The sequence below is a fragment of the Vidua chalybeata genome, chromosome Z (genome assembly GCF_026979565.1).
Source record: "Vidua chalybeata isolate OUT-0048 chromosome Z, bVidCha1 merged haplotype, whole genome shotgun sequence".
Lineage (NCBI taxonomy): Eukaryota > Metazoa > Chordata > Aves > Passeriformes > Viduidae > Vidua > Vidua chalybeata.
The window spans coordinates 33,081,130-33,204,483 of NC_071570.1; the positions used below are offsets into that span (position 1 = coordinate 33,081,130).

Sequence of the window (123,354 nt, forward strand, 5' to 3'; positions counted from 1 at the left end):
CACAGACTCCCCAAGTTAGATGCCATCAGCTTCAGGGAGTGAAATTTGTAATACCTCATATACCATTGCTGCATATGGAAACCCCAAAAAAGAAGCAACCTTCAGGGGGAAAGTGCTTTCCCTGGGGAGGCTCCTGGCATACAGGAATGCAGCATAAGGGAGAATTCACAGGAAACTTGGTCAGAACCGGAATCTCCTGTTAAACTTGATGTGTGTCAGTTCCTGTTTAAACAAAATGTATAGTCTCCAACTACCCACAGTGGTTAGTTAATCTCTGTGTTTTGTTACTACTCTAAACCCTGAGCAAGCCTGGATTTTTGTGGTATCTGTGGTACAGGGACAGGACAAGGCTAAAATAATCTAAAGACAAACAGAAGATAAGATGAGAAAAGGAGGCAAAAATGAAAGGTTACAAATTTTGCAACAGGTCATTGAGCCACAGTGCAACCCAGTGTAGACATCAGTGCATCGAATATCCGGTTCAGTTCTATTTCCTCTTAGCTTAACAAGCTCCTGAAAGAGAGCACAACTACTGTATCACCCACAAAGAAGTTAGATTAAGTAAATATATGTATCTGTACAACCTATAGGATTTTTATGTTATACAAAAAGACCAATATGAGTAACTATTTAAAAAGCTTGGATACCCCAAAGAGACTATCTTCCTCTCAGGTTTTTTGAAATTTCCTGAAATTCATCGGAAAGCTGTTCAGTGGCAGAAGCTGGTAAATGAGAACAGCAGTATTGTTCTGGTATCTAGCTTCTGGAGTCAAGCAAAGTAACTAGGAAACAGACTCCTTCCACAGAGACAATTCAAGAAGACCTTTCTTTATCCAAATTGCTTTTAGAAACAAATTTCCAAATTTTTAAAACGAGCTTAGACAAATCACCCCTAACACAGGTCTAACTGAAACCAAGAAATCTCAGAAATACTGATGCAAGCATTGGTACAGTGAATACCCCAAGAAACTGCAGATTTATGGGAAGATCACACCAAGAAGACATTAATTTCCCTTCTCAGAAGCCATCTCTTCTTCCATTCATTGTCATCTGTCTTCAGGATATGATGTTTTTCTGTGTTGTCTTTCTTGCTTGCTTTTCTACTACAAATCAATCAGCAAAAAACTTTGCTGCAAGTTGCTATTCTGCTTTTATAGCAATAACCTGTGTAGGAAATCTTTCCCCTTGTATAAGAGTTAAAAAAATAAAAGAAAAATTCATTGAAGTGAAATCTTTTTGAAGTGAATTAATGTATGTAAAATTTCCCATTGAGACCTATAACTGAAAAGAGAGCTAGGTCTGATAACTCTCAAGTGCAAAACTTGCAAGATGACTTACTCATGTAACTTTCCAGACAGTTCGTGTTGCAAAATAAGTAGGGACAACTGCTTCTGTAGCAATAAAATACTTTTAGAGAAATGCAAGCACAAAATAAAGAAGTATCAGAAGTCTGTACAGGAAATGCTTGCTTAAAATTCAGCTTCTTTGCTTGCAGGATTTGGATAATGCTAAATTCCCTATATTCCCTCAAGCAAGAGGCTGTACTTTTGCAGATGACACTGACCCCAGTGAGCAGAAATTCCACCAGTGGGAGACCAGAGTGAACTTGGGGTGTGTGCCACACTGATGTCAAGGGAAATGAAGGACACACCTCTGCCTGAACTGAAGAGGGAAAAATAAACCAACAGTCATCATCAGAACACTTCATAATCAACACTTCATAAAATAGATCTTTCCATTCTGTCAGCAGAAGCAAATCAGATCCATTCCACACCCCTGGCTAGTTTTGCTCTCCTCACTTGTCATACAGTGTCATTTTTTGGCTCCTGAGCAGCCCATTCAGAGCTTTGAAGGTGCTTAAACTCACAAGAAAAATCAACAGTTATTTGCCTAACATTGTTCTGACCCACACTGCTGTATAATGCTTCCATGAAATTCAGTTTATTTTTACTGTTCATAGCATTCCTGCTTTTTTAGTATTTAGACAAACATTTCAATGCAAGAGTCTTAGGTGAAAAAAAAAAAAGAAAAAGCAAAACTAACTTTTACATTTTCTAGTTGAACTTGTTCTGAGCTGAATTAGCTATAAGCACCCTTTGCCCAAACTGCACAGTATTACCTGCTTGGTTTTGCAAGAAAATAGAGTGTTTCTTGAATAGAATATGCCAGCTTGAGCTTCTAGGGTTTTTGCAGTTTTCCATCTCTATAGATCTACTTTCAGCTTCTTCATCTTGTTGCTATGGATATCCAAACTGGTCAAGTCCACTGGGACATGAGCAGGAATTGACAGGTATTTTAATACATGTTATCAAAACAGGCTCTGCAACCACAAACCAAGTAATTTCAAGACCGTTACAATGCTTTCCATATGGGAAAGCAGATGTACAGAGAGGTAGAGAAATACTCTGATCACAGAAATGAGAGCAAGAGCCTGCACTCTCTGAACATCAGTCCAGTGCACTCTGGGACTAAGGCGCTTCTTTACACTGCATGACCCTAAAATGTCCCTGAATCAGAGATAATTCTCATACCAGAAAATGACTTTGTATTTTATTTTGGACAAGATTATTAATAACCAAATGGCAAAGAAAGCACACAGAAGGCAGAGCCACTGGTCTCTGTGCCAGACACATATTACAAGAACGCTTAAGTGACTTATCCCCAGGGGGTCCCTGTGCCCATTCTGTGCGGAGGAATGAATGGCTGTATTACATCTCACAGCTGACAATGTGCAACCCTGTGGTACAGAGGTTTCCCCAGCACAGGACACAGGTGCTGTGCTGACAACAGGCTCACTTAATCACTGCTGGGCTGCTCACACCTTCATCTCAACAGACAAGTGTTGAGTCATTCATCCCTGCCATGCTGTGAGAAAGGGGCTGATCTCCTGCTCATGGCTGGGGCACCATGACACAGTGAAGTGGGCACAGTGAGTTGGGCTGGGGACAATGAGGTGCAGATACAGTGGCAGTTCCACTGCCTTGAGTTGCTACTGTGTCTGCTATGGCCTCCTGCAAATTAGATCCAGATGTCTCAGGAATCAGAGAGAAAGAGGAACCTACAGAGAATTTCCACATGTTTTAAGTGGTTTTCCTAGCAATTAAAATGCTGCAGCATGATCATGCACAAGATCCAGTTCTCCAGGACAATATTTAAATCACTTACCATGAGGCCGTCTCTTCCCTCCTGCACCTCTTGTCCTGCCCATTGCAAGCTTTCAGAAGTGATAATTCCACCACTTATGGGATGGTGGAACCAGAACCTTTTGGTTCTATCTCCCAACAGGCTTCTTTACCCACTGGGAATCTCCAGCCACCAGAGCTCCTTACCTTCTTTCACATCCAGCACTGCCTTTCCTTCATGCCTAGCCTTTTAATAGAAGAGCTCTCCAAAATAATCAGGAGTTTTAGGTCTGTGTCCCTTTCCCTAAACTCCCTAAAGGCCTAAGGGCCTTTGCTTTTGAACTGTAGTAGGCCTGACCCTAGCATAGAGTATCAGTAAATGCACTCTTTCCAAAATCTGTCCTATGGCAGCAGTTGTAATTAGCATTATTCAACCACTGTCCAACATCTGCACAAGGGAGGGACTATACCACAAAATAGTAGTGCTCAGACACTACCATAGCACACAGGACAGGGGCTGAATTACAGTTCTGCTGATGTTTCTTGGCATTTGAGTGTTCAACTGAAAATTCATTTTCTGTTCATAATGCATGCACACACTGAGGTTTTAAGAACCACGTATAGGAATTTGAAGTCTTTCATCCATCGGAATGGATGCAGGAGCCCTGCCAAAGCCCATAAGCAGTGGGATTTCTAAAGTCATCTTTGCTTTGAAATTAATCAGACTATGTACACTACTCATCCATCATCACTCTGTAATTACTCAGTCAGAAAGGTTTAGTCTGAGGTGATCTTGCCTAACCATGTTCTCTTGTTGCCTTTAAATGCTGCACTTTCTGCTTCATTCTTCCTACTGCTATGACAGCATTGATGGGCTTTGCCAGAGATTAAGGTTTCATTGTGCAGGACACTGTTCTGCCACCGAGGAGAGAATGTCTGCCACTAAGCACTTAAGTCTAAATCGAGTGGACAGATAAAGGGGTCCAGAAAGGGTGTACTGCTGCCTCCCTTCAGTAGAAGAAGAAAGAAATGTAAGCACAGACATCACCATAAAATCACATTGGAGGTCTCTAACAGAAACAGATTTGTAGCCCCAGCTTTTCTCTCACCATTTTATAATAAGACCATCCTTTTACTTGTTTGCTTTCAGTCTAGAAACAATGCTTTGGGGAACTTTTTTAACAGTGTGGAATTTCTTTTTTTCTTTTTTTTTCCCCCCCTTTCCAAAAATACAGTTGCTACATGTGATTTAATACTCAGTTTTGAAAACAGGTTTGCACTGCTGTCCTGTTAAAACACCTTTCTTGCATGCTTTGGATTCTTGCATGCTTCTGCTTGTCACCTTTAACATAAAACATGCAAAGCTCTCAAACATGATGTGAAGAGCTCAGCTATAGCCTCTGCAGAGATCTCTGCAGGGATCAGGCTGACCCTGAGACAGTGCTCTGATTATTTTGATTGCCTAGAGGTCTCCATCAACCTACAGGGAACTGGCCACAGCGGTTTTGGGTTTTTTCCACTCTAAATAGCTGTTTGAACTGCAGAGAACCAAAACAATTTGGTTGGAAATAACTGTTAATAAAGAAGCATAATTTTCACATAGAAAAGAAAAATACTAAAGAAAAGCTCATAAAATGCTGGTTACTGCATTTATTGTAAGGGATAAAAGCCCCTCTCCCCTATCTTCAAAAAGGCATGATATTACTCCCAAAAAAGGAAGAATATGTTTTCATTTGTGTGGTTACAGCACAGCTGTGGGCTGTAATTTTGTGAACTGAAAACCAGATCTGGTGTGTGGCTTGGAATGTCATGAAGAGATTCACATTTGAATACACTAAAAAGTTTATAGTGTTTGATGATCAGGATGTAAAAGGATTATCAGATTATGTATGGATTGGCATATCTTGGTATTTTATCATGAGTCCAATGGTACATCATGATTTTATTTCCGAAAGTCCCTGATGCCAAATCTTGTAAACAGATAAAGGTCTAAGTTCTCATTGAAAAAAAAAAAAAAAAAAAAAAAAAAGAGATTTCTCTCCTATTTACGTATTTATGTTGACAGAAAACACGACCTAATAATACCTATAATATAACTTAAAAATCCCACTTTTGAATTTACTTTTTAAGACACATTGGACACTTACTTCTGGCTTTAAATTGACCATGGTTAGCAACTCTGCAAACCATTTATGATACAAATGCACAAAACAATGACAAAACAGAAAAACCTGGAGAATATGTTCAGCTTCCACCAGTTGGTGTGCTGAGAAGCTGCAATTCTTCTGCAATTCTCTTCTGTCGAAGCATCATGTGCTTATAGACTGCCAAGTGGCATCACATTTGAACTGTTTAACTTGAGCTAGAAACAGCTTCCCTTTCTTCCCTGACAAGGAATGGTCTTTATTGGCTGAGCATGTACACAGCCTTCCTCCCTCTTCCTGCCTAGTGAGCCAGGTGCATGGGGAAGCATAAAAGATTGTAGAGTTCATTGCGGGCTAAGAAGGCTGAGGTCCACTGCATTGAATATGCTCACAGTCACTGACTGATCTGATCTATATGGTATTCTGTGCCCAGGGTCATGAGACACAGCCTGATTTTCTTCTGCCTCTTGTTTACCACAGGCAGGAATAGTCTCTGTAGTATGCACTTGCCATCTGTCTTGTCCTTAGCCTTCCATGGAGGAGCCCATCAAAACCTTTACCATGTTCTTATGGGGAAGAGTTGTCCCCTTTAACTCTTCCACTGATGAGCGCAGGTTGCTCACAAAAGAGCTATCCCAATGTTGTCAAAACCCTCATGGTTCACATTCCTTGTTTACACTGATGGAGTTTGGAAAGGTTATGCTGGAGACTGTTGTGCCTTATGTGTACACTGTCTACATAGCAGCAACTTGCAAAACACTATTGCACTGTTTAAGTGTGTTATATAATTAGGGCAAGTAGTGATCTGGTCCTGCGTGCTGTTACGGTGCTGTCCTGCTCATCATTTCTGAGATCTATAGCACCAGGGAACATGATACCACCAGTCTCTAGTTTTCAAACTTAAACAAAGTATTTTGTTGGATTGGTGACCAAACTAATTTTTATGACATGTCATTTCTGGAAGGACATTGCTTTATTTCGCAGAAGGGTTTCCCATAGATAATGGTTGTTAGCTGGCTGAGTTGGAATCTGGCAGGATTAAGGAAATCTAAACTGACAGCTGGTTTTGTGCAAGGAAGCATAATGTGGCTGTTGTTACAGGAGGCAATGTGGGATGCTTGTGCACAAATGCATGACGAGGGCTTGCTCTTAGCTGTATATGTAAGTGCAGCTTAGCAGTTAAAGCAGCACAGAAGGACTAAATGCCTTGCAGAGAAGACTTCATGTGACTTTTTCATGTGGCTGTGAATATGATTATGTTTTTACTTTCACTGTAGTTGTCAGAAACAGATGTTTGAACTCCGGTCAAAAATAAAAGCAGCTACATAGCCAATTACCTTAAAGAGAAGCCAAGTCAGCTCACCACTAAAGACTGAGGATCTTAGCTAAAGGAACAAATTGCCTCTCCAGATAACAGCCCAGCTTGTAGGTCTGCACAACTGATACAGCAGAACTGATATGTCCTATCAGAAACAGCACCTCAGATGCTGACTTTTCATTCACCAGGTCCTAGGTTTTATTTTCTCCAAGCTGCCCCATAACTGCTAAGCAGACATTTGAAAACAAACACAGTTTCAATGGGACTGCACAGGTCAGTGCTCAGAAGCAGCACTGCCACTTCTCCTGAGCTCTACAGGCACTGAGGCAGCTACTGGTGATGAAAGTGCCTATCTGGAAACACAAAGCATTTCTCTAGGGGTTTTTCAGTCAGAAGAGATTTTATCAGTTGAGCTCACAGAAGAAAAATACTAGAAATTGCTTTATTAAAGGTCTGTGTAAAATCATAGCCCATGCTTTGACATGTTTTGCACAAGTTTGACACTAATGCAGCTATGATGAATACCCCAAAGTAACATTTAACTTCCATCAGTCTCAGTAAGGCCTGAGATTTACAAAGTTCTCAGTACAATGCTAATGATGTTTTGGTGACCTTGATATAATTGAGGCATAAATGTACTCACATGGGACTAACACTTGCCAGTATTGGCTAAAACAAAAATGGGAAAAGTTGGAAGCCATGAAAGCAGAGAGACATGATAAAGCAATGATAGTGATATACACTGAAGCCACCAGAATTGGTGTCTGGCATAAAACACAGTGAAGCAGAGCAGGGCAGAGAAAGAATCAGGTGCTCATTTGCCCAGATGCTACAAATCTGGAGTGCACATTGCCCCTTCTCTGGCACATGGAGTGTGTTCTCTGGCTGAGTGAACAAGTCTGAAAGACATTCAGAGCATTCAGGGGAGACTGAAGTCCAAGAAGCCTTAGGGTGTATTTTGGACTTCTGTGGCTCCGAAGACCCAGAGCAGACAGTCCTGGAAATATGGCCATTCCAGAGAGCATGGAGTGTCAGGTAGACCCTGCTGGGCTTGTGCAAATGAAGGACAGAATGCTGGTATCATGAAATATGAGATTTGCCTTCCCACACAAATGAGAAGAAATTGCTGCAGGATTCCCCCAACATACCCTTGTAAACCAAAGTCAGATGTGCCCACAAAGCTGCTGACCCAGGTGGTGTAACCTCAGGATTTCCACATTTGGCCATTCTGGGAAAATGGCTTGCTTACAGAATGGGAACATGGGGATAATTATCTCCCACCTCATCCTGCAGCCTCAGCATTAGAGGCAACTCTATTCCCTCTCAGCCATATTCTGCAACAAGATCCTTTCCCTTCACAATTCTGTGATGCAATGATATATGAGACACCTTGGCTGTGAAGTTTCAGGTTTATATTGCTGTTTGGAATAGAAATATGGCACAGATTGTTTTCACATTAGCCTAACATAAACCTAGGAGAAAAGAAGATTGTGATAAACAAGAAAAATAAGTTTAAAAAACAAGATTCAAATCTGTTTGAAACATATGTTTTAATATCATGCAGATCCTTCAAAGTCATATTTTCTTCCTTAGCAGTTTGTGGATCCCTTATTTAAAATTTACTTCATATGTTGCACTTGTTGGAAAATAAATTCTGGTCTTCTCCTGTGGAAAGTCTCCTTCTGAACTGCTGTATTTTAATGGTTAGCTTCCACTAATTCAAGTCACTATCTGACCACAATTTATTCAGCTATTTTGCACACACAGTTTATCTTGTTTTCTTTACTGATTTTGATAGTAAAATGTGTGTGGACTAATAATACACAAATATGTTCTCTTTTCACTGAAGTAAGGGTCAAAACAGCAAATCTCTGACCTGGATATTTAAGTCTGAAAGCAGAAAGTGTGCTAAAAGCTTATTTAAATGATACAGCTGCTGAAGAAGTGATACAACTGCTGGGAAATATAATTGGAGAGAATAACTTGCTACTTTCAACACAAAATCTTACTGATATTTTCACAGCTAAGCTTTTGCAAAGCATATTTGAGTATGGGTCACTGAAAATTTTAAAGCTACATTTCGCTTTCTAATCAAGTCAAGAAACCATCCTGACTTGCCACAAATGAAAACAAGCACCAGGAATTCATGTGGAAGCTGGGAGGGTACATTATCCAGTTTTATTTCCTGAATAAATAAGTTCTCTGTGTGAGAACCAGGATATAACTTTAGGGAGGGCAAAAATTCTCCGCTTCATGGGCCTGACTGAACACATTTTAATGAGAAAATGCCAGTTCAGTGGAACTGATTAATTCCACATGTTTTCTTGTTTCCTGTTCATTAGGTTTACCTTTGGGTGTCACCACCCAGGCTTCTGCTGGAAAAAGAGACACAGCTGTGCTCATGTAGCATCCAAAGGCCTAGGATGGGCCGCTATGTTGGGTGTCACAGCACTCTCCACGAGGATCTGCGGAGTCCAGATGGTACAGGCTGATTGTCACCTCCAGAGCTGCACAATGCTGTCCCCTGCAAGCTTCCAGCAGAGACAGACATTTTGAAAACTGCCTGCTTTCCAGCTACACCCCTTAATCCACAGTTCCAGTATGCAGACACTTCTGATTGTACAAGCATCTTTTAGTTTCTAGATTCTCTGAATTGACCTCTGAATCTTTAGGCTCAATTTGCCACTTAATTTGATTACAGATCCTGCTGGATTCAAGTATTTTCTCCCACTGCAGTCAATTATAGACCAGTATCAAATTTCTTCTCTATTTCTCTCCAATATACAAGGCTTTTAAAGCTGATATGGCTGGATCTCATCCTCAGTGTGAAAAGCCTGCATTTAAATAATTTTTCTCTTAGTGTATTTTAAATTAAGAATATAAAGTACTAAAAACACAGAAAAATTAACCCACTACTTCTTTTTAAGATTCTTGCAGCTTATATCAGTGTATCCTGTAGATACATAGCAAGAGAGCCCAGCTATAATAGACTACAATTTATGTAATTGGGTATCTATTTTATGACCTGTTTTATGAGTACATCTAAAAGAACACCCAGTCAAAAAGAAAATAAAGCTCTACATATTACTTTTTATTTACCTAGGAATCAACAATCAAAAATTAGGAACCAAAAATCTTCTGATAGTGAAAATGTTGTACTAGATTGGCTAACTTAAAATTCAAATCACAAAACTTGTCTCAAATCAGAACAGAGAGAGGTTAGCAATAACCTGAAATTTAACAGGTACAGGAAGGAATACCTTATAATGTAAGTGATTCAGGGAGAGGGTGTTCCTCTCATGTTGAAAATAGCTTCCCAGAATATTGTTCTGCATCTTTTAAATGAATTGTCTTAGGAATTATGGTGTCCCTCTCCTTTTGTGCACAGCATAGCTAAATGAGGTGAGAGATTTTGCAGCAAGCAACTGCCCAATGTAAAGAAGCTAGCAATAATGGAATATTCCTGAACGGCAAGAGAAAAGAGGGAAAGAGCCATTGCACCGGATTTGTGACAAATTTATGTTTGAAGAAGAGGCCTGTCAACCTAAAAATGGCGAAGATGTACCATCAGCCAAATGTTGCATTATTGGAGAATTAGCCTTGAAGTTTTATAAACCCTTGACACACAGAAGAGCAGCCTGGTTTCCTAAAGGTGGAGTCAGAAAATGTGACATTCTTCTACTAACCCACTGCATGACACTGGAAAAGTTACTTCACCTCTCTGGAAAGATTTTGGAGGCTCTGCAGAGACTGCCACTATTTGTAGGGGCTCAGCTGAGATCCGCAGAGACCCTCGGACATGAAGCAGAGCATTAAACCCTCCTCGGCCCACCGAGGCACAGAGGCGTCCCTGCGGGCGGGGCGCGGTGTTCAGCCAGGCGGGGCAGCTGCGGCTCCCCAGCCGGGCCGAGGCGCGGGGCGCTGCCCGCGGAGCCGCAGCCGCCGCTCGGCCGCTCGGCGGGGCTGCGCTGGGGCGCCCTGACCTCTGCTGGCCACGGACAGCACCCGCGCCGCTGCTCCCGCGGGAAAAGGGGAGGAAACAGGAAAGGGTGTGTTAACCCTGATGCGGTCTCTGCCTAGATTCTGGCTGCTCGCCTAATCTCTTCATACTTTCCCAGGGGAATAGCGTGGTGCTTCCGTGGGCATCCAACAGCTCCTGAGGTTGTTTTTCCATGGATTAATTATTTCACATGCATGACTTAGCAAAGGTATCCCTTTTCTTTGTTGTACGGAGTTTTGTCAAACTTTAAATGTTGAGCTGAATTTTTCCATGCGATGGACTTTACCTCACCCCGGGCCATTTTTACTCCTAGAAGTCTCGGTCTGAGGCAAACGGTTTTGAACATATCCAAACGTAATTGTGCTGTTGTGTTCTCTCTTAAGTGTTTAAACTCTGGAAACTGAAAGAGCATCACTTGAGTTTTTGATGAGGTGAGGCAGAAATGCTTTGTGTGAAGCCTCTCATCTTTTGGCAGGTGCTTGGTAGTTCCTAGCACATCTTGGCACTTTTTGCTGAAGATTTTGCCTACTGCCATGCATGATCTAGCTTGAAGCTCCACACACTTTTACTTGTGGTCTTAACCATGGCTACCCTAGGTTACATCAGATCTCCAAGTCCCAGCCTGGGAACTGGGTGACAGAATTAAGAAACTGGCTAGATGAGGAGGAAGGTTGGAGACAAGAAAACAACACAGAAGGGTCATGCTGGGAAGGAACAGCATGTGCTCTTGTCCTTTCCATGTCAGGGCATAAGCTAGACTGGTTCTCTACACACATCCATGCCTTGTAGTAAGCTCTAGTCATGGCATCCCTGGTCAGTGCCTTTCCTGCAGAACCCACTCTACACTGAGCCAGCTAGGATGAAAGACTGTCTCTGGAGTTTGGAATGGCCTAGCTGCAGTGAAAATATGCTGTGTATCAAAAACAAGCAGTGAGGAAGAGAGTGATAGCCAGTATGGCAGAGTAATCACAACTATACTGACACTGCTGCTGCTGCTTTTAGCACTGTGTCAAGATGCACACAAGGACAAGGCACATCCTTAGTGCCTCAAAACTGGGACTCCACAGTTTGGTCAAGCTTTGTTCCAGCTTGTGAGTGATATGCCTGCAACTCTCTCCCTCTTTCAAACTTGGATAAAACAGTTAATCTCTGCAATTTGAGAAGGGGTATGGAGCTGTAGAATGAAAATCTCTTTGTACTTTATTTAAGAATGGAGATTCATCAAAGATACTAGCTTGGCTTTTACATCTGCTGCAATATATTTTGGGTTTGAGATAAATGAAAAATAATTTGTGATAAGATTTGTTGTGATACACAAAGGAAAGCATGGTTTGTTCTGACCTCCTTTAGGATAAAAGTATCCATATCCAGCTGAACAGCCCCTTTTCTTTGGTGGTAAACAAAGTGAATAGCCTAAAATATATACATGATTTGTGTAGAGAGTTCATATTTAAGAAAAGTGTAGTGTAATGAGAATTGCCCATATATAGAGATCAAAGTTAATATACTGGACAAAAGATTAAAGGAAATTATCCCTATCTTCTGTTCAGTCAAGTCAGTAAATTCAAGTGTGTCATTGTGTCAGTAGTGTTTGATTTGAAGACTTCATTATTAAGAAGTGATTGCTCAACATCAGTAGATATTAGTATAATGAATCTTGCTGCTTTCTGAAGTCTACATCCTACAAATCTTCTGTATATTACTTGTTTTCCCAAATTATCCTTTAGGGGTAAAGCAACAGAATTAAACCAGACCAAAACCAAGCTCCATCTTCCAGCAAGAAGAAAGTATTTCTAGTTTAAAATAAGCACCTTTCTGTGCAGTAGTGCTGTGCAATGTCTATGCATCTGTGTGCATTGCAGCGTGCAGTGCATGCTCAAGAATTGTGCCAAGGAAGGTATATACTAAAACATCATAAAGGACTGACCTATTGCATACCCCCAAACTGATAATCTGGCTGAATTTTTTTTTTTTTTTTGGAAAGGCCCCCAGACTTAGAAAGGTGAATATGTTTTCACCATTTAAAAGGCACAAACCAGCATCCTAAGGAATTGATATTGCCTTGTGTTGATTACTGAACAGAAGAACTAATTGTTCTGTTTGGCCTATAAAAATCTACATAGTCAAGAAATTCTCTATTTGTGGAAGCCCAGTTACCATGTTTATATATACAAAGCACATTGTTCACCAAACATTTGCATGACTCAAAAATTTAATTAACAAATCTTCACTCAAAATTATAACTCATTCATGTCATGAGTGTGTTTGCCATATCCTTCATGAGTCTCTGCCTTTCATGTTGAAAATGTAGTTAATAATGTCCTTAAAATATGGTGCCTAAACTCTGCATAAGGAAGCACAATCGGGCCATTGACATTATTTAGATCATAAGAGGGGTTAAATGCTGGGAGAAATCTTTATAATATTTTACTGCATATGGAAAATGCTTGTAGCACAGTGAGGGCTGTGTGTGACACGATTCCCAGAAATTAAATACCCCAGAGAGAAAGTTATACAATTAATCATCAACTTTTGTGTTACTACTCAGCAAGATTTTTATTTTTTCATGCTGAGAGACTGAAGGGAGAGAAAACAGATCTTGAAGAGACTATATCCAGCAATGCTTGCTTTATTTGGCTTTGGATTTGCCGGCACTTCAATAATTATAGAACATCTGGTTTCTTTGTTAATCAGAGAAAGCATGTTTTATTCCCTTGACTTTTTAATAAGAAAAATGAATTTATTGAAGTCCACCATACAAGAATCCACTGCAACAGTAACAGTTTGCAGGAACTGAACATGACATCATGCTGTTTGTGATATGCCTGTGTATACATGTGTGTGGGATACTCACAATAGTTATTATTTTCCCGTAGGATTGAAAACACATGCAGGAACTCCACTGCCAGGGACAGCCAGGACTGCATCATCTGCTTATCACTGTGATGGCCAACTCAACACAGCCAGAGACTTACAGGTAGGGAGAGGGATTCACCCAGGTGATAAAAAGTTCATCTTTTAGTGATGTTCAAAAGAACTTAAAGATCAGAGATGATCATGTCTTTCCTGCCTGAGATGTCAAGTTCTGATTCTCCATTCCTATCCAAACACTCATCCTCAGGTTTGATTTCCACCCCAGGGAAATCAAATGGCCATTTGTTACAGCAGAGGGACAAGTTTCAAGTCCCATAGAGACTTTAAGCCTGGCCAGCAACTGTTCACCTCCTGTTATGCAGAGAGGCTGGAAGCTTCCCTGTACTCCCTTTGTCCTCCTCAGAGATGTCTTCATCACCACCACTTTGGTTATGTCCACATTTAGGAAGAAGGAGAAGAAAATGTAGCTGCTTCCTGTGACTTGCAGCTGGAGCAATGTCAAGTGCAAGACATTGCACTTGCAGACAGCAAGAAATAGAGCAAAGTCAGGATCTTTTACTTCATATTAGCAGCTCCAGTGTCAGACTGGGGACCTGCCACTTTACCAGACCACAAACCATCACTGCAATGAGGAAAGCAAACTGTGATGCAAGAGCTCTTTGTGCATTGGGCAATCGATCTGCAGATAAGGATTTGGCACGTGGTTTTTATAGAGTTTTGTTAAATTCATATAAAAGTGCAGCAGCAGAAGACATAAAACATGTCTTCCACCTTTAATCAAAAAGGTGGAAACTGATTTGCATCAAAAAACCTTCTGACTTGTTGCTTTCTCAGAGAAGCTAAGAAAATTGTAATAGCAGGTAAGGTAGCCAGTTTAAAATAGAGCCTAAAATGGTTTGTGGAACAACATTTCTAAAATGTCTCTATTTTATTATCAGTAAAACCTATAGGAAAATACTTCAAAGTGGGCTGTTTTGATGTTATGCCCCAGATATAAAAGCAGTACTGCCTCAGACTCTCAGAATATCATGAATTATGAATGCATTAAGGATGCATTAAGAGATCTTTAATGATTGCCCTCATTGCACAAGGTCCTTCACTGCAGATGAGAACAAAACTGACATGCTCCTGTCAGACCACTGCTGATATCTGCTGACTTCCACCATGAAGGAAATTGCTCCTCTGACAGGCTGCAGGTGTCCCAGTCCTCCCAGGCTCCCTCAACCAGTGCATTCCTCACCCTCTAGCAGGACCCAGTGCACACCATGCTGCCAAGCACCATCACGGCCATGGGGACTGGGAGGTCATCTTCAGAGCCATTGCACCAAGGGCATTCTGGCAGCAAGCCCCAAGGCTGTGCTTGCCCACTGTCCTGTGGGCTAAAGGAGATAGATGCACAGGATGGACAATGGACAAGTGGAATCATCAGAGCCACGCTGGCATAGTCTGCAAAAGGCTGTGAGATACAACAAGCTTCCTCCTGGCTGTCATTGCAATGGCCATCATTGCAACAGTCTTGGCTCTTCCCCACTCTCCATGTTCAATTTCAACTTTTTGCATTGTTACATTCTAAATCCCTGATTTCACAGACTTCATGGCCTTTTCCAAGCAATTTAGCTTTCATATACATGCATGGACACACACATGTGGTTCCTACCGTGCTTCTTCAGCCTGAGCCCACATGAGGACGACTCAGGTGTTCTAAGGTGATCTAAGGCATTGCCAACTCAGCGCTTGGACCACAATGCCTGCAAATGACTGTGGGGATGAGGGAATTTCCTTTACAGGACACCTGAGTTCCCCCAGATAAAGTGACTCTCTCTGAAGCACACTGGCTTTCCAAATGCATGCTGGCTGAAAGAGTCACTGACACAAACAGAAGCTACACTGTCACCGTGTGCCAAGTGTGCTGGCAAGGCTGGGACCAAGCTGGGCTGTGTGAATGGTAGCGCTTCCTCTCAAATCCTGGCAGTCAGGAGGGTTCCCTTCACCCCCACCCACAGCCAACCCATGGCCCAGCCATCTGGGAGGAGCTGGTGCTGCTACAGCCGCTGCTGGAGATCATGCATCGCACAGGGAACGCGCTCTGCCAGCCACCGGGAATATGCTCCGCCGGCCAACGGCTGCGCTGGTCTCCAGGATGCCCTCAGAGGAGCCATGCACGATTGATCCTCCCCCACTGTAAGCTTGGGCTGCTGGGCAGTCTGCAGCTGACTGGGTGGAGGATCTCAGTGGACCTGAGCAACTTCCTCCAGCAATCAGTGCTAACAAAAGGCCTCTGTCAAGCCATGTAGAGCAGAGAACTGCCGTTGAGCATGCAATGCTACTATTAAGGAATTAGCACAGAAAATTATTTTGGCACCAAGCTTCAGCAATGTCTGGAATAGCAAGACAGACATTCACTTCTACACCTTCTTCTCATGTTCATGCCACTATCTATTTTTCTATTCAAGAGCTGGTCAGGGGAGGCAGGGAGTCAGTGCAGATAATATTGGCAAAATTAAGTATATTTGCTAATGTTCTTTAAACTGCAGCACTTAAAATAGTCATGAAGGTAAAAACTTAACCTTACTGGATTTAGGATGCAGTAAAATTTTAAATGGGCATGTGCTCTTTAGTGAATTGTTATAAAAGAGGTTACATGGGCTTATATCAGTTAAGATTAATTCTTAATTTTACTATTCTGTGTTTTTCCAAATTATAAAATCAGATGAAATCTTGAATGCTGTTAAGAATGACTGTGACACCAGACATGAAAGGACACTGTTGATTTTGCAATCTTGTCAAAACTCTGGCCAAGTTGATTTTAGTCAAAAAATAAGTTGTGAGTTATTCACAATAGTAGAGGCTGAATCTATTTTTAAATGGCCTTATTAAAAATTTCACTCTGTTTCTAAATCAAAGAGAAGACCTAATCTATTTCTAGACATTTCTTTGATTAGTTTCTCAGAAATATCATCTAACTGTATTAACACAGCTGTCAGAAGGAGCTTCCCTAATAAAATGCAGCCTTTATCAAAGGGGAAGAAAAGAAAATTTTATTAGTTTGTTGACCAGGGCATTTCTACAGATGGCATCTGGTTTACTGGTTTATGTCCTTGCTCAGATCTGACTTTTGTAATTGTACCATTTGTATAGTTTAATTTTGGTAATATGAGCATCTGAACTGATTATGGTGAGATACTAAATAGGAAGCGTATATGAAAGATCTTATTAAACAGCATTCCTGCATTATCTAAAACAGATGTAGTATTGTAAAACAAAAAAGCCTTTATTAAGCCTCCAAAGCTGTCTTTGTCCATCTGCATAAATTGGCATGTTGCATGAAGAACTTTTTGTTATTTATAAATAGAATCATGCCTGAAATACAACCACACATCCAACCAATCTCTAATTTAGGAAGGGTTAAAGTCCTTGGTCTTGATATTCATCTTGCAGCTAAAGACTGTCATTATTATTTGAGGTTTTACTGCTTGTTTCCTCTGTTTCTTCTTGTTATTTGTTTTTTTACAATTTTTACAGTTAACACTCACTCTTTTATTCATGTCATTGGCATCTTGTATGTGTTAGATAAATGCAGACATCCTCATCAGGCTATGAAATGTGCATGCTCAAAAGGCCCCAAGACAATTCTATTAGCCTTTACCTCCTCAGCATAAGATTTGCCTTGCATTGTCTTTCTCTTACAAATACAATATAATCTTATATCTTATAAATACAATTCTCTTATAAATACTGCTCATTATGCAATGTTGTCTTCAGCAATTACCTTGTAAATCCAGAGCAGGAAGTCAAATGACCCTATCCTGTCTCCTGCTTAGGTGTGCATTACCTCCAGAATACCACGAGCTTCTCCCTGAAACTACCACTTGCAAGACAAAGCCCCTCTGGGTGAATTCTGAATCTGAATACTTTTGGATTGTGTGGATTCTCTAGCTGCAGAGGTCTGTTACCTCCACCAAGTCCAAAAGCAGCAGTCCTACACAGAAGCCTACACAGAAGCATACAAAACCCACATCCAAAGCTCACAGGGTGCAGCAGGTCTGCAGGCATTTATCCATTTGTGCTGTGCAGCGTGGAGCTGCCCTTGGGTACCCACGTCAACCAGTTTCAGCCTTCACCCACTGCACCAGCTCTGCTCATATCACCTCTCCAGGCCAACCTTCTCAAGAAAGGGTGCCTTTTTCATGCAGATGTCACAAAACAAGAATTTAAGAGCCCAATATATGGCCAAAAAGAAGTGGGTTTACAGGTTTTCATAAGTTGTAAAATTAAAAGAGGTGTAACTCAGTTCAGTCAAAGTTTCCTATAGTTCCAGCTGAAATACAATTTCTTTTTTCTCCCCTCTTGCTGAGTGATCTGTAAAAACTGAGCCCTTAAACTGAGTTAGAGCATCATGTTCAGTGACTGTGATGAAACCCTTTCCCCCTCAGTAAATTCAGGGGATCTTCTCCTTGTTCCATCATGATACACAGAGATCTCAGCTCCCCACACACTTGCACAATCCAGTCTGCTTGTTGAGGAGTGAAGATTCATGATCCTGTGGTAACTTATTTTATGTTGAAACCTGGAAGAAGTTTTCTTTGTAATGTATTTACAGTTTATAAAATACTGTGTTAGGTAGCCACTAGTCCAATTTTAGCATCTGAAATGTGACAGTGTTCTACACATGGACATCTCTAGGAAGAAAAAATATTTTAAAATAAAATTGTAATGCCTCCTATTAATGGTTCAGTAGTATGGGCACTTGTGGCTCCCTTAAGCTAAATAGCATTGAAAAGAAATAGCAATGTTCTCTTTCTAACCCAATTTCAGGACATTACAGTGACTTGGAGGTTTAGTCTCTGTTCATTTCTGAATTACTTTAGTTGTAAAGCAGAGGCTCCACTGTTGTTTCTGCATTTATCACCAGAGTAGAGGAGATGGGTGTCTGTGTGCCCTGGGGATCAGGGATGAGCACTGCATGGCAAAGGAAGGGCTTGGATAACAAAATGTCCTTGTTATCAGAACCCCTGATCTTCATCTTAGATCCTCAGCTAAAGCACTTGATATTCACCATAGTCAGAGACTAGAGCATTATATTGTGATGTTTAAATAATTTTTACCTTTCTCCTATAGGAAAAAAAAAAAGCTGCAGTGAGGTGTCCTCAACAAATAGCATTTAACAGCTGGCAATGGGCAGGCAGCACTACTTATTGTGCTGGCTAGAGATGCTGGCCTCTGCTTAACATAAAACAGCACCAGCAGTCCTTACCCTGAGGAATTACTGCTTTTTATCACAAAATTTATTAAACTGTAAAAGCTGCTGATACACATCAACTGTTCCTGCTGGTGGGAAAGGGATTGGCTCTGGCACTTCTTCTCGAGATAGATATAATTCACTAGAATTATAGAATAATAGAAGCTTCTTCCAGTATCTGGTGCCAACTGCACAGAAGATTTATGCAGTGTCAGTTAAAAATGAAGCTGTTATCACTGCCATGTTTATTAAATATTCTTGGTTTTACAGTGAATATATTCTCTTAAGCAATGTGAGGAAATGTCTGAGAACCTCACATTTGGGTGTTACCCCTCCTTCCAAAAACCATGTCCAAATCAATCCATACAGACTTTTTAACAGTATATTTCTCTGATTGAGCAAGTAGGATGAGAAAGTCTTTAGTTCCACAAATACAGATTGATCAGGTTTTCTGGAGAGTTTTTTCTAATTATTGTCTGGTTTACATTATTTTCTTGTGATGTATGCATGCATGAAGAAAAGTTTGGGACAGATGTGCTCTTTAAAAAACCCATAAAAATAAATTATTTAAATCTAATTTTAATACTGTGTAGTTACCAAAAAGACCTTCTTGTACGTCAAAATATAGTACCTTAGTCTTTTCATGACTGAGGCTTTCAATGACAGCTCCATGGACAGGTCTCCAGGTCTCTGTTCATCCTGTTTGTCCTCAGATCATACTCCCTTCTACAAAAAGTGATCAGTCGCCATTACTTTTCTCTCCATCTTTTCATTTCTGCTCTCTGTCTATCATTACAACAGCCTTTTTTGGGGTGTCTGTACTGCTTTTTTGAGACATTGGACTTTTTGTCAGGCCACTCTGCACATTTCCTTGCATAAACTGATCTACTCATATTGCCAAACCTCCTCTTAATGTCAGTTTCCAACATTGTCTTGCATATGTATTTTCCCTCCCCTCTGTTCCACCCTTATTTTCTTATTTTTCCTGATCTTTCTAGGAGATGCTTTGCTGGCATGAATATGGTTTAAGCATAATCCCCTACACAGTCACCAGTGGATAGAGCTGTAAGAGGTGGCAAGATATCTTCCTCCTCTAATGCAAATAAATATTTACCTATCATCTTCTTGCCAGTATTTCTACATGCCCTTAGAAAGCCTCCTCTAATATCTCCTCTAATATCTAATATTAGTAGATAAGTTAAAACTTAAGTTAAAACTTAAGTTTTCTCATTCCACCATACTCTTTCCTGCCTACAATGACAGGTGATCTCTTCCTGTCTCTCACTTGGTTGCCACGTGATTCGGTGAATATCAGACTTCCACCTACCATATTGGAAGGGTTTACTGTGAGGATCCTCTCTTCCTCAACAGTCTTATCTTGGTTTTGAACTAAGAAAATCCTATTCTGGTCCTAGCAAGTGTATGTTCCAGAGACACTGTTATTTTGTTCTCTTTTCTCTGATCTCCTGCAAATGTATTCATATCTAAAAATATAAGGCACAAAATCAAACATCCTAAGAGACTTCTCTGTAATGACCAGAGTCCTATTTTCTAGCCTTACATATGGATCTCCTGAGTTTCTTTCAGCTTCCATTTCTTCCCATGCTGTGCTACTCACCATGCTACTACTATGACTTATCAGCCTGGTACATGGCATGTACTGACAAATCCAAAACTACAAGAATACACAGGATGGTTTCTCATACCATTGTTGGGAGGATGACAAAATAAATACTATTATTCTTGCTCTGCAGACCGTCCCTGTGAAAAGACTAAAGTTTTCCAGGGTTACCCCAAGGTTACAGTTAAGCTTGCAGCCTGCAAATCTGATTTATAAACTTATTGACTATCTCAATTCTCATTACCTTTGGTGCAAAACAAAATAAACCCTCACTAAACACAGTTTTCTCCTCTCCTCAGCATTATTAATAAATGAGGTTGCCTGAAGGGAAGTGTTAAATCGCAGCCTGTTATGGATTCCCTCCTAGATTGTTAGTACTTCCAAACTCCAGTGCTTTTCCTTGAATCTTGCCTTTCTTCTATCATCATTTAAACAACTGACAGTTCCAATTATTGTACTCATAGACAAGGACTTAATTAACCTAATCAGCCTGCCATGGAGCTGACAGGTATGCTTTTCTGTCAGAGTTAGGTCAAAACATGTAATCTGCAATGAATAGGAGCTCTTTTTCAGCTGCTCTGGCAGTGGCTCAGTGCATCCATGTCTCTCCTCAGGCCACAAAATTGTGTGACCTTGCAGCTCACAAAGAAGAGTGATGATTATAAAGTGTATGTCAAAAAGCTAGTCTTCTCTGACCCAGTTTCCAGACACAACATGATGGATAAATGCCAGGGAGGCAGCAGCCTGTGTTATCAGACAGAAACAGGGCCAAAGCAGACGGGAGCATTGCTTCAGTACTGCCCAGAAACAACCACTGTCAGCATGGAGCACTGCAGAGAGCTGTGTTTTTCAGTGCAGGATTAGGACACACAAGCTGTGATGACATAGAGACACCATTCTAAGACTCTTAGGTATCTGTGCCTGTACTGATTCAGCACCCTGGTCATTATTGGGCCATCACTAAGGGAAACAAAGACAGGAGTCCTGCTGGCTATGGCTGCTGTTTATCATCAGAAATAGGCCACTGCCACATACCTTGCTGCTGTACTAGCAAAGGCCAGAAAGGGACATAATGGCTGGAGAAAATTTTGACAGTTTGCATCTGTTTCTCTCCCTGGCCCTCTGTGAAGCTGGAGCTGCTGCATGCCAGAGTGGGAAGCCCAGATTCTTATTAATTTGCTGGTTTACTCTGGGCTAAAAATAATACTATGTACTTCACATCCTGACAAATTATCTAAAATTAACTCAGCTAGGCAGTTACCTAGAAATCAAAATACATTGAAAAAGCACACTTATTTATGTAAGTCCTTTAATGCTGGCTATCTTTTGTGCAAGGGCTGGAACAGCTGCAGTGCTGTTGTCAGACCATTTAGGACTCCCTCTTTCTCCATTTCCTCCCATCCTCCTAACATATTCACTTATTCACTTCCTTTGAGAGTTTCCTATCCTAGGAAATATCCTCTTGATGAAAAATGAACCAACAGAGAGAAAGGTGTTTCCCCATTAGCAGCTTCCTGTCTCCCATCAGGGAAGTCAGCTGCCAGCAGCAGTGACAAATCTGTAACAGAAAAGAAGCAAAGAGGAATTGGAAACTAAGCTTCCAATCAAGCCACAGGCTGAAAGAACATTATAAAGAGCTGGTGTTTGTCACTGTATTTATGTGACATCTATCTATCCTTGGACCCTTGTAAGGAGGAAAGAACTTAAACTTGCATAGATATTACTTATTATTGTGATTGTATCCTTAACCATTATGTCTCAGATAACCTACTGGCAAGAGCCAGCCACACAGTTTTTAGCCCTGGACTTCAGTCTGTGCAGTCAAATAACAAGCAGTGTTTCCAGCCACTGGGCTTCCCTCTTGCATTGTTGCACAACCAGGAGTAAAGGCAGACTGACACACCAGTCCTGCTCAGATGATAATGTTTGTTTCACTCAGTCATTGAGTTTATTCAAACCTAGACTTACTTCCCTTAGTCCTGTTCCTATTAAAATATTAAGGGAAACCTGGAATTTATAATTGCCTAGACAATATCAGAGTGTTTCACATTGTAAACTAAATGTTTTTGCCAAGGGAGGAGATATACATCCTTAAAAGGCAAGTCAGATTAGGTATGATTGGGTGCTTGGGACTAAGTGCATGGGACTGTAGCCCTCATTGTTGAAGCCTATAATGTGCAGAAAAGCAAAGAGCTAGAAGCAAAAGTCCAAGTTCAAATAGTCCCCTTAGGTAAATGAACAAAGGCCATAAAGAATATGAAATCTTACGAAATCTTAATCTAGTCCCTCAGAAATGGCAAATGCCCCCTGAACAAAGAAAATTATGTAGAACACCAAAATTCTGAGAAGGGCTTAAAAACAATCATATGCAACCCCAAAAGTATAGTCACGATGTGCAGGACGACAACGTGTCAGGTCCCTATGACTCATCAAAGCATTGACCTGTTATGCAACTCAAAACACAGCAAGTAAGACATTTGTGATTATGTGTTTTAGTATATCAGAAAACAGACACTTTATATTTTAGAAACTATGCTGCTGAAGACAGTTGATTTATGTAAACCTTCATATTTTCAAATGACATTGTAGTGCTGGCCAAAAGGAAATCAAGAGTCTAAAGTAAATCAAGATTAGAAGATGTTTAGCATTACATTCAAGCCAAATGTGGGACCACTGGAGCCTCAGGAAGCAGAGCTCAAAAAGGAACCCGAAATCACAAACTGGACTGTGTTGCCCAGAGCATTTTATAAAATCACATTGAAGGACCTCTTCTTTAGCTACCTCTGAAGAGACAGCAAAGTCCAAAGAACCATGGCAACCCCCAAAGTCATTGGATCCTTATTGATTTTAACACATAGGAACATATGGCTTAAAATCAGAAGATGGGCCTCTTGACGCAGTATAGAATCCTATGAGGTTCTTAAATTTATTCTGAATTTTTTTAGAAACAGGAGGATGAATTCTAACTTTAATCTTAAACACACATCCTCACACATTGGGGTAATTACATACTTCACAGTTTAAATGTGAAGTCTTTAGTTGTGTTTGTATCCTCAATAACATATTGGCTGCAACGTAGTTACACAGATCCATGCATTTGAGGAGAACTGAATCTTACTTCTCTTAACCCTTAAAATCTTCTTGAAACATTGTGTATAAGATACATAATAAACTAACATTACTGCCTAATGCCTAAGCTAGTAGAGTAGGTAAGTAAGGTTTCTGCACTAGAGACTGTTCCCATGTGCCTGTTTGTACTGCATCCAGGGGGAAGAAAACAACATCCTGATGGGTTCGACAGTGTGAATCCCAGAACTGGTTCTCACTGAACAATGGTTTTCCATTGCCCTGGTGAAAGGATGCCTCTGATCACAGATACTGCAGAGACAGTCTTTTCAGGACCATTTCTACTCAGACTTTCTCATGCAGGGTAAGTAGAGCAGGGAAACAGCTTTCAGTGGAAAAGCAAGCAAACAACAAAACAAAACAAACCCCTCTAAGGGTAGATTAAGAGTCTGGGAATCTTTTGATCTTTTGGACTCAGTTGCCCTCCAGCAGAACAGAGAACAGCTGACTGAGGAAAAAATAATGCCAAGTAACTGAATTTCTGGAGAGGAAAAACTAAAAGGAGTGAATGGAGAAATGTGCTTGTCAGTGAAACTGGCTGGGTGAAATCTTAGTATTGCCACAGTTGATCAAGAGCTTTGCTTTTGGCTGCAGGGGAACCAGGCTTTAACACTGAATTCAGTGAGGACACACACCTTATAAACAGCATTCACTCTGAGAGTTTAAAAACTTATTATGAAAACATTTTGAAAATTCATTATTATAATGAATGATCAAAATGTATAAAGAAAGTATTATCAAAAAAAGAAATTTTATTTCCATTTCACATGAACAACTATAATGGGCACTTCTGAAAGATACATTTACATTGTTCCTGCTAAAGATCAGCTACATTTGCCAAGTTGTTCATAAGGTACCTTTCTCCTTTCAAAAAAAAAAAAAAAAAAAAAAAACAAAAAACAAAAAAACAACTAAACTAAAACCACCTGCCCGTGTGGGCTTCAAAAATAATGAACTCTTGTATCTACCAATATCATAGCAACTTATGGAGTGTCTACATATGTTATACATCTATGGACATATATACAAACAGAGAAAAATGCATTCAGTGTGATTATTTTTGTCAAGGGATTGGAATATGAAACATTCATATTCCTGGGTATATGAAACATTATATTGGTTTACAACCCTTGAATAATGAGCATTGTATTGCTAGGCTACACCTAACTCAGCTCCATTCAAATCAAGGCTGCTGGAAAACTTTTGACAAGAATGTTTTTCATTTGAAATTGCCAACTTGTATAAAAATGTAAAAGTTCTAGCTACATGGTGGGTTTTCTGTAGAATTTTTTCCTTGTTTTTTTCCTCACCTGTCTACCTAGACCAAATGGTGACCAAGGACCCAGGTGTTCTGGCTTCCCATAAAATGAGCCCTTGGCACTTCTGAGGATTTTTTAAGCCCTCAGGTCTCTGATCAGATGTCTTCAAGTTAAGACTATGGGAGTCCTATGCCTACAGCTTAGAAACTATATGCACTGTAAACCAGCATCTTCCCTCTTTTCAGGGGGTACTTTTAAACTCTCGGTTAGATACAGATATAGAACAAGATTTTATTTTTTGTATTGATATCTTCCACAATTTGGAAGCAGTTTTTTCCACCCAGTTCTGATTCCATTTTCAAGCACGAAATGTCTATTTTTATTTCAGCAGGAAGATGAAAGTTTTTATCATCTCAACTTTCACTACTCCACAATACTAACCACAGGCCAGTCTATGCATTATAAACTGGAATTGGCAAGTGGGTTACTTCATCTCTAGAGATATTTCTTAGTGTTGGATATGAACATTTGTTTCTTGGGAAGAACCTTCGAAGCAGCATCTCCTTAAGTGTCTTAAGTTACCTGGGAATCATCTAATACAAGAACAGAAACATCAGAGATGCACAAGCACATAGAAACGGAAGCATAAAGAAATTCCCATTCCACTGTGGAATCCATGGTTGCCCAAAGGTAAAATCTTCACTGTGAAAGAGGCATTTGGGCATGGGCAGAAACATGAAGGTACTCCCCTTACAGTGAGTTGAACTAAATTTCAGTGTTGTCATAGAAGAAATATGTTGTCTTCCAAGGACAGCAGCTGTACTTTGAATCATACAAACTTGTCAAGCTCATTGCAATTACTACAAATATAAATAAATAAGTATACATATACATATATATATATATATATATATATATATGTATATGTATGTATATATATGTATTTAAATGACTTGCAATATATATATATATATATATGTAGTTCCATGGCAATAATAGCAGCGAAGAAATATGAAGCTTATGCAAATAATGGCATTACATTCAAAGGAAAAAAAAAAAAAAGATAGGGAGAAAAAAGAAACCAGGTTTTTTACAGATCTGTTTTTACACTGACTTCAGGTCTTCATTTACTAATAAGTTTTTTCCATAAGCAAGGCAATATTGATCCATAGGGCAAGGTAGAAAACATAAAATATTTACTCACTCATAGAATAACAGTAAGCAAAAATTTTGCTAGATAGCCAGACATCTGTGCAGGATGCTGGGAATGCATGGGGAGTAGTTTATTAACAGAGCTGTTCTGCATATTTTGTGTAGGTTACTCCTCTTGTTTTGAGCTTCTTCTGAAAGATCAAGATTTACCGTCTGGAACAGAGGCAGTTGTTCATTCATCCAAAATAAATTACTCTCCAGTGCAGGTTTAAGGCAACTGGCAGTGCAGGCCTTAACGCAATGAACCTGGAAAGCCCACACCTCCCACACCACTGCTTTTCAAATGAGAAATTCCTCGGCACAAAAGACTCAGCCTACGGGACTTCTCCAGACAAACAATCAGCCTGCAGTGCTTCACTGGGCATGAGGGTCTTGGCAAGGCGCCATTCACTATCATTAAAAGTGTTTATAAAAAAATTGTTCATTTTTGGCCAGCTTTCTTTTCCAAGGCCAGGCCTCCACTCCCACATCTTCAGTGGAATGTGTTAATAATTTGCTTTGTGGAGATGAAAGGCTCTTTGATAGGAGCAGCATAAACACATCTCACTGTGCTCAAAGGTCTTTGTCCCACAATAGAAGCATAGTTTCTGTACAGTGACTTGAACGGAAAGAACAGACACATTTCTGAATCATTTTTCACTCTTTTTTTCTGCCTTTCTTCTTCACACACACACACACACACACACAAACACACACACAAACACACACACGCACACACTTTTCCTTTATTTCTTATAGTCTGTTGTAGATCTTTCTGTGAAATACAAACAAGGAAGTGGTTCCAAACAAGAATTCCTCACCAATATTTGCAGCAGATGGATTAAAAATACCAGCCAGTCCCCACAGTCTGTGGTGTCAGAAACCAAAAAATCACAGCAAAACTAGGTCTGTCCCAGAGTATATGACTGAGCATAGCTTGGAGCAGTGTGCAGCATGGGAGGGGGGAAGAGTCCAGCTGCTGTTTATCTTCCGATCTCTCTTCAACAGTAGGTTGCAGAGCCTACTGAATAAATACAAATGACAGTTTCTAATTCATTTGGAGGGAAAAAACAGTTACAATTACCTGAAAATGCAGTGTATACTAGCAAGCACTGCCTAACTGCTGTCTCCTGGCTATAGTGCCTCCTCTTCCCTGCCCAATTTGAGCCATTGTGTGCATCTCATCTATATCAGCACTGCCCCTTTGAAAGCACAACCTGTTGATGCTGAACCATAGCATCAGTCTTCAATGATCCTGAATGGATAAAGACATAATTGAAATGTGGCCTGGTTGACATGTCAACACAAGACTTAATCACCAATATTGTCTTGAGGTATTAGCACTTCACGACATTTTTCAAGATGAAATTTTTGTAGGCATCTTTTCTCTCATTTTTGTCTGTTCTTTTGATAAAAATATATATTGTCCTGGATTTACCTGTGGTTTTTTTTTTTCCAAAAGTGTTCACTGCCCTCATGCTATGTCTCTATTTACTCAAGAGATTGTTTTTCTATTCATGACAGCCATCTCTAAAGAAAAATCAAATTATTTTACAGACGTGTCATGTTACACTTCAGAAGCATTACCACTTATTACCACTGAAGTGACTTGAGTGCTTATGCTACTTTTTTTAGGGTAATTTACACATTAAAGGCATTTAACCACTGCTTCCTGCAGTGTTAAGTTTTATATGTTGTAGACTACACGAAGACACATTTGGGAATGGACATCTGCCCAATAGCCCAGATTGCACTCTGCAGCAAAGCAGCTTCAGTCTAGACATGCACAGTCATCTATTGCCTTCTGGGAGAGACACTGCTCCTGATAGTGAGTGCTCTACCAATGCTTTTCACATATATGTTGTGTTTTCAAAATGATTTAAAATTCTTAATGAACTCTGCTCAGAAGGTCACTGCTGAAAAGAGGTATTGAGGTTTGTTAGTAAAAATGTAAGGGTTTAGGAAAAATACAAGCATTGTAATTCAAATTTAGGTTTGCCCCAGTACAAGAAAAAGCACACAGTCTCTAGCTCACCTGAGGTGACAGGAGTGGATAGCTTTAATTCAAGCCACCAGCCATTAAGTTTGTATTGTGGGTAGAGGGGAAATTTAGCATCCTTTACCTACAGTAGCCCAGCAAGTGCTAATCTGGTCACTATATGCTGCTAATCTTATTCTTTACTGTAATTATTCTTTCCAGCTATTCTTCAGCTAACATAATTGTGGTTTGTTATCTGCAACACTTCCTCCAATGAAATAGTCTCCAATAATATTAATGTCAAGCTTGAGTTTCAGCTATGGCCTTAGTCCTCCCCTAGGAAGAGAGGATGGCTGACACCACAGTCAGGTGTTTGGACTGACAAGGAATGAAGATGAGTCAGGACCTCATCTGATGCTTTCATATCTTAAATGGTGTGGGATGAAAGATCATGTATTGGAAACACTGCTGAATGAATATGGACAGCATGAAGTTTAGCTCAACATGTGAGAGCTCTGGATGCACCATTCAGTGTAAAGTAACTCTTAATACCACAGCTTGCTGAAGTGTCACTGCCCTTTTTATCTCTTCTAAATATACCTTTTCACAACACTCAAGGAAATAGTAATCATGTATCTTGATGTAGTTTCAGTGAAAAAACACCTGAAGAATGGCAGTTTCACTTGGTCTCAATTTAAGCATTTTGGCCCCATTCAGAGCAGAAACTTAGGGAGTGCCATGATACTGTGGAGCAAAGCAAATATTTGCACAACCCATGGAGACCAAGCAGCATGCACTTTAAAGCAGACCTATTGTGTGCTGCCCCCAGCCTGCATCTCTGTGTTTGTAGTGGGAGTAAGCAGGTTGGACCTGTTATGATCCTCTCCTGTGCTAGTGGCAACCTCTGTCAGATAAGTGAAACAGACAGCTTTGGGGAGGGGGGCAAGGGGAAGGACAGCAGTTTAAAGTGTAGTTGAAAATTCATCAGAGGTTCTTTGCATGCATTGCAATTCAAAATACCTCTGATTCAGAGTGGTTTTTAAATGAAAGCTGTTTTCCTGAAGGGGTATAGTGCTAATGGGATGTTCCTGAAAGAAAGGATCTTCTCCTTGGCTGCTTTTCTTCTGCTGCATTTTTGGAGATAGTTATATATTCAATCTCTACTGAAAAACACCCAGGTTTTTGTCAGCTGATTTTTCATTCACTTGTAGGCTAATTTACAAGCTCAGCTACATCTGTAGCTACCTGCAGGTTGAGGACAAGATAGTGGTAAAAGAGGCTAATGCCCTGAACAAGATTTGCTTTACTCTACATGTGATGTCTTGAACTGGTTCACAGACATTCTGCTTAGCAAACACTTTGGTTTCCCCAGCATGCTCTGAGTTAATGTGGCTCAGTGATGGTTGGCTGCTGCCTAGGAGGAGTCTGCCCTGCTCTGACCAGTCTCCTTACCCCAGAAAGAGCCCGAGACCCAAGAGCAGAGCTGATCTGAAGTGGGCTTTGTAGCATGACCAGTCCTGACCAATAACCGTGAAAATTTGTCTGCTCACACAGAAGAGGTTACAGAACTGAACAGGAGGACCTGGCTAAAGAGCTGGTACAGAAAGTGTCCAAGGTAAATAGGTATGACAGTGAGCCCAGCCCTGTTCCCATCTGAGTCTCTGAGCAAAACTGGAATAAAGAAGGAAATTGAAATATGCCTGAAATATAAAGCTAGGCATTTTTTATTTGTTTCCAGACAATGGGCAAAACTGTGGTTGCAATTTTTGTTATGTTCTTTTTCTTGTATAAAAATATAGGGAGTATGGCCAAGCTTCTGATAATTTTCCTCTTTCCTTAAATTAAAAAAAAAAATCTGTTTCCACATTCACAAGGAATCTGAGGACATATAAGCACAGAAGGGCTGGATCACAGCTATAAGTAGGAACACGCCTTTGAGCTGAAAGTTCTAGTCAGTTTTCTGTATTTTAGAAAGAAAAAACATAACAAATATGCAGTCATGACAAACTTGGGGAAAACTCTCTTTCATTGTTTGTCTCTATTTTACTCAGACAATATTATGAATGGCTAATAAAAAGCCATAGCTGGAAGGTAAAAATAAAATGCCAAGCCTCTTTTCATCAATATGAAACATCCCTGCTCATGAAAAGACCAGTCCCTTCAGCCTCTGCTCATGTGAAATGTGTTTACTCATAACTGGGTTTGCAAGGACTAAAGCATTAAGTACACAAAAATGATGGTGATTTTCTCTGTGCTCAGAGAAAGAAAGTTGACACACCGTGTATTTTCAGCATAGGGTGAAAGTAGTACTTCTTCAGAATTGTGAAACATGGCATTTGCAAGCAGGAGAACAGTGGGAGCCCCCATCCTGTCCAGGCCTGGGTGCTGCCATTGGAGCTCTGCTTGTGCTGCAGCACACTCCCTGTGCTTCTGCAAAAACAACACTCCAATGCTAATTTTAGCATCAGTTAAACACAAAGAAATTCAAGGCATCCACAGTGTATTTCATGAGGACAGTATTTCTCTTTTGCTTGTGCAGTTCCCAGGCTGCAGTGCCATTCTGCTCACCAATCTCAAACAAACACCGTCCTTGAAATTTCCTAAATAGTTCGAAGTGGTGTCTAGGGAAACATTAGAAACATAGATATGGAAAGCTTGAATATGTTTCAGATGAAACCACTTTGAATGTCCATTTTTGTGCAAGTTCTGGGCTGGAAGATAGTATAAGGCAAGAGTTTTTTAAGATAAACTTGTCAGGAATGATGCTATGATAGCAAGGTTTTCTAAATATTCCTGATAAGCTTTTCACAAGCCCTTTGCTCATAATTTCATTCAATTTTTAATACAAGAAATATTTGATGAGGAAGAATTAATGGTTGTGAATTTTCAGTGCCCTTGAAGTTCTAACTGGAATGTTTTTTATGTTGTTTCCCTTCGTATTTGTTATAGGGAGCACTTACAAATACATTGACTGCAGAAGCCAATGTACAAGAGGCAGTACTCCAAAAGTCAGCGTTCGGCAGCAGAGGCCACAGTCACTATAGTTATTTTGGATTCTAAATACAGGGAGGAGGTGCAGTAACTGGGACATGCTAGTTTGCAACACTAACACCATCTCATTAATGAATAATCACTGTTTACATGCACTGGATATCAGCACATATCAACTCCTATAACACCTGAACCTTAACTCTGAGGAAATTTAAGAGGGTAGCTCATCTGTCAAAAGCAGCAGCAGAAGTCACTAACATGAAAAGATCAAACATGGGACAATACCTCCTGATTTCCACTCCACATTTTTCTCTTTAAAAAGTCTTGGGACATTCTCTGACCTTTATTCATCACTGTCACCATCCATCCCCAGTTTCAGGAATGTCACAGGTCATGATTAAAATAGCTGCCACTTTCCCATCCCTTTTGTGATATTTTTGCAATGTGGGATAAAACTATGTCTCGTGTATCCACATGAGGGAAATCCAAACTTCTCCTTCTGCCTTAATGCACTCCCCCATCTGCCAAACACATTCTGGAAGCTGGAGGAATATTCTGAGGAAATATTACCACAAGTCTGGTTTTATTCTTGCTCTCTTTATGAATGTGGCCCACTTTTGGAGATAGGGCACTTGGCTAGTAGGAGTTCTGGACTGACCTGGTTTGGTTAGTCTTGGTTTTTTATGACAATGTCATTACATAGCCCCATGACAGGCAGTCCTGTGCTCAGGGCCCTGAAGGTCTGGGCAATCCTTCTGTGGCCTTTTCTGTGATTCCTATAGCTAGACCCAGAGAAAGAAATCAACCTTGCTTCTCTACAATGTGCTCAGAGCTACAAAACCTTCTCCAGTCCTTAATCAACAAAAGCCTACTGGTACCCATTGGAACATCCACCAGCCCCAGTAAAGTTCAGTCCAGAGACTGAACCATGGACCACATCTGGCTAGTGCAACCCTTTTGCATGTACCAACAGGATATTAAGCTCACAATAGGTCACACACATGACATATGTCACAAGTGTAGCCCACTAATTGCTTCAGGACACTTGGCTTACCAGGAAATCTTGTCCAGAATATGGATGTTTTGGCAGGATGGTTAGGATGCCGGGGAGCAGGACGGTCTGAGGAAGCTGTTGGTCAGCCCCAGGAACACAGTTAGCACATGGACAAGATGAAAACATGGCCAGAGAAGATCAAGAAAGCAAAAAGTCTGCAGTACCTGGGGGATGGAGGTTAGGACAAGAAGCAGGTGGCCCCTCTGTCCTACTACTGTCTCCCAAGACTGTTTCTCATCTTCTGTTCTCTCTCATTCCTGGTCCTAGCTGACTTTTGGTCACATTCCAGGCCTGCCTGCTTCCTTAACCACCCCCAATCTACTATTACTAATGTTTTTATTGGCCAGAGACCTAAAGACTGGCTCCCCACACACTACTGTCGCCTTGCCTTGTGGTCTGCCCTTTCCTTCCTGGTTCCATTTGTTAGGATCCTTTGCTGGAGCAGCAGCAGAGGCGGAGGGCTGTCTGCCCTGCCTGCAGTATCAGGGAGCTGTGCTGGGTAGGGGACAGGGGGATGGCTCCCAGCCAGCATCCCGAGGCCAGGGCAGGCAGCCTGGCAGACAGGATGTGATGGGAGAGCTCAGCATAGGCAGCAGGACATAGGCTGCAGCCAAGAGGCGAAATGTCAAATTTCAGTGGTGGTAGGAGGAAATAACTTCCTCAGCAGCCAGGCAGGAGCTGCTGCCATCCAGAAAAACACCAAAACTAGGCCTGGGGCAGGTGTTTCACCCCATTATCCCCTATTTTGTTTCTGAGTCATTCAGTCTTCTCCAATTAAAGCAGCTAGTTGTCCTAGCAAGCTGGCCCTATTATAGGGGGTTTAACAAGAGTTATAGATGCAATGACACAAGAAAAAATCATACTAACATTTTGAAATAACTCCAGCAGCTGAGGCAATCTGCTAAACAGAAAACATAAGGGGTCTATCCATTCAGTTTAGTGGGTTTTGTGTGTTTTGCACAGGTTAAAACTGATTTGAACACATCTTTCAGAGAAAGAGCCATCCCTCTGCCTTGATAGGTAACCATAACCATCAATTACAGGACTTACTGGCATTTAGAATGAATTTCTAGTTACTTTGGCCCTAAAACCTTCTGGATGTCAGTGAGAAAACTGACAGGTCCAGACATGCAGCTTCATGCAAGTGTACTGCTTGTCCCTCCAATGAGTGTGTATGTTTTGGAAGACTACATAAACAGAAAAGTGTCCCAATGTAAATGGTCTTATTTAGCAGTAGAAGAAAAATTTACAAGAAGTTAGCTATTTTACACAAGGAAGTGCTCTAGACTCCTCCAGTATTATTAACATTGAATGATAATGTTTGTAAAGGCATATAAATCTAAATTTTGTACACTAAACATTTACAGGACACAAATCAATCTCTAGTGCATCTGACTCAATTTCAAAAGTGTAACTGCTAGATTTGTGACTGTAACGTAGCTTCTCCTCTGTTTTTATTTTAAGTAAAAGCACTTTTTGCCACTGTGTTTTATGTAGAGCCTAATCTTATGGACATGCATCATGTGTGCTTTGATTCTTCTTTCCAGTAAAAGTGGATGAACTCATGTTTGTATGACCCAGTAGCATATTAGTGGGATATTGGGATTAAGCTGTTTTGGTTTCCCAAGGTTGAGGTATTTTGACACTGATGTAGAACAGGAATTTGAGGAGCATGATTTTTCATCTTGAATGTACGGCCCCCATAAATATGGGCAGGTACTGAGGCAAGGCTTCTGAAGCTAACACATCTCAGACACATGCTGTCCAGTGGTAGATACAGTTTTGTGCCTATGGTCTTGCCAGCTGCCTGCCTCACACCCCTGCAGCTTATAAAGTCTGTTACATTAATGTGCAAATGGTTGGATTTGGCAAAGAGTCAGTATAAAAAAGGAGGTGAAAAAAATCTTCATGTGAAAGTATGTTAAAAGAGAAAGCAGAAGTTTTGAAATCAAAGCAAATCCACTTGTCCTCTTGTTTCTGTTTTCTAAGAAGGAGTGAAAAGGTTACAATATCATAAAGAAGGCTGCTGCCACTGGTGTATCAGAAAATAATGAAACCCTTGTAAAAGCCTATCATGAAGCACCCGATGCCAGGGGCTGCAGAAAGCGATGAAGGGTGGCTTATAGGAGAAGGACCTGTGTCCTTAGAAGTGAACCTGCTGTTATGCAGTACTCGGATATGGAACAAAAATAGAACACACAGCATGCTTGTGTATAAATTGCATGTGAAAGATTGCTTTTGAACAGGAAGCTTCCCCACTACAGGAAGCATCTGGAATTGAGTCTGTTGCAGTCTAAAAGATTATTACTTAAAACACTACACAGAAGAATGAATGCAAAGGCCTTTGCAAGTAGACTGGGAGAAATCTAGAGATCCACAACCAAACAAGTGGGAAAGTATGTAGATCTTAAACCTATCTGAAGATCTCAGTCATTTGCCCGGGTACGTTGATTGATCAAATAGAAGTGGATCTAGAGTGCACAGCAGACTGATTTCTGCCCCCCTTCCCCACAAAAGTGTACAAGAAATCTAGTGGGTAGGACATGGGGAAGTTCAGAACAGCAAGCAGGATCTCTGTGCTGGTCTGTGCACTCATGGACACAGGCCAGAGGCACAGACCTGCCCCATTGCTCCTTCATGACTAGGAGAACTGGCTTGTGTGACGTTGTGCATAATGCTGATGTACTCATAATTTGCCTACCCTTCTCATTCCCAGCTGAGTCAAAGGAATGTTCTTTAACTAATATTTGTTTAGATGTTGAAAAAAGGAAGTTGAAGTATCCACCAATTTAGTTTGTAGCACATTACTGAATGCATGACTAAGAATGTAATACAGCTAACAGTACCAAAACCTTAAATATATCATATACAAAAGAACTACATAACAAGAAGGATTTTTTCCCAGTGCAACTAACTGTTTTACTTCCCACATTATAAAAATGAAAAGTAGGAGACTTGCAACAGAACATTTACAATCTGTGATGCTGCTGTGGGATGTGTTATCTAAAATATTCATACAGAGAAGGGTAGCCAAGGGATGTGAGTATCTCTCATCACATTGTGAAGGCTCTGAGTAATCACTTGTCAAATGTTAACATTACATAGAATACTTCAAAAATCAATGAAGAAGCCAGAACATGTTAGACCCATTTACCACAGCCTAATCAACCAAGTAAGCTCAAATTGTTAAACTAATTATGAGTTGCTGAAATAATTAAGGATTCCCTGCTCACGTGATATTGTTAGAATTCTCTGTTACAGAACAACTGCATAGTAAAGACTATGCATGTGTTCAGACAGTTGCTGGATTTGATAAACAGCCCTTGTTTCTGAGAAACTTTGGTAGCCTTTGTGAGCAACAGTCAATGACAAATAATACAAACAAAAAACATATGTTCAGAGAGGTTTTCATGGAAAGATCACTTGAGTGGGGAGGGGGAGATAAAAGAGAACCTGATAACTGGCACTTGAGAGTGGCTCTGTAAACTGTGAGATTCATTTCCAGACAAATGTTCTCTCTATCCTGTTTGCACAGAGCAAAAGTAACCCCTGATGACTGATTGCATTAACTGGATGTTATATTAACTGGATGTCTGCATTCCACAGATCTTTCCTGAGGATTTATACCATACCAGGTCATTTCTCATATTCATGGTTAATCTAGGATAAAGTCAGAAAACAACTTGACTTTTTCTGACAAACATCCAACTCGTGTTATAGTCGTACCAGTTGCAGCTTTCAGGGTAAGTTGATCCTCATTCATCATAGCTCTGTACACAGATACAGATACACATATTTTTGTGTTCACAATCAACTCAAACATTAATACACAAGCTTAGCCCAGACTGAAATTAGTCATGTTAAATTCTTCATTGTAAACACTGGATTTGCTTCTTATATTTAAAATACAGTTCTGATTTAATCTTATTAGTTATTTTCTGGTGCTAATTTTCACCCATTATTTATTATACATTCCATTTTTTTCTTAGAGCACAGTATCAAACTTTAGAATTAAAAGCAGGTGCAGGGGCAAGACTGGACAGGGCCTAGTCTCAAACCATTAAATGTCTGCTAACATTCTTTACATATTAATTGAGGTCAAATTTCTGGGAAAGTCACAGGAGTCTCTGACCTGAACTTAAATGCTTTCCAAAACAATCCATTCTATTATCTATGCAAATCTGCCCTAACAGCACTGTGGACAGTGTAAACTATCAGTTTAAATATCAGAGTCACTGTATGGTGCTTCAACCATAGACAACATGTTTTTGCTGAGGAAAATACTATAAGCTTAACATGACTGAGAAGACAATGTCTCAGCTGCAGGCAAAGCCTTCTTCTAATCTCTCCTAGCCCCCTCTCCCTACACTTCTCCTGAGTGCAGGGCCACCCAGACAGACAATGGGGCTACATCCTGGACCCTAGAGCATGCCCCATGCCAAGCAGGGCTAGTAGGACAGGAGCCAAACAACATTATATAATCAAAGCCTAACTCTTCTGTGAAAATTATGCCTGACCATCATTTTCACAAGGGTCAGTAACGTCTGTGGGAATTATGGAAGTTAATATTTTCCCTTCGTTTCCCCAATTACTGTCCTGCTAATCATTAAAACAATTCCTGGGAAAGAGAAAAAGATGAGTGTTCAATCCCTTAGGGCTGAGGTGAATCTACAGCCATTTTCTGGGTGGTGCTGCTTAGATGGGATCAAAATGGTAGATTTTCAGAAGAAAGCATAAAGCTCACTTTGGTTGCCTTTTTATTAGCTGCACATGACAAACTAAGACAAAATTATTTCAAATACAGAAAGCACTAACATAAAAATTATTTTCAGCCTCTTTTCTCTAGGGTTCACAATTTTTGATATAGCACAGCACAGTTCAGTGGATATCAAGCATCCCAGGTATCATGAGCAGAAGAACTCTGAATTCAGGAACTAAGATATTAAAAAGCAAACAGTGTTCATACATCAGTGAAAGGACCACATTTTATAGTTAATTGCAAGGTGGAAGTTTTGTTGGGTTTTGGGGGTTTAGTTTTGTTTTCTTTTGAAAAATAACCTGACAGGAAATATAAAGAGGCATTTGCAGAACTGCATTAAAATTACTCTTTATCTTTCATCACATTTGCTTGCAGCTATGTTTCATTATAAACAGTATAAGTGAAGCTGGAGAAATAATACAGATGAGCATGAACACATGAAAGAATGATGCAAATTATTATAAGGAGGTCTTACTGGAGACTTTTTCCTTTTGCCTTCTTCTGCACATTTGTGCACTTTCCCCAAGAAAAAGGGCATTCAATCCCAATTTTGCTATGACAAGTAAACCTTAGTTTATTTTAGAGACCATCAGTGTCTTATTTTTTTAAAAAATTTAAATATTTGTATTTTGCATATTTGTTTATAATGGAATTCTTACCACTTTAGGCCAACATACATCCTTCACACATCCTTAACAATTTTCCACATTCACACAAATCCTAGAGAAGTTAGACATCAATCTTAGGACTATGTGGGAAGTGGGAAAAAATAAGAAAAACTGGAATAAGAGAACAAGTGGATTGCCATTGAGTTTTGCATAATTCCTGGCTTTCCAGTGTAAAATGGTATTTAATTCCACATATGAGTGTGCACATGTACATAAATGTAGGTTGTATGAAGAGAGAGAGAGATGCATTTATTTCTTGTGCACTTCCTTCTTGCAGGCCTATTTCTACAGAATAAGCAGATGTGTGTGTGAGGCTTTATCTCTTGAGCACGACAAACCTCAGCTGAAGGGTATTCGACAGAGATGTCATGGACACTTGTCAGTTACATTTTACTTAAAACAAATCAATTTCTTTTCCCTTGGTCTCTCTTCACCTGCCATCTTTAGTCATCTGCCAAATCTCTTTCATTGACACCACTTCAGCTTGGATGATGATCAGATAGTTTTTAAATTTTTCTCATATATAAAGCTTTTATATATTTTCTTTTTGCATAGCAAATTAGAGATACTTTATATTTTTGATATCTTTAAAATGAGTTTGATTATTTTTATATGACTTGACCCTATGAACAATTCAAACAAAATACCTGTGCAGCCCCCTTAGTACAGTGAAACATTTTGAAATGTGAAGTTCATACATGTGATATCAGGATATATTTCTTGACCTACATAGACTTAGCCCAGAACTGACAGTAAAATAATTAAAAGTAATTAAAAATTAAAGTTTTAGGTTATACTCTATTATTTTTGTTCCAGACAGGAAAAAAATATTCTCCTCTGATTATAAATGCATATATTTGTGATGCCATATGATAGCAATGATAACCTGTCTTGTATGCACAAATACTTCAGTGTGTAAGAAGGGAAAGGTACAAGTACTGGCACTAAATACTTCAGCATTTTTCATTTAAAGGTCAGTTGAAATAACCTTGAAGATGCAATCCTTAAAGTCTGACTGTCTTCATTTTGCATGCAGATAATTTACTGGCACTGATGCTAGCTGTATAATATATTGAGGAATGCGTTACACATAGTTTTCTTAAACATTTATTTGTTGACATGTGCTACTAGGTCAGAGAGGCAGCCATGGGGTGATCTGTTGCAAATCTCACTGAAGTTCAATAGACCTGGAGCAGCGACGCTCTCAGGCAGCAAATGGAACTAGCTCATGGCAGTCAGAATTTGCAAATCTCAATACTGGTTGCACAGACCAGAAATACTGTCTGTCCAGCATTGAGGAGACTGAAGGGAGACCTCATTGCAGTTACAATTTCCTTGGGAGGGGAAGAGGAGGGGCAGGCACTGACCTCTTCTCTGAGTGCCCAGTGACAGGACCTGAAGGAATGCCCTCAAGCTGTTACAGGAGGTTTAGGCTGGATATTTGGAAAATGTTTTCCACCCAAGGGGTTCCAGCTGGGCACCAGAACAGTCTCCCCAGGGTCACAGAGTTCAAGAAGAACTCTGTCAGGCCTGACAGAGTTCAAGAAGTGTTTAGACAATATTCTCAGGCACAGGATATGACATTTGGAGTTGTTGCTGTGCAGGGCCAGGGGCTGGACTCGGTGATTGTTGTAGGTCCTTCCAACTCAGCTTACTCTGTAATTCTATGAAAAAGAAACAACTAATAATAGTGCATTCCTTAGACCTTAAGCCTCTATTCTGGGGCTAAACCTGCCCAGACAGAAGAAAAAGTAATACATTGAGGTTCTTTTTCTGAATTAAATCAATATTTATTGAGGCAATAAAGACCTAAAGTGTTATTATTATTACTACTACCATTATTACTATTGTTATTATTACTATTATTGTTATTTCAGGCCCAGCACAATGCTTGTACTCACAAAGCCTCCAAAAGAAAAAGACCATAGAATAAGCCAACATCCACAGCACAGTAGCATTAGGCAGCATGATCAGCACTGTATAACTCTGGCTTTCTCCACCCTACATTCTCCAGTCCTATATCCCACTTGCCTTCACAGCTACACTTCTATTTCATACCAGTGATGCTGGTGGTACTTTGCAAAACAGTGGTCACTTTATTTCAGATGCTAGGAAATTAAAGTGAAAAAAGCACACACTAATAGTCCTGTGGGCAAGAACTGAGTGGGGCACAGAGGACACCGGGGAGAAAAGCGGTGTAGCACAAACATGGCCAGGTGGGGACATGGTTTAGAGCATTACCAAGCTCTGCTTTATTCACAAGCACAGACTGACAAGAGGAGATGCCAAAGCAGACCGGATACGTCACTGACACCAACTCCAGGCAAGTATTGGGTAAATTACTCATGGACAACAAAGGATATCAGGCACAAACTGGGAAGGGTTACAATGATGGTCTCAATGACAATGATGACACAATGTGACAGTGACAGAAAAAGAAATTATATGGCAGTATCTCCAGTATTTTCTTTACATTTACTCAACTGCTGTTTACAATTTGAAAATGAGGCAAGTGGTCAATTGGGATCTATGATTTTTTTTTCTTTATTTCTCTGCTTACCATGCTGCTTTCCAGCTATGTAAAATAGAGAGTATAGTTCAGTCAGTGCAAAAGTCACAGCCATTTTGTTTTTCTTATCTCTGACATGCTGTGTCTTTATCAGTAGAACTATTTAGAAAATGAACCTGTATCAAATGGAACCTTAACTAAAATATGTCCTCTGTTTTGCATCAAAGTTGGCTGATTTAATGTTTTTGATCTCTCAGCTAGGACATCAAGGCCAGCATTTTTAATACGTCTCACTAGGCATAATAAAGTCTGTGTCTGAAAAAACAGGCAGGATATCATTGATTTGTTTCTAAACAGGGAGTTATAACAGCCCTTTAATCTGAAGATGATAGATCCTGAGATGGAATGAAGCACCTAAGTGCCAGCCAAGTTCAGTGAAAAGTGAATAGAGTGTATGTCATAATTTATTATGACGTTGTTATTTTGTGATCTACAAGAAGGCATTCATTGTGCTGGAAGTACTTGAGAGAGACTGCTATTTGTGATCAATTGGTGTATTTGCTATATGTCCTTCCCTCTTGAAATACTCACTCTTTTTCTCTGTTTATAGGGTTTTTTTTTATTTATCTACTGAGTTATTTCATTATCCTTCCAGAAACTTCAGCAAATGGGCAAATCCGTAGAGTACTTTAGGTTACTAACTGCAGTACACATACCACCAGCCTGTATTTATGAATGCAAAAGTGAAAGCTGTAATGCCTTAATCAGTGAGTTCAGAACTTACTGGTTGAGGAGAATATCTTCAGGTGAAGACTGAAAAATAGCAGTTCCACAGACTTGGGGGACGCTTCAGGATTTGCCCAACCATGATTAGATAAACTAAATATTCTCTTTCATGGTGACATTCATGGAATTCTTTGAAGACAGTAAACTCATGAGCAGCAACTCATGATAATCAAAAGAGGATTAGAGAAAGATATGTCAGCAAAATACAATAAACATACTGTTTAAAAGTTGAGGAATTACATATATGTAATTCCAATGCTTTGTTACCAACATTACAATAAGATGAAAAAACATTGCAATAGAATCATTCATAAGGAAATTTTATAAAACCAAACCAGCGAGAAGTCTTCTTATACCAAAGGAGAATGAAAATGTTTGATGTTTTGGTGCTATGTTAGACCAAGGCATGTATACACCAGGTGGTGTGTCAGTCACCAAGGCCAATGGTGAAATTAAGCATGACATCTGGACCAGAGTGCTCTTCGATATTTTGCAAGCAGCATGCTTCATATCTCAGTTGCAACAGCAAGACACAGTAGACACTTTAAAACAAAATAAAAGCAGATTTCAAGGGACATAATCATGAGACATCCCCATTTATTAAAGCTTTGGGAAAAAAAGAAAAAGTACACAAAGAACAGAAATCACCTTCAGACCCAGGATATCTAATGAACTAAGGGCATAATTTCAACTTAGCTTTATTGACCTTTCAGAGCTGATAAAACTGCAGCTTCGTTTTTGCAAGTTTCTACATCTTTATTTTCTGAAAAGCAAAACCACGGATGAAATTGCTTTAGATCAAGCTGGTATGCTTTATTTTGTAAGTGCTCCAAACATACTGAAAGACAGTTAATTTATCAATCCAGTGACACTGAAAATTTATTGGGTGAACTTATAGATATTGCTTGTTCTATCACCCCTCCCCCTAAAATCAGGGAAAGACAGAAAGCACAAATAAAGATGTACAGAACTTGGAGGGAAAACAGCAATACAAACATTATATGGATATACTGAAGTTGTCAATGGTATCTAGCAAAATCCAGCTCAATAAAAGTTTTGATAAAATAGGCTGCTAGCATAATGCACAGAACAATTAAGAAATATTTTTGCACGTTGATAAGGGTACATCACAATGAGCTTACTGACAGACCTATCAGTAATGCAGAAGTAAGCTATCTGGTTTTGGCATGCCCTCAGCTGGAAAAAAGTGTGTATTAAAGGAGAATTAAGATATCTGAAGTCATTGTTGGGTGAAAAGCATAACACCGTACTAAAAAACACAATACTTGTTATAAATGCTAAAACATGTGCCCAAAATGTGATAAAATTAAGCAACTGAACAAACTTAAAAAGAACTCCCCATATATCTACTGGCATAAGGCAAGGTTAGCTTCTGCATGACAACATTATGGACATTGTCTTCAGAGATTGAGATGCTTGAAATTAGTGAATTCATCACAAAGTAAAAAGGTGAAGTATATATAGCAGCGTGAAAATAAACACCTCCTGAGAGATAGGGTTATCTTGGCTTGGATTGCAAGCTAAATGTAAGGTAAAATTTATCAAGCTGTTCAGAAATTCAAAAAGATTTTCCAGGAACTGCTTGCATTTCACATGTGATTTCAGTGATTACAGAGAACATGCCTTCAAGTGTGTTACTGTCTCCATTAATCTTAATCTTGCTCAACTGGTTCAACCTGATTGAAAGGCAAATCCATATTTTCCACCAGCATGGATTTTTTTCTTTTTTCACAGAAACTGGAATAGCACATGAGTGAAACATGTCTAAGATAAAGTCTGCAGAAATTGAGGATATATTTTTGTTTCAGTGGCTTTGGGTTATGTTGCTGTAATTTGACAGCAGCTTTGAAATCATTAAGAAATCTGACATCACACCAATGTCATTTCTTAACAATGGGGATTTCCACAGGAGTTCATAGGAACCATATCATAGTGCAAGAGTTTGTGAAGACACCAGTCCTGTGACCCAGGGGCCCTGGAGGACCACTGAATACTTTTTTAGTGTTCTGTTGGCTATTCAGAAGGGCCTGATTTCATTTCACTTTGAAATCCTGCAAAAGAAGCACATGAACTCCTTCCTGTTTCTCCAAGTGTAATTCTATTTCATGTATTTCTCATGTGTCCTACATATTAAGAATGCCATTCATCTGACATGCTTTTCACATTTGCTCCAGGATGAGATCAGTTGTGTGCTAGCAGCATCTGTTTTTCTCTTGGCACTAAGGGACTTCAGAGTCACTAGCTCAGAACCTGGTATCTTCAGTGCAAAGAAATAGCCACAGCATAGTTTAGTGAGATAGACAACATCTATGTAATTGTAAGTACAATATGCTTTATTTACAAGTACACACTTATTCTGAAAGAAAAGGATTACCAACTATGTAATGCAATCTCTTCCTTCTAGGATCTCAGTTCAAAATCAATGCCTGTATACAGGAGGGAAACTCTACCTTGGGAATTTACCCTGATCAGCAAAGATAACAAAAAACTACCAAACTTGTCCAGCTATCTTTTATACGAAAGTAAACACCTTCTATTGCAGCAGTAGCTGAAGGCTTTCTTGCATAATAATAAATTTTAGGAGTCAGTTATTTTTCCTGACAAAAATTTCAGAGATACAGTAAATTAGCTGAGCTCTATGGTTGTTTATCTGCACAGTGTTAAGCACCATCAGCACTCAGCACCAAGAAGTAACCTTTATTAAATCCAACATCTTTGACTTAAAACAGCATGTTACAGTCATTTCTGAGGTAAATATGATAGGAAATTAAAAGACTGTAACCTGACAATCTTTTCATGACTTTTCTGTTCCATATACCAATATACTGGATATCATTTAACAATCTGGTCTGTGTAGAACATTTTATCTAGAGCTATAATGTATGGAGGAAAATATTTTTTTTCCCAGAATGGATTTGTAAAAATGATCAAAAGTAACAAACTCCATGTACTGAAGAGGCTTACCCTCAGCAGACCTTGAAACTTGTTATTTTAATGTATCTTGATACTAAAGTTTTACCCTGGCAATGTAAGATATGCTACCATTTCACAAACCATCTCATATACTGGGAATCTTAAAACCAGGCAATGAATGCTTTCTGATGAAACTGAGATTTTCATGCCAAATTTCTTCTAAACATGTATCTTAATTTATTGAGCTGTCTCCAGCAAGGATCAGCTAGCAAGGAATCAGACAACGTATATTAAAAATTTAGCAGATGCCCTCCAAGCATGTCACACTCTCCTGACCCCACGCCCACAATTTTTTTTTCTCATTCTACTTAGTAATGTGATTTTGTTTCCAGGACTGCTCCCCTTTTGCTGGTAGGCACAGGAAACAATAAGAACTGTCTGCAGAGAGCATGCTCCTTTTCAGACTACTTTAGGTCCAGAGTCCAAGGATATATTTCACTCTCAAACTCCTGTGTGCCAAACACAGGGTGCCTAGGGTTAGCCCAACTTCTCTTTTTGGGTAAAATGGTGTCAGTGATGCTATTCTGGCTTTCAGCATCTGAGGATCTGCCCTGCTCTGCTGCCACTGTTTGATCAGGAGGAATGATAAAAGTATATCCCCTTGAAATAAAATCAATCTGGTGATTAACCAGTTCTATCTGGAGAACCAGACTGGCATTTTGCTATTTACTAGTTCCAGACATGGATCTATATTTGCCCTATGGGAGCTAGTATTGTGAGAGCATGATTCAATAGATCACTTTAATTACAATACAAGTCCAGTCCACTAAGCTGATCTTCCCCTCTGTGACTGCCTCAGAGAGAACCTGATCTATGACTCCAGTCTCCCTCTGTGAGACACAGTAGTATTAGGCATGCCCTCAGCAGATATTGGAAAATATTCACTCATCCAGGAAGAGCCTTCAAGTAGGTTTCATATGTTTTAAGAGAGGGCTTTACAGATAAGGTATTTTTATTAATGTAAATAAGGAGTTGTTTCATAATACAGTTTTGTCAGTCTTTCAGGAATGGTGGCTTACAATGTCTTCAATATCTGCGGTCATGGAGGGAGAAGGGAAAACCTCCATGGAAAGTCTTTCCATTTGGGAAGAGCCACAGTAGCCAGATAATGTATTTTGTTGAGATGTCAGTGTTCAGTTCTCCCAGATGAGCACACAAGAGAGATGACTCAGGGGACAGAGTTACTATTGCCCACGGCTCACCGTGCTGAAATTGATGGGAGTGAAACACCAAGCAAATACCACCTCCTTGCACCACCTTTTACTGGACAGTCTTCTTCCTCCCTTCTCTCCCTCCCTCATTTCTTCACTTGCCTCTCCATGTTCCACTGAGAAAACTGCACAGTTTTCTCAAGTTACTCAAGTTCAAGCAGGCAGAAAGAAAGGAAAGCAGAAACTCTGGCTCAAGCCTCAAGATGTCTACAGGAGCCAGCAAGATTGACCTATGCTATTAATTACTAGGCAGTATTAATACATGTGCCAGCTCACATTCTTTCTCTAATTACTTTCACTGATGTATTGTGACATCTTAAATTGCCCTTGACTCTGTGTGAGCCAGATTCCAGAAATGTAGTGCAAACCACATTAGCAAATACAGGAAAAGTATAGACCTTCCCTATCAAGATTAAATTAAGCTGAAATATTCCTCACCCTCCTCAGACAAAAGCTGAACAGACCTAAGGCCACCAGCACATACTGAAACTCAAGCACTTCTCAAAGCCTGGCACATGAGCCTCAGCAGGTTATCATCAACATTTGAAAGGTGAACCAATATAACTCAGTCCAGGCTTTACATCAGCTGTTTTGTTTGTCAAATGTCCCCCAAGTCTGGTATTATTTACTTATCTGTATTCTCTATCAGCTACAACTCCTAGGGGAACTTAGGGATTCTCTGCTCCAAAACATGGTCACTGCTAAATGCTTCTGCAGTAATGATCAGCTGAAATGCACCCATTTTATGTCTGGCTGTGCTGTGACGATCAACTAGGAAAACACTTGTAAATTCCTTTAATATAGGAATGCATTTGACTCTGGATCTACTCTTTTATTGGGAAATGAACATGCAATTTTTAAATTATAATTCATAACATTTAAGGTATCTCACATGCTCAAACTAAAATGCAAAGATCTACAAAATCAGACTTTAGATAACTGGAAGATGATGAAGCCCACTCTTTCCTGCTCTAGTTTGTTTTGTTGGGTTTTTTTTTCCATAACTTATTTATATAGTTCTTATTAGGTAAGATTTCATTAGGTGCTCTAGAGAAATGCTAGCCAGCAACTTTGACTTCACAAAGTGAAGTAGTTGACAAAGTTGAAAAAAAAAGGTGTGACCCACCTGAGGATGCTATGCCTGACAACACTGCTGGTCATTCATACTGTCTCCTCAAAGGTCCAGACCTCATATTTCAGAGTTAAAAAAAAACAAAAAAAAAAAAAAAAACCCTGAGGGCCATAAATGAGATTTTAAAACGCATATTCTATAACTGCCTTTTAAATAGATGTACAGCTCATAATGCTATCCGTAGGAGGAGAGAGATCTTGAAATTCAATTGGCCGGAAGTGCATTTAAGTTTCCCAGATTTCTATTTCATATCAGGTAGATGATTCTGAAGAGTTGAAGCCAACAAACTGAATCATGGAATGATTAAAGTTGTAAATGTCCCCTAAGATTACAGAGTCCAGCTGTTAATCCAGCAACATCATGTCCCCAGGTGTCACATCCACACACCTTTTGAACACTTCCAGGGTTGGTGAGTCCCTCGGTGAAGGGTGAAGGGTGACTTCCCTTGGCAGCCTGCTGCATTACAAGAAGCATTGGCAAGGACTTTGAGCTTACCCAGCTGGCTGAACAGAGGCTGAATACTTTGTAAGTCTCCACCTTATCACTGTGTCATCTTGTTCTACTGTAAATACATGGACTTCATAATTTCTTTTATCTGCAGAGGTTATGTTGAATCATAATTTCTTCTTTGTCATTCTTTAAATGACAGAATCAACTAGTTAGGTAAGATAAATATTCTTTTCTTTAATTATATTCTACTCATACATGCTGATTTTTATTTTAAAAAAGGACTTGTGTAAAGCATGTAAGGAAATTGATGTAGTTACATGCAATATGTATATATACATATACCTTTTTTGTTTGCTATTGCCATGTTTGTAATGCTGAGAGGAAAACAATGCTGTAATAGCATGAGCACAAAAGCTATGAGGCTCTTACATATTTTCATGTATGTTGCATATTCAAGGCCAGCAGCCAGTACAATAATGACCATCATGCAGGAGTCAGAGGCTGTATCTTTCACTGTAAGCTCTTGGTGTTGATTCTTATGATGCTAGAAAAAAAGGGGATGTGCTGTCTTGTAAAGTGGAAAACCCACGTGCTATAATTTTTTTCCTATATAGTTCAAAACCACACCATGCTTTGTAAAATCTACATGTAGGTTTGTTCAGAGGTTTTGAATTCAGTTACTAGTATCACAAAGCCAATATGCTATTATTTCTAACCATGATTTTTCTTATTGTAATACATAAGTCAACTGCAGATGGAGCACTGCAAGGAAATCTGCACAATGTGCCCTCCTAGGCAGCCTCTGCTTTTTTAAACAGTCTGTTGATTCAACACAGTAACATCTCAGCTCGTTTTGCATTATGTCCTAGAGTTTTGAAAAGGTTGCTTTCGACATATTCTTCTTTAAACTAGATCCAAATGTCAGTGCTAGGCTTAAAACTACTGGCCTCTCTTCAGAAAAGTATGCTTTATCACAGATTATAGGCATTAGAAAATAAATGATGGAAAAGACCTCGATATCATCTTGCCTCTCCCCCTGAGCATGGGGTTGTTCTCTGCAAATATATCAGGCAGCTTTGTTCTTTCTAGTTTAAATGAATCTCAGGCTTTCATCAGACTCTTTTACAGTCTAGTTTATCTTACTATCATGACATCTATACAGATGTTCAGCCTATATTTTACTATGCTGTGTTTCATCCAACAGTTTTGAATTGTTGTCCTTCATTCTAAGCAAAGAATCAGGACTTCTTTGTGTTCTGTTTTCTTAGAAATTGCAAAGAATCTGGACTTAAGTAGAAATGTAAGTGGGTCTCAAGTGCATACAACTGAAAGGCTCTCAAACAGTAAAGGTGCTCACCATAATACAAACATGTCCACCTCAGAACTATTCAAAACAAGAAATAGGTTAGCTCTTTTCTAATATTTTTTTTTCCAAATGAGCTTTCTCTTTGCAATTTTCTGGTTTGGTTTGGTTTGGTTTGGTTTAGGTTGGGTTGGGTCGGGTTGGGTTGGGTTGGTTTTAACTGCAGTCTGCACACATCTTCCATTCAAATACAATAGGTATATTTGAATAGCAGTTGAATAGACACAGTTAATTCTACAAAAGTGCATCTATTGTGGAATTTTCCTAATGATGTCTTTTTAATTGGCTGTTTTAAACACTGTGCTAAACACTTATGTTTGCATGGTCATACTTCTGATCTCACACAGTCACTAGTCCTCCAAAGCATTCTGCTTTATGCACCCACATGCCCTTCAGGAAAAATCTAGTAGGCACCCACCCTAATTAACAAGAAGTGTTATCTAACTAATCTCCTTAGAGAGCATAATCCTGATTAAAATGTCCAGGTCACCAGTATTTAATGGGATGAGTAAAAACATGGATCTAAAGAAAATCTATGGTTTTAATTGGTCTCAATAAAGTACTGGGTTCTAATTCTGAAGGCTGTCTACAAATAGCATTAACTAAAAAGAGTTCACAATAGCTTTCAGTCAACTGCACCATCAGTACCTTTTCAAATAAGCATATTATGTATCACAACAGATATCAATGGTACCTATATATTAGGCTGGCCTCTTTATATATGTGTGTAAATGTGTGTGGGAATGCTGTTTACAGATATTCATACATACAGATGTGTGAACTGGCTGTTGTGCTGTTGTGTTTATGGGATTCTTAGCACTCAAAAGTGAGAAGTGCAGACAGGAACACCAAATTAGTTGCATCTTTTGTACAAAGGGAAGAACCAACACTTGAGGAGTGCTGTGCCTCCTGAAACAACAGCTATACCTATCCCTACCTATACCTATTACTCCTCCTGTCGCTCTGCCTTTACTTGGTTTGGCATTGTGCACAATTTCTACTACAAAGTGTGTGGCCCAGTCACTTCTGGAGTGGTATTTGCTCCAGCTCTGATGATAACTCTTTGAAATACAGTCCTCCCTGCTCAAAGTAAAATGTTGCAGCAGACTGCAATAGAAATGGCCTTACTCTAAGCTAGAGTTTGACAGTGTTTGCTAAGCAATTTTAAGCATGCTAAGCTTTCTAGCCTCTTTACAGTCTAACTAAGAACTTTATTGTCTCTCCTCTCTTGAGCACCCTTCTACCAGAAGAAAAGCAAACCTAAGATACTTCATAGCCTTTCTGGCATCATGAAAAATACTACTGGCAGGTATTTTGTACTATAACTTCTGCCTGCTGTATTTAATTTGCTTTAGTAATTACAAGTCTAAATTCATCACTGCCAAAAATCCATGGATTCAGCAGAAGACCCCCTCTACAGCAACCTCTCCCAAAATTTTAAGTGGCTGCTGTACATACTCTGGCTCAGCTCTACATTGACAATGAGGTCCTTAGAAAATGCTCATAGAAATAGCTCCATCCCATTTGCTCTACTACATAGATATTTATTCCAGGAAAGCATTTCATTATTTTATTCAGTTTATTTCACAGTGCTCAATTGCAAAGATCTGACAGAGAAAATGCATTTGTTTCTACTGGAAGAAATCACCACTTTTCTTTCTTCACTGTGGCAGATATTCACCAAACTCAAAACATCTGCACTAGCTACCAGCTAACATCTACATAGAAGGAGCCAGAGACAGAACCTCAGAGGAATGTAGGTCCCTGAGCACCACTGAGAGTTCCTACACTTGAAAACACCTGCTGCTTATAGTTGCTGGAGAAGACACTACGGTAGATTCCTATTTGTTCCATAAATATTGGAGATCCTGTAGTATCTTGGAGGATAAATATCCCCAGTGCCTCTGTCATCATGTAGCCTTGTCATAGAGTTTTGATGAAGTGATTTCATGTGGCCCCACCTGGGCTGAGTTATAAATTTGCCATGAATTATGCAGAGATCAGTACAGCCATGAAGTGGATTGGAGAGGCTGCACAGCTGCTCTCCTGGCATATGATATAAAGCATGTGCCACTTAGGAGAAACAGGGACAGTCTCCTGCCCCCCTCCCCACCATCCACCAGCAAATCCTCTCCTGTATTAAGCAAGTTCACTTAAAGGTTGTCTGTTATCTGGCTTTATTTCATACAGATTTCCCCCCCCCTCCTTTTTTTTTTTCTGTGTCTGAGCCCTCTGCAATGTATTTTTGGCAAACTTTTATAATCTGTCTTGGCTTCCCATTAAAGATTGGTAAAGGCCCTACAGTGTGTTTGTGTGAAAATACAATGTGTTTGCCTGTGTCTATGTGTGTGCTGGTTTGCAAATCTCAGTAGTCAAATGATTGTAAACTATTTATTGTTCATCTTGTTTGAATTATCATCTACAGGCATTATGTATAATAAAATTTACATACTAAAATGCTTTCTGGAGATTGTAAAGCTTCAGCCTTGCTTGCATAAACTTAAATCCCTGCACAGTCAGAACTGCCTGAAAAGATTTATGCACACTTATCTCTTCTGGGTGGAAAAGAAAAGAATCTCATAAAGGGAGATAATAATTGATATAATTTTATAACAACAGAATAATGAAGACCAGCTAAAATTTCTCATTCATCCATAGAGACTCATGACATTTTCATGGCTTGCAGACACAACAATTTCATAATCATGCAGCTGCCAAGACAGTTGTGGATTATAACCCCATTTTTTTCTGTGAAAAAGAAAAAAATATTTGCAAAGGATTTCTTTAGTATTAAGCCAATTTGAATGTTAGCACAAACAAATCAAGCATGCTTTTTCACATACTTAAAATATCTTGGCCAATTTTATAACACTCACTTTTTCTAAAAATGAAAGTGCTTGTTATACTGACTTCTATGCAGCCCTATCCACCCCTGGTAATGTTACAATGAACAGCTTAGGACTTAGAGATTGCCAAAGTGACTCCAGTTACTTTAGAAAAGAAAGAAGCTATATAACATGTAAAAGTGCTACAACTTAAAATAATTCAAGAACAGAAACATGCTCAAGGAACTTCCAAATGCTTCTGTCTTCAATCTGCCACACAGCAAATCAAAAAACACTTTTAGATTTTCGCATGTTTTTTTCAAGGTTGTTCAAGTTGCTTCGCAAAGTACCCAGAAGAGATGAAGGGATGGGTCTGCAGGTTGTTAATTTTAAAGGCTGAGGTTAGTGAAAAGGCAGCCATTACCACCACTGAGCACTTCCCACTACACTTGCCTTCCTGCTGTTGGGAGGCTGGCAGGGTGAGACCAGGCTGCATCTGGCAGCTGCCCCCAGCAGAGAGGGCAGAGCATGGTGCAGAGACCCTGGACAGGATGGGGACATCCTCTCATCCCTGCATCCCACCCACCAGCCAGCAGGAAGCACAGCCAGGAGTCACAGGAGTGAGAGAGAGCCCAAATCAAAAGGCACACAGTCTGATAGGCAAAACATAGTTAATAATGGCATGGGCAGTACTTGCTTCCCTGTATATTCTCTCTTGCTGTCCTGAGCTTGCTGTAGACAAGCAAGGTAAATAGCTTGAGCAGGCATACAAACACAGTGATTCCATAGCTCCTTTGTACAATAATCACATTTCAGCACAACCCCGGGCTGACAGACAGGATGAGGGCAGGCCCAGAGGCATGGAAATTTGCAGGGAGCTGGTGCAAATTTGTAGGGAGCCTGGCCAGCTGAAGAGCTGTGCTGGCTTCTGGGTGCTGTACAGAAATGCAGCTGCTGCAGGCACACACCCTCCCTGACACCAGACAGCTGCTGGTCTGCCTGCGGCCACCAATGTATCCCAGCAAGGCTGGACATGCAATGTCTTTGCCACTGCTGACAGCTCCTGTCATGAAAGCTGTCTTTTGAACCAGCTGAGACAAAGCAACATAATTTTCCCACAAGCTATGTCTCCAAAGAAGCTGTACATGTTTCCTTAGCCTGCCTAACCAGACCGAAAAACATCTCCCTCTTTCTGAAAAACAACTGAAGTGGAGCAATTTTGCCAGGAAGGTCTGTACTTGTCTAGCCAATCGTGCCACAGAAAACCTGGCATGCATCACAACACTGTGCTGCCCTCCAGGCCCCGTGGCACTGCATCCTACATGGGTTCTGCATCCCTTTCAGCTGCAGCACCTCCTCTTGTCCACTGTCATGCTCCTGTTCCGGCATCACATCTATAAGTGCAATCCATTCATTACTTCTAGCCAATGTACATGGAAGTTTTTATTACATTTGTAGCAAAAAAGTTCCTCTTTGTAATTATTTTTTCCATGCATATATGTTGTATATAGTGGACAGACACACCAAGCTGAGAAATGTGAGATTGCATGAGTACAATGCTAGGCTTGAGCTAAAAAATCTGGCTTATCTTTGTGTCAGAGCACAAATCAAGGGAGTTTGTGCCTGTCCATCATATGCAGAATAAACACACACAAAGTATTCAAGTGGTCCCAAAGAGCTTTTCATTTCTTTTGCCAGGCCATGCTTTGACCCACTTAGATGGTTGTGTAATCTCTGAAAAGGTCCTCTATAGTTCAAAATTATTTAATATAAAAGCCACTTGTCAGCATTAAATATATTTTCTAAATTTCTGTTACACACTCATTCTAGATAACACAGTGAGAAATGAGCAGACTTTACAACAGCACTCCTTCAAACACCTAAGGAAGTATTTAAAACTACATCAGTTCTGTACACAAACTTTTTTTCTATTAATAACCAATGAATACTATTATAGTATTATTATTTCCAGTAAACTAAAACAACAGAGCCTGTGCAAGCAGACTGCAGCAAATCAGCACAGTCTCCCAATTTAGTATTTAACTAGTTAAGACTACCTTGCTCCCACAGCCAGGATATCAAGTGACTGAGCACTGACCCATCATAGCCATTTGGAAGGCCTTTGCTAGTCCCAGAACTGCTAGCCAGGTGTGTGACCCTGCTATGGCCTTCCAAAAGACCTCAATATTCTACTTGACCTTGGCCACTTTTCCTAACCTTTGTACGTTCTTCTCTAGGTAGACTGAAAAATCTTGGGACCTCAAGAGTTTCAGGCTGGATTTCAGTCCTACATGACACCACGGGTGCATAATGCCTGCTTGGCCCTCCCAGTACCACCATAATTTCACCATAACTAGAGAAATAATTGTGCAGGTGAAGGGTGTGTCCATAAAGAGGTCTTGTAAGTCTGAGAACTATCACAGCTGCATCAAAGCAATAATAAATGCTGCTGCTGATGGGTTGCAAATCTGATGCCCCTTGGGCTGTAGTCATAGTGTGAGTCTTCTAAAGGATCAGGTTGTTTAGCCCAATGTGTTTGGATTTCTCCTGAACCTGCCTTTGCCTGTTGAGCTTCTTAACTTCAACTTCTGACAGTGAGTGCACTACATATACCAGCTTAATGTTTGTGTTTTTGTTTGAGTTTCATCGGCACATGTTTAAATTGCCACTTCTGTTTAAGTACAACAATGCCAAACCACAGACTTGCAAGCTCCATTACTGCTAATGCACTTGTCACCTGAACTAAAGCTCATAATCTTGGGTAAGATATCAATAGGAGTCCCAGGTATGCAGGGAATGCAGGACTAAATCCTTCATGTCATAATTTACAGTTTGCATGTTACAGACACTTTTTTTCTGTTTGTTTCTCATATCTGGGGCTCCAGCATACTTTGGCAGTGAAATGTAAAATATAGCAAATCAAAGACTTTAATGGACACGTACCTTTAATTATCCCAAACACAAGGAAGTAAAAACACGTTAAGCTTTTCATGTATTTTATTAGTGCAAATCTACTATCACAAAGGTTTTCAGCAAGGGTCTCAAAGCTTACCATTCATAGATGATTAGTCATGCTCTATATTGTTCTTTAATATCTGGAATGGGACTTCATTAATTTGCAGGCATTCTTAATGCACTGCATAAGGTCAGAGATTACTGGTTTCCCACAAATGAACTTTTCTTCCTCCATTTAGAAGGATTTAATGGAAAGTAATAGAAATGTTTCTACTTAAGAACTGCTCCTGCTGGTTAATGGAGCCAAGTGCTGATCCCAGACCACCACCTTCTGGAACTCTGCAGAATCACAGGACCGCCTTGTAGACTCCTTTCTGCAGGAGTCTGAAAAGGACTAGAGACCAGGGGAGTGGTCAGAGGAAACGTCATTCACTGCACATTTGTCCTGCAGATTGCCAGACAACTGCTGGTGAGTGCCACTCAAACACTCGTTGCCTGGCTAGGAGAACCTTTGATCTAACCTGGAACAGACACTTTTTTTTCCCCCCTTATGTTATCTTGTAGAATAAACAATAACAGAATTTCTTAAAATTAAATATAAAAGTGAGGATTTGCACAGAAATTTCTCTTTACCAGTGTAACACCACGAAAGTGTCATGCCCCACCTCCAGCTCCCTGGTGTCACAGACAGGACAGACACAGACCTGTGTACCCAGGACAGATATACCAGACATGTCATGACTCCCCTGACTCAGCAGGTCTCCACACCTACCCCATCTGCTCCTCCACAGGCGTATCTGGCTCAAGCACTCTGACAGGCTCATCAAACCAGCCTTACACCATGCCACAACCACTGAATGCAGCTTTACACCTGGAATATCATGAGGAAGTTTTTGGAGGGTAACAAGAGAAAGCTAGAAGATGGTGATAAGCTCAGTGAGAGACTCCCCACTACTTCTGAAGCAGGCACAACAATCAGTCTTAGAAAAAAGATTTAATTTGGTTTACTTAAATCTAATCAGATTATCCTTTGGTTAAACAATACCCATAAACCAGTAACTGTTTAACAGTCCATAGACTTTCAAGAGTATTGGCTCATTAATAAATTTATTTCACAGGGTGTTACTGATATCCCAATAAGTCACACTGTAAGAGATGCCCTGATCCCATCAAAGTCAAGGGCAAAAAGTCATATTGACTGAGCAGAGGATGTACTTGGCCTTAAAAAACAGGGAGCAAAGTAGAGCAAGTTCTCACTCTGTCTTACATTCCATGTGAGTACCTCTAAGATACAGCTGTGACTTTATTCTCCTTTCTCTAGTTAATGTTTATCTGCTGACATTTCAAGGGAAGTTTTGTTCACTTAGAGCATCCTAGATCAGTTCCCACCAGTGGGCACAGCTGACTCCTTCTGCCTGCTTAGTGGTCTGACTTCTCCACACATCTGAGCTTGGTACTAACCTTCCAGGCAGAAGCAGATGGAGCTCAAAATCATATGATGAGTTAGTATTGTACTTTAAATAGTACATAGCATTGTATTTTAAAAGCTTAACAACCAAATTATTACTAGTCGATTTCCAATAGAAACTGGAAATTAAGATTGATGGTATCCCGCTGTTAATTTTGGCTTCTGTTCCCTGGATTGTATGCTTACCAAGCAATACTGAGGGTGTGAAAATTCAGGCTTGTGACACACCTGTGAAGAAAGCAGGGAAGCACAATTTACGGCTGGAGCTGCTGCCTCTGCAGTGCTGGTTGCTGGCAGAGCGCCTTACAGACGGGGGCACTGCTGCTCCAGGCACTTTGCAAGGGGAGAGGCTCATCTTTCCTCCAAAGCGCTGCTCCAGGCACTTTGCAAGGGGAGAGGCTCATCTTTCCTCCAAAGCATTGGCTGTGTCATTTCGTCAAATGGATGCAAAACCCTTGCTCACTTGCCAGTGTCCTCTGCAGGGGCAAGAGAAGAGAAGATCTCCAAGCTGAGTCTCTGCTCGTGATGGCAATGTGGGACAGAGTAGGAGCTGGCAGCGATAAGCACCCATGAGCTCTCAGCCTCTGCACTTTGAGTTTTCAGCCTTGCTCTGCACTGCAGTAAATAACATTTATATAGCACCTGAATATATGTTTCACCCACTATCTGTGGGTGCTTTCACCACAGCTTTTGCATTCACCTAATGAACAACAATCAGAAAGAATTATCTACCCTACATACAGCAAAGTGCTGACGCAAATGTGAGCAAACATGCAAAAAGAATGCCTGTCTTTCTGATACTCTGTCAGTTTTCTGGACCAGTAAAAAGCTTTCCAAAAAACCAAACTACTTCTGACAGAATAAAAAGTGAGAAATACTTTGCTTAAATTAAAGAATAGTGTAAATTAACACTATCAAAGGTACAATCTTTATCTGCTGCCTATACTAGCCTCTAACTCTTTTGTGGCTTTGTTATCTCTAGCCAGAGCTGTTTTCATAGGCACTGCACACAGGAGGCCATGAGGAATTTTGAGACATTTATTTCTTCTAAAGAAGCAATACAGAAAGTCAGTGACTCAAGCCTCTCAAATCTCAGCTTTTTTTTGGCAGCATCTGAGCTGTGATATATCTATCATAGTTGAGGAACAGAACTGTGTTCACCTGCTGCTCAGATCTACATGGGGAAAGGTGTTTTGCTAAAACATTGGCCTCACTTCTAATGGATGTAGAGGGGAGAAGACGCCAGCTCTCAAACACACAAGACACCATGGTTTTCAGTGCATGACACCATGGCAGCCGTGGACACTAGTCTCAGAGGAGGTTCCTGGCTTTCATGTAGCTGAAGGCAAGCTAAGCCCCAGGCAAATGTACACAGTGCTGTAGGGAATATTATGCCATACATGGGACACAGAAGGAATCAGCTGCCAAGTGTTTCTTCCACAAATTCCCTGACTGCATACCTGAGTGTGCCTCATTCCCAGGCTAGTGTGCTGCAAGACTGAGCCAGTAATCCCCAAAGCCACCACCTTCATCTCAGGACCAGATGAAAGGACAGGGACCCAGTAACAGCAAATGGGCAGGTAAAACTATGAGTTTGTCATTTATTAATTAGGTAGAGGAGGGTGGGGGTCCAGCAGCAGTGCCCAGGGTCAGAAATCCTGTGTACACAGAGGACAAAGGGCCTCTTGTCACACGCAGAAAGCAAAGGTCACTTTTGTGGTCTTTCAAGATCACTAGAGGTGACAATTTGCAGGTCAAAATTCTTGACCAGAGACATGTCTCCAGTGCCTCCTCCATGAAATCAGCAGCCATGGCAGCTATTTGAACAGAGTCAGGGTATTAGACTAGCCTAGACTTCACCTGCTGGTGCCACCCCTGGAGCCACCCTCCCACCAAGGAGATGCCAGTTAGGAGCTGACCATCTGCATGAGTAATATTCTGCTCCCACACTGTATAGACAGCACTTGCCATACAGTATAACAGTATCCTCAGTATAACAAGGTTGGCCTGAGACAAGGCAAACCACAAAACAATCAGTAGTAGAGAAAAGAGAAACAGCCTGTCTCTGGATCTTCTGTCCTACCACATGGCTCTTCACAGTTAATCAGATCAGCAGACCACACTGCTACATTCTGGAGAGTTTCAGCTCTGGTGTTTCATTTCAAGCTGTTGAGTCTGTGTTGTTGAGTCTGCTGTTGAGTTGCTTTCTGGACCATGCAATCCTTTCCCAAACACAAAGTCTGAATTTATGTTCAGAAGGAGGTGCTTGGGATGTGAATGAGCTCCAGACACAACTCATACTGTATCCACATGTAGGATATGTCTCTAGGATGTGCTGTAGTCATAGGAATTGGTCAAAACACCAGTGCTGGTAATCTAGTGTTCAAGGTAATTTCCAAGTCAGTACTTTCATTATTATTTCTTTCACAAAAAATAATGTAGCAAAAATCAAAGCTCACTAGGGTCCCCTCCCTTAAAGTACGTGGTCTGAGTTCTCAACTTAGGAAGGCAAAGGCCTGATCAAAAACAAAGTGTGAAGTCAGTTTGGCAGATACTGGGTTTGAAGTTATGGACCCTGGGTCTGACATCCCATTACCATGGTTTAATCTAAGCCAGCCCTGTGCAGCCCACAGTGGGATGCAGGAGAGAATTGAAGGAGTAAAAGTGAATTAACTCATGGGTTGAGTTAGAGACAGTTTAATAGGGAAAGCAAAAGCTATATGCACAAGCAAAGCAAATCAGGGGATTTATTCACCACTTTCCATGGGCAGACAGGTGTGTTCAGCCATCCCCAGGACAGCAGGACTCCAACACACACAACTGTGACTTGGAAAGACAAATGCCATCACTCTGAACATGCCCTCCTTCCTCCTCCAGCTTTATATGCTGAGCATTCCACCCTATGGAATGGGACACCCCTGTGCTCATTCGTGGGCAGCTGCCCTGGCTGTGTCCCCTCCCAACTCCTTGTGACCCCTCCCAGCCTCCTCGCAGGTGGGACACAGAGCAGAAAAGGCCTTGACGCTGTGTGAGCACTGCTCAAAGAGAGCAAAAACATCGCTGTGTTACCAACAGTGTTCCCAGCAAATCCACACCTCATCCCCATAGCACTGCTTTGAAGAAAATGAATTCTACCCCAGCCCAAAATGAATTCTACCACAGCACAGCTGTGCGCTGCGTATGCGCTGCTTTGTGCTGCTGCAGCTAACACTGTCCGCTTCGGCCGCAGCAGTTTGCTGTCAGTTATTGTCCCTCCATTGTCGCTTAACTAACTGTAACTGAGGAGTACCAAACTGAGGCAGGAAGGCCCTGTGAGCTGTGCTCTCTGCGCTGGGGCTCACTCAGGTGGCACCTGCACGCACACGGGACTGGCCGCGCTCAGGCACAGGCGGGGCGGGCAGGGCCGCTGGCCCGTGGTGGGCCGCGGGGCCCGGCGGGCCCGCCGAGCTCTGCACATGCTCCGTGTGCCAGCCCGGGCCGCTCGCAGTGCCCTCGCTGGGCTGCGAGAGCTGCGGCACCGCGGAGCTGCTCGCAGGCTCTTCCACTCGCTGGAGACATGGCATTTTTCAGAATCTCAGATAGGCTTCCAGGGGCATCTTTTTAAGAGAGTCCATACAGAATGTAATGTTTCCATCAGGCTCTTGCCTTGGCAACAACCTGCAGCCGTAAAGCGAGTTTAATTCTCCGAGAGGAAGACTGGTGACAGCTGTCGTTTCACTGTGTACTGTAATATATGAGATTCTACCCTGAAAACCCTGGAGGTGGCATTTGTCTGGTCTGATTGTAAATAATGAGATAGATCACAATGGATTTCAGTTCCTCATCCGTGTTTGACCAGCACAAAGGTAAGTCACGTGCTACTAATTTCAAAATCGTCTGGTCCTCCAATGTGCCCCATGCAAATGTACTAAGATTACTTGACAGAATCAATAACATGAATTTTTTGGAAAGATTAGGTTTATTTTGGTTTCATGTAAAGGAATTTCTTCCATCATATTTTAGGCTGGATGGACATTTCAGTCTATTGCTACAGTGATTTCTAAAAATTCATTTTCAGCAGAATAGCAACAGTGTCTGGCTAGTCTTATGGTTAGCACTGAGAGATGTATATATATATTTATCTTTATATTGTATATTGGTCTTTTTTGTGGTTATAGATATTAAAAACAGTTGCAGTACTAGCAAACAGAGCCATTTTAAATGGAGTAAAAAATTTAAGAACAGCTGGTTTTCATAAGTTTATACTAAAAGGACTGGAAGCTGACAAGTGAAATACTTTTCTTTAGGAAACATATGTGTATAGGTGAGTATTGCCGTAATTGCAAGTTTAAGATATCACTAAAATCCCCAACATGAAAATTTTCTACATTGTAAGGTTGCTATGGAAATACAAATGTCTCTTTCTTGTCTATTTTGAAGTTAGATGTTAAACTTCATGTCTTTATGTGCCAATATAAGCTTTTATGTCTTACTGCTTAATCCACTACAAGTGTAGCGACATTCCTTTTATGTTCCCAAAGCAGGACACTGTCATTGGTTGATCATGCCTGTTGCAACAAATTTCTCTTTTAAGTTGGCTTGCCAAACAATATGTGTGCAGTGGCCACAGTTGCCAGCGCAGACCTGCAAAATATCTGAGCTGACATGGCCATGCAGGCCACACAACAAAGGGGCTGACAGTGGAACAAAAATGAAAGCAGGAGGAAGACAAGGCACTGCCCTTTGGGAAGCTAAGTGCTACAGGTTGTACTTCTATGCTTGCCTATACTTTGGTGAACCCAAAGTGAATACAGCCCATATAAAGCGGTGGGTTTATGGCTGCCCTTCAGCCACAGTAGCACTCAAAGCCTGAGCAAGTCTTGGGAGTACTGGTCTACATCAACCCAGCTGGGACCCACATGTAGTGCGGGATGAGTGGGAAGAAAAACTGAGTGATGAGAGAAAAATCTACTATCAACAAGTATAAAGGAGAAAGGGAAGTGCAGTGGTAAAAGGGGGAGCTGTACTGCAGAAAAAGAGACAGGTATTCCTAAATCATGCGTGAATTACCTAAGGAGCATTTTTCCCAACAGGACAGAGGTGTGGGGCTGACTGAGCTTCTGCAGCTCCAAACAGCCATTCCAACCTCTACTTCTGCAGCACTATGAGTGTCCTCTTTGCCACATGCCAGCCCAGCAGGGCTTGGAGTGGGGAGGCAGAGGTAAAATCCTGCATGCTCAGAGCCATCGGGATGGCTGCCAGGGAGCCAATGGAAGTGGTGCCAGGAATGAGGCTGGAATATCACCAGGGTTGGGGAAGGCAAAGCCAAGTCTCCACATGACTTAGTGGCCAGAAAGCAGTGCAGGAGATGTCAGACCCAAACCAGTTTATCCAGATAGAAGGGATAGAGTTGGGAGGCAACATCTAGCTATACCTCCCCTTGCTCCTAATCTGTACCCCCTCCAGCTGCCAGGCCACTCTCCACACTGACCCATCCTAATTTCTGTCCAGCATCACCTGCTGCCTGTGTCACTCTCCACCTACATCAACTCCCCTGCCAGAAGGTCCCTTCAGTATACATTCATCACCTCTGCTTCACTGGCGCTGCAGGAATGCTTGCACATTAGGTGCTTTGTGATTTACTGCGTGCCTTCCCTGCTAGCTGCGTGGGACGTGGAGCACAAAACACACAGTAATGAAATACGGAACTCATTGGTTACTATGCAAAGGACACGCTACTCAAAACTTACAGTGTATAGTGGATTTTGTCTAAAAACCATCTTATTGTGTTGGCACATTATTGATTTAAGCAGGCATAATTGTTTTAGCAAGGAGAAGGAAAATGTCTTTCATTGCAGCAATTTAAAACAATGGAAGAATACAAAGTATCTTTTAAACATGCTAAATTTCTCTCTGTTGATTTGAAAAAATAATGCAGATCTCCACAAAAACTCTTTTTTCTCCATCCCACACATCAGAAGACCCTCTCAACTATAAATAAAAATAAATCCCCAGCATTCCAAGTTTAAAAATCATACTGTCTCTTTGCAACACGTCTTATGGTACTGCTCAATAATATCTCATAATACTTAAAATAGTAACAGAAATGTGAGACTTACAGAAGGCAAACAGCACCAGAAACCCCTTCCCTCCTAATATTGCTTGCTGCCACTTAAATAAATGAGTGCTGTTCCTGATTTCAAATGTTTACTAAATAAACAGAGAAGCCAGACAAAGGCCTGTACTGGTGCATGCACTGCCAGGCACACACAGGGATTATTGCTTTGTTAAGTGTTCAGTAAAAATGCAGTAGTAGAGAGTAAGTTACACTTTTAAAAAACTGCACCTCTCATTGACCCTTGACACTGACGTGCTGAAAATGAATAAACTACATAGTGCTGTATCCTGAAAACAAGGTGTAGGAAATCACATATGGCCTTTGGCTAGTGGTGGGGACAAGAGGGATTATGAGAGAGAGGGTAGTAAATTGCATGCATAAATATTTCTTTTTCACAATGAGCGTGAATTATCCTATTATTCTGTCTTCAGTTTTTAATATCTTGTGGTTTAGCAAGTCCAAAATCAATCATTGTCATGTACATGTATAAGCAGGTACACCAAGCTCTAGCAAATTTATATAGAACTTAAAAATCCAATGCACTAGAAAGCATGCACTTACATACATGTAATGTGTACTTTGTAAAACAACAGATCAGCCAAGATCACAAATCACATAAAACATGCATTCTTCATAGTACATCAGAGGAGAATTAAGGAGGAGAATTAAGGTAATGAGAAGCACAATTTCACCAGTCTGAATCCTGTGATAATTCTCTTTTTATATACCCCTTTTTTTGATCAAAAGTAAACTACTTTGCCTTGAAGAAATTATACATTCTTAAATCACTGCAGCTTGTTTCTTAGATAGATTAGTATTTAACTTTGATTGTTTCTGAGGATTTTAGCACCATCCTGTATGTAATTTAATCTTTTCTTCCAGACCTTTCTACACCACTACTGTCAGCCTGCAGTTTCTCTCCTGCCTTTCTCTATAAACAAGCACTTAAATGGATATTCTGCCTTTCTGAATCTGACTGACAGCTTCCTTTCACCAGTATCACAGTAATTCTCTAAAATGTAAAATGTATTTGAAATGGGACCGTACTTAGTGGCATTTCTTGAACTGCAACATAGTAATGGAGTAACTCTAACACATTAGAAGGTGAAGAGTCAGACATTTGGTTGTTCACAATCCCTTTTTGCCACATGATGCTTGTGACCCAGCCGCAGCCAAGCCCACAGCAGGGTGAGCTCACAGAGGGGTGGACACAAGCACTCAGTACTTCACTGTTGCCTTCTGCAAAATGCCCACTCTCTGAACCATTCCTCTTCTGCCCAGGAAGATGTCTTCAAAAATAAATGTTCTACTAGCTTTGTACCCATACTTCTCCATTCCTTGACAGGGTAAGCTGAGGAAAATGAAGTGGTTGTGTTGTTCACCTGGAGCCAAGTGCATCCAGCACAAATGACATCCAAGCTATGTAGGCCGCCCTGGACCTTGGTCCTGCAGGGAGCCCACTGCTGGCCGGTCAGCAGGAGCCCAGATAACGTACTTACACAATCCACCGAAAGACGGGAGGATGCTCAGAGGGCTGCAGTTCACGTAGGTTTATTGAAGGCTCAACAAGGGATGAAGGAAGCAGGATGAGGCAGGAAAAGAGCAAGAAGACAACCTTACATAAGGGAAGCTGACTCTGAGAGCTCCTTCCAGAGGAGGGGTCGGGGATTATAACCGGGAAGGAAAGGCAGGATCAAGGTACAAAGAGACCAGTAGGGAAGAGGCTTGTGGAAGGAGCAGGGGTGAGGTAGTCTTGAACAGAACCAGTGAGGGCAAGGGGGAAGGAGTAGTTTAATGAGGAAACCAATAGGTGAACACAGAACAGTGAACTTTCCAGAACAAAGGGTGTTACAACCAGTGATAGGCATTAACTGGGGAGGGTGTGACACTTGATGGACATACCATTATTTGCATGGGGAACACGGGAATCCTAGGGCAATATTTTTCCTTACACTACTGTAGTCTCCCAGGGCATTCCTGAATGATCCTCCCCAGGGCCGCCTCCCACAAAGCTATCCCAGCATTTTCTGCTCTCTGTCATGTGAAGCATCAGAGGACCATTCATCTTTCTTCCTTCTCAATCCCCATCTACAATCACACAGGTCAAAACATCCTACTTGAAGTTGTGTCACCCTACAGAAATGGAATTCATGTCAGTTATCTTTATTCAGATCCCAACATGAGCACTCATCCATTCCTCCTGGCTCAGGCTCCCAGGCGGGATGATAGCCTGCTCCACCTACCTCTCCTTGCTCTGGCAGATAGGACTTGTGGGTGAGGAAGTGTGAATCTTTGTGGCTTCACACCACCATCCTTTAACAGGAATGGAGCCTGTGTTCTGCAGGAAGAGGCAGGGGCAAAACTTCATTCATTTTTCCATCCATCCATCCATCCATCCATCCATCCATCCATCCATCCATCCATCCATCCATCCATCCACAGTTTTACTTCCCTTCCTTTTACAAAAGGATAATTGCTCTGGGGAAAGCAGACTGAGCCCAGCAGAACCAAAGGGGAAGTGTCTTGGTTTTACGTAGAGGCAAAAGGGCAGAGATGTTCAGAGATCCACATGAAGGAGTGTACCCTTGTCCTCATCTTCCTGCCATAGCATCCTCCAGGTAAGCAACTACTCTGCTCAGGAGATGGAGATTTCCCTTTTGTGGCTAGATTTCTCTGCTCTGACTCACAGCAGGAATACTTAACAGTACCTACAAGGCAAAAAAAGAGTACAAAATTTACATGTATAATGCATCAAAGGAGGTGAGGGTCCCTTTGATTCACTCTCTGCCTCACTGCATCTAGCATCAACTAGTGCACAGAGAAGTGCCAGCAGCATCTTCTCTGTACCACGTCCACACCTGCACAGCTGTACATGACAGCAGCCATGAGAGGAGCCATGTCATTGCTCAGGGCTGGCACCCTCTGTGTACCTCCAGAGACTGGAGGACAAAAGGAGCAACACAAGCTATCAACCACTCAGACCTGACCTTGTCATTAACATGTTTTCTGAGTGTACCAGCTGTGAGAGGCATCTTCAGGTCTGACAATATAAGGAAATATTACCAACTGAGCCAGTGGTGAAGTCACTTCTTTTTCTTCAAATACTAGTCACTGACGATGACTCTCCAGCAGCAATGACTCCTCATCTCTCTGGATCTCCAGCCCACATGACAAAGCTTCTGAGCCAAATGAACAGTTGCCTCAGCAGCAGACCCCTTAACAGAGTAAGAATAAAGTTAACATTTTTATTCACAAATTTTATGAAGTGTGTAATTTAAAATACTAGTTAGAAAAAAGAAAATAAATTAGATTCTCTTTAGGTGAGGAGAAATGGAGAGGGAATCTGTGGCAAAAACAGATTAAGATCAGCTCAACCCATTCCAGGGTAAGAGCAGCTTGTGTTTCCATGGGAGCTAAATTTTGGAATCCAGAGTACTGATTGCACCCAGTGAGAGAAGGTCATGTGCAGAATTAGGCTAGGCTATGAAGTCCATGCAGGTTCATCTGAGACAACATCTGATCACAACATAAGTAGTGTGGCTAATACTTTACAACAATATTTATAGATACTTTATCACTCAAAAAATATAATACTAGTGTTTAAAATACCATTTCTACAAATGTATTACAAATAATGTAATATTTGATTATGATAACAGCTTTGTAATAGCTTTTCAACGCTCTTTAAACTATCTCCATTTTTTTGCACAGCTTACATAGTCATGCTGTCTCCAGAAGTTTGACAGTACAGATAAGTCACCAGTCATTTAATCTGTCTTTCCTTTGATCAACTCTCTAATGTGATTTAGGCATTTTCTCCAGCTAACACGGTAGAGGAGTGGCTGGACAAGTGATATGCTTTATAGCTCTCATCCTGTCTTGGTTTAGCCTGGAATAGAGTTAATTTTCTCCTTAGCAGCCAATACAGTGCTGTATTTTGCATTAAGTATGAGACTAATGTTGAAAACACAGTGCTATTTTAGTTGTTCGCTGTTAGTGCTCACCCTAAATCCAGGACATTTCAGTGTCCTGTGCTCTGCATTGATCAGGTGCCCCAGAGGCTGGGGGAGCATGGCCAGAAGAGCTGACCCGACCTAAGGGATGTTCCGTACACAGACTGACATGGCCAGGATGTGAACTGGGGGGAGCTGGCTGGGAGGGGCCAGGAGCTGCTGGGGGACAGGTTGGGCATCGGTCAGCAGATGGCAAACAACTGTACAGCACATTACTTGCTTTTCTTAGGTTTTATTAATCTCTTTCTCTCCTTTTATTACAGTTATTAGTGATGTTGTTGTTCTGGTGGTGGTGATGATGATGATGTGTTATTTAAATTATCAAACTGTTCTTACCTTAACCCAAAAACTTTACCATTTTCTGATTCTCCTTCTCACCCCACAGGGGTCAGGGTAGTGACTGAACATTGGGGGCATCTGAGGTTAAACCCCTACAGACCCTCAGCCATTGTGAACAGTACAGCTCAATGCAGCTGTACTTCTTTTTGAGTTAATAGGGATAAGAAACATGAGACTGTTTCTGACCAACACTACATATCTAGAGCATTTTACCATTAATCAGATTTGATTAATCTGCACCCAAAAATCTACTCTTTTGACTCCTAGAGTCAAGAGGTTAATAGTCCACTTGAAGCCAAAGGAGGTGCACACATGTGGAGCATGACATGACAAGTCTGAAAGGAAGTGAAAAGGAAAGAAACAAAGAGAATCTTACTACATTAGAAAGAAGTATCTGAAGAATGTTCCAGAACAGGTCCTGCAAGGCATCTGCTTTTAATAATAACTCACACTGTAGCTGCCAAACTAAACCTCTCCTGGGTTCCAAGCAATAGTCCACTTTTCCTTTTTACAGGAATTATCAACAGAAACCATTGGTGCCAGAAGTTTACTCTCCCTAGAAGAGAATTCCCTTGGACATTGCAGGGAAGTGAAAAGCCTCAGTCTTCTGACTAGTACAAGGATAAGACTGAAATTGAAAACACCTGAGTCGTGATTTCATCCTATCTCATAAAAGTGCAGCCAGAAATATTATGAGCTTGTTCAGTTATTACATTTTTTCTCAAGTCATGTTATGTTAGTATGATTTCTTACAAGAAGTGGAAACTTTCCAGAATTTTTCTCAAGTCCTTTCAGCATCTATGTTTGAAAGTTTTTGGAAGAAGTTATGATGAAAAGTAATTTTCAGATGACTAACAAAAACCACAGTGCTGTTTAGATACACTTTGTTCCACCCCAAGTTACACAGTCATTTAAACTCAGTGAGACAAGTGTCATTATTTTGACTGTTTATCATTTGTACTTGCTCTCTGTTTGCTCATGGATGTGCTCCTTGCCTGCAGCTGATGCAGCAGAAGAGATAGACTTGGCTGTGGTTTACCAAGCGGCAGCTAATGGCGATGTGAACACCCTGACTGCAGTGATCCGAGAGGATCCTTCCATCCTGGAGTCTTGTGACAGAGAGGGTAAATGAAGGCTGAGCTTGTTCTCAGGAGATCTGTTGCTTCAGCTTGCAAATTAAACTTTCATTTTTTTTTTATTCTGATTTTTGTAAATTGTATTTAGTAGCAGAATATGGGAAATTTGAGTTACTATTTGGAACATGCAATGGAAATGCACAGTTTGGATAATTCCTTCCCCCTGTAATTGTAAGATTTCTTTATGATTACAAATAAGCTGTTTTGCTATAATTAGACAGTAATTTACCATTTATTTAGTTTATTGTATTTAGGGGTATGCTGAGAAACTGCTGACATTTCAGGGGAGGAAAAAGAATATTTTTATCAATGCCAAATGACATACATTCTGAACATCTCTAAAACAGGGGTTCTAGTATGTGTACAGTCACAGTTTGAATGGTTTTGTCAAGTAATTTTTTTTTGCCAAATGATACAATGTGCAATTGTCTAAGTGATCTGTTTTATCTGTCAGCTGTGCTCATTTTGTGTTTAAGTTACTATTTAATGTTATTACAAATTATTGTACATTGGCTGGGTTTTATATTTCCAAAGTGAGTAAGAACCACAGACCTCTGGAAGCTGTTCTCAAGAACAACTTTTTTTGTCAGAAGTATTTTTTTAATTGCAGTTTCTTATAAAGGGTCTATATGAACACTGTCTTTTCTAATCTTTGACAGCTTTTCCCAAGCTACCAATTTTTCATATACTTTAAACCAGGCATTCTAACTGATATCTTTAAAGCATCTACTGGTTAGTAGAGAAAATTTACTCAAGAAAAAATGATCCCTATCTACTCGTTAATGGGAGAAAGACTAGGTATGAATGGTGGGTGGAGTAGGAGGAGATGGACTGGCCAGGAGTACTTCAGCTCTGGAACTAACTTGTCTCCTAGGTTGTCCATGTAACTAAAGAGCAGTGTTCCAGCACAAAACATACTGCTCATATCCTGCACATTTTTCAGGCTCTACATGACCTCAGGTTGAGTAGCACATTTCCTCAGCAATCTCATTGAGTCCAGTAAGAATAATTATTCTTCAACGATAGATGAAGTTTCTAGTAGTCTTATAGTTTCTAATACTCATGTTTATTCCCAGCCTAGGAATTTTAAAATGCTTTGTCAGATTCTGCAGGAAAATCTCTTGCTGTTTTTCAACAGTTAACAGAATGGAAGGAAGAGGAAGCAATTAAATGGTACAATACTTCACAAAGAAATTTGAGTATTAGGTTTAAATGGAAATTTCAGGGTTTTTTTCAAAACAGAAAATTTTTTAAGTTATTCAAAAAGTTCTTATAAAAACAGGAAATAAAATATTCTAGAGCAAATCCAGACTTCAAATTAAGTTGTTCTCTGCATAAAGGGTCAACTCACACTTACATACCTTTGCAAGGATCAGAGCTTGATTTTGTAAGTCTTATGAATATACAGACATAATGAAGCTGGGGTTTGAGAAAATTAGACAAGCACCATCTGGCTACTAATCATTCTGAAGGATATCAGCCTCCAAAATGGTGTACAAATCCAAAAGTTCATTTTGGGAACTTATCAACAGAAGAGCACTTTTCCCTCCAGAAGCAGAGTTAATGAGGCAAAGCTTTTGCTAATGTAGTCACGCTCTTTTTAAAATCAGTGGTCAGTGACTGTCATAGAAGTTACTTCCTGACTAAAAAAGGCTGAGTACAACTATTGGACAGCTGTCAGAGAAAGGATTTGTTAGCTTGCCTGTGTTCACATTAGAAAATAAGAAACTATATCTTATAGACATGACACAACATATGGTAAAATAAATTTGGTTTTCTTCCCCAGGTTGCACACCTTTGATGCATGCTGTGTCAGGACGCCAGGTTGACACAGTGAAGCTTCTGTTGAAGATGGGAGCTAATATTAATACTCAAGATGCTTGTGGACGTACCAGTTTATCTCTGGCAACTTACTTGGTACCAAGACTTGGGGGACAAGGATGGAGTGAAGGGAGTAAATGGGCAGACCAAACAAGATTTCTGCTTATACTACAGGAAAAAAAAAAAAAAAAAAGCACAAAACATTTGGTTCTAGACAACAGTGGAATTGGTTTTGAAACTTTACTACAATGCAAAGATGAGCAATGATTATTATAAGAGGATCAGGACTCCTGTCAGACACCCCTGTCAAAGTGTCCTTTCTCTTTTGGCTTATAACATCAGTGCATGATAGGAGGATCTCACAAGAAAATAACTTTTTTTGTATACTGAAAGTGCCCTTTTGTTTTTAATATGAAGATTAAGACTTTGACTTCTCCCCCTTGCATAGCCAGCATTAGATATTTATGCTGTAGTGAGGGCTTTTGTATCTGAAATTCTGGTGATCAGCAGGCATGTGTTCCTGCACACTGCATGAACCAGGGTTTTGCTTATTTTCACTGTGGTGCTGGACTTCGGATGGCCAGGTTGAGGACTGAAGTTCTAGGTGCTGCAGGTGCTGGTGCACTTGGTCAGATTATAAACAATCCAGTCCCCTGATCAACCTAGGAAAGGAATTGTACTTTAGAATCTGTCTGAAGCAACAGGATAGTCCTCTTCTCCTTAGTCTTCTACTCCCTGCAGGAGGTAATTCAGGTTTCAGAGAGAAAATGGGGTCCAAGTTAGCTGAGCAGACTGGGCTTCCATTATTAATTGGACAGAAAGGAAGAAGGAGTGTGCAGCCATGGCTGCACAGTATGAGTTAAGCTGGATGACTGCCAGCTCATTTAAACAGACACTGTGGCAGCCTAATTAAGTTACATCCCTTGCACGTAGTTTCTTCCTGAAAATTCAGGACAAAAACAATGTTCCTGCTTAGCTATGCAATATTCAGCCAGAAAATAAGTGTAGAAAATAACAAAACAGGCAGTCTCATCCAGTACAAGGAGCATGTCCCACTTACTTGACAACAAACATTTCCTCTGCAAGATATTTTTTAAAAAATCTCATAATAAGTGTCATGCTTCTTTTTTCCTTCCTCTTTTCCCAGAGGGGAAAAATATTCTTTGGAAAAAAAGAAATGACTGGAAAAGAATTAAACCACCAAAGCTTCTAAGTTTCCATTTCTGTTTCTGTGAGGGATATAACAAGAGGTCCAGAGAGAATTCTGCTGTGATGTTTGTCCAGACAAATGAATTCAGGAGAGTCGCATAGTCAAGACTGCATGTGGCATTTGGTGGTCGTGGCATTTGGTGGTCCTATACTTCCACCAAGAGCTCCAACAGGGGTGTTCTGATTCCACCATTCCACACATTTTCCCCAGAAATGCTCATAATGCCAATCCAAAATAGCTCATGTGAGAGGGAATGGTCTTTGTCAATTGTCTGATGAAGTTTTAACAAAACACTTAAACTCATGCTTGATTTTCTTCAGACTTCAGTATATGCTGAAAGATTTATGCAGTCACAACCAAACTGTTTACTTGCTTTTATGTTGAGGTGATCAATAAAAGGTTTTAGTCCAAGAACTGATTCATTCCATCTGTTTTGGTGCTATTTTCAGTCTAATACTGCCACTAGTACAAACTTCTGCAACAACATTTACAAGACCACACTCTGAGGCTTTTTACCATTGATTTGCCATCCTTGCTAAAATCTCACAAACAAAATCAGATTGAGGGCTCATGTTCTTAATCTAGCATGACTGAATTCACGTGCAAGAATATGTGTAGCATCTGCTAGTGATGCAGTAATTAGCAGGTTTTTAATCACTGTTAGTGCTTGCCACAGATACAGGGGGAAAACAAATGGACAAAACAAAAAAACAAACAAAAAATACAATGTAAATTAAATGCCTCTTCAGAGAAATGAACAACTGAGGTAGTTTGAGACCCAGACTCCAAAGGGGAACTACTCTCAGTGCTGAGAAACCTCTACTGAGGAAAAAAATTCCAGTTTCTCTGCTGACAGGAATGGCTAACAGTCACACGTGAATGCCAGCACCAACAAGAAACAATCTGGCCTTATACTTTTCACTTTTGTCTTTGATGTGCTCCAATTTATTTTTTAGGGCTGGCTGGAAGGCTGTGTCAGCCTGCTCAGGAATGGTGCTAAGCAGAACATACCTGACAAGAACGGGAGGTTGCCACTACATGCTGCCACCGCAGAGCCTGATGTGAGGTATGTGCCTGGCTCCCACAGCTTTTGCTGGTTGAGTCTTTCAACCCAGGGAGAGCCCACAGCAGGAATAATAGTTGTGACAGCTACACTGGTGACCTGTGTCTTTGTTTAGTGGTTACCGTAAAGGGGGTATAGAGGAGGAAAATCATTGTGCAATACTTGTGTACCAAAGATCAATGGCCGGGTAAACAGAGGAGCCTGTTTTAACATCGCAATAGCTGGAGAAGGGAAAATAACTATAAGAGAGATTGAAACCCTACTTTTCCCCTGCCCGACTACCTTTCTGTCCTACCATATGAAATATTACAAGACTCCTTCTCTGGGCTTCTCCTGTGTGTAGCATGGCAAATGTGAGAAAAGTTTTCCACAAGATCACCTCTCTGAAAATCCCCAACCATAAAGGGGAAGTTAAGGACTGGTGGTCTGGCTCATTTTTAACTACTTTTAGTGAAGGTAGAGTAGAAGCTACAGAGTGTCTTCACAAGAACTCTTAAGAAGGATTCTCTTTTTCTGATTCCAGCCTATGACAATAGCAAGGATTAATAAATTTTGATTTGTATATCTGAATCAATTCAGATAAAATCAATTCAAAAAACTGCCCTGAGTAAATCACGAAGGTGTAGAAAGACATTAGAAGCAGGTAAAACATTCAGTACATGCAGTATATTCACGTGACTTAATCACTGAGTCCATGATTTTGTTGCTGTAACCATATCAGACCAGGCTAGACACCTGGCCATTTCTGCTGATGTTGTTCTCCAGGCTTTTTGAACAGCTTTATTAATTTTCCACATTATCTTTGCTTTTCATGCATCACTTGGAGAGAGAATTTTCATGCATCACTTGGAGAGAATAATTTGAGATTTCTGCAGGAAAAAAGTCCCTATCATTAAACAAAGCCAGCACAAGAAAGAAGACAATGTTTGTACAACACCACACATGTTGCTACTTGAAAGGGAACACTAATCTCCTCTACCAGAAGCACGCTGGGTCCCCTGAATGTTTTTCACGTTCTCCAAGGACACTTCTTTGCTCTGCAGAGTTTTCCTTTTCCTCTGTCTTCCCACTGGGTTTGCCCCATGCCCAGACACAGGCCTGGAGCACTGAGGAGCGGTTTTTACATCCTGGTCATTGTCAGTCCGTTGAATCTTATGTCACTGCCAAAAGAGAATATGCAGTTGTGAAATGCTTTTGTAGCTAAATTTGAAAGCTAGCAGTCCACTGCTACAACCTCACATGCTGGAGGCAGCATGGAAAGAATGAGACAGTTGATGTATTGATTTGATAATTGGTTTATGTGCTCCAGTGCATTCCACAGAGCCTAACAGGCAAGGTGGAAAGAGAATTCTTTCCTGAACTGTGTCTTTAAGAGTAGATAGCAGAGAAACCTCAGCTGCTTGGTTGGGTATCTACATATTTAAATGGTAGCACTTATGTTGCCATAATGGCCTAATGGTATAACTGAGTCAAAGTTTATTCATGATAAACATTCTAGTCAAATAATTAGATTTCTTTCACATACAGTGGTGTCATTGATGATATCAGGCTCTGAACCACAGAACCCTATATCAGATTCTAAAACTATGTGATAAATGGGTTTTACAAGCATACTATGGTTATCTCACTTTGGTTTTCCTCACTAGTTGATATTTACCAAGACATGTTTTCAGACACTGCATTTCTGAGATTCTGAGTCATTTTGCTAAATAACAGAATCTTTCTTCACTTTTGCAAACTTCTACCAAACCAATTACAACAATCATAGTGTCATCCTTTTCAGATTTCCTACAGTATGACTCAGTTTAGAAAATTAGGTGTGACACCTCTTTTCTACAATAATTTCTATCCATATGTAAATGGATTTGAAGTCAAAGCAAAATCCCTATGCTGGGGTCTGCCCAATCATCACTCTTTAGGGACTCTACTTTAAAAAAATCCTAAATTTGGACTTTCAACACCTGAGGAAGATGTTACCTATAGATAAGATTTTCACCTGCAGAATTGTCAAAACCATCCCTAAGCAAGTATCTTCTTTTGAATAATTTACACAACTAGTTCTTTATTACCAGTAGCGAAGAAGAAATTTGACATGAAATGTTAATCTGATGCATACACCTGAGGACAGTTCAATCCAGAAGATACACTAGAAGTGTATGAAGATAAAAAGGAGCAAAAGATTTTTATTCAGTCTCCTCTGCATGGGAATAAATGCAGGATTTTATATATTTGTTTCTGTGATATCTTTACATTTATCTAATTTCCTTCCTTTGTACTTCATTATTTTTTACTTTCCTTGCTAAACAGTATGTCTTCTTCATGTCCATGTTCTGAAGGTCTTTAGCAAATTCACACCTTCAGATGAGCCACAGGTTTGCACAATGATCCACTGAGGATACATCCTTCTTTTTGCTATGATCCTAAGAACTGTACATTCGTATTATATTAGAATTGGCTTTGCTACAGCACGTGAATGGACGGTGTTTTTCATTTTCATGGTCCAGCCACGTACATGATCCAAACAATTAGCATCCTGCTATAAAGCACAACCATCTTGGCTAAACCTATAGTGATTTCAGAACATCTTCACAAGATAGCAAAAGAAAAAGGAGATTTAAAAATATTATTGTACTTGAATAATATTTCATGTAACTACTTTCTTTTTCCCTCCACCAGACAGGAGTGCTTGTAGTCCAATATTCTATAAAATGTGAACCTATGCACTGCTATGTTTTATGCCATAATAATGGCCCTATTCCAGCAGACATTTTGTATAGCCTTGTAAAATATTGGGATTTATGTGTATAAACATACAGCAAGCATGCATATACACACATATGTACACAAATGTGTGCACTACATCACATTACTCCAAGAGTTAAATAGAGTGTTAAATCCTTACAGAAGCTGGAATCTCTGTTACTTTAGGACATTATAAAATATGTTTGGAGCAAATTTCTAAGCTACCAAAAACTGCACACAGGTACAGTATTGTACATTCTGATTCTAGCCCAGCAGTCAGCATAAGAATTATTCTGAGTAGATCTTCTTTTTTCCAAGCTCTAAACTTTTGTTGTTACCATAAGCCATAAAGTCCTATTTGTTTTGCTCACATGACAAAGCTCAGACCTAAGATTCTGACCTGTGCCCATCACTAATACTGATTTTTCATGAAATTGCATGTTTTGTTTTTTAAAAACTTTTGGTTTTTCAAATTTAGTCAGGAGTTCAGCACACTGATTATATCATTGCTTCCACAGGCTTCTGAGCTTGCTTCTGCAGCAGTCAAATCTTAGTGAAATTAATCACCAGGACAATGAGGTGAGTGACCTTGTGCTACAAGTCACAGTCCCTGGCACTGGAGGCATAGAAGCCGTTCAATTTTACAATAAGGCTAAGTCAAAAACTTCTATAATGCTTGTGCTAAACTCTGCAAAGTATTATCTCATTTTTCCTTCTGTATACTATGCACCTGTATGCCAATAAAGCTTCTCTCTATTGAGCCAGCTATGAGGTACATTGAATCTGTCTCTTAAATCATTTGTCAAGACAAGAATTGCCCTTGATTCTTCTGAAGTTAGACACTGGACCAAGTACTTCACCTTTCCCAATCATAAGTGTTCAAGGCCAGGCTGGATGGAGCTCTGAGCAACCTGGGACAGTGGAAGGTGTCTCTGTCCATGGCAGGCAGGCTGGGACCAGATAATTTTAAGATCCCTTCCAACCCAAGCCATTCTATGATTCAATGATTCCTTGATCTCACCATTCAACTCCTGTTCTCAGGAGAAGTATCAGAAAGCTGGCATTACACAGAACAGTCATGGAAGCACAAAAATTTGTGCTAATGTCTTCCATGTGGAATTGTGTCCTGCATGTATATATATTGTACATAAGAAAGAGTTAACTTCCCATATGTTTTTCTCCAAATAGATAAATCAAGATACAAGAGAGATTCTGAGTGTCTTTTCATATGTTTCTGTTCATTTTAACAGTTACTCAAGGATATGTCTCTTTTCCACAGTGTCAGAATGGCCAGAGGGCTGTATATTTTTCCTCTTTCTTACCCACTGAAAGGTTTGCAGAGTCTGCTCACAACACTCTAAACCAGACATATGCATTGTCTTGGTGTAGAACTGTGTTACTAATGAATTGCATGGAATGGTGGATCATTTCAAGCCATAATATTTTGCTGTCATGCACTGCTAACATGCAATTTGGAACTTTTAGTCCATCTCACTGTCATTTGGCACTAACAATATATTTGTTCAAGTGTCAGTACTAAGCCCTAAAGAAATGTTTTCTGAAAAATGTGAATCCTCATGAATGATTACAGCTAACAGAGCTGTTCTTTTGGCATAAGTAAAACACTTCAGTTTTCCCATTTGGTGCTTGAGAAAATCACCTTGATGAATGCATGAACACACAGAGTAAAAATTACATCTGGAGGTTTCATAGCTTCCATAACCGTGTCTTTCTCTGGGTTTATTAATGAAGTCTGTGAGATGAAGAAGCATTCCCTATAAAAGCCTTGAATCTGAGTAAAACAAGTGTCACCCTGTATTTCTCACAGCCATTTCTTGGGGTTTGTCCTTTTATGTCCCATACTGCTCCTTATTTTTATGAATGTGCAATTGTTTGTCCGTCTCACATCTAAGATTGTTTTCTGCTGGACCTTCAGCTTTGGCAGTTCTGATACCACTCTTATGTGTACACTCAAGAACAGCAGTCTGTTTACCTACAGATACCACTCCAGGGTGGTAGCACAAAGCGGAAATGGTGTGGGCAGCCATTGCCAGCTACAGAAAGCCCACATGAGTGAGCTGCTCCCACAAACAGCTCAATGCTCTTTGCTCAGCTGGGCACTCTGAAAGGACACACAGAATGTACAAAATATTAGAAAGGAAATGGAGAAGAAAACAGGAAGCTCTGTTTGAATCCTTTGTACAGCCACATGGTTACAAGAGTAAACTGAAAAAAGATACACAAAAAAAGGAACAGAAAAAGGACTACAAAGATGATAACAGTTACAGAGCAGCTTCCTTAGGTGGGCAGGCTAACTAGAGCAAACCACCTATAACAGGACTTTCAGCTTGGCAACTACATCAGAGGGATGATATAAACCTATGGTATCATAAATGGCATGGAAATGAGAAGAGAATTATTATTAATTGGTCTGGGATTTTTGCATATAAAAATATGGGACTTCTACAAAAATTATCGGGCAATAGTTTCAAAGAAAATTAAATAAACACTTTTTTAGAAAGTGCATCATTACCCTTTAGAGGGCTGGATGTCATATGAAGTCTTTAATCTAATTATCAAAATATTAGGTGGCAGTATATTGTCAAGCCTTTTTTCTTATCTTTTTGCACTAAGCATCTGCTCTTGAGTTCTCTGAGTTTTGTCATTGTACTATAGAGATTTTTGAAAACCATCCACAGTTTTATATTCTTATGTTAAAGCTGATTCTGCTGGCTATCACGGTAGAAACAGAGAAAGTTGATTTTTCAATGATTTTTTTTGGCCATAATAACACACTGAAAGAGGATGACAGAAAGACAGCTCACTGGTACACTGTGGTTTCTCCTTCTTTGGTGATTTTCATGCTCTCCAGGACCAGTGACGCATACTCATTTTCCAGCTGAAAATCACTTCACTGACACTACACAGATAATGTGTGTCCATCAACAGTACTAGATCCCTCATGTCTACTGACATAAATGGCAGAGCTCCCATTAATTTCAGTTGGTGCAGGAGTTCACCCTCAGTTTTGGTTTTACAAAACTGAAACCCCCATGATTAAGCTTTTCAAACCCTAAGTGAAACCCAAAGTGCTCTCATTCAACTGCTTTGTTTTGTTATCACCCATACTTAAGCCACGTGGGAACTTAAAAGTCTTAGAACATATGTGATGAGTGAGAGAAATTAATGCTAAGGCGTTCAGGCTTTTAGTCAGAAAATCACTGCAAACAGCTTCCACTTTAATGCACTGATAAGCTGTCTGCAAAGCTGTCTGCATCAATATAGCTCATACTTTACCTGGGTTGTTATCAACTGGCTTTATTGGGGTTCTATTTGAAGTTTTAATTGCTCTTTTTTTTTTTTTTTTTTTTTTTTTTTTTAAATGCTTTTTATGCTTTTTATCCTTTCGGAAATCAGGCAAGACCCTTGTAATGCATTTTTTTCTGGTAAGAGAGAAAACAGCACCTGCCCAAAGGAAAATGTTACCACACCTGAAAACCACTAGCAATTTGTTAGAAAAATAATAAATTAGTCGATTTATACAGAAAGTCTTAATTATTATGGATATAGAGCAAAATATAGGTGAGTGTAACAATGCTGAAGGTATAAATATAGGCCATGAATTCTCTGACCTACTAAGACTGACTGGATGTAGCTAAGATGGAATGAAAATGCAGCTGAATACCTTACCATTTACTTATTTTTCTCCCTGAAGAGTAAATAGAAAATGTTCGTATTGTGACTTTTTTGTGGGCATCACTCTGTCAGTTCTTTAGCTGCCAGCTGCAGTAATAGCTTGTAATATTTATTTTGGATCAAAGATAATACCAAGCACTGACATCATGTTGTGTAATGGCCAAAGCACCCATCTAAACCAGGCTTTTCTTGCAGGATTCAAGCTGAGCAGTGAGGAACTGTCCCCCCAGCCATCATGGCCCTGACCACATGTTATTTATAACAGGCTATAGGGACATATGGAGGAAGCATTTGTATTTGTATCCATTTTCTGTAATAATTCCAATAAGTTAATGCTTGGTTTGCCCTTGTGACTCCACTAATTCAGAAGCTACTACTATTTCAAATCAAGGTGAAGAGGGAAGAATTTGTCCACCCTGGATGGTTTCAGGGCTGTCTAGCTTATCTACATAGACTTGAGGGGTGCTTCTGTGAGTGACAATAATTTTCCGTCTGGGTTTGTGGCTTGCAGGGAATGACTTCACTCCACTGGGCTGCATTCCACAACAGACCCCAGCACACCCAGACTCTGCTGCACAAGGGAGCAGACCCGACTCTGGTGGACAAGGACTTCAAAACAGCTCTGCACTGGGCAGTACAGGTGAGCCACAACACGGCCCCAGTGGGATGTTTATTGAACTGAGTTGTCTATTGTGGTGTCCTAAATACTTCTAAGGAAGTAGTTTGGGCTGTGGAACAAGAAGTTGGATGCTAAAAATACCCACTAAGCCCCAGCATTTTGCCAGTGGGTATAGATCAAGGATCTAGCATCTTCTTTGGAGACCAGTGCATACATAATAGAGGCTTAGCCCTCTTGCCCCAAAGTTTTTGTTTATCTCAGTGGGACTATGTGCTTCATGTTGAACTTGTGCCTGTTTTTTTTTTTTTTTCACTAAATCAGGGTTGCAGAAACTAGCAGCTTACTTGCCAAAGGCCTTTGGGAATAAAATAGCATTAACACAAGTTAAAACACATTTAAAAAGCTACAGCTATAAAAGAATTATCTGAAGCATTGAGACCCTACTTCTCTGGAGACTGGAGAAGACATGGAGCTAAACACATTTCCTGTTGAGCTGTATGTTTTTTTCTCATATGCGAAAGAACAGTGTCAAATATTCAGGCCATCATTAGAGAAACAAACCATACAAGTTTAATATGACATTAAAAGCTGTATTATGTAATTATGTTAGTAAGTGATATCAAATACAGCATAATTCACTGGTTTTCCAAGTTTACTGCAGAAAACTGCCCAGATGAAACTGTATGCTTTCACATGCTTTCTTACCATAGCAGTTCCAGTATCTATGTTCAAAACACGTGCACAACAGGTAAGCCAAAATAGAATTCACACAAAAATCCAGCAACATTTTCATACAATAACCAAATATTTGCATCCTCATCTTTTGGTCTAAGTTTGCTCTTCTTAAAAGAAGTGTCAACAAGGAAATTTAAAATTCTGAACTGCCATATACTTAATTTGTTATGGGGTAAGGACATCTGAACAAATAATATCCTTTCTTCAACCACAGCTTCACAAATATGATTAACATATAACAGGCATAACTTTTTTTTTCTGAAGTAGAGGTATATTTTGATCTCTGCAACTGGTTTTATTTCAAAAGTTTTGTTCTTCTTTAATCCTAATCAGTCTTAAATTGGACTTGTTATTTGCCTTAGGAGATTAAAGGTATCTACTCTATTACCTGTTGTGCATTTTTACCAGGCTTATTCCAGTTCTGGTTGCTTCCTGTGGGAAACATCTGAATCTCATGCAAACTTCTGCATGATAGCCAGTGGTCTATATCATAGCTCTGGGGAGAAACTGTCTGACAAACAGAAAAACAAAAGTGAATCCACTTTATAACCTTCAGAATTCCTCTCCTTCTTTAAGCTTTCCTTGATTCTGTATTTTGTATGTTTATTATTTAATTCCACTGTTAACTCTCACCTCCACCCTTCTCTCACAAATGAAAGAAAAAGTCTTGAGAAATGGGGAATCAGAAACTGCACAAAACACACTTGCCCTCAGGTGGAAGGAAGTCACAAATGCCCTCTTTTCCTTTAAGCTGCTCCCAGAAATCAAGAGGAAGTGTGCAGAATAACACACACACCCCTTTTTCCCTTATTGTGGGATTTCTGCCATGAAACCTTATAAATGGCTTCTTCCATCCACATACTTCTCCACATTCTAGGTCCAGAAGTGTCATTTGAAATACCAGAGCGTGAAATAGATCTGTTCACATTTCTCTTACGCAAATAAGAAAACTCTTATCCAAGAAATCAACAACTTGCAGCCAGTGCTCTCTGCTGCCCATTTAGGCCCAGGAGATTTGGATACTGTGGACAGGCACAACTTTCTCTGCTGTGACAGAGAACAGAACAACAGCTCTGCTGGATGGGATCATCACTATGTCTAATAGCCTCCTCTGTGACTGCTGGAAAGGAGATATTTTTCCTTTAAGAATTGTATAAATATCTTCAGAGAACAAGAGACTCACAGAGCTCAGGCAGTACAGCTGCAGGGGTTATTTTTGGCTGAATAGGGCCCTCTGTTTAATTTCTCTTTTTTTTACATGCAGTGAGGGGAAGACCAGACATGGCACAGAAACTTGTGTCAGAAGTTACAGGAAAGAGGCAGCTTGTTCGCATGGGGCTGAAAGGACCATATGAAAATCATTACCCACCATTCAAACCCAAATTCATGGGCAAGGGGCATATTTCACATGAAGTCATTGTTCTGTGCTGACTCCTTCAAAGACTGTATGTTTGTGGCTTTGTCTTCCATCAGGCATCACGGGATGATCAATCTCATCCATGTAACCAGACAGACCTTGCCCACAACAGGGTCTGATCTTTCGAGAAGCTCTAATCTCCTGCCATTCAAGTTCACATCTTAAGTGCAAGTGTATCAGTGTCAAAAAAACTGATCATTACTGTTTGGTGTGAGAGTATCTCATGCCACATTTTTTACACATGCAGTATTTCTATATGCTGGTGCAGATAGACCTATTAAAAGTGTCTCAGGAGGTATTTCTCTCCTTTCACTTCAGCCAGCATTAATTACTGTAGTGAAAAGGAAACACACCTTTAAAATACAAAACTGTTAACTGATACAGGGACAAAGGGTAAAGCCATTCTAACAATTCTACATAATGGTATTATTGAAATCCTGGTAAAATATAATATATACCATACAGCACGCACTATCATGTTACACAGTACTATACTATAAGAATATTAGTAATACTTGGAAACAGCCTGGGAAGATTTGGAATCCTGCTACATTGCCTTGCCAATTATCATCATTTTTACCAGAATTTTCTTTGTCTCATTCTCAAAGTCTCTGGCTCCCAAAGTCATATGATTATGTGAAAATATCAGCTTTCCACTAAAGGATAAACAAAAAAACAGATTTTTTTTTTTTAAGTGAAGAAGTACAAACCTGTAGGAATAGAAAAGAATGCAACTAGAAAGAAGCTGTTAAAAATAATATTCTGCCATGGGGAGATGTGCTTATGATTTTTTAATAGGCTGGTTTGGAGTGCAAATTTTTAAAAACTTAGAAGCCAGCATATTTGTTCCATAGCAGCAATGCAGTTATTTCATTCCTCTGTTTCCAGAGAAGAGGGTGAAATACCTGTATATATAAAACACACTGTAAAAGAAATGCATAAGTATTAATTTGTGTTTGGCTGACCGAGCATTGTGGTTTCTCTGTAACTGGTTGGAAGGTGAAAGCACACTTAAATGCCTGGATCTCTAGGAAAGAATGTCTCTGTTGCTGCAGGAAATCTCAAGGACACAGTTGGCTATCCAGCCAGAGCAGAGGAAGGGGCCAGAGAAGTCAGTGGTGGCTCAGAATCTCTCCCAAGGGATCACTTCTCTCCTTCTCTCTGCCCAGCATCCCATTTTTTCATGTGGGCTACATACAGTGGAAGAATTCAGAGAGACTTCCAAAGACATCTAAAAACCCAGTGAGTGTTTCTCTACTCCAGATATGTCTGTTGTTGGACTGACCAGAAAAGGTGCATTTGCTGGACATGGTTCACTGTCTAGTTGGTTTCAGGCAGGTTTCTTTCCCTCCAAGTTGTCCTTCATTTCTCCTTGTTTAATGCAGTTTTCTAAAGATGGCTTGAAAGGAAGAACATGAAGAAGGTGATATCCTTTTTTATGTCACTAAGTTTTAAAGACAATTTTGACTGTTAACAAGTCAAAAATATATTTTCATTTTTTAAATACATGGTTTTAAAATCACTTTCTTTTGTAAATATTGTCATTCCAGCAATGGTACAACTCTTGCTTGTGGAGCCTGGAACATTACATAGCAGCAGGGATCTACAGAGTGAGCTGTCAAGTTGCAAAACAAGATGGAAGAGAATTTGCAAATAGTTTTGAGTAAGAAATAAACTTGCTACCAGCAGAAGCTTTTTCCATAAAGTGCCCTAAATATTTGTGACACTGTCTGCAACAGTGAATTAAATGTGTTTTGAGTCTTGGCTCTGGTACTGAGGCAAACTTTCATAGGACAACCTGTGTCCCTACTGCTATATTCTCTTACCCAAACAGAATGGTTGTACACAGACCACCTACTGGGAATGATCTGGCACCAATATTAGCTCCAGGAACTGGTAGGGAAAGTATTAATTGACCCAGGCCTAAACCATGACAGGAAGGATTTTAAGAATTATTTAGTACAGACACATAAATTCCCGTGATGAAGGATGTTCCTGGGTGCTGCTTCATATTTTTTATATAGCTGCAACCTATTTCTTCACTTCAAGTTGTCACAGAATAAGCTAAGTTGGAAGAGACTCACAAGGATCATTGAGTCCAACTCCTGGCCCTGCACAGGTCACCCCAAGAGTCACATCATGTGCCTGAGAGCACTGTCCAAACTCTTCTTGAACTCTGGCTTCGTGCTGTGACCACTTCCTTGGGGAGCCTATTCCAGTGCTCAAAAACCTACTGGGTGAAGAAACTTTCCTGATGTCCAACCTAACCTCCCAACACAGCTTCAGGCCATTTCCTTGGGTCCTATCACTGGTCACCACAAAGAAGAGAAGTCTGTCTGCCCCTCCTCTTCCTCTCATAAGGAACTTGTAACTGCAATGAGGTCTCCCCTCAGTCTCCTCCTGGCTGAACAGACCAGGTGACCTCAGCTGCTCCTCATATGGCTTCCTTGCAGTCCATTCACCGTCTTCATTTTTTACCCTCCTTCGGATGCTCACTAATAGTTTAATAACTTGATTATACTGTGGCACCCAAAAGTGCCCCAGCACTCGAGGTGAGGCTGCCCCAGTGCAGAGCAGAGCAGAACAATCCCCTGCCTTGCCTGGCTGTGATGCTGTCCCTGATGCCCACAGGACACCCTTGGCCCTCCTGGCTGCCAGAGCACTGCTGGCTCATGTTCAGCTTGCCATGGACCAGAGCCCCAGGGCCTTTCCATGGCACTGCTGTCCAGCCTCTCATTCCCCACTCTGTCTGTACATCCAGGGCTGCCGCATCCCAGGTGCAGAATTCAGCGCTTTGCTTTGTTGCCATCTGTATGGCTGATGATTGCCTATCTCTCTAATTTATCAAGGTCTTTCTGCAGGGCCTCCCTGCCCTGGAGGTTGCCAACAGCTCCTCCCAGTTTTGTATCATCTGCAAAGTTGCAGTATTGATACAAAAACTCACCAGTACAGCCAGATCATCAGAAAAACTTTTACAGAAATAATAAACTATTAAAAAGTAAGCCCTTCAAGTGTGTACATGCCATAGACATGTACAATGTAATTGTTCACATCAGTCAAATGTCTGATGTAATCAATTGCAGAATTCCCACTGAGCTTAGAAGGAATTTGTCTTGGGCAAATCCTGTAGGTAAGTACAGAATAATTGCCAAACCTCTTCCCAGCACACAATCTATGTGTAACTCCAGCGTGGATGCCAGAATATGAGTAATGTACGTGCAACACACTTCTTGCATATCTATACATGTCCTGATCTCCTATGCCTGACAAAAGACAAATGCTTCCATTTCTCTGATAGAATAAATCCTTATTCTTCTGCAGATTTTAAAAATTACCTCTTTTCCAAAGCATGTAAACAGCTCATTTGGAGAAATCAGTCCTTAACACAATGAAATAGCAGGGGAAAGTTGCCGAGTGATTTTAGTCATAGTCATAGTCATTTACACAGTAAATCATATGCACTTAGACTCCAAAGAAAAGTAAATTCTCAGAGACTTGGCTAGTGTTTCATGCAGTGAGGGTTAGAGAGGCAGGGACATATGATAGCCAGAATCACGCCTCCATGACTGCCTTTGTCATTTGGTACCTTTTTCCAACACACATTAAGGCTGCTAAAAGGAAAAATACTTTAAAAACATAATGTGCCCTAGCTGTACCAGAGGCAGCAATGCTCTGAGGACCACAGGACCAACTTTCCTGTACAACAACACATTCTCTTTCCCACAGTACCACAAAGTCAAGCCAAGCTGGATTGCTCTGACTCTGCAGAGATGCTGTCTCAGTGGGTGTGTAAAGCTTCAGCACTTGGGTTGGGAGAAGACGAATGAGCTTCTCTGTGAGCTGACTGAATCTCACCAATGTATCTACAATGGCATCAGAGGAGTTGTTAATTTGTGTTGGTTTGCCATCAGAAACACACCCTGTGAAGTGCCTGGGCTGTATTTGGGGAATTTCTGGCACAGTTTCCCTGGCAGGAGGAAAGGTGAAGATGGTATTATGACTTGCTTCTTTCTTCATCACTGAGACCAGTTTTCTGTGTCCTCTCAGGGCAGAGAAACCACAGGGTGCTCTGAATTTAGCTCACTTCTCCACTGGCAAGTTCAGCCATCTAGCATCAGGAAATGACAGCAGTCAAGGTAGAGTGAAGGTGTTTCCATTCCTTAGCTTTGTCTAGTCTTGGGTGCAGAAGTGGGAGGTGCTGGAAATCCTTGATATATGGCAGAAAGCACCACTGTGTGCAAAACTCTTCAGCGAGCCAAACAGTCCAATATAAGGACACTTCCCACTGCACTGTTTGCTCCATCCTTAAAAAGCAGACACTGCACCTACCACAAGGTAGGAATATGTTTTTCTGCCTTAATATCTGATTCCAACCTGACTTATCCTCACAGCTGATACAACATTTGTCTTGCTCTGATTCTAGGATGAAGTTCAAAATCATATTACAGTGAAAGTAATGATGTGATACTTTGCTCCAGTGCTCTGCATGTGAATATGAGGAAAATGGCACTTCAGTGAAATTAATCACATAAGGGAAAAGAATGTATTGGAAGAATAGTTGAGTTTTGCCAGTGTAGCTGTAACTAAACATACAATTTCTGCCAGAATAGCCTTGAGTTAAAGATCGAGGCTTTTCAAGATCCAATCGAGATCCATGTGGAATGGCTTTTGCTTTTGGTAAATACTGAATTTCAGAATAGGGAAAAAGGTTAAAACATTATTTGAAGGGAAAGATGTATTTACCAACACAATAGCTTCATCTGGAGTTATAAAGGAAGAAGTCCACAGACAAGTTATTTGTTCGAATTTTGCTATGGGTTGCTCAAAAATACTTTAGATGGCTCATGTTTCTTTATTTCAGCAAAGGAGAAAAAGATTCTTGTTTCGTTGGGCTGGTTTATTTTCCAATGGTCCTGCTGGTGTTACAGTTAATTTCAGATTAAAGTATTCTATGTGTGTTTGTCTGTTTGTGAAGGATAAGAGGAAAGACAAAAGGGCTTGGATTCTCTAACATAAAATTCAAACAGCACCCAGTGGTACACATAGATGGTTTCCAGGAAGAAGCTGGAAGTACTTATGTAAATAAGTACATAATTACATTATGTAAATGTAATTAATTTTGCTTTTTTTTATAAAAGTGAGTTACCTCCCAGAGTAGTGCAATCGTGATAGTATTTGTTTGTTGCTGCAGAAAGAAGTGAAATAATGCTTAAAATCTCAAGCCACTCATGGGTGGCTTTGGGTTCATAATTGAGGAATCAAAAAAATGACAGAATGAAAAAGAGGAAAACACAGACAGACCTAAAGTTCAATGCTAATGATAAGGACCAACATCAAGAACTTCTAGTGAGGATTTTCCACCTGGCAAATATGGCTATAGATATAAGAAAGCTTTAACTGCATGCTAATACAAACAGACAGGAAATATAGGAAAACTAATACGACCTAACCATATAATCTCCAGAGGCATTTACTTGGGAGAAGAATATTTTAAAAGTATTTTATCTGGGTTTCATGAGACCAGTTAAGTGGTCCATAGCTTGTTCCTCTACCCATCCCACCATTACTGGTACAAGGCTTAGCAGACTCCTTTCATATGACTCCTTCATATGACATCTCATTATGTAGTTTACTAGAATATTCTGAAGAGGGGAAAAAAATAGCTGTCTATACAGTACAGTAGAAACAAAAAACAAACATCTCAGTGTTTATGACTGAAGACCTGGCAGAATAAAATGCAATGTTATGGTAAAATATTATGTAAGTGACAAGAAACATTCCAAGTAAAATTACTGTTCTGCTTATGAGTTGGACATAGAAAGAGCGAAGTATAAGAACCATGGCTGCAGTAACAATGAGGATAAATTGAGTAGACGTAGCTGAAAGAAGTGCCGAAACTAGAAAAGTGTCCCAGAGGTTCAGGATTCTCCTCAGGTACTTGATTAGATAGATACTTCCTGAATAATTATTTTCTTATTTGGAAAGCACTGAGAGATGCAACTCTCAGAAGTCTGACTTTCATCAACCAACTTATAGAAACCGGAGTTGTAATCAAGTGTCAGAGCAAAATATCTGTTAGTGATTTGGCTGTTTGCCATTGTCTGGAGATGATAGAAATCTCAGACAAAAATTTGCATAAAGCACAGTTTTTCTTACATGAGCTCATGGATCCAGGCTTTAGGACATGTCTTCTTCATAAATATCCTGGTTTGGGACAAGTAAAGTCACCCTAGAACAATAAAGTATGTTTAATTGAGATAAGGGATCTGAGGAAGAACATTTCACTGAGGAGAATTGATAATGGTTGGAAGCAGATAAAAGTGTGAGATGGGACAAAGGTGTAACAAAGCCTGGGGGAGGGGCAGGGGAGGGGTGGGGAGAAGTCCTGCAGTACTATTTAGAAACACATAGCAAAAATTACTGATAATCTCTGAGAACATTTTAATCTCTGCTCTAAAGAATTTGAATACAAAAAGGGAAGATGAAAATCAGTGATGCGTACAGTAAGGTTACAAAACCACATAATTTTCCTATGGTAAATTTACCAGAGAACATCCTGGTCTAACAATAGTACTGTAGTAAATTTACCACAGGAGCACTACATTTTTGGTGACCACAGCTCAAAGCTATCAGTCTAAGAATAAGGGCACTCTAAGCATTTTAGGAGAATTTTGAATGCAATTTAGAAGAGCCAAGTGGAATTTAAAAATAAGAAGGCATTCCTAAGACGAGAGAGCTGTAAACCCACTGAGCAGTTGCCCAGAAATCTCATACAGCGGAAGGTTAAAATATTAGGAAATATTCTTTGATTACGTAGAAAATGGAAGTAACAAATTTTTTTTGAATTGCTGAAACAAGGCAGAGTTTTCGTAGCCATCTTCAAAGCAATTACTGCTTCCTCAGATAAGAAGCTGTTAGGTATAGTTTGTTTGAGTGTCAATTAATCAGTTTAATCCCATTTAATAAAACACAAAAATTCTGGAAAAGTGGCAAGATAAAGTTCATCACATGGCACAGAAGCCTTGCTAAGCATGTGGCAAATACAGTGGTCATTAAAAGTCTAATTCTTTGTTCCTTTCACATTTGAGCAGTACATGCAAGTTTAATCACATGGAATAGCACAATTTTTATAAGCACAACCTGCTATAATAGACACAGAATTCTTTCCAAGATGTCCCACAGGGGAAGAAGAAGGAGTGATGCCATCAAAATCAACCAGAGACTTGTATCACACATCATATATTCTCTATCAGCCACATTCAAGACAATTCAAATAATCTTCGGAGGTGAATATCTCCTAGACTGTCCAACCAGGGATGTATCATGAGAATGTTTTTATTTGTTCCATAATGAGGTGTTGAAATACAGAATACACATCTAACCCACAGTGAAAATCAAATTACAGGGATATCAAGTACTTCATGGGTGAGGATGAAATTCAGAATTATTTTGAGAAATTGTAGGAATTAACTGAAGTTAATAAAATAACACTGTATACAGAATTGGGAAAAAGTTAAAGATTTTTGTGCAAAATTAAGACTAGCAGATTACAAAAGTGAGAAGCAGTTTAAGTTATGGTGTTGATATAAATCAAACAATCATCATTCTGGGAAATATTAACAAGAAGTATGGTAAATGTGGGCTACAGGAAGTAATTTGCAATGTCAGGAGAGAAGCCTCTGCTGGATAATTGTGTTGTTTGGAGTGCCGTGGTTGAAAAAAACTGTAGACAAACTGGAAACAGGCCAAAAGCAAGCACCAAGTATAATAAGTGAGTTGGAAAAGTGACTTGCACAGGGAGGTTGAAATTATCTGTTTAGTCTAGAAAGCAGAAGATTGGTGGAAGACAGAACAGTCTGTAAAAGTATAAAATGCCAGTCAGAACAGTGGGAAATTTCTTATGTGAATGCTAAGAGTTGTACAAGAACATGGAGGGACTGAAACTGCAGCTGCAGGGTGTGAAATCTGGACTTAGCAAGATAGTGTAAAACTGGAGGAATAGTAGAGTCACTAGAACATGAGTAGTAAAGTATTAATGTAAATTATTTTTTGTATCAAAACTGACTTAGAGAAGGATGATAACAGATAGATATTTATTGTGGTAGTACTAGAAGTATGTAATAGACTTCTAGATTTTGTTAGCCCTGAATGTGACTAGGGATTTCACTGATGCTAATGATGAAAATATGTAACTGGGAATTATACTACTATGGAGGATATTGGCATCTGGCATAAGGACTGGACAATAAAAACAACAGTTATTCATAGAATCTCAGTATTCCTGAACATGAGGATCAACACTCCTCTTATCATTAGATATTCAGACAACTATAACTTAATAACAATTTGAACATGTAATTAGGATGTTACAAAATGCTAGTCATAGAAAATAAGCTTGGATTACATGATGAAGATTAGACTCTAAATTAAGCAAAGTGCATGGAAAACAAAATTCCTGATTTCAGGGGGACATTTTTTGATAAGTTAAGGAAATTCTCAGCTGGACTGAGTAGTTGTGAGATCAGAATATTCCAGGGACCTGGAATGTATCCTCTCAATCGTGCAAAATTTGGCAGGAAGCTGAATCTCAAGAGCAAAGACAAAAAGTGTATAGTGGAGGCTTGAGATAATGGATGTCTACCCATCCTTAAAAGATATATTTAGAATAAATATCCATCTTACAAAATAAGATACAAAAGTACATAAAAGCAAAAGAAATTGTGTCTTAAAATCCAGAAAACAAGAGTATGATTAAATGTTGAATAGAGGCTGGAAGGAAATTACTTTCAGGGATAAGACTTCATATTACTCTTGTTTAATATTTTCATCATAACTTGACACATAATACTGGAGCTTTCTGATAAAATCTACCAATAATAAAAAACTGAAAGACAATAACAGGAAGGAATGGGGGATATCATACAGGAATATGGATCACCTTTAAATCTTGAGCAATGCAAATGGGACAAAATTGAAGAGGAATAAATGTATAAATCAGGCACTTTGGTGCTAGTAACAGAAGGTTCTCCCCAAAACTAAAAACTCTATGCTTGGAAAAAAACTAAGGAAGGACTGAGGTGTAAAGGGTCATTCCAGAATGACTAGGAGCTTCTAATGGGACACAGCTGTGAATGAGGCAAATGCTGTGCTATGACATACCAAAAGAGGTATTTCTAACACAAATAAGGAAGAGCAGTGTCACTGTATAAGATCTGGCAAAAACATGTTTGTATGACTAGTACAATTTTAATCATGCCTCTTCAAGGAAACACAACTAAAACACAATAGGAAATGGGTTACTAGGTAAATGAGAGAAACAGAAAGCATATTTTTTAAAAAAACCCTTAAAAGACCATGATTGGTTAGAGCAGCAAGAGAACAATTCAAAAGAGATGTGATGATTGCCTATAAATACATCTGAAGAGCAAGTACCAGTAAGAGGAAATGAGTATTTAACCTAAATAATAATTCTGGAACAGAAACAAAAGGATATAATTGGCCCTGAGTATGAATAGAATTTAGAGATATAAATCATAAAAACAAAGAAGTTCTTGAACTTTGTTCCTTTGAGAGAAATGGGGCAAAAAGAACCTAATTGCCTTTAATGGACAAAGTTTATGAGAGTGATGAGGTAACGTGGCTTCAAGTGATTGCAGAGATTGAATTTGATGATACAGAAAGACCTTTGCTACCTTGTGTTTCTGTTGTTATAAAAAAGTAATTAATTCTTTTGCTCTGTTTCCACTAAGGTAGGATATAAAATGTTCAATTTCATTTGCAGGTTAGAGAACAATGTCGACTTTCTATTAAGACACCAGACACTGCAGCAAACTAGCTAAGGAAGTTTTCAAGAAGCACTTGAACAAATATTTGACATGGCTTTCCTAAGTGTACTGAGACAGACTTACAGATACGGGTTGATTTTCTGAGGTTCTTTTCAGGTCTAAATTTCTATTGGAAAATATAAGCTTGTGTTTCTGGACTCTGGCTTAGCAAAACAGCAAAAACCACAAGTAATTTCTATTTACACTGTACAACTTCTGGAGATATTTGCAATGGTTCATTATTTATTTTTCCTGTGTTCAGACTGTTTTAGAAAATTAATAAAGAAAGCACAATCCCCAGCTGAAGATTGGAAGATTTTGGCTTTCATATCTGGAGATTCTGGTATACACACAGAAGAATACCTGTAGAATTACTGAATACCTGTAGAATACCTGAAGAATTACTGTATTTAGCATTCTCTAGCAGAGAAGATACAGCCTGGTGTGAGCTCCATTGTAAAACACTTTACTTCTCTTAACTTCCTTGCAGAGTGGCAACAGGATTCTGTGTTCCATCATTCTGGACCACTGGCAAGGACCATCAATAATAAATTATGATGATGAGAATGGTAAAACATGCATGCACATTGCTGCTGCTGCAGGCTACAGCGATATCATCAGTGAGCTTGCTAAAGTCCCAAAGTGCAACCTGCAGGCCCTTGATGTGGATGACAGGTAACCATGGAAACTCTGAAATTGCTGCTTCCTTTCTAATAACTTGAGACCAGCTCTGTTTGTTATGTAATCATGTTTCCTGTTACACAGGCCATGGCCTAGTAATGCCCTGCACTCCACAGAGATCTGTGCTTGCCCAGAAACACTGCAAACCAGTCCAGCTCACATGTATTTACTTAGTATGATAACTGACTAGAAAGAATGATATTTAGCTTTCTGTTGTGCTAGAAAAAGAGAAGATTATTTGTGTAAGTACTCACCTAAGCTTCTTTCAATCAAAAGTGAACATTCTTTTAAAAGAATACAACAGGATCCTGCAACTTGAAGCCAGGATCCTGCTGTTATTTGTATTTAAGATATGGTAGTGTTCTCTTGTTGTATTTAAGATGAAAATACCATACTCCTATAGGACCAGAGGACCCTCACTTTCCATTCTGAAAAGACCTGTGATTTCTTCTGTGATTAAATCTCTATTTCATAAGTACAGAAGACTCATCTTCCCTCTTTTTCACCCCACAAGTACCTTCCTTAGAACTTTGCTCATAAATTTATTTAATGCAAAGACAACCAGCTGGCTGTTCATATCGATTATTCTGCTCAGTGAAGCAAGAGCCAAGGTTTTCTTGGCTTAGGCCTTTAGATACTTAAAATAATATCATTCTTCATGGAAAAGTGCAATAAAATGGAACAGAAATAAAATGAACAGGGTTCTGGAGCAGTTTCTAATCATCATTAAAATGTAGCTGAGCAGGCTGTGTTTCTGTGGAAAGAAGAGCAAAGGGAGGAGATTGCCTACACTTCAAAGTTCATTAAGACATGGCCACATATTCCACATGCTCAGATATTTCCACAGAATATATTATACTTGGAGAGGGAAAAGGTAAGCTTTTCGTTACAAACACATCTATAAGATTTTCATTCTATTGTGTTTCTGGTTGCACTCACTCTGAAATCACTGAGACTGAAAAGGAATAGAGAGAAAAATGTCAATTTTATTTTTTTTTTTTTATTCTTAAACCCTTTTCTTGTGGCGTTGTCTGTGCTTTCATGTTTTTCACAAGAGCAATTTGGAAACTGGACAAAAGTTTCCAAATACAAGATGCAAATTTTACGCCAAGAACAATATCAGTTTGATTCTCCTGCAGAGATTCAAAACAATTTTATGTGCTCTGGTCTGTGCCTATCATAGAACTCAGAAACTGGCAAAGTGGCAGTTTGGTAGATGTGTTCAGTCCTTGTCATTCTTCTGGAGAGGCTTCTCTTATTACCTTCACAGAGAGTCCTCTGCCAACCGTGGCTAATTGTGGTTGGTGTAAAGATGAGAAGAGTTTGTCCCTATGAAGTGGACACTGTGAAGGTTTTTTTTAAATTCTGCTCTGAAAACTTCAGGCACTTCTCCTACTCTACAATTCCAGCTGTGGAAGAGGTCCTGCTATATAAGGTATAGGCATTCTGCAGCCCATATTCTACTTTATCTGCACCTAAATAAGTGCAGCTACAACAGTGTGGAATAAGTCGGCTGGAGGATTTCTTAAAATGTATATTATGAATCTGGACAAGTAGTATATCCTATGCACATCTCACTATGTCATTAGTAGCTTTGATTGCAAATCTGTTCATCTCTTTTAATGATACTCCCCCTTTCCTGTAGGACTCCATTGCACTGGGCTGCAGCAGCAGGGAAAGCTGACTGTGTGCAGACACTGCTAGAACTAGGGATAGACAGCAGCCCTCGAGACATCAATGAAAACACTCCTCTGGCATACGCAATATACTGTGGGCACACAGCATGCATCAAGCTGCTGACTCAGGAGAGCAGGTAAGAGTAAAGTTCACATCTTCCTCACGTGTTGCCACAGACTAGAAAACAAATTTATTGCTTTTTGAATGCTACTGAAAAGTTTGAGCCCTCAGTGTGTTTCCTTGATTCATAGGCAATACTCGTTTCATTTTCCACCAATTTTGAAACACTACAATCAGTTCTCTTTACAAAGACTCTTCACTGAGGTTGTATACTACTCTACCAAGCAGCAGAGGCCTCTGAAGAAGATGTGTGTATAACTCTTGCTCAGTCACCTTCATGTAGAAAATTTGTATAATAGAATAATTTCAGCCGTCAAATATATGTAACTTCCACTTCTTTGAAATCTCTTTGCACTATGTGCTCATGTAATCAGACAGACAGATACACTGAACACAAAAGCAGCTTTGAAAGAAAATAAAATAAATCTCAAGTTCTCATCCTCAGAATAAAGGTTTGGTAGTATTATCCTAGTGTTCTTTCTTTCTCTATCTTGATGTGTTTTTTTATTCTGAGTTCTTGTCTGTTAAAAAATATAACAAAAGACTTATTGGTTACAATCTTCCTTTCTTTGCATTCTTCCTTTTTCAGCAGCTGTTATCTAATTAGTTTCCATTCTTCTACTTCAAGTATGGGCTTACATTTATCTCACCATTACTTTGTGCTTTCTCCTCCTTTCCAGTCAGAAGTTAGTATTTTGTGAGACACAGGTAATATTACGTCTCCCCTTTCTCCTGCACTCTTGTCTATTAGAGAAGGTCAGAGATTAAACAAAAAATTACATCTCAAAACCACTACAGCAATACTGATACCATTTTCAGTTTTGCCTTTTTCTCTTTTATATGTTCTCTGTATTCTTTGCACATATATTTGTAGCTCTATAGCCTGTTGTACTTGTGGTTAGTTTTCCCAGTAATTTTCCATGGCCTTTCCCTAGACAAAAAGATAAAACAAATTCCAGAGCTCCAAGTCCCAGGGGAGACAAAGCGCCATGCTGTCTTGGTTCTTCCTGGAAACTCTGGGAACTCTGCAAGATACATTCTCATGGACAAAGGACAACTAGTACCAAGGGAGGGGCTCCAGAGAAAGGGCTTGACCTTGGGGGGGAATTGCATCACCACTTTTCCTCCTAATTGCTGCTTTTTATCAATTATACTAATTTCCTAAAACCTATAAGAAAGTACTCACTCTTGTGGGGGTGGGCTTTTGTGGACATCTTTCCATAGCTGCCCTTGAAGGTCTTCAATAAAGGTTCACTTTTATGTTACCTCCCATACTGAAATTAACTTGAATTTCATTTCTAGTTTGGAAAAGGCAACACTGTCAGTATAGGTAATTATCTTGACCAGTCTGAAACTGTGCTCACCTCTTTAGCACAAGCAAGGCAAGAAAGGGCAAATGGGAAAGAGGAAAAAGGAAAAGGGAAAGGGACAGTAGGAATGGTGAACTAGTGCCCTTTTATACAGTGCTTGCAAAGAACAGAAATATCTTTTTCCAAATATGACATAATACAAAGACCACCTGATTTAGAAGATCTTCTTTTCATTATCATTAGATCTTCACATCTGGTAGATGCTGAAGGCAGAAAAATGTAGGGGATTTTTCCCAAATAGCTGTGCTAAGTTACATTAAGATGATTGTAAGACAATTCATCTATAAGAAAGAGTGAATTAACACAGTAGCATTTTCAATCTGTTAATTACAAATTTGGGTCCTAATTTTCTTGAACCACCCATGCAGATGTATCTGGACAGATTATTGCTTCTTTAATGGAGTAACACAATTGGTATTTTCTCATTGTTTGGTAATATTGACATCACATTTTGTTTTGTATTTCCAGTAGATCTGAGTCAGTTCAGCAGTTTCACTCCCAGCACAACAGACTTATAAAGAAAGAAGGACGATTCAGTATGCTGAACCAGATCTTCTCTTGCAAAAATAAGAAAGATGATCAGAAAACCAGTCAGAAGGACAGAAGCAGAGATCAAGATCCTGGAGAAGAGACCTCAGAAGTAGATGATATCATCACCCGTTTTGATTGCATTATGAATAAAAATTGTAAAGGCATTCCAGATGAGTGTAAGACCACCCCTGACTTTAAAAGAAAGAGCACAGACACTAAGTACCTCATAGCAGAAAAGAAGCAATCAGTATGTCAGGGTCTCCCATCCATCACCACCCAGAGCTTCCCCCCAATCACTGCAGGCAATTCCTTCCTAACTGCTTCCCAGAATAAAATGTCAAGCTTCTCCTCCATCTTCAGTACCCACCATTTTCCACCCAAATCTCCAAAGAATAGAAGTGAGCACAACTTGCTGGACAACACACACAGCTGCCAGGCTTTGCTGGAGGATCCCTGGAACACAGACTCTAACCAAAGACTTTCTTACAAAGTTTATACTAGGACTTCTTCAGACAAACTGATGAATGGCTTAAACTCTGATAGATCTCACCATGTGCTTTTGTGCCCTCCCTGCCTTCCCTCACTTCCCAGTTCTCCATCAGGTAATTTTTCCTTTGCTATATCCTAAATCCTATAATATCTACTGACGTGGCAGGCTGAGTTAGAAAAAAGTAGGGACCAATAACATTTCTTTTTTTTTTTTTTTTCAGTTTCTCCTTTATATGGCCATCACAGATAGCATGTGGGTGGGACATGAGTTGAAAGCTGAAGAGAAATAGGAGAAATGGGAGATTTAAGTAGGTCTGATGAGCAAGCAAAAATGCAGGTATCTAGGAAGTATATAAGACACCTGAGCAATAAGTGGCTCCAGGTAATATATATATATATTTGCTTTGTGAATTGCACATTAACACCCACTACCACATTAACACCCACTGCCTTGTGTCCACATCTAGTCCTGGATGTAGATGTGCAAGGGAACAATCTTGCCCTCAAATCTGTAACTGTACTGAGAGCTGCTTCTAGCTCCAGCCAGGTCCAGTGCCATGCTGGACAGCTTTATGCCATGCCACTTTACTCATACAGTTATATTATGACTCCAGGCTTCAGTGGTACCCCTTCCCACCCTGAGTGCCAGTTCTATTTGGTCTGATGAGCTGTTCTTATGGTTTCTCCAAAACTGAATTCAGGTTGCTAAATTTACAGAGATGGAACAAATGCTTTTATACTGTGGTTTGGAAATTGTAATGCAACAGTAATGAAGCAGAGCATTAGAATTCTAAGGTGAACTTGATACCCAAGTTTGGCTGGATATGGGATCTATTATTTTGTTTGACTCACGTCCATGTTTAAATGAATCTGCCTGTCTGGCCTGCATTCTGGAGTTTACTTTAATATATCAGTGTCTCCAAATTCATCTCCTTTGGGGTTAGTCTCATGCCAAAATTAAACACATCTAGCATGCCTTCCAACCACTGCAATATCTAACTGAAAATGAAGCAAGCAGAAGCAAACCCCAAACTTTCCAGTATACCATTAAAAGGAGTACAAATTTCAATAAGTTAATCTACACTTACCCCAAGAAACACGAGCCTTTACCCTTCAGTGGAAAGAAGAGTGAACAGAAACTCTAAGAAGAGCCCCCAGTTAGCTGCATTATAGTGCAAACTGTTCTGAAATCTAAGTGAACTACAAAAAAGCAAGTCTTTGCACATGTCTGGCAACTAGAGCAGAGACAGCAATTTCAGAATGACAGGCCATTATACATACATTGTGCAAATAAAGGCTAGAAATAGCTTTTTTTGTGTAAAAAGGGACTATTTTAAAAGTGGCCTGAATGCCAGGCCACATTCCTGAAAGCTTAATAGAACTGCTCCATAGGTGCCACTACTTTTTTACTATGCACTCTTCAGCTACTCATTCAACCATACCAGCCCCAGACTCCACATGCCCAGCAATGATTGCTTCTGCACGACTGCTTCTACACTAAAATCTGCAAGGTTCAACTCACATATGGAACACAAGAATGCCTGCAGGGCTACTTTACTCCACTTTACCTCACTATAACAGGGTACAGTGAGGCTAAGATATTTGAGATCATTGAACTTGACAGCAGTAGCAGGAATGCGTTCAAGCTGGATAAACCAAACTGGAGGAATTTCTGAGAAAATTTCCTGTTTGAATTTGCTAGACATTTGATATGGAAGTAACTACCATGTTATTTAAAATGTGATTACAGGTTTTTCTTAATATTGTAGTATACTACAGTGCTAAGAAAATAGTTAAATCCTTGTCTGCTCTGGACAGAAGGATAGGTGGTTTTCCTAGAAAAAATGTTTCTTGAACATCCTATGACAAAAATCTTGTTGTTATAATGGGAGCCATCTTTGCATGCCCAAAGGAAAGGTAAGTAATCTTATTTCTGATAGGTTATTATTTCTCTCGGAAAATAAAAAGCCTGAGTCTTCTTTAAGTCCAGTTTTCTTTGTACCAACTCTATTTATCATTTTCCAACAATAAAATTATTCCTGTAGCTGGCAAAAAGGACCTTCCTCTGAAACATGTGAATTAATATCCTCTGAGGAGGAAGAGAGTGTCTGACAGGAATGCATTGCACAACACAGATATTGTCTCACATTTCTTCATGATAGAAAGATCTGCTTATCCCTCTTCATGCCTATGTGTGTGGTTTAAATCTGTCTGCCCCTGTAATTAAAGCCACCTGACTTTCTGTGAGTTAGAACTGCCTTTACTGTATGAGCTTCAGGGCTTCCAGGTCTCCAGTGTGCTGTGCCTGCAGGACTTAGAGGGATGAGAAGCAAAGTCTGGCTCCAGCCCAGCCAGTAAGGCTGTACAGGCAGCTCTCTCCCTGAGGAAAAATATATTTTGTTGGTTTTTGTTGGAGTTGGTGTTTTGTTTTTTTTTTTTTGGTGGGGTTTTTTTTGGGTTTTTTTGTTGTTTTTTTTTGGGGGGGGGGGTTGGTTGGTTGGTTTGGGGGTTTTTGGTTGGTTTTTGTTGTTCTTTGTTTCTTGTGGGTTTTTTGTTGTTTATTTGGTTGGGTTTTTTTAATTGATTTCTCTTTCTTTCTGCAGGAGACTTAGCTGAGGGGGGAAAAAACAAGATCTGGTTTTTAAAGACACTGAAGTGTTAATGCTTCTTTTTTCAATTCATGACTGGGGGGACTACATGTAATTTCCTAATCACTGAATACCTAAGCCAGGATTATGGGTATCAATAATCAAAGAAAACTCAATTTTAAAATTATTTTCTCTGTTGACACACAGTGTTGATTGTCTTGCATGAACATGTCTATTGTCAAAGTCAAAGCTAAATTTTGTGCTCACTTGCTACAAAGGCAGCTGGCACATATATATGTCAAAGCCTTTGGAGATTTTTGTTCTATTATCTATGCTCCCAGGAATGAAAGATGAGTCAATTTACTAGCTGAGCATTAACACTTACACAAAGGGGAGAGGTTGCTGTGTATAGCAATGAGAATTCTTAGTACTATGCCATTGGTTTCTCTCAGAATTACTGCCCTCCACTGAGAAGAGTAAAGACAGTCTATACTAAGAACTGTCAAAATTTCGTGAAAGTTTTCCAGCCACAGTACTGAGCTAGCATCAAAAAGTCTGAAGCATTTACTTATGAGCTTTGCAATCATCTCTTTTTGCAAAATGTACTGCTGTCTACGTTCTACAGGGAAAAATAGTGGAAGTAGAGAAATTCCAAGGTAACAGAAGTCTGTCTCAAGTATAAGACAGCTCTGAGATGCCTATCACCCACTCATCTTTTGGGTTACTAAATTGCCAGATGTAAGATGATACTGTATTACAGGTTTTATTACAGTACCTTCTGTTTGCTTGAGTAGGTGAAAAACAGGCTATTATTAAGTGTATGATGGTATAAGCAGTATGGTATAGTTCAATAGGAAGCATTTTTTGGCTAGGAAAGCAGAGCAAAGCTGATCAGTGTGGCTGTCGCTTTCTCAAATTTAAGAACCAATTTACTTTGAGATAGTCAGCATAACATTAACAACTTTTACACAAAATTCACTACTATGTGGTTCACCTTCCTGAATGCAAGGGAAAATTAAAAAAAAAAAAAATACAACCAGTCCTGCATTTTATAAGAATGAAATTGCTTTCTTTCCATTTATTCAAAAATAATGGCAATCATAAAAGTGCTTTTGGGGATAGCAAAGATGATGTCTCAAAGAGAGAAAAACTATTTTTCCAGATGTTATGTGAAAGAGATAGAAAGGAAAAGTAGAAGAAAACTTCCACTTGATGCCAGAACTTGACAAGGATTCTTTTCCAAGCATTCATATCATCCTTGTAAATATGATTATGTTTTATACCATTTGTATCATTTATGAACCATTGTACCATTATTTGTACCATTTGTCATCAAAGCCATAAATGGTACATACACAATAAGTCGTTAGTTCTCAGCATAAGCATCACAGAAACCAATTTAACCAATATAACTTGAATTGCTTTAATGAGAGCAACAAACGATTCTCTGCTATATTGGAATTGATATATTTAGTCCTTTGTGCAAAGTGGATGCAAGGTCTATTGAAGAAATTTACCAACTAGACACTAGAGATATTAAAGAGTAAAACACAGGAAAACCAAACTGAACTCTGTTTCTGTTAAGCAGAGCTCACCCATAGAAGATTCTTCATGCTTTAGCTCAAACACATCAGCTTAACCACAGGATCCAGCAGACTGACCCAATGTCAATGGACTGTTGAGGCTTTTAGACCAGAACCTTGCTACATGCTGAGCTGAAGGCTGCACTGTAACATGGTGGTTTGCCTGACCGACACAGTAGCTCCTTTCACACAGAATCTGTTTAGTCAGCAACATAGTTACAGCTAGCTGTGACAGCTACTTCTGTACACCTTTAGAAAACTTCTAGAAAAGTATTGTTCTACAGCTTTATCTTGCACAGCCCAACAACACATAGGTATTTTCAAGTACCAGCTGCAAAGTCACAAAGGCAATTAATATCATTCCATCTCTTCCTCCTGCTTAGGATGTCCTGCTACATCCACCCCATGTCTCCCCTTGTCTCTGTGTGCTGACAGAGCATATGCCTGCTCTTCAATGAGCTATGTTGCAAAGCCATGCTGGATGAGCAGCTGCTTGTCAAGACATCTCATTACATGGCTCATCACAGATTTCGTGATAACAAGAAAAATAATTTGAGGGACTCAAGCATCACAGAATATGATCAGCTCAGGAAAAAGATGTGGTGAAAATGTTGAGTTGGTGCTTGAGTTTCTACTTTTTTCAGTATTAGACGTGTCCTTTATGTGATGAAATGCATTACATCATCTAACATACTGTCTTTTTTAATAGTATTAGACCTAAGTTAAATTTAACCTTAACCAGTGACATGCCAGAATTAACCAATTAACCTTTCCTTTTTCAGTGTATACTATTCTTGGTGAAAATGCTATAAACATAGTTTAATAAGGATCAGTATAGCCTTCTATCAGTGATATGCTTTCATCTGCAACAATACCCTCTCAAAGCTCATCTTTACTGCTAATAGTTTTCAATGTCCTTTTCCAACCAGCAGTTGAACTCTGTTTTTGTTTTAATACTTACAAAGGCTGAGACCTTACTAGGATATTTTGCAAACTAAAGTTTCAATTTTGAAATCAAATCATTTGAATAATTTTTTACAGATTTAGAGTCCAAAGATTCTTACAGAGACCTAGCTAATAAACTGTGCCCATATTAAGACCTAAAGCTATATTATACAAAAGGAAGCAATAAGGGTATATGTGAAGGTTGTACTAAATCAATCAGTCCTTTTTATAGTGTAAAGTGAACTAAGCAACACCTTTTTTTTATTTCTGAGAAATACTAAGTAAGTTTTCTTTTCTTTTCTGGAAGCCAGAAATGCACAGTGCACCACACTAGTTATGATTATTTCCATAATAATTTTTTCTTTCACAGGTAGAAGTTTTCGACAGATGTCCATAGACCAACACAAAATGAAAAATGTTATTCCTGTACAGAACAGCCTAGCTCCAATACCCAACCACAGAGCTCACAAAAGTAAGTACAGACAAGTGTCAGTTACTGTATCATATTGCGTGCCTCCATCCCTAGCATCTGACAGCTTGAGAGAGGTTTCATGTTTGTTTTCCACAGCATCATAGAATGGCTGCGGTAGGAAGACACCTTTGGAGACCGTCTGTCCACCCTCATGTTCACAGAGAAGTCACCTATAGCACATTGCCTAGGATTACACCAGTTTTGTTTTAAATATCTCTGTGAATGGAGAAATGGAAAGAAAATACTATCTCTGGGCCATCTTTTCCAGTGTTTGACTACCCTCAGAGGAAAAAGTTTCTTAGTATTTATTTGTGGCTATTGATTCTTTTCCCTCTGCAGGACTCCACTGTGAAGAGTCCATCTCCTTCTCCATTACTCCTCAAACATTTATACATATTGACAAGTTCCTTTGAGCTGCCTTCTCTTCTTGAGGCTGAACAGTCCCAGCACTGTCAGTCTCCCCTTTAAGGCTGATACTCCATGAGTCATCTCCATTGCCCTCCATTGGATTTGTTTCAGTATGTCCTCCTCCCTTTTGTACCAGGAGCCTCAGAACTGGACTGAGAACTCCAGATGTGTCTCACCCAAGCTGAGTAGATGGGAAGAATCACCTGTCACAATCTGCTGGCAATGCTCTTCCTGGTGCAACCCCGGATGCTGTTTGCTGTATTTCTGCATGGGCACATTACTGGCTCATGTTCAGCTTGGGGAAGCAGTGGTCCCAAAGAGCCAGAGAGCTTCACCCCACTCCCAGAGTCCCAGCAGAGTGTCAAGACCGTGATTGTTCCAGGCTGGATCAAGCCAGCAACTGGAGTTTTCTTCATACACAGACATCAGCCCTACTCTCAGCAGTGTCCACATTTTTGTGCTCCACAAAGCACAAATCTCCATTGTATACTGGATGAGGATTTACAGTTTACTGACTGTCATCCTGCAGATCAGCCAGGTCCAAAAGCATTCAGACCTAAATTTAAGATTCCCTGCCACTTATAATCTGAATGTCAGAAGTAATTCTGCAGTGATGACAATATTACTAAAAATGAGGCAGAGGCAGCCTTAGAGGGACCATCAGATTGGGCGGGGATAAACAGAATCCTGCGCTGCTGCTGTTTTCTACATGAGACAGGAAGAAGAAAAGGTGTTTGAATTACTGAGGTGGTATCTTCTGTCTGCTCAGAAGGAAGAAAATAATTTCATTGCTTTTAATTGCTTTTAAAACCCTAGGTCCAAGTGTTCTATTTTTTAAGCTTTCTACTCATGTTCTTTGTGTCTTCTAGTTAAATCATAGTTGTAAGCAAAATTCATAAAAAATTCTTTCATAATAGTTGTTGGTCTCACATTAATTCATACAAATGGTCAAGAATTTAATTCTAGTATCATGCCAAAAACTCTTTTACAAATAAGATAGAATTGTCACAATTAAGAATCATGGTTTAATTAACTAACACAGCACATTTATCCAGGTGCCATTACTGCTTGAACATTAGTTCAAGCCAGTAAGAGAAAAGCAAAATTATTTGCAAAATAGACTGTATTTTTTGTTAACACAAATGACATATCTGCTCCTGAAGCTTTCTAAATAACTGTTTCAGAGTCCCATCTCAGTATGAGATTTCACTCATCCTCCATCCAGCCCTAAAAGTATTACCCTTTTGAAAATAGCCTTTGTCCAGGCAAAGTGCTCCAGCAACAAAGATTGAGTATAAATATTTGTGTTTTCTCTAATATTTTTAATACACGAGATGTATGTTAAAAATGCGCTAATGAAAAAAAAAAAAAAAACCAAAACACTACCAAGAAGCTGGAACAATAAGCAAAAACTAGAATGAGAACTGAAACTACTCAGAGATTGGCAGAAAGAAGAAGTATCTCCTCCGAAAAAGGAAGGGCAATGAAAAAAGAAGGAAGAAATTATTAAATCTCTTGGTAAAAATGTTTTAAAATACACATTAGAAAGAGGAAAATAGGAATGAAACATAAGCCTGGTAAGAGTACTTGAGTGATTTTAAACAATAAATTCTCACACTTCAGATATTCCCAGGGCCAGAGATCCCTCACATGACTTCTTGAGTAGCCTCAGCACAGCCTTATGCATCTCCTATTCTGCATGCTGCTGCTTCATCACCCATGCACTCTTTCTATCTCATCATGCAATGCTTCCAACAACCCCTGGAAAACAGACTGTCACACTCCTCACAAAATGCCAGAATAATTTTTCAAACAAATATGGGACTTCTAGAGAACTCTCTGCTGCTCTCACTTCTTCATGTAGTTAAGAAGGTTTCTGATGTTTCTGGAAGCAGAGGAGACAAAATGTCTCTGATGCACAAAAAGGTGACATTTTTAATTGCTGGGAAAAAAAACCTCAACAACAACAAATTTTTAAAAAATCTTAGAATCTATTTCTACAGGTCATTTAACAATATTTTCTGGACATCTGTGGTTGTTTTTTGCCATTATTCATCATGATTTGACATATCTTCTTTCCCAAGTTAACAACAAAGCATTCCACAAAGCACCCACATCACTGCAGAAGGCCACTGTGGTCCGCTGCTTGCAAAGAGTCCCATTCTTCTGCTGGACTCCATACTTCTTGGGCAATGCCTTTCTGACAGCCTTATTTTTGCCTCTGCAGTTTGTAATAGCAGCCACTCCAGAGTTTCTACTGAGTGGAAAAGGTTTCCTGAACCAGTAGCTCTACTGTTCAGGTCTTTGGTGGCCGACTCTGCCCTCTGTGTATGAATCATTAATGGTGCTTTTGTTGTATGTAGCTCCCCCGGGGCCTTAAGGGCTCTGCCTCCCACAGATCCCAGTTCTGGGTCCAGGCTCATGTGTTTCAATGCATGTACCAATACTAGTCATTATATGCATTGTTTCAGAGCCATCCATGTACCAGTCCTGAAACTCTGAATTGAATATCCTAAACTGAGCACAGTATGTGGGACAATGTGGAAAGCACTGATGTTTGGGTTCTTTGAATAAGCATGAGTTTGTGATGGCTGCTTTGTTGTGGGGGTGAAGTTAAGCTACAGTGGTTTTGGCCTACTTAAGCCCATAATTTAAGGCTATTAATGATGTAAATAAAGTACATAAAGCTTTATGTACTTTACTTTCAAAGATGTTTACTTTCAAAGATGTGAACTTTGAATATATTAACATATGACTGTGTTCCAAAGAGGGACAGAAGTGAGCCTCTCAACATTTGCTGGATGCACACCAAAATTTCAGTGAACTCAAAGCATTCTACCATGTGCCAGAAAACAAATGGGCTCATTTATTGTATATAGCCCTCCCAGATTCACACAAATTCAGCACCAAGTAAAGCAAAGTATTAATGGTTTCAGTGCTTTTCATGGAAAGGAGGAGTGATTTACTGAATTTCTAAACATGAATGAATCTTAAATATGACCCATGAATTACAGTACACTGCCAGAGGCCAGGCAGTTGTAGTAAACACTTCTGCTCAGGTAATCACAACTTGAATAGTAATTGAAATTAGCTTAAAAATAAATGAATCTACCAAGTTTCTAAATCCTCTTTATAAAGTACCTGCTTTGCCCTAAATCCATACCTGGTAAGCTTTAGAAAAGTATTGCTCCTGAAAAAAAAAAATCAATTATTAAATTAGTATAAGGTACATGCTACAGGGGATTATGACAAGAACTTTAGCCTCTTTTGCACCATGTGTATAGTTAAAATAGACATAGACATAGACATAGACATAGACATAGACATAGACATGGACATGGACATGGATATGGATATGGATATGGATATGGATATGGATATGGATATGGATAGACAGATGATATAGATATGAATAGATAGACAAATAATATGCAGTGAGGGCCCACTGCAGACATTAGAGAGGTAACATCTGTTTTCAATGGGGCAAATGAAATGAAGCACAAAATTTCCAGCTAGAACACTTGAGAGGAAAGTGTTAATAGCCTCTCAGATAATTCATCACAAATATGCAGATGGAAGGAAATCACAAATGCAATGAGAATACAACCAAGAAAAAAATGAATGTAAAAAATTGCAAGAAGATTCTGTAGCCAAAACAGAGATGCTGTTACTCCAGAAAGAACTCTTCGTATGCTTAAACTATAAGAAACAAAACTATTTGTATACAAAGAGCTTGTTAATAAAATGGAGATAAAATGAAAAGAAGCTAATGCAATTCACAATAAATTGACAGCACAGAAAAGTAGGTCTAAAATTACAGTTTTCAATTCTCCTTTTAAAAAATCAGGAAATTAGTGAGTTGTCTAAATGAAGGAGCCCAAGGATTTCAATTTAAAGAAAATACAGAACTGTATTCATTTTAAAGCACAAACAGTGTTACACTGATGTGTGAGTTGGAAATTAAGGATTATCTAAATCCACAGTTTCTTATAAAACAACAACAGAGATACATAACAGGTGTGCCCCTCAGGTGTTTTGGTGTGTCTTGGTGTGCTGCAGGGTAATGGGCTACTTTTGTGGCCTGTGAATAGCAGAGTGTGTGTGGACCTGACTTTATGATTGACTGTGCCTAGAGAAACCCAGACATGACATCCCATAATTCAATTCATCCCAATTCATCTTCCTCAGATTTTGATCAGCATTTACTTTCAGTGATAAAGCATTTTTGTTAGAAATAATATATTCCCATTGAACACTTTGTTACACCCAGCCTGTGATTTCTGATTAAAAAAAATATATTGTGAAAATTTCTCAAACAGACCAAGTCTTCTCCAGACAAATGGTGGGTTCTCTGCTTATCAAAAGTAGATCTTTGAACTTTTCAAGACTTACTGGTCACTAAATCAAAAGTAAATTACTTAACACTGGAGTTGTTTCCTTCAGATGAAGATAAGTCTTGCCAGGCTTATTTTCATCTGAATACAAAAAACCAATTTTTATTAATATTTTATTAATATTTTTATTAATATTTTGATCACATTTTTCAAGTAAAGGCTTGAGTACACACATTAAGAGACAACAGTTCAAAGGAAGTTGCAAAGTCATTTGTAAAAATGCCATGCTTTTCACCTTCTGTGCACTTTCTCTTTTTTTCTATTTCCTCTAGTTCAGCTACCATCTCAGGATGCTACGAAGTTTAAGTCCCTACGGACCAGTGCAGTTATTCTCCCACCAGCTCTAATCTCCAGATCTCCAAAACCAGGACATTCTCAGAGTCAGATCCTCTATTCTCTCTTGCCTGGTCTGTCAGGAGAGCGTCTAAAACCAAGCTGTGTCCTACCTGCCATCCCAAACCAGAAGAAATCTAATGCTGAAGGGGAGCTTGAGAAATCACTCACCAAATCAGATGCTGAAAATTAATTCATTACAGTGGCCTAAATTAGTTGAAATATGTCTAAGTGGTTGTTAAAAGATAACTTTACAGTTAAATCTCATTAATTTGCACTAATGATACTGTTGTGATCTGGAGCATAACATAAACCAAGATTAGATAGCACATAACAAAAGCTGCACTGTGTTTGTATATATATATATGCATTTGCGTTATAGTTTTTATTTATGATGAAATTACTAAATCAGCATTTAATGTGCAGTAAATTTATTCTGTGAATGGAACCCTCATAATGTGATTTTGTTGCAGCAATGTGCTGTTAAGCCTTTCATAGAAAAAAGGAACAAAGAGGGAGGTTTTCTCCATGATTTTAAAGTTGGAACTAGGGAAACAAACTGACAGGGCTTCTCTGTAGTTTGTAAATGCAAAGGTGCTGATTCTGATGCTGTGTGCCATTAAAAAATCTTTTTAAGACTGAGAAAATAAACTCAAAAGGCAGTTGAGGTCTTTTGTCTCTTTGTTCTTCACACATTTTCTAAATTGTAAGTTTGTGGGTTTTGTGAATTCAACAAGTTTAAAAAGTACAGTGAAACACTAATTCTCATGGAACAGACAGACCTTTAGCACGCACTCTTCAAAACTGTTCATTTCACAGACAGATTTATGTCTTATTTAATTCTTCATACTCCTCAGTGACAAAAATGCAATTGTGTACTGTTATCTTCATAAAACAAGGATTGCATAGTCCTGAGCTTTTAGGCATTCTTTCACTTTGATCACTGAACTGGAGGAAATTTAACTAGACTGCTGTTCAGTCAAGAACCTTTATGAGTGGTATAAGCCTTTAACTAAAGCTTGTCAAGACTGTCCTTTCCTAAAGGCTAACAAAGACGCCAGCCTTTGCTTGCTTCAGGGTTCTTATCTAAATCTTGCTGCAATTGCTTTAGAGGCTTCTCCACTTCTGATTTTAGAGGGGCTGTGGGCTGGGGGAGGTTGTCCCCTTTTGTCACACTTCTCTATCACCACTTCTAGTAAGCCAGTCCAAAATTAGCTCTACATCAGCAGCTCAATCAACAAGGACATGGCACTTCTGCTTATCTCTAGATAAATGTCTTATTAGCTGTACAAACATTTATTTTGCTGTGTCACAGTAAAAGACAAACCTGACATGAAGAAGAAGATAATCATGTTCCAGTATCTGCAGTTTCCAATTTCCTTCCACTAATGACTGCAAATAGGATGGCTGGTGGCTGTCACAGACAGTCCCAGAAATAAAAAAGCAGTAACAGCTGCTCTGATGCAATACAGGGAAGAGGGAACTTCTGCATGCAAATAAAAAAAATGTTTTATTTTTAAACATCTCACACGAATGTCAGGGTATAAAGCTCAAATTCAACAAGTCATATAAACATCTAGCTTCTTGATGAAAAACATAAGACTAAAAAGCTCATGTACTTGGACCTTCCAGACAATCTACTCTCTGAAGCTAGATGCAAAAAAACACTGTATGACAGATGTGTGCACTTTTAAAGGAAAAATCAATTCCGGCATGCTCTGTCTTTGAACCTGACCAGTCCTGTTCAAGCCAGTCTCACTGAAAAGTCCAGAATTTCTCCTGCAGTATATCAGACTGGTATTTGCTCCACGAGGTCACTTGCTGAGCTGCTCTCTCTGCTCTACAGAGCCTCTGAGCTTCTCTGCTTGAAACTCCACCTATTGCAAGTCCCAAAACATCTGTCCTGACTTATGCCACTTTGTACCTGTCTGTGTGGCTTCATACAATAAACAAATGGTTCATAAGTAATTTCCTAGAAACATTAAAGCTTTGGTGCAGACTTTATGCCACTACCACTTGGTACAAAGAAAATGGTTTTGGTGCAGATTGCACAGAAGGAAAGGGAAATCTAATTCCTTCAGCTCTAGCAATAACAAGAATGAGGTTTGTCTTCACAGAATGAAAGCCTAAAGTAACCATTCTGGCGGAGATTAATATCTTTAGTTCAACAAACTGCTTGGGAATGGCTGCAGCATGTGGAAGTGAGGGAAGACCAAATGGCACAACAAGGAAATCCTAGTGAGGTAAAACATTTGTAGCTCCTTTGCCACATTAGCCCTTTTCAGTGGGTATGGAAACCATGCCTTTAGCTATCTACTGGGATGCCTCAGAAGAGGCTGAAGACATGATGCAACTCCAGATTTTCCTGAATAGAAGGGGATCCTCATTGCCACTCAAATCATGCTGGATTTGAGAAAGGAGGTGGATCTCTCTTGTTTCTTGCATTACCCTGCATGCCCAGGAGTCCTGGGCTGCTTAATGGCAACCATGAAAGCTGTGGTAGGACTCATTTGTTTGCCAGTTGCTGTTCTGTGCTGGAGAGGAAGACAGAGCAGTCTGTGTTGGCTTCCCATAGAAGCTTGAACAAATTTAAAATGTTTCCAGTGTTACAGCAAGAAAGAAAGGGAGAGAAATTCCCCCGTGCCTTAGGCTAGACACTTCCATTCCCAGAAAACAAGCAATCAGATTTCTGGTTTTCCTGTTCAGCAGTGTTTTGTTAAGGCAGCATGGGTGAACAAAGCTGAATAATGAACAATTTCTTATCAAAGATAACACTGTCTTTCAAATTAAATTCCTTTTAAAAATGTAGAATTTCAGGTGCAGTGACTTGTTACCATGCATGTTACCACTGTCTACACAATATATTTTTGTGACAGAAGGCAGGTGCTAGGTGAATTTTTCCTATCATTTACCCCTTTTTTCCTCATCTTTTTCTCAGAATTAATATTTTTTTTCTGGGGTTCTGCCACCCATGAAAAATTTTTTCAGGAAAGGAATGCAAATCCAACTGCCTGTTCAAAGGTAAGCATAGAATACAGTTCTTACCTGAATAGAGGCAGTCTTAGGAGCTGGTAATCTGAGTTGAGATCCAGGCCACTTTTCTAATGTGTTTTTTCTGTAGACTGCCAATAAGGAAGGAGTTTGTGATTTACCGAATATAAATACTTCAAAAATTAATGCTCATAGAAAGCATTAAAAATTATTCTCAGAAACATTTCCTCCAGAAAGTATTATCTTTTGAAATTGGTTGCCAAATTCTACAATAAAGGAAGATGACAAATTAAGGTGAAGTATTTCACCTTCAATGGAGAGCAGACTGTTGACTGCAGCATACTGCATGAAAGATAACAAATGAACCAATACCCACTTAAGCTACTCTGACCTCTTGCTCAGACCTTTCCTGGAAGATAATGGCAGGAGAGACAATAAAAGGCTAACATTGTTGATTAGCAGTTGCCAAGAAATGTCTGGTCAGTAGGTCATGGCAGAGATTTTTTTCCCCTCTGTCTAATGATTAAATAATCCTGGCACATTCTTCTCTGACACTAGCTGAGTATTTATTGACAGAGTGTGAAGTATTCAGGTGTCTGTGGAGTTCAGCTTGGCACAGGGAGCTAAGAAAATATATATGCAAAAAAGGATATATTTTCTGAACAAAACATAATGTATCTCCTCACTGGCTCAACATTCCTTATATCATTCCTATGAACATAATTTCAAAATGCTTTTAAAAGCAGCCTTTATTGCAGTGGACCATTTGCATTTCATACAGAATGGACTGGTCCACTCTACTAGTAAACCTTAGGCCATTATTTAAATCAGAGAAAAACATTCACATGTATAACAAAGGGCCACTCACTATTATGATGATCTTTCAAAGGCTGTTCTATTGCTGAGCAAAATATCTGATGAGCAGGCTAATTTTCTTGTATAAATACCTACAGAGGAAGCTATATCCTCTAAAATTCACTCCTAATAAAGCATTTGAAATACCTCTACTACTGGCAAAGGTGGAGATCTCTGTTCCCTCACCATTTAACAGACTTCATTCTGCTACCATCACCAAAGGACTGTCTGCACAATCCATATATTTTTCCACTGCAAAACACCAGAAGCATCATAGCTACCACTTTAGAACATAAAAGCATATCAACTTTTCAAACAATTATACGAGGGCTTAAAGAGCTCATGTGGTCATACTGTCAGCATGGCTCATCACACCTCTTCCTCTGCATCAGCATCTTCATAATGATTTAGGAGAAATATTGCAAGTATACATTATTTACCTTTGTATTTTAAAGGTGGAATTTTTTTTCTCATTATTTTCATAGGGTTTTCTGAGGATTCAAGAGAATCATAGGAAATTCCTTAGATTCTGAGATTTTTCTGTGCTGGCCCTATTTATGCAAAAGCTCACTATTATAACAGAGGCAGTTTAGACCAGTTTGTCCAGTGTCCAGCCTCGGAGCCACCTCAGACCAAGGGCACAGGTGAGTACTTGATGTAAAGAGGTTGATAAGGAGACAAAAATTAACCCCATGCCTGTCAGGACTCTAAAGTCCAACTTTTCCTCACAGACAGCCAACATTGACAAGGGCCTGCCTGATGCAGCTGCTACTGAGCTTGGCAAGGTCACACAATCACAGAATTGCTGAATGGTCAGGTTGGAAGGGACAACACTGGGTCATCTGATCCAGCATCTCTGCTCACTTACATTGTACAGCCTTCTGTAGTTAAGTTTCCATTCCCATCTCAGTGATTGTCATGCTTTAGGGACTTGGCATCACAGTTTGACTTTCTGTGGCTCTGCAAACACTAGAAGAACCTGCGGTCAGGGCTATGTTCATGCCTGTCTAAGAGTATTATTTAACTCTACACAAATGTGCCTTCCTGCATCTCTGCACAGGTTTCTATGCTCAGCATGTGGAATTCCATCCTTTGGAAGAAGAATGTGGTAGAGTTCCTTGTATCACACAGAAGCAGACTGAAACAGTCTGAATACACCAATGCACTAAGAAAAGGCTTGGTCCAGCTCTCCCAATGTATCTCTAGCCATCATCACCACTACAAAAGACCCCACAGTCATAGCCTTTCCTTTCAAGATTACATCAGGAAGATTAGTTGGTAAGAGTAGAACTGAGGAGAACAGGCAGGAGAAGCAGATCCCCTTCTCACATACAGTGCCACAAACTTCAGCTATACTTTCAGCTTGCCAGGTGAGCTGAAAGTAGCTTTGCATTCACACTGAAGGCTGTGAAGGGAGACAAGGGAGACCTTCCTACAGTGCATGAGTAGTTGGCTCCACTTAAATAATTGTATCTTATATGAAAGATACAACTATAGTTGTATCCTTCACAGAAGAAGTTGAGAGTAAATATAATCTGAGGAAGGAAAAAATGTAAGGTTTGGCCAGAAACACTGGTTATACAATGCAGTTGTAAAGACTGCATATTTGGTTTCTAAAATTCTCCAATCTTGTAGTATTTCTGAAGCAGTTCTTGCAGTAGACTCTTAGAAGTAACCAGAGATTTATTAGCAAGAACATATAAACCAAATTGTTAAATAATTCTGTGAATCCAGAGAGAGGCTCTGCTACCTCTTCTGTCCAATCCTAGCACCCAAGAGATGTAAGTTTTTCAGATCTAGAGGTCTGAGAGGTCTAGTTTCTTAAAGATTCATTCACTCTTGAGCAATTGATCCAAGAGACATCCTGTGTAGGAAGTTTATCAGAAATGAGTTGGATGATTTTGTAAATTCTAGTATTTGAAACTCTAAAATATTTTTTGTGCTATGACCTGGCCTCTTACAGTGTCTAGTGTATTTTCCACAGTTCATTATGTTGTGATCTTATAAAGATTTTCCGCCCATTGTTGATTGGAGCCATTTTTCCATAATGTCCTAGAAACTACAGACAGAAACCATTTGAAGTTTGTTATTCCCCCTGTGGTTTTTCTCTCTCAGCTAAATATTTAAAAAGACTTTTCTTCCTGTAAATAAATTTGCCACTTTTTTTTGGTAGATTTCAAGACATGTCTTGGGAAAACTGCCTCTGATTTGTCACTGCTTAGGTTTCTTCATGAAGCACAAAATCATGTCCAATAAGAGGGTTCATTATAATTAGTACACATGGTAATTTCCATGTAATGACTTCTCAGTGGCATATGCCAAGAAGAGCAATTTGTGGCCTTATTGTCCTTCTATGACATTCTGTTCTGTTGCGGTTCTGTTCTTTTTTATGCCAGATAAATTTACTTTAGGATTTTATTGTTTTCACTACTGCATACATACCTACTGTACAGTTAATCAAATGCTGCATTTATAGGCACTTTAAAAGCACAGCTAAAGCCTCTCCTATAATGTTCCTGAGATGCAGACCTCATACTACTTAGCTTCAGAAATGCAAAAATCAATGTGTAAGGACTTTCAGCACCTTCTTAACTGAGGCAATTGTTACACAGAATAGAAATAAATACTTTTCCAAATTCTTTTTCACAAATAAAATGTAGTTTTACTGTCAGATTATTACATTGAAAACATTAGTTTTCAATGTTATTTTTGTAAATGTAAAATCAGCATATGTCAGACAAAGGTAAAAATAACACTATAAAACTAGCAAGAATCAGGATAAGTTCTTTATGCAAATAAAAAAAAAAAGCAAGTACTAGTTTTTGCATGCTTCTGGTGTTTTCTGGTAAGGTGGCAGACAGGAAGATAGTCTGATTTCATAGTTTTACTTTCCTCTCAGCTTTTATATGATGATAGAAACTGGTTACTAAAAGCCATAGAGATCTCATAGCCAACTGGAGGATATATTTATATGTTCTAATGAAATTAAGCATTTAACAAAAAAGTAATCATTCCATTTCTGCAAACTTCCCTACAGATTAGTAAGTAGTATTAGCTCAATGTCACATACAAAGAAACTAAGGCAGAAAGATTAGACAATATATTTCCAATAGTGGCTTCTTAGAACTGTGGCTGGTGGGAGCTAACTTTAGTGCTCCGTGTTAAAGCTCCAAAATGTGGCTTATATATTCCCTCCTTACAGGAACTTGCTTTGAGTGTTCTGTATTTATGACAATCAGGTGGAGGAATGCAGGAAGCGATTTAAGGGCTGAAACATAAAGATGATAAATGATCAGGGTACAGTGCAGAGAGTCAGAGTCTGACAGCAGAGCCTGACCACTGGCTATGCTTATTCTTGATCAAAAGCCACCTTGGCCAGCTCAGCTGCAAGGCTTCCACTGGGGAAATGCCTTAGTAGTCACAGTGCTGTCACTGGCAGACTGGAAAGCAACACTACCCATGGCTATGGACAGTTCACTCAGGACACTGGGAATCTTAGCCTGGAACCACAACGTCAGAGCGGTAAGAAAGGACTGGGAACAGCCTGTATCTTCAGAAAAATTAAGTGGAACCTTCTCTTGGCAATTACTTTGTGTGATTACTCTCTGGGCTAGGAAAGGCACAGAGCTGCCAGCTGAGACTAGCTCTTTGTCTCCTTAATACTCCATGTCCTCTCATCTCCATAATCTCCTTATGGAAGAGAATAGGCAGGGTGTTTGGAGTCACAATACCACTCTGCCCTCCCAAACTACAGAAAAGAGATTCAACAAACTAATCCATAAAAAGCACATTCCAGCTGCTCTCCTGACATATTTTGTGAATTCTAACTGAACCTATCACATAACACTCATCATCACAATGGATGGTTTTGTTTCACATTCCTTAGCTGATCCAAATTAAAATGCTGCTTCCTTGTAGTACCACCCATTAAGGGACACCAGACATGGTACTTGTGGTCAGCACAACCTCTCTTCAGCACCACCCTTTGGTAAGCAGCTCAGCACATCATTTTCACCCCAAAAAAAGATGCTGGGTGAAGAGCACTTGAGAATGCACAGCTGTATTTACAGTTTCACTATAGCAAAGTGATGAGGGCATGTTCTCCATTTGTACCAAATGGAAAACTCTCAAAGTAAAATCTAAATGACAAGTTTATTTGTTCTTTAACTTGAGTTTAAGATTAAAAAGGCCAGTGCTTCTGTGAGCTTCTGTGAGCTTCTGGCTTCTGTGAGCTGAATCAAAATCATCAATTCAAACCACAGAGGCCACTGGAAATGAGTTCAGTTGTTACTGACACACTCTACTTTAGGCAACAGGCTGGTCTGAAAATTTTCTTGTGTTACTGTGCCAACCAAATGATATGCAAATAAAATCCATATTAGCTAACTCCCTTGTTTAACATTCTAACTCCATAGTACAAGTTTACTAATGCAAATGTTGGACTAAACTCAATAACTGGGACAGTTCAAACTAACAAGTATTAATTGCTTCAAGTGATGACTTAAACTATCCTAATTTATAACATGAACTTCTTCTCTGCACTAGATGTCACTTGTTTATGGTTTTCTTTCAATAGGCTCTTACACCAGTAGAAGCTTTAGTTGCCTCCTAGCCCATCTTCTCAGATCTGTCAAAACATCAATTCATATGTATTTCTGCGACATTACAATCTGCAAGAGCATGATAAATTCTACATTCCACACATCAGTTTGGATGGGGGTTTTCTGTCAGTTGCTATGCATAACCACATTGTATTATTTAACTAAGTAGCAGTATTATATTGGCAGCCAAGCTGATTTTTCTTCTATTGCAAACATTTTTCAAGAAAAAATTAAATCCCTCAGCTGACTGCTGAGGCTGAGAGATGTCTGAGATCTGTGTCAAAATGATCTCTAAATGAAGAGACCTTCAAAGAAATGCCACCACAGGTGTGAACTACTTCCTTTCAAGCATGTCTACCAAGAATTTCAAACCTAGAGTTAGTCTGAAAAATTGTCTTTCAAGCTATTTTTAAATACATTTTCATAACAGAAATCAAGTCTCAGGTCAAAAGAGAATTTTTAGAGAAAAGCATGCTAGAGAATGGCCAAAGCTCAAAGAGAGTTTAATATGCCTACTGCCATAAAAGACAGTAAAAATGTTTCTATAAATATATCAGCAACAAAATGAGAGGTAAGGATAATCTCCATCCTTTACTGCATATAGGAAGAAACATTCTGGCAAAGGAGAAAACAGAAGAGGTACTTAATGCCTTATTTGTCTCTGTCTTTAATAGCAATACCAGTTTTTCTCTAGATACCTAGCCTGCTGAGATGGAGGACGGAGATGGGGAGAAGAATGAAACCTCTTTAATCCAAGGGGACATAGTCAATTATCTGATGCCCCACACGTTTATGGGATTAGATGAAATCCACCCAAGGGTACTGAGGGATCCGGCAAAAGAGTACACCAAGACACTTTCTGTCACTTATCAGCAATCCTGGCTAACAAGGCTGGTCTAAGTTAACATGAGGTGAGCAAATATAATGCCCAAATACAAGACAGGCTGGCAGGAGGATCTGGGGAACTACAGGCCTGCAACCTGACCTTGATGCTGAGAAGGTCATGGAATAGGTCATCTTAAGTGTCATCACACTGCACTTGCAGGACAACCAGGAGATCAGGCCTAGCCAGCATGGATTTATAACAGGAAGGTCCTGCTTGACCACCTGATCTCCTGAGGAAGAAGCTGTGGATACTGTCTGACTTCTGTAAAGCCTTTGACGCCATTTCCCAATATTCTGGAAAAGCTGGCAGCCCATGGCTTGGACAAGTGCTCTGTTCACTGGGTAAAAACTGCCTGGATGGCTGGGCCCAGAGAGTGGTGGTGAGTGGAGTTCCATCCAGCTGATGGCCGGTCATGAGTGGGGTTCCCCAGGGCTCAGCACTGGGGGAACTTCTGTTTAATATCTTTATCAGTGATCTGGATGAGGGGATTTAGTGCAGCCTCAGGCCATTCACAGATTACACCAAGATGAGTGTGAATGTTGATCTGCTGGAGGACAGGAAGGCTCTGCAGAGGGATCTGGACAGGATAGATCAAGAGGTCAAGGCCAACAGTGTGAGGTTCAACAAGGCCAAGTGCCAGGTACTGTCCTTGGATCATAAAAGTCCCAGGCTGGGGGAAGAGTGGCTGGAAAGCTGCCCTGTAGAAAAGGCCCTGGGGGTGCTGGTGACAGCAGCTGAACATGAGCCAGGGTGTGTCCAGGTGGCCAAGAAGGCCAATGGCAGCCTGGCCTGGATCAGCAATGGTGTGGCCAGCAGGAGCAGGGCAGGGATTGTCCCCCTGTGCTGGGCACTGGTGAGGCCACACCTCCAGCACTGTGACCAGCTCTGGGCCCTCACTAAAAGAAAGACACTGAGGAGCTGGAGTGAGTCCAGAGAAGGGCAATGGAGCTGGGGAAGGGTCTGGAGCACAAGTCCTGTGAGGAGCAGCTGAGGGAGCTGGGGGTGTTTAGCCTGGAGAAAAGGAGGCTCAGGGGAGACTCTCTACAACTGCCTGAAAGGAGTCTGTGGCCAGTTGGGGGTCAGCCCCCTCTCCGCAGTAACAGGAAATTGGACAAGAGGAAACTTCAAGATGCACCAGGGAAGGTTTACATTGAATACTTGGAAAAATTTCTTCATGGAAAGAGCTGTCAAGCATTGGTGCAGATTGCCCAGGGAAATGTCAGGTCACCATGCCTAAGGATGTTTAAAAGCAATCCTTAATGCTGTACTTCATGACATGGTTTGGTAGTAGACTTGGTAGTTCTGGGTTAACAGCTGGACTCAATGATCTTAGAGGTCTTTTCCAACTTGAACAATTCTATGATTCTATAATATTTTTGATTAGACAACCTTTTGGATTTCTTCAAGAGTCTGAATTTTGCAAGGGAGTATTCCTTTCTTGTGTTTATGGGTGACTCCTGAAATCTGGAGCACTGATCCTCCAGCGGTTATCTACATGGTAGGATGAAGAGTAGTAAGCCCTCAATGCCAACAACACAGAGTAATAGTGATTTACTATTGGAAATTATAACATGTGAACTCAGTAAAACAACCATGTCACAACATTAAGTAGCTGCAATTAGATGCAGTGTGGTGTACCACCTCACTGTATTGACATGCATTTGTTCGGGCATTATATTTTTGGACTAAAACTTTCAGTTTGTCATTTTTAAACTGATTACCCAATCTTCCTGGGCAGGTCTCCCAGAGTGTGTAATTTTGTCTGTGCAATGATTAAGAAAACATTGAATATGAATACCTGGTGATGTGGGGTAGTTGGGTGTGATTTGGTTCTGTTTTTAATTGTAAAGGGGTGTCAGCTGAATGTTGAACATGCATCTTGGAAAACACAAATGGCTATCTCAGATCATCAGTTAATTTCTGCTGTGTACTCTGGAAAAAAGTCACTTGCTTTATAAAAATGGTTTATCACATTTACTTATTTTAGTGGTGTTTTCAATAGATTAATAAGATACATTAATTTAAAACCAGCACTTGCTTCCTGAAGCTTGCACTTTCAACCCCAACCTCTGCAAAGAGGAAATTGTAGGGCCTAGTTCAACAGAATAGAGCAGCAGAGCAACAATATGGAACTCTCTGTGTGATGTGTGATGAACTCTAAGTCCCATGTGTCCATACAAGAAGCATGCTGGAACACTCCTGCAAGGGGAAAGGAAGGAACTGAGGAACAACCACATGATGCCTGTTTCCAAGGTGAACCTCACAACGTGATTTGAGTTAAATTAAGAATTTTCAGGGAGGTATTCCTGAAAGTAGGAAAGTGTTCACAGAGTAGTTGTGAGAGCAACTATTGCATGGATCCTAAGTGACTAGCAAAGAAATATGAATAAGATCCATGAGAGATAAGCAGCATGGTCTCTGACTTGGTCTGATTATTTTTCAATATCAGTAGGGTTATGCTTCCTACATACAAAGAAAAAAGCACTAGAATCAAGTTTCTGTTTCCGTGTTCAAAAATGGGAACCTTCTTTCCAAGCAGACCCAGAGAAGCTTATTGTTTCTCTTCCCATTGTCATCCTAATAGAGTCTCTCTTCCCTAGATTCCTGGCCACCTTCCACAGTGATCAGGCACTGGTTTTCATACCACCTGTTCATACTGGCCAGCACCAACGTAGCTGGTTCACACACCACCTCAGGAGTGTTTTCTATATACACCCAAGCTGTGTAGCATCATACAGCTATGCCATAAAATGCCAGGACAATGCCAACAGTTTTGACTTTCTGGGAATACCTACCCAGTTTCAATTAAGATCTCACCAGTGAGTCCTTTAAATAGTGTCTAGCAGGAGTTTAGGAAAGTAAGCAATAAATATGTTTATGAAAGACCTCATTGTCACCGAGCAGCAGGGCATATGAGAGTAATCTATACTGTGATTTATAAAAGAGCAACCATTTAGAGTGTGGTTCGTGCAGTCGGCTTATACAAAAAAAAAAAAAAAAAAAAAAAAAAAAGGCAAATTCCATTATGCAAAATATTCTTTCACTTAGCAGTCAGCATAACTGGAAATGCAGCGTGTGGCAGAAGCCAGCATTTTCTCAGACTGCATCCATACTCTCCCAAGCTGCAGGCAAATCTTTTGCTATTCATTCTTGTTCCATTAGGCTCCAGTTGCACTAAAGTGCATATTTTATACATAAGATGTGACTACTTATTTAACCGTTTGTAATTTATTCCCTCATATCAAAGTAGCACCTAGGCATTCCAGTGAAGATTTAAACCTCATTGTGCTTCTTACTTTGCAAATATGTTACAAGAAATAAACCCAAATTTATAACTGAAATAAGCAGGCTACATAGAGGGGGAAAATGAAACTATTTTGGTCAAGGTGATACAGCAAAGATATCTTAGTTGGTTTCTCGATTCAGCCATGCACGATGCCCATTTGCAGTTAATTACTGAAAATGGTGGTATTCTCAAGTCACCCATTAATATCAGTCACTGGTTATCTGACACAGAGAATCCTGGTAGTGCTGACAAGCCCTTTTGAATAGTCACTGTTTTCCCCTAGGAGGGGGATGCATTTTAGCAGTGGATAAAGGATAATTATCACATATGCATGATTCCTTGACTTTACCTAACTATAAACTCTTTTTAAATTAATGGTAATAGCATGTGCTCCTTCAAACATGTCAGCAATGTATGTAAACTAAAAATTACACACTCTTTTAACTTAATTCTTTTGAAGAATCTTTCACAGAGTGCTCTTTAGTCTTCCTGCAAAGCATCTCTCACCCTTCACCTCATTCCTGTTACTATTTTTAGAAGCCAGAGATGTAAACATATTGTCTAAAATGGGAGATTGCAAGGCCAGTTGAAAAGTACAGCTGTTGGAATTCTTGCATATGTAGTGTAAAATAATTGTAGAGGAACATGGGGCCAGAATCAAGCACTGACTTAGCTTCAGATGTTCTAGTCAATTCTAAAACAATGTTTGTACAGCTCTGGGATGCAATTGCACTGCAAAATATACAAGTAGATAAGTGCAGCAGGACTTTCAGAACCCTTTATGTCTTGTGTTACAAGAGCCTCAAGATATATTGTGTATAAATTCTTCATGTTTGTTAGTAATTAAAATTTTTTTTAGAATTTTACAATCTTTTTTTAGGCTCATTTACACTCCTGAGGTGAAGAAAAAATTAAATACATGCTAGACCCATTTTTCGCAATGCTTATATGGGTGTTTCTCTTAAAGAACATTACAAGAAGTAAAGAGGAAATGCTGTAATCAGCATGCACAAGCTTTGAATGATTTAATAGGGAAAGTGAAAATAGAAATACTAGTATCTTTCTCTCCAAATATTTCTTGGCTTCTTTAAAAGAAAGACCAATTTGTGTCTGAACAGTATTTCCAAATTGTCCGAATGTTTATATATTTTTTTAAATCACAATATATATATATATTTCTGTTCCACAGTGTTTTAGGAAAATAAAAAGTTTCTCTGTCATAGGGTTTGAGGCTTAAGGCCAGCTAGAAAGTGTGGCAGCTGCTCAACAACTATTTGAGGTGAATTGTAGACAAAAGTACTTTTATACATGGGAATTCACTCCTCCCATTTCAAACCAGAAAAGCAAGCAAGATGCCAGGAGCTACAGGCAATGAGCATGTTTTGAAGGGGGAATTCACCTGCCAGATCATGAGCTGATGTTGAGCACTGCATGACTTTCTACACTCGCTCTTCCAGAATACTCTGAAACAGCTTCTGCCTGTGTTGCAGCCTGGAAAGATTAGAAACCGTAACCTACTCCCATGATCCTTCCCTGGACTTTTCCCACCAATGTTATTTGAGTGTGTTCTGTGTCCTGTATAATATTTTTTTTATTCATAAAGAGACTCCTATCATACTACACTGCCCACAGCCTTTCTTAACATAAGATTGAAAAGTTTGGGAAACCTCTATGACAGCTTTCTAAACTACACTGACTTCAGTCCATTCAAAACTGATTTAAGGCCTGATTTAGATGATCTGGTGCATGAATAAAATGGGAAGGCAGACTTCTTGCTACCAATAATTATTTAACCACAAAGTTTAGATCAGTGTTTCTATTTCATTTCTTATCTGTATTTCCTGGGCTTGGCATTGAATTGTTTCAGTGGAAATATAGTAGTCTGCTGAGAATACTACCTAGGTAAAACTTGAGAGTGAGCCACAAAATATACAAATAGAAAGCAGCATCTTTTCTTCTTTCTGACAATACGTTACATAGGTGGAGTAAAGCACCATCCTCATTACCCTTCAAAGTAAACCACATCAGCATAACTTCACCTTAGCTTCACTGGTTTCCCAACACTGCTAAGTGCAGGAAGGGTGTGTGCTTTCCAGTCATGTAGAGGTATTAATCAATATATTTAGAATAGAAATCCTGTATATTGAACAGAGGCTGGAGAAGCCATGTCACTGGCATAAAGCACTACCAAAACTGTTGCATTTGTCTTTATAACTCAAAGCTTCCACAAGCCGTCTCAGCATGCAAATATGGCACTCTTCCAAACCAGGAGGAAAACTACAGACAGAGGGGTTTTGCAGTGGGGTTTTTCCACTTTTTTAACAATTCTTATCTTGGAATTGAGCACTATTTTGCTCTTTGTGTAATCTGAAGTAGCTGTTTGTTTCCTCAGTTGTAACTGTCAGCCACGGTTAGCATGAACACAGAGCTGTACAAAGCAGGGGAGAAGGCCTAGAGTACTTCTTTAGAGCAGATTCATTCTACAGACTATGCTTCTGCTTTTATGCCATAATTAAAGCAACACAAAGCAAGGTGAACAGTGGCATCTAAGAGATCTCTATGATCATCAAGAAGTGCAGCCATGAAAGAAACCCCTTTTGAAACATATTATTCCAGTGGTATCTTGTTCCATTATAGCTCTAAAAAAAAAAAAAATCAGCATTCTTTGGAAATGTGCTGAATGTGAGGAAAATGGAACATTCTTCCCCATCTGCTGGAAATACTCTAAAGTAAACAAGGGTGCTAAGTACTGGGCAGAAATACTGGAAGTAATTTTTAAAAATAACAAAAAGTCAGGCGCCAATGGAGGCCCCTGGTCATCCGCCTAGGCTTAGCACTGGAAAGAAATTACGGTTTGGGAAACTAAATCTACAGATAGATGCCAGATGGCTGATCATGGTTAGTGGAGAACACAAAGGGCTTTGCTTGATGATCAGGCTTAGCAAAATAACAGCTCTCCCAAAAAAATGAAAATTTTACAGATTCTGAAATGTCTGGGGTTTGTAAATTTATACAGTCTGGCTCACAGATTCAGACCTTTATTTAAATGCAAGGCCTTGCTTAGATGTTGACTGTTGTCTAGGAAATACAGGCTGCTAGGAAAAGCTTTAGCAAACTTGTACTGAGGAGAAAGGTGCAGGGTTTGACTTTACTACTAGTATACCACAACCAATTAGACTAAGATGATAAAATTATTCAAACCCCTCCTGGTGTCATTAGATGGGCTAAGAAGTATTTCCTATACCTATATTAGACAACACAATGTTTGCTATACCTAAAATGGTCACCTAATATACCTTTGAAAAGTCAGCAAATACTATCATCAGTAAAAATCCAAATAAGTGAGCTAGGTAATATAACACATTCATGATAATTAGAGAAATATGTCTGGTTTCACAGAAGAATCAGTTATATGCCCATTGTAGCAATGTAACCAAAAAACAACAGAAACCCCAGAGGTCCTGACGTAAGAAATAGAGAAGGTTAAAGTGGAAGATGGAACTTGGTAGGGTTTTAAAGAAATCTATTGCTTAAAGCAATTTATTTGAAGCATTATTTGTTTAAGGTAAACAATAAAAGATAAATTTCCTTTTTCTTGCAGTAGCTAAAATTTATACAGTGCCCCAATATCATTGACAGAGGCACAATATCCTCTGTATCTCTTCAATAATCTTGTTATTTGTGTTTCCCTCCTTTTTACCTTGACAGTTTTTCACCCTTTTCATATAACCTACTTTGTTGTTATTATCAGTGATTCTTTTTTTAGAACTGGGGTTTGACTCAAATAGGAAGTGGATTCGCTATGCTTCCTTTCCTTTCAAGATGTGTTGGTCAGTCAAGCAATTGGCATCCTGTCTTTCACCATTACACTGTAGCTTCATTTCATAAAGAAATTGATGCTAATATTGTCATCCATGTTTCAAAAATCAGCTGTAATTTAAAAGATACACATTTTTTTAAATGCACCATTAAAGGCTGAAAATGTAGAGGACCTCTACTACTGTGACATTTCTTTACAGCTTGGCTAGATTGCATTTACTCACCGGGATAGTCCATTTTTGGAAAACTGAAGATGAAAACTGACCTAGAAGACAATGGAAAAATAATTAACTTCACTGAGTACAGAATTTCCCTTTACTTCTCCTTTTATACATTAAACTTTTCAAAAGAAACACCATTTTTCAGTCTCCATTTATACATAAGCAATATCACAAAACATTATTTGGGCATTACATTTTTTGTTCACAAAACAGAAAATCAAAAATCCCCTGCTGAAAAACACAAAACAAAAATCCCCTGCTGAAAATCAATTCTGTCTGCCAGAGGTGACTTTTTTTGTCATTTTGGACTCATCTACCAAAAAAAAAAAAAAAAAAAAAAAAGTTCTACAAATAGGCACAAATAGATCAAACTCATTCAACACAGATATATTGCATTGACAATATCAAGTTTTCTACAGCTTAAGAAGGTTCCTATTGAAGTAAAGACTCTTTTACCTAATATAGGCTATATATACCCTAGAAAATTTTCCTCCTTAGTTAATCATAGCAACATATGAAAAGCAAAAAACAATACCATTGTGTCTTGAAATAACTTTACTTTTACTTTTGTACCAATATTTTATATAGTTTTGGAATAGTTCAAGGTACTTCCACAATGATCCTATTTTTCTGTAAGTAACTCAAAATGTCTTGCCTATTTTAACTAAAAATTGGTATTTTCTTCTTATTGATTTCTGAGTACCAACTTGTCTTAAGAGCACAGTGACAGATTTATTTCCATTCTTTTGTAAGTCTGAATTTCATCCTCCCTAAAGTTATTTTAGAAAGCAATACTAACATTACCCTAAGTATGGGCTATAACCTCTAAAATCTTTTAACTTGTGCATTAAGTCAGATTTGAAGTTTGAGATTAAATAAGATAATTCTTATGAAAAGTTCTTATGAAAATTCATTCTCTTGAGTATTTTCTTGAAAATCTTTGTTCATTCATGGTACTGATAATTCAGGCACCATATAAATAAGAGGGATTAGCAGAGATCAGCTGAATTTTGCAGAATTCAACAAGAGAGTCCACACCAGCTGTTACTGAACTCAACGACAAGCACCTATTTATTTAAATAAAATAAGAATTAGGATTAATATAAAATCATAGTTATGTTTAACTTTCTAATAATGGCTGAAGATTTAAATCCGCAGAGAACATCCTTACCCTACAGGGTCAGTAATAAAACACTCATTAGCTTTGCTGGTCTAGATTTTCATTAGCAAGTTTCACTTCATAGTTCAGGAACCAAATCTGCCATCCCTTAATAAGATGAAAATCTAACTGTGATTCTTGAGAACAATCACATCACCAAGATAACATTACTACAAATAAGAACACTGGAAACATA

At 39.6% G+C, this 123,354-nt stretch overlaps 1 protein-coding gene and 1 long non-coding RNA gene across 2 annotated transcripts; one reads left to right on the top strand and one right to left on the bottom strand.

Moving 5' to 3' along the window:
* Positions 1-18,769: 18,769 nt before the first annotated feature.
* On the bottom strand, positions 18,770-21,120 carry LOC128802438 (uncharacterized). Its single transcript, XR_008435426.1, has 3 exons — positions 21,015-21,120; positions 19,329-19,423; positions 18,770-18,885 (listed from the first exon to the last, which is right to left on the bottom strand). It is a non-coding gene; the product is annotated as an uncharacterized LOC128802438 (long non-coding RNA).
* A 37,338-nt stretch (positions 21,121-58,458) lies between these two features.
* ANKRD55 (ankyrin repeat domain 55) lies at positions 58,459-106,007 on the top strand. The gene is made up of 11 exons (XM_053968802.1): positions 58,459-58,882; positions 66,488-66,610; positions 68,409-68,539; positions 70,610-70,719; positions 73,977-74,037; positions 77,666-77,794; positions 90,240-90,424; positions 92,076-92,243; positions 94,066-94,730; positions 100,104-100,205; positions 105,280-106,007. The coding sequence occupies exons 1-11, from the start codon at positions 58,843-58,845 to the stop codon at positions 105,531-105,533; spliced, it is 1,968 nt and encodes a 655-aa protein (XP_053824777.1). The 5' UTR covers positions 58,459-58,842; the 3' UTR covers positions 105,534-106,007.
* Positions 106,008-123,354: the final 17,347 nt, after the last annotated feature.

What these genes read in the sequence shown, in the direction of transcription:
- ANKRD55 (XM_053968802.1), top strand. Translation starts at nt 58,843, where the DNA reads ATGGATTTCAGTTCCTCATCCGTGTTTGACCAGCACAAAG. An exon ending in CTCTGCACTGGGCAGTACAG is followed by an intron (nt 77,795 to 90,239) that starts GTGAGCCACAAC and finishes ACTTCCTTGCAG; the next exon opens with AGTGGCAACAGGATTCTGTG. An exon ending in GCCCTTGATGTGGATGACAG is followed by an intron (nt 90,425 to 92,075) that starts GTAACCATGGAA and finishes CCTTTCCTGTAG; the next exon opens with GACTCCATTGCACTGGGCTG.